Source organism: Peromyscus eremicus, chromosome 2 (genome assembly GCF_949786415.1).
Source record: "Peromyscus eremicus chromosome 2, PerEre_H2_v1, whole genome shotgun sequence".
NCBI lineage: Eukaryota > Metazoa > Chordata > Mammalia > Rodentia > Cricetidae > Peromyscus > Peromyscus eremicus.
Window position 1 is genome coordinate 143,712,352 of NC_081417.1, and position 143,640 is coordinate 143,855,991.

The 143,640-nt window shown below is 45.1% G+C and overlaps 3 protein-coding genes, 3 non-coding genes and 1 pseudogene across 8 annotated transcripts; 3 read left to right on the forward strand and 4 right to left on the reverse strand.

Moving 5' to 3' along the window:
• Positions 1-5,265: 5,265 nt before the first annotated feature.
• Ppp1r8 (protein phosphatase 1 regulatory subunit 8) lies at positions 5,266-26,724 on the reverse strand. Its single transcript, XM_059255107.1, has 7 exons — positions 26,603-26,724; positions 24,426-24,486; positions 17,235-17,388; positions 15,460-15,680; positions 12,782-12,926; positions 7,793-7,857; positions 5,266-6,588 (listed from the first exon to the last, which is right to left on the reverse strand). Exons 1-7 carry the CDS (start codon positions 26,656-26,658, stop codon positions 6,235-6,237), a joined length of 1,056 nt encoding a protein of 351 aa, XP_059111090.1. The 5' UTR covers positions 26,659-26,724; the 3' UTR covers positions 5,266-6,234.
• LOC131905437 (small Cajal body-specific RNA 1) lies at positions 22,093-22,258 on the reverse strand. Its single transcript, XR_009377949.1, has one exon. It is a non-coding gene; the product is annotated as a small Cajal body-specific RNA 1 (non-coding RNA).
• A 7,564-nt stretch (positions 26,725-34,288) lies between the features above and the next one.
• Positions 34,289-68,676, reverse strand: Stx12 (syntaxin 12). The gene is made up of 9 exons (XM_059255108.1): positions 68,457-68,676; positions 53,631-53,700; positions 50,489-50,588; positions 45,614-45,751; positions 45,246-45,289; positions 42,290-42,395; positions 40,048-40,120; positions 38,162-38,244; positions 34,289-35,785 (listed from the first exon to the last, which is right to left on the reverse strand). Exons 1-9 carry the CDS (start codon positions 68,572-68,574, stop codon positions 35,693-35,695), a joined length of 825 nt encoding a protein of 274 aa, XP_059111091.1. The 5' UTR covers positions 68,575-68,676; the 3' UTR covers positions 34,289-35,692.
• On the forward strand, positions 48,488-48,568 carry Trnaa-agc (transfer RNA alanine (anticodon AGC)). The gene has a single exon. It is a non-coding gene; the product is annotated as a tRNA-Ala (tRNA).
• A 225-nt stretch (positions 68,677-68,901) lies between the features above and the next one.
• On the forward strand, positions 68,902-70,843 carry LOC131904901 (prostaglandin G/H synthase 2-like; annotated as a pseudogene).
• A 14,813-nt stretch (positions 70,844-85,656) lies between these two features.
• Fam76a (family with sequence similarity 76 member A) lies at positions 85,657-111,057 on the reverse strand. Of its 3 annotated transcripts, XM_059255110.1 has the most exons (10): positions 110,872-111,055; positions 109,411-109,475; positions 105,737-105,791; positions 104,613-104,765; positions 99,701-99,858; positions 97,504-97,590; positions 91,633-91,768; positions 88,972-89,073; positions 87,659-87,794; positions 85,657-87,421 (listed from the first exon to the last, which is right to left on the reverse strand). In XM_059255110.1, exons 1-9 carry the CDS (start codon positions 110,950-110,952, stop codon positions 87,708-87,710), a joined length of 924 nt encoding a protein of 307 aa, XP_059111093.1. In that variant the 5' UTR covers positions 110,953-111,055; the 3' UTR covers positions 85,657-87,421; positions 87,659-87,707. The 3 variants fall into 3 exon arrangements, with proteins under 3 accessions (XP_059111093.1, XP_059111092.1, XP_059111094.1); XM_059255109.1 differs by having other exon boundaries at positions 85,657-87,794; XM_059255111.1 differs by lacking the exon at positions 97,504-97,590 and having other exon boundaries at positions 85,657-87,794; positions 110,872-111,057.
• LOC131905367 (U6 spliceosomal RNA) lies at positions 95,135-95,238 on the forward strand. The gene has a single exon (XR_009377898.1). It is a non-coding gene; the product is annotated as a U6 spliceosomal RNA (small nuclear RNA).
• Positions 111,058-143,640: the final 32,583 nt, after the last annotated feature.

Here is a 143,640-nt window from a genome sequence, read left to right on the forward strand (position 1 = left end):
TCCATCTGAACCTGTCTTATTGTGAATCTATTGCTTTAAACTGCAACATTACTAGGACTGAAATGGCAGCTTTGGCTGCTGGCTCTGCCCATCTCAGCTTTTTTAACAAGGTGGAGATGATAATTCACCGACATGCTGTCTGGTGACTCTGGGAGGCAGTGGGTCTATGCTTCTATCAAAGCAGCATATAGCCCAAAACCTTTTTTTTGTTTGTTTTTTGTTTTGTCTGTATTGGTGAAGGCTAAATCCACCAGTCAGCATAATGTGTGTCTTGGAGACACCTCATTCCCACCATGCTGCCAGTCAAGCCCGCATGCTACGAACCCGCCATAGAGTAGCATGGCGTGTTGTGGCATCTCACTGCTCGAATGAGACATGAAGCAGGAACCTGTTTTTGGCTCCATTTAGAATTGCTTATTAAGTATTCTCAGGTTTCAGGTGGAAACTCAAGCCGTTGGGTGCCATTTGTAGCTGAAGTTTTCTTTTGTATGTCCCAGTTTCTGCGTCCCATTACATGTTGCTTTTGTACACTGGTTTAATAAAATGCTGATTGGCCAGTAGCCCGGCAGGAAGTATAGGCGGGATAGCAGACAAGGAGAATTCTGGGAAGAGGAAGGCTGAGTCAGTAGATGCCAGCCCACCGTTCAGGGAGCAGCATGTAACAGCACACAGGTAAAGCCATGGAACTCGTGGCAACATATAGATGAATAGAAATGGGCTGAGTTTAAATGTAAGAGCTAGTCAATGGTAGGCCTGAGCTAATGGCCAAACAGTTTTAATTAATATAATCTTCTGAGTGATTATTTTATAAGTGGCTGTGGGGTCTGTGGGGCTGAGCAGGATCAGAGAAAACTTCAGCTACAGTGGGACCACATCAGTCTGCGTGCATTAAGCCTCAAGTGTCCATCTGTAAAGTAGAGATGCGCCATCCTGGGCAAAGAATGTGCTCGGCAGGGTGCTCAACAGTGAGTCCTTCCCTTTGTTCCTATGTCCTTGCCCAGTACCCTTGGAGGAACCTCACTGCTTGTGGAATGGCGTTTTGGTGAATACAGGGTCCCTCCTGGTGGTGGAAGCAGGTACTGCACCCCATCCCAGTACAGATCCCTTCAGGACACAGGCCATGAGACCTTCCTGTAGTTGAAAGTTTTCTCTGGTCCTGCCTGGCCCCGTGGTCTTGCAGCTGCTTATAAAATAATCATCCAAGGCTTAATATTATTTACAAACTGTATGGTCCATGGCGGGCCTCTTGCTAGCTAGCTCTTATATCTTAAATTAACCCATTTCTATTCATCTATGTTTTGCCATGTGTTCCGTGGCTTTACTGGTCTGCTGGCATGTTGTTCCTTGGGCGGCAGGTTGGTGTCTCTCTAGATTCCGCCTTTCTCTTTCCTGTCTCTTTCCTTGGATTTCCCCCCTGCCTCTAAGCTGCCTTGCCAAAGGCCAAAGCAGCTTATTTATTAACCAATGGGAACAACATATATTCACAGTGTACAGAAAGACATCCCCAGCACTTCCCACCCCTCACATGCCAGAGCTCATGTCCACCACACCCTATCATTGATTCTTCAGTGAAGTGGCCCTTCCTCCACTTCTTGATGACAGAAAGTATCACCTTCCTTGGAAGATTTCACAACACTCTCTACTTTGTCCCCTTCCCCTCTGCCAGACAGAATTTAAAATAATCTCAGTATTTGGATTTATATCTAGATTTGCAAGACAGACAGACGTGGGGGGATCTAGAACATCTGCCTGTCCCTTACTTGGGAAACTCACAGAGGCCAGGGCCAGCCTTACCTGTTCCCAGGGTGTTACTCCTAAAATGAGTCAAGCTCCACCTCAAATCTCCTCAAGGAAGCTCTCCCCTAGTCTGGGTGAGATGACATGTGCTACATCTTTTTCTGGATTTTCCAAAACATTTGAGTTAAAGTTTTTTGAGACAGGATCTCATTAGCTTTGGGGGACCTAGAACATATTATGTAGACTAGGCTGGCCTTGAACTCCGGAGTTCTGCCTCCCAAGCCTGGCCTTAAATTTTTTGTGTTTATTTGTGTGTGTACGCACATGTGTGCACATGTGTAGATGTAACCGTCTTGTTAAATAAATGGAGCCAAATACAGAGTTAAAAGCCAAGAGGTCAGAGCAATAGCTAAGAGCTGAGATTAGAAACCTTACCCTTCACTGCCGCTGCTGTCCTACCTCTCCGCAAGAGACCTACTTCCTGTGTGTTTGTCCTTTTTATTGACATTCTATTCTGCCTTCTCATTGGTTGTAAACCCAACCACGTGACCTCTTCTTCACTGCCCATCTATATAGACCTCCAGGTCTTCTATGGTTGGTATTGAGATTAAAGGCGTGTGTCTCCATGCTGGTGGTATCCTTGAACACACAGAGATCTGCCTGTCATGTGACTGGGATTAAGGGTGTGTGCTACCACTGCCAGACTTCTGCTATGGCTTGCTATTAGCTCTGACCCCCAGGCAACTTTATTTATTAACATACAAATAAAATCACATTTCAGTACAAATAAAATATCACCATACACATGTGTACCAAATGCTTTTAGCTCAGCATGCACTTGGAGGTCAGAGGACAGCTGTGTGCAGTGGATTTCAGGGATTAACTCACACACCAGGCTTGGGCAGCAAGTGCCTTTACCCACTGAGCCATCTCTAGGTCCTTGTTTGTTTTTTGTTTGTTTGTTTGTTTGAGAGAGGGTTTCTCTGTGTAGTTCTGGCTATCCTGGAACTCACTCTGTAGACCAGGCTGGCCTTGAACTCAAACTCAGATTCCCTTGCCCCTGCCTCCCAAGTGCTGGGATCAAAGGTGTGCACCACCACTGCCCATTTTTTTTTTCTTTGTTTTGTTTTTAAGGCAGTCTTGCTATGTAGCCCAGGTCGGCCTGGAACTTGAGATCCTCCCAACTCAGACTCCCATGCCATACAGGTATGAACCACATATCCAGCTGAATTTTTTAAGTGTGTGTGTGTGTGTGAAACCCTTTTAGTGCTTTCGAATTCCCCAACAAAGCCTGTGTGGTGGCCTCTCTTCCCCTCCAGCCACTGGCCATCCCTGTGCCAAGTTCCTTTTTTGAGGGCTCTCTCATAGCAGTTCCTCCTCCTGGAAAACCTTGGTCCACCCCTTCTGGGTACATGTAGTCAGAAGTTTCCCTGTGTCCCACCTGGTCCTGCAGCCGCTGGGACCCAAGTAAATACACAGAGGCTTCTATTGTTTACAAACTGTAGAGTCTATGGCAGGCCTCTGGCTAGACAGCTCTTACATCTTAAATTACCCATTTCTATCAATCTATGTTTTGCCACGTGTTCTGTGGCTTATTGGTTTGCTGGCATTTTGTTCCTTGGGCGGCAGGCTGGCATCTCTCCCTCCTCTCCTCTCTTCTTCCTATCTGCTTGTATTTCCTGTCTGCCTCTAAGCTGCCTTGCCATAGGCCAAATGGCTTTATTTATCAACCAATCAGAGCAATACATACACAGCATACAGAAGGATATCCCATAGCAGGTAGTTTGTTTTTTTTTCCTTTTGTTTTTTATTTTGAGACAGGGTTCCTGGCTGTCCTGGAACTCACTTTGTAGACCAGGCTAGCCTTGAACTCATTGAGATCTGCCTGCCTTTGCCTGCCTAGTGCTGGGATTAAAGGTGTGTGCCACCACCACCTGGCTCTGGGTAGTTATTTAGTACTCAACTACAGTGCTACCCCCTGGAAGCCACGCTGACCTCCTAAGTCAGGGCTTGCTGACCTCATCTAGTCCTCCCATTTAGACAGTGCAGCAATGTGGCCATTTCTTTCTGGCTTGTCTCAGACAAGGTCTCACCTATCCCAGGCTAGGCCTTAAACTCATTATGAAGCTGAGGCTAGCCTGGAGCTCATGATCCTCCTGCCTCTACCTCTCAAGTGCCAGAATTACAGGTATGTACCATTACATCCAGCTGTCTTATTTTTTAATACATTTTAAGTACCTTTTGTGGGTATGTGCACCCCTGTGGATGTATGCTCATATTGTTGACTGTCTTCCTCCATTGCTCTCCAAGTCATTCCCTGAGGTGTCTCACTAAAACTTCCATTTTTGGACTTGATTAGACAGGCTAATGAGTTCTGGGGACCTGTCTGTCTCTGCCCGCCCCCCCTCCCCACAACCGTGCCCATGTTAGGGGTTACATACCTATGTCATGGAGTATAATTCTTGGGGTGCTAGGGACTTGAACTCTGACTTATATACCTGTATGCCAGGCACTTTACTGAGACATCCCCTATTTTGTGTGTGTTTTTGTTTTTGAGACAGGGCAGGTTTCTGTGTAGCCCTGGCTGTCCTGGAACTTAACTCTGTAGACTAAGCTGGCCTCGAACTCTGGGATCCCCCTGCTTCTGCCTCCTGAATTCTGGGATTAAAGGTGTGTGCCAACACTCTTGCCTCTATTGGACATTTTAAAACTTCAAAACAGGAGAACACTGAGACACAAGCAGGCATAATGGAGCGACAATAGACAACTTGGACCTCTTCACGTCCATTGTCCAAGCAGCCACGCAACTCGTGCTTGGAAGTTCCCGTACCCACAGTGCTCATGGACAAGTTATTTATCTGAGCCCGACTCTCCTTAGGGCAGACCACTCGAAGTGCTGTGAGTAGCTCCACAGCACGTAGGAAGGGCCTTGGGGATGAGTGTAGTCCTAAGACTTTGCTGTGAAGGTGTCTTCACGAGACAGGACTCACCCGTGCAGACTGGAGATGCCAACCTTCTGACTATGGCGTCCCATCTCCTCTCTAGAGGCTGCTTCTGCTGCAAGTTCAACCCTCTTAACCATGGGTTTTGTTGTTGACCTTTGAGTTGTCCAGGCAGGCCCTGAACTCATTATGCAGCCAAGGACGCCTCTGTGCCCCTGGTCCTGCTGTCCCTGCTTCTCACATCAACCCATGTGACTGGAATTTGGTCCCTTCCCAGAAAGTCCTATGTCTCTGCAGTGACTGAGACTCCAGGACCCAGAACACACCAGCCTTGACCTTGCCCACACCTCGTGCTTGGTCAGCATACAGCATCTGTTCTGAATTCTGACCATCTGCAACAGGCACCTCTTCAACCCTGAACCTCAGGGCCTCAGTCTGAGGATTACAATCTCTAATGAGAATTGTCACATTCCTTGGGGGCTACTTTTATTTGTGGTAATTAACAGGGGCAGAGCACCAGCTCCCAGGACAACAGCCACGCCCCGACAAGTGTCTCCTGGCAACAAGACTCCAGACGGCACCCAAATGACAAAAGTTACATTTAATTTACAATGTAATAAAGGTTACAGGTAAAAAGCTACACTAAAGCAGAAAAGGCCTATTACACAAATGTACAAGTCTGTACAAAGCTCAGACAAGGGCTCCTCCCTCATCTCCTGTTAGCCAGGTCTAGCCTGGAGCTCTGAATAACCAGAACTCTCCACTGGGGTGGGGGGTGGGGGAGCCTCCAAACCAACAGCTGAGCATGTCCTCCTGACACAAACCTGGTCCTCGCAAAGCAGTCTTTTCCTGTTCAACGTGAGCCACCCTAACTGGTCATATTCTTAAGACACTGCCTCACGGCACACACAAAAGGTGATGTCACGGCGAGGGCAGCACCGGACTAAATGAGCACTAGGCAAGTGGAGTGTTCAGTGTGGACAAGGAAAATAGGTCAAGTCCAACAATACTGTTAAAAACCCACAACCCGTGCCTGTGACACTGGCCACAGACAACGGGAACTCAAAATGGTCTCACTCCAGCAGAAATGACAAGAGGAGAAAGGCCTAACTACTGGACCTCAAAACCACGGACCAAAGACCTTGGTTTAAATGAAGAATGCCCTCCAACCTGGGATCCATGGCAACCATTTTGCTACCTGGGACTCACAAGGGAAATGGATTTAAATGAGGTTACCGCCTCCTCCATAGCTCTGGATTCCATCTATGTGTGCGACTTCGTATAAAAACCGTCCTAGGAGGTGGCGGAACAGGGAGAGCGCCAGGGCAGTCTGCTTAGGGCCTGGGAAGCCTTTCTCCACACTTCACGTGTTCTGACTCAGGTCTCTAACTGGTACTTTGGCCCCACCCCAGTCCCAATAGTACATGGTTAGGACCCCAGAGACTTTCTGAAAGACGATACCGCACACATGGAAGTTTTCTCCCTAGTTCATTAGCTCCCCTAGTCAGCCCTCCACCCATCCCCACCCATCCCACCCTCTCCACAGCCAAAACTATCAAATCAGTAAGGAAGGTGTGGGCTTCTTGCCCGGCCAAGCCTCCTTTGCGTATTTCTTCTTCTTGGGTTCATTTACAGCTTCAGGGTTATAGACGGCAGGGTTTGGCGTGGGGTTTATGGTCACCGCTGATGGTACAACAGGAGTCAAGTCCACGTCAGGGGCGAGGTTCGGGTATGGCATGGGTAAGCCACCGATGAGTGCTGTCCCATGGATGCCGTGTGGTTGGGAGCCTGTCTCACTGTGTGTGGGGGGCAGGCCCCCGTAGAGTCCTCCGCTGAAGGCAAAGTTCTGCATGCGCCTGTTCCCTGTCTCCTCCAGGCCCAGAGAGCCAGAGCCTTCCATCCGCTTCTTCTGTGGTTTGCCACAGGACAGGGGAGAAAACAGAAAGGAGACCTGAGATGAAGCCTTAGTTTCTCTCCACTCCTGCCTTAGAAAGCTAACATCTGGGGAAAGTGCCACCGTGCAGCCAGCCACTGTTTCTGAACTCTCAAGGTCTGATGTCATCTAAGCAATGGCTCTTGTTATTTCTTTTGAGACAGTCTCTCCTACACAGCCCTGGCTGTCCTGGAACTCACTCTAGACTAGGCTGACATCCAACTCAGATCCACCCGCCTCTGCCTCCCAAGTGCTGGGATTAAAGGTGTGCACCACCATGCCTGCCTGGCCTTGGGTGCCCAACTTTTAAACAGTCCAAGAGTAATCAAATTTGTGTCAAGAATGTGTGTGGTAAGGATGTGTGTGTAATAGTCCTGGTTGTCCTGGAACTCGCTTTGTAGACCAGTCTAGCCTCTAACTCACAGAGATCCGCCTGGCTCTGCTTCCCGAGTGCTGGGACTAAAGGCGTGCGCCACCACCGCCCGGTGGCAAAATAATTTTTAAAAGGACATGGCAAATGCCACATGTTAATGCTTTTCTTTCAACCCGAGACAGCAGAGAAGATAAAAGGAAGGTAGACCTGTCTGCACCCTTAGGGAAGATGACTACATTTCCAGAGCAAATTGTTAGTCCACTGTATTCTGGCTGGCCACCTCAAGTCCTTCTATGGGGACTCCAGGATTTCTGAGACACTGGGTGAGGGGAAGGGTATTCCCAGAGATGAAAAATGGGAGAGAAGCGCTGGAGAAATGGCTAAGCAACTGAGAGCACTGGCTGCTCTACCTGAGGACCCAGGTTCAGTTCCCAGCATTGACACAGTGGCTCACTCACAACTGTCTGTAACTCTAGCTCCAGAGAATCTAATGCTCCCTCAGGCTTTCTAGGGCACTAGGCATGCATGTGGTGTACATGCATACATGCAATCAAAACACTCATACATATAAAAGAAATATAAGTTATACAGAATTTTTTTAACAGGAGAGAAGCACAGGATGTGTTCTGAAATTACGCACAGATTAGCATTCATCTATACCGTTTTTAGTGGTTGCTGTAGTGCTGAGGATCAGGGCCTGGACTTAGCCAAGCACATGTACCACAACTGCATCATATCCCAAAGGTGGGATTCTGAGCACAGACTACTTGGCATTTCAAACACTCTTTTCTTGAAGGTGCTTCCTACCTTGACTGGAACCACTGCAGTCTGCACCATGTTCCGGAAGCGGCCGACAGAGGGGTCCACATCCTCTGCAAAAGGAGACCAGAGCAGGGTTGCGAGAGTAAGGGATTCAGCTGCACACCAAACCACCAGCTTGTTCAAATGGGAAAATACAGCTAACACTAAATATTATGTGCTAAGCCTTCCCAACAACCCCATAAGGCAGGGACTGCTGAACTGCACTGAGCAGATGAGAAACAGATCAAGGCTCAGAAGAGTCAAAGCACTAGGCCAGTCTAGCTGCTGGAGCGGGGAAGAGTCAAGACTTTAATCCAAGCAACCAGAAACAGGCCTGTGCGATACACTGCTTTCCCAGAGTTTTTTCTTTTCTATGTATTTCTCTTTTGAGGGCAGATAAAGCAACGGACTATTTTAGTGGTAAAAATAAAATGACATGGGGCTGGAGAGATGGCTCAGTGGTTAAAAGCACTGCCTGCTCTTCTAGAGGACCTGAGTTCAATTCCCAGTAACCACATGATAGCTCACAACTGTCTGTAACTCCAGTTCCAGGGGATCTGGCATCCTCACATAGACATGTATGTAAGCTAAGGATCAATGCATATAAAATAAATAAAACGAAATGAAATGGCAAGTGGCCATAACCACATATACTGCCATGTCTGTTCATCAGCAAAGATCAGAGTTAGGAATTAGAACCAGGGCTTCCCGTTCACAACTCTCACTAGAGGGTCTGAGTAACCCATCAAAGCAGCTCCTTTTCTTGGCTGAAGACACACCCCACACCCTAGAGCTTCTGGCTTCACTCTGCAGGGAGAGACCATCAAGGTAGGTAACAAGCCCACTTTCAGTCACTCTTTCAAGCCTCAAGCATTGGCTACCATGCACACAAGAACATGATACTCTCCTGCCTTTGAAGAATTCATAGTACCAAATCAGACAGGCTACAACACATCACAGGTGGATCTCTATGAGTTCAAGGCTAGCCTATATACAGCTCCAAGCCAGCGGAGCTACACAGTAATACCCTGTCTTAAAAAAGAAAACTCTAGATTTTAGTTGTGTGTATGTGTGGGTAAGCACAAGTGTGAGTGCATGTCTACAGAATACAGAAGACAATGGCAGGTCCCCTGGAGCTGGAGTTTCAGGTAGTTTGAGCTGCCAACACAGGTGCTGGGAATGGAACTTGGGTCCTCTGCTGAGCCATCTCTCCAGCCCCAAAGTGTCAAATACTCTCGAAGCAGAGAGGTGGCTGGGCTGCTCCACAATGAATATAAGAGTTACATCACCAAGGGCTGAGTGAGGAGAAAGCACATGAAACACTTTAAGCAACCATTAGCTTAATATCATCAAAGAAAACGAACTGCTTCCCTAATCGTGTTCTTTCTCATGTGCCACCCACTTTACATTTTAAAACAGGACATACAAGCCAGGCACTGTGGCACACACACTCAGAAAGTGGCAGGAGAAATTGGGAATTTAGCACTGGCTTTGCCTACATGAGATCCTGTCTTAAGAAAGAGGTGGGGGCATGATTGGAGAGATGGTTCATAGCCATCTGTAAGACCAGCTCCAGGAGATCTGATCCCCTTTCCTGGCTTCTGCAGGAAATGCACGTGATGCACACATACAGCCTGGCTAAACACTCTTACACATTAAATAAATACAAAGGAATTTATCCTAATCCAAATGAAAAGAAGCAAAGAAAACAAGAGAATTGGAGGGATGGCTCAGTGATTAAGAACATTTGCTGCTCCTCAAGAGGATGTGGGTTCATTTTCTAGTATCTACATCAGGTAACCTCACCACCACCTGGAACTCAGTTCCAGGAGATGCAATGCCCTCGTCTGGTCTCTGCAGGTACCTGCACACACAGTACACATAGAGCACATGCGTGTGTACATATACATGTATACAAGTGCATGCACATATATACACACTCAAAAACCAAAAACCCTGCCATGGTGGTACATGAGCTAGCTAGCCTAGCTTAATCAGCTCCTAGGCTAGTGAGAGGCCTTGTCTCCAAAACAAACTGCTTGGGGCTGGAGAGATGTCTCAGTAAGCAGTTAACTGTGCTCAACGCTCTTGAAGAGGTTCACTTCCTTTCTGGTCTCCAGGGACTCCAACCTGCATGTGGTGTATATATCTGCGTGCAGGCTCACATACGGACACACCAATACAAAACAAATAAAATTTAAAACCAAACATATACTCTTCTTGCTTCCTCAGTGCTGGGATCACACTATGCCCAATTCCAGTTCCTGCTCTTTTTTTTTAAAAGATGTGTGTGTGTGTGTGTGTGTGTGTGTGTGTGTGTGTGTGTATGTGTTCTATCTGCATGTATACATCAGTACCCACTATATATTGTGTGCCATTGTTGTGAGCCACCATGTGGTTGCTGGGAAAACTCAGGACCCTTAGAAGAGCAGCCAGTGCTCTTAACGGCCGAGCCATCTTTCCAGCCCCCTAATTCCTGTTTTTTTTTCCTTTTTTTTTTTTTTTTTTTTTGGTTTTTCGAGACAGGGTTTCTCTGTGTAGCTTTGCGCCTTTCCTGGAACTCACTCTGTAGTTGGCCTCGAACTCACAGAGATCCGCCTGGCTCTGCCTCCCAAGTGCTGGGATTAAAGGCGTGCGCCACCAACGCCCGGCTCCATTTCTTTTTGAAACAGGCTCTCACTGTGTAGCCCTGGCTGGCTTGGAACTCACCATGTAGATGACACTGGTCTCAAACTCACCAAGATCTGCACGCCTCTGCCTCCCAGGCAGGTGTGTACCACCACATCTGCCTAGTCCCTGCTCTCAAGCACTATGTTGCCTTACTTAAACACACTGCACAGTAAGGCGCAGGGTGCAGATTTCTGATTTCTTTTTTCTAGCTAGCCTAGAATATACAACATTGCAGTTTTCATCCCTAGTACTGAAAAGTAGGATGACCCATGAGCAGGCTTCTCAGATTGAACATCTAGTCTCTGCCTGAACATTTCCTTTAATACCCACTATTCTGAGAAAGAATCCAATCCAATCCATCCACTATCAACATGTACTTGTCACTGAACAGACGCCCCAGTATCTATCACAGGAATCCCTTTCACCTAAAGGTTTTTCATTTAAGTGTGTGTGTGTGTGTGTGTGTGTGTGTGTGTGTGTGTGTATCTCTGTGTGCGTACGTGTATGTGTGCGTGTACACATCCCATGATAAGTCTATGGAAACCAGGTCTTTTCTTCCAATACAGAAGTTCTGGGGACCAAACTCGGGTTCGGCAGCAAATGCCTTCACCTGGCAAGCTATTTTGCCGACCCAGGATTTCTCTGAATTGTCTCTATAAACATAAGCCTTGGATGTGCTGGTTCTCTCTTTGTTTATGCAGGCTAACTCCCTGGTACCCATGGGCTCTGGGGTTGGCCTACTGGAGCTGGGCTTCCCCTTCTCCCCCCACACACAGTTTCCTTATACCCCCTATACATGGCTAAGAACCAGGGCTCAGGAGCTAAGGACGGCACAAGAGCTCTATCAGCACACAGGCAAATGGGATGACTATCCCCAACCTTCTCTCAATGCAATTTTGAATTGCACTTGATTGGTTTCTCCATACCCCGAAGGCCCAGGCTGTTTTCAATGAAGTGAAATCCCCTAAGTCACTGGTCATCCCCCACCTCACACCCACCACGGGCTGTCAGTGGAGCAGAGCTCTCGTTTAAATAACTGCTATTTGAACCTGAATGTAGAAATGGAGTTATTCCCACAGCATGTGTACACACTAGGCAGGTGCTGCCACTGTATCAGAGCACTTGAGACGTAACATGAGCTCAAAAGACGAGCAGTCACCCAGCCAGTAAACTTAGGAGTCTGTGGTGGGGGCTGGAGAGCTGTCTCAGAGGTTAAGAGCACTGACTGCTCTTCCAGAGGTCCTGAGTTCAATTCCCAGCAACCACATGGTGGCTCCCAACCATCTGTAATGAGATCTGGCGCCCTCTTCTGGCCTGCAGACATGCATGCTGTATACATAATAAATAAAAAAAAAGTCCGTGGTGGCTTGAGTAAAAATGGGCCCTCCATAGGCCCATAGGGAGTGGCACCATTAGGAAGTGTGACCTTGTGTCACGGAGGGGGGGGGGGAGACCGACAAATGACACTTTGAGGTCTCAGAAGCTCAAGCCTGGCCAGTGTGTCACTGTCACTTCCTGCTGCCTGTGGATCCAGATGAGAACTCTGACCTCCCCCTCCAGCACCCACCACGTCTGCCTGCACGCTTCCCGCCATGACAATAATGGAGTAAACCTCTCAACTGGGAACCAGCCCCAATAAAATGTCTTCCTTTCTAAGAGTTGCTGCAGTCATGGTCTCTCCACAGCAGTAGAAACCCTAACTAAGAGAGCAGCACCCTTCCCTACAAACTGATGCTCTCACCTTCCTGTCATTTCCACATCTACTGCAGGTGACTTCCTTACAGAGAGGAGTTTTCGATGTAATTAATGGTGGCAGCAGATGGCACTGCTACCCAACCCATTGAGCTACCCAGAGACAAGGATGCTGCTTTGAGTGAAGGTAACAAAAGCCATCCTCACTTGAACCTTCACATAACACAGCCTACCGGGTCAGCAGAGGAGAACCAGCTTTGCTCTATATACTACATTGCCCAGAGCCCTCTGTCAGCCCCTCCTTTACATGTCCACAGCACTACGCTGATGAACTATAGAGAACATCTCTCCTCATTAGAGCACCCCAACGGCCCATACATTGTGTTTGCTACTGAGACCTTAACCTTTCCATCAAAGCAATTAGGGGGCTGAAGAGATAGCTCAGTGGTTAAGAGCATTGGCTGCCTCTCCAGACCTGAGTTCAATTCCCATCACCCACATGACAGCTCAAAACTGCCTATAACTCCAATTTCAGGGAACACGACACCTTCACACAGACATACATGCACGCAAAACATGAATGCACATGAGATAAAATAATATTAAAAACAAGAAACTAGGGAGAACTCTTACCTGGGTTGATGATCTCATCATCCTCACTGAAGGTCACCCGTGAGTTCTTCCTCTTCCTCTTTGGTCTCTGAATGTCCAGATTTCCCTCCTCAATAGTGAGGGTTGAAATGCGTTTGTTGTGGGCAGTGTTGAACTCTGTCAGGTTCTAAGCCAAGGTTCACACAACAAAGACTAGAATTAGTACCAGGGAGTTTGATGGAGAAAATACTAATAAAGGGCAAGAAGGCATCTGAGGCTTATTCTGACCTCCGAGGCCAGTGAGACTGCCTTCTTCATTCAGAGATTCCTACTGTCCTAATTAAGACTATTAATAGAGAACATAAACCATCCTCACCAACCATGAGAGTGTCATTTAAAAGGAGGTGAAAGGCTCTGAGAGAACAGGTCGCCCTTGAAATGAGGGGACGGTTGGTTACTTTGCTGGTCTTGAAGGAGTGCTACCATGACTTTATGCCAAGAATTAAAGGAAATTTATCTGGGAGGAATACTAACATTTATTTTAAAGTAACAAAACAGATGAAAAAGACAACAAAATCTTCTCAGTAGCTGGCCTTTTAACCCAGCCTCCTTCCTGTGTGTGGGGTAGAGGGCGGGGACAGACAGACAAGATCTATATAGACTAGGTTCTTCTCAAATTTGTAGCAATCCTCCTGCCTCAACTTCGTGTGCTTAAGTGCTGAAATCACAAGAATGAGCCACCACACCTGGCTTTTTCTCCTTTAAAAGTTTTAAGGACAATGGAAGCACTTAATTTTGGGCATTAATATCTTGTTACTCTCCTTCCTGCATCTGGCCCCAGTTCCACCTGTCTCGTGATTAATTTGGCCTTAGCACCACAGCCTGAGAGATCCCAAAACCCCAGGAGGACCTAACACCTCACCAGAAGACAGGGAAGCACAATAGCCTGGAAGGGAACAGACAAGAGAGACACCAAGGCCCCAGATAGGAGGAGGCTACTTCAGAAGAAAGTGACATCCACATTGTTAAGTGCTATTGTTTTTCTTCCAGAAGCCTGGGAAGCTGCTGGAGTGTATAGAAATAGTAAATGCCCAGGGCTGGTTAAGAACATATTTGCATTTGGTCTATGTGAACAGACAAACCACAGCACTGTAATAAGAGACATATAAAATCACAAATTACTGGGGTCAGTCTCCTGAAAACAGGCTGGAGATACAGGATGGTTGTAGAGTGAGTGCTTAGCATGCACATGGCCCTGAGTTTAATCCCCAACACCAAAATAAAGTGAAAGATTAAAAGAACAACACTTTCACCACTTTGAAATTAAATTTTGTAAAATGCATGGCCATAGAGGCATCCATATTTATAAGAACGAAAATAGGCTAGTCCTTATTTATTTTAATTTATTTTATTGTTTATTTTTATTTTATGTATGTGGATGTTTTGCCTGCATGCATGTCTGTGCACCATGTGCATAAACATAACTCCGCAACTGGAGTTACAGACGGTTGTTAGCCACCACATGGGTGATAAGATTCAACCAGGTTACTCTGGAACAACAGCCTGTGAACTTAACCACTGAGCCATCTCTCCAGCCCCAAAGCAGCCTAGTTCTTAGATTCCTGGGTTGTCTGGTCAGCACCAAAAAGGCCAAATGAATGACTGTTGGCTTTGCTAAGCTGGTGTTATTCAACACAACTTTCTGTGACAACAGAAATGAGTCTTCCATGGGCATCCAAGGGGTGTGTGTGTGTATGGTGTGTGTGTGTGTGTGTGTGTGTGTGTGTTTGCGCGTGCATGTACACATTCAAGGACTTCCCATGGATAGCAAAATATACAGATCCTCAGGTGTCTATGCAGGCTCCCACAAACTTTCTATCAGCTCTAGATCATACTTTAAAGATTTATTTATTTATTATGTATAGTGTTCTGTCTGCATGTATGCCTGCAAACCAGCAGAGGGCACCAGATCTCATTATAGATGGTTGTGAGCCACCACATGGTTGCTGGGTATTGAACTCAGGACCTCTGGAAGAACAGCCAGTGCTCTTAACCTCTGAGCCATCTCTCCAGCCCCCCTTGATCATACTTAATGAGAATATCTATAGCCTCAATAACGTCAATGTTGTATAAAGTTATGCTGTTTACAGAGACTCCCATGACATAGTTGATTGAATTCTCAACATGTTACCCATTACACATGTGAAGACGGAATACATGAAATGTGGTTAGTGACTACTGCACTGGACGATGCAGCTCTATGCAGTCATAAGAACAGAGAGAACAGGGGCTGCAGACATGGCTCAGCAATTAAGAGCACTGGCTGCTTTTCCAGAGGACCTGTGTTCGATTCCCAGCACTCACATGGTGGCTCACAACTATAATTCCAGTTCCTGGGGATCCAACTCCATATTCTGAACTCAGTGGTATGCACATACATTTATGCAGGCAAAACACCAAACATATAAAATAAATAACATCTAAAAAACCCACAAAAACTAAAACAGAAAAATGCAATTTCTTGGTCTCAGCCTCTAATAGCCAGTGAAGAAGCACATGGTCCCCCACATGTGCAGGGAAACCTGGTCACAGCTAGCCATATGCTCATTACCACACTTAAAAGAGCCTCCTGCTACTACGGTACTGTCATTTCGAACCAGGAAGAACGGCTACACACTGCAAAAACAAGGGTCCCAAAAGACAAAAATGACAGGAATTACATCAAGCTCCGTCTCCTCTTCTGGAAGTCCCAGCAAGCCCTTGAGTTCATCATCTTCTCCACCCATCTTCTCATCTCCTTTCACAGCCGATGGCAATGTCTGAGGCTTCTCTCGCAGAGTGTATGCCCTTGTGGACGCACCAAATGAAACCGTGGAATCGATGGGAATCTGCTGAGGCTTGTGAGGTTCCAACCGAATGTGACCCAAGAAAGTGCCATGAGCTGGGAATAACCAAATCAGAACTGTAAGGACAAAATCAAAAGCAGCCAGCGTTCTCAGAGGGGAGCATCATCTTTGCCTCTCTCAGGAAGTCAGTTCCCAGAGCACTTCAATTTTGTTTTTCTGATCGTTAGTTTCTAATGACAACAAATGTCACATTCAGGATTATATTCATAAAAGCAGCTTTTTTGTTTGATTCTTTCTCCAGTACTAAGGTCTTATCCATCCTAGGCAAGCACTCTACCTAGGATGTATTGAGCTACAACCCCAGCCCTTGGTTTTTGAGACAAGGTCTCACTATGTAGTTAGGGCTAGCTTTCAACTTACTATGTAGACAGTTTGGACTCAAACGAACTATGTTAACCATACTGACTTTGAATTCATGATTTTCCTGCCTCATCATCCTGAGTGCTGGGAATACGGACGTGTGCCACTATGTCTGCAGAAAAATACTTTCTAGGATGGAAATGTCACTAGTTCACTTCATCCTGTCCTGTGTTACAGCAAGGAAGCTTTGAATCTCTTTAGTGGATCTCTTACACACCTTTAAATCTGCTGATCTCCACAACGAACACCATTCATTGCCTGTTCTCTGCTGCCAGAAAGCCTTGGCTCCATTCTGGGTCCAGCAGGAATACCTCCAATCTAGCAGAGGCCATGCTCTGCTCTCCAAGGCACGAGGCAAGCATCGGTGTGGTCTGCCCTCTCTAGCTCCAAGTCTAACAACATGAAAACTGCTGGTCTGGTGGCATTATGCTTTAGCTTTTCCCCAGGACAGGAGAGGAGATTGGCCAGCACAGATGCCATGTCAATGCCAAGGCAAACCAAAATCCTACCAGAGTGAATTTTTCCATGTCAGCATTCTGCATGTTATGAAATGGAAAGAAAAGATAAGTACCCGTAAGACAAGGCTCATGGAGTCCTTATGTAAACAGACTGGGGAGGTGTGTGTCTGTGTGTGCTCAGGTAGGTGGGGAGGGCCAAACATGATGAGCAGAGGAAGTACAACTTTATACATTTTACTCTATTTATCATGACAAACAAGCAAACTTTAGCGGTCCACACCATCCAGTCTCAACTGCATTTCTGTAGACTATTTTAAGCAAAGTTTAAAATTTAATTAAATTAAATTGCAATGTACTTATGAAATTAAAATTGTTGTAATTCAGTTAAAGCAAAGTATATCTGGGATAAATAACTAAATAACCTATTATAAACAAAAAATGTTGCTCAAGTATTTTGTAAACATCCTGTATTGCTGCATACCAATGACACTATCATGATTTCAACTTAAACTGGATCCGAGTTTGCCATAGTCTTACAAGGACTTGAACATCAATACTCCTGAGTTCCTTCGTGCCATTTTTATTCTCTCTATATACAGATGTCTCCCAAACTATCTTTTCCCCTTAGTCAATTATTTCAAGAAAATCTCAGAAATAAAGAAGAGCTGGTAAAAAAAAAAAAAAAAAAAAAAAAAAAGGTCCCCCCCAGCCCAAGACCCCAAACAGCATTTCAGTCCCCCTGGGGAGCAGTGACGGGAGGCAGGCACTTACTGCTGTTGAGATCTATCAAGAAAACTCTCTTCAGGTGCTTGTGGTAAACCAGTGCTGCATGGACTCGAGAGCAAGACTGATGGTCGATGGTAAAGTCACACAAATCAGGGTTTCTCCCAAATAAGTAATACTTCTTCTCATCAATAATCAGTTTCTAAATAAACATGAAATTGCATATTACTTCACTCTTACTGCAACCAAGTTTAGCAAAAACTTCCAATCATGTAAGTGGAGGATCTCGAATAGGTAAAATTTCTGGCAGTCGAGAAAAGCATCTCCCATTGTCAAGTTCTAGGGTCTAATAAGATCAGCATGGGGGGGTTTTCCAACGCAAGCTTCTGACCATCGTAAGATCCAAACAGGGAACATCTCTCACATGTGATGCACACTAGATCCTAAACGGCCAGCATGCATTCCTCTCACTTCTAGCTAAGATAAAAACATACTGTTCCATTAGTTCATCCTGGCTCCTGAGGGACATTATTCACCCCTGTTCCATGCATGCCACTGAAATTCCAAATGACAGACCTCTTCTCCAGGGCAATGGACTCATCCAAGTTCAACAAAAATGTCTTCAGGGCAGAACTGTCAGCTGAAATACAGGGATCTGGACTACTGAGCAGGGAAAAATATGTCTTTGCCTATTTCTAAGTACTTATTTCAAGTCACTGGCACAAACTTACCTCAAGAATGCTCTATGAGCCAGGCGGTGGTGACACATGCCTTTAATTCCAGTACTTGGGAGGCAGAGGCAGGTGGATCTCTATTAGTTCAAGGCCAGCCTGGTCTATCAGAGTTCCAGGACAGGAAAGGCAACAGAGAAACCCTGCCTTGAAGCACACCTTCCCCCAAATGCTCTATGTACAGGCCCACCTCTATGTACTCAAATAGCAGTTTACTAAGCTAAAACTTTTTGATGGAGGATTACATTTCATCTCTCCAAATACAATCCTCCACTGTGTAGAGCTGGTATCAAAAACAAAACAAAACTGTTCTTAATTCCATTAGACTTAAGTGGCCTCTTCCTGTGAGATAATTCTTATATTCTTCTTTTTTAAAATGTAACTCTGGGGGCTGGAAAGACGGCTCAGTGGTTAAGAGCACTGACTACTCTTCCAGGGGACCTGGATTCAATTCCCAGCACCCACATGGCAGCTCACAGCTGTCTATAACTCCAGTTCCAGGTGACCCAACACCTTCACAAAGACACACAGGCAGGCAAAACACTAATGATCATAAAATAAAAATTTAAATATAATTCTGGCTGGCCTGGAACTCTAGGCTAGCCTCAAACTCAGGGAGATCCCCTGCCTCTATCTCCTAAGTGTTGGGATTAAAGGTGTAAGCCACCATACATTGCTGAAATAAGAATTTTACTAAGGGCTGAAATGGTAGCTGAATGCCTTTAATGCCAGCACTCAGGAGGCAGAGACAGGGGAGATCTCAAAGTTGGAGGCCAGCCTGGTCTATATAGTGAGTTCCAATAGAGCCAAGGCTATTATATAGTAAAACCCTGTTTCAAAGGAAAAAGAAATAAAACTGAAAAGATGGTACAGGGGTTAAGAACACTGGCTGCTTTTACTGAGGACCCAGGTTCAGATCCCCAGAACACACATGATGTATTATAATTGTCTTTAACTCCAGTTTTAGGGAATGTGTCTTCAAGTCTCCACAGCATCAGGCATGCACATAGTGCACATAAATGTAGGCAAAATACTCATATACATAAAGTAAAAATATCTTTTTTTCTTAAAGAAAAAAAGATTATTTGATTAGCAAATGAGTAGGAAGGGCAGAAAAAGAAAGTGCATTCTTTGAGCTGAATCATGCTCTATGAAAAGTTCAATTGTTGTCATAGACGGTTATAAACTACAGTCATAGAAGGAAGGACACTAGGGGAATTATTACTAACGAGTTCCTATTTCTAGCCTGATGCTAGTGGTCTAGTGGTCTAGTAATCTAGTATGAGCACCTGATGACCATCATTTAATATGCTGTCTTTTTCCTTTAAATATCAGGTCTCATTAAGCTCTGGTTCACATTCCACCCTACATTCCTAAAATCCTCATAAGGCCAGGAATAGCAACACCTATTATCTTACAACTTCAAGCCAGGCTGTTGGTGCAGCACACCTTTAATCCCAGCACCTGGGAGGCAGAGTCAGGGGATCCCCAAGTTGGGGCCAGCCCACTCTTCTACAGAATTAGTTCCAGGACAACACAGAGAAACCCCATCTCAGAAAACAAACAAACAAACAAAGAACTTCAGAGGTTAAGGCAAGGTGATTGCAAGTTCAAGGTTAGCCTAGGTTACACATAGTAAGGCCCTGTTCTCATATTCTTATTCATTCTCATTCTCATTCTCTCTCTCTCTCTCTCTCTCTCTCTCTCTCACGCACCCCAACAAAACAAACCCAAGAAAAGCTAGCACAAAGCTTAGAAGAGATGTATAATGAAGTAGAAGGCTAGAAACCAAGAACTATTCACCCGTGGCTAAATCATTAAACTCACAGTAGGTATAATGCACCATGGAGGGGGCTCACCATTCAGGACATATGCATTAGTGTCTCCACATCTCATGCAGGACTTCTGGCACTGTTAGCAGCAACAACTGCTATGCGCTTACCTGCCACACTCCTGCCATGAGTTTTACAGTGTATCACTGGTGAGGACAATCCCCTAGGGTTGACATTCTTTCCATTCTTAGGCATACCACCCTCCCTTATAAATTTTTTTTTTAAGTAAAATAAAGGAGCTGGGGAGACAGCTCAGTGGTTAAGAGCACTGGCTGCTCTTCCAGAGGACTGGAGTTCAATTCCCAGCACCTACGTGGCAGCTTACAACTGTCTGTAACTCCAGGGTCCAATAACCTCACACAGGCATACATGCAGGCAAAACACCAATGCACATAAAATAAAAATAAATTATTAGGCCGGGCGGTGGTGGTGCACGCCTTTAATTCCAGCACTCAGGAGGCAGAGCCAGGAGGATCTCTGTGAGTTCGAGGCCAGCCTGGGCTACCAAGTGAGTTCCAGGAAAGGCGCAAAGCTACACAGAGAAACCCTGTCTCGAAAAACCAAAAAAAAAAAATAAAAATAAATAAAAAAGAAAAATAAAATTTATTTGATTTTACAGTTTAATATATTTTATTTCTTTTTTTTTTAAAATAAGATTTCATATATTCCAGGTTGGCCTTCAAACTTGCTATGTAGCTCAGAGTGACCTTGAACTTCTGACCCTCCTGCCTTTCTCTACCGCCTAGACGCTAAGATTACATGCATGTACCACAAAGCCCACTTAAATGTAAGCATTTAAAAATGCTAGCCATGGTGGTAAATGCCTTTACTTCTAGGTAGAGGCAGGCAGAGCTCTGTGAGTTCAAGGCTACAGAGGTCTACAGAGTTCCAGGTCTACAGAGTTCTACTCTACAGAGTAGCCAGAGCTACATAGTGGGACCTAGTCTTAAAAAAAAAAAAATATATTTTCATTTTGTGTTTGTGTGCAGGGTAAGTCATGTGTACAGGTACCTGTGGAGGCCAGAAGAGGGCATCTGATCCCCCAGATCCTGAGTTACAGGTGGTTGCAAGTGGCCCAACCTGAATGTAAGGAATTGAACTCAGGTCCTCTGGAAGAGCACGGATTCTCAATTGCTGAGCCATCTCTCCATCCCCCAGTTTGAGCATTTAAAACCTCTGTTATGTAATTTCTTTAATCCACTAGTACTAAAGGGTAAACCAGCTGGGAATGAACATTTTAAAGAATAAATAAGTATGTATCATGGGTCATATGCCCCCAAAATAAAAAAATCTTCTTTCCCTTTAACCTTCAAACAGCTTAGATCTGTGGGTCACTTCTGGGGAATTCCATCCAGCAGTGCCCACATGCTGCCGCTATAGATCATATCAGGGCCATACTTCAGAGCACCCAGATTTGGTAAAGGCCTGACAGCCAATAAGTCACCCCAGTGTTACATTTTAAAACACAAATTAAGGTGGACTGTAATTATGTACACCTGTAACCCCAGCATTCAGGAAGCAGAGGCAGGAGGATCACAATAAACTAAAAGCCAGTGTGGTCTATACAGTGAGTTCCAGGGAAAGTCAGGGGGTAGCTTCTGGGACTTTGACTCAAAACCACAAAAACACCCTGCCCACAACCCCTGCCTCCCAAAAAAACAAAACAGAAAAAGACTCTTGTTACTAAAAAGACATTGGAAGCCTGGTGTAACACTTCCTGCCTAAAATCCCAGCACTTTGGAGGCTAGGCAGAAAGACCACTATAGATTCAAGGCCTGCCTGAGCTACACAGTAAGTTCCAGAACAGCCTAAAGACCCTCTATCAAAATGGTGACTGGGGAATGCAATGGTGATTCAAGAGGCAGAGGCAGAGCTCTTGTGAGTATGAGGCTAGCCTGATCTACATAGTGAGTTACAGGCTGTAATAGAGAGCTCTGAAACATTAACAGTCTTCTAAGGTAGCATTTACGCAGGTTGAATCTCACTGTATGTCTCACTTATATTTTTATTTATAAATATGGCATCCTCACTAATTTGTCTGTTAATAACCATAGTGTTCATAATGGGTCACAAGCAATGATTCTAGGGTGCAAAAGACGTATCAGAGATTGAGTTAAGACAAAAAAATAAAAATTAAAAAAAAAAAAAGAGCGAAAGGATTCTCATGTTACATGCACACATTCACTATCAACAGCATCCCAGCCACAGAAATGTTAAAAGGAATTTTAATGGAAATCAAACCTCTTAGAATTTAGAAGGTATGTTAAAAGGTGAATGAATCATGCATTGCTCTTTCTGGCTACTAAAGCTGTAATTTCTGGCTAGCTATGGCCGATCACTATCAGATGTGCCTCTGAGTTATAACTCAGAATGTGTCTTTACACACTGGGCCTAAAAGACTCATGGCTTTTACTTTAATATCGCACTTCTTCAACCCAACTATCACGACATATCACAAGCCTCTGAAACAAGACTAGGATATAGATAGCTCGGTTAGTATCCAGTGCTGATCAAATCTAAATCCTTAAAATAAATACACCTAAGCTAAGGGGTAGAATACTTGCCCAGAAGCATGAGACCCTTGTCTGATCACTAGCATGGCAAAATAAATACAAACACACACACACACACAGAGACAAGGACACACTTCTCAGGCCTATTCTATTAAGAGTCATATAGATATACCTATGGATAATAATTTGAAGTGGTGTGCAACTCAGCACATGCAGAAATGAAAGATAAGAGCAGCAGCAGCAGCAGATGAAGACCAATAATCACAGGGTGCTGAATAAGGTAAAATACTTTGAAATATACATCTCCCACCAAGGAATGTGATGTTATCACTGAGCCTTTTTGCCTGTTTATTCTTATTGGAAACTAAAGACTTACTAAATTCTAGTAAAAGAGATTTCGTCTTTTAGTTTATTATTATTCCTCTGCGTGCCTGTGTGTACTGGAGGAAACAGGCAGTGGAGGAGGTCAGGACAACTTTGTATAGTTGGCTCTTTTCTTCCACGCTTGTGTGAGTTCCAGGGGTACAACTCAAGTAGTTAGGCTTGCATAGCAAGGCTTTTCCCTGTTGAGACATCTTTCCAGCCCACAACGCAGATTTCTTTATGTCTTCAAATTTCACACTGTTCTATGGAGCAACAAATTTTTTTCCTATGGAACCACCTGGAGTAAAAGAGGTTCCTAGATATTTTTAATAAGCATTTGAGGTCCTCTCTGCCCTATAAAAGAACCCATGAAAGTTCTTTTCCATAAAAGAACTCAAAGGGGCTGTGTGAGACTGGTCAATTCTACCACTCCATCTGACCCCCAAAACCCCTCCTTTTCCAAGCTAGTATCTATATGTCATCTTTTTTATTATATACATCAAGGAAAAATAATTACACTTAATAATAGAGCTTTGAACCCAATTTCTAACTATGAAACCGGTGGATTTAGCCTCCATTTCTTGGTAAATAACTATACACATCTTAACATAAATAAGGCAGATATGGTGACTCAGATAATCCCAGCACTTGGGAGACCAGGGTAGGATGACCAATGAAACCAGGCAGGGTGAGCTCCAGGCCAGTGTGGGTTACAGAGTGGAACTCTATCTCAAATATGAAAGAACAACATCCCAGCCCTTGGGAGGCAGAGGCAGGTGGATCTCTGTAAGTTCCAGGTCAACCAGGACTACATAATGAGATCTTGTCTCAACACCAATCAAACAACAAAATCCCACTATAATCTAATAGCTAATCATTGTACTCTAAGTTTGATGTGACACAGATTCTAGAAACCTATGCAAAAGCTGTAATTCCACTAAACTTTTCCTTTGTAACATTTAACTATAATTATACTTGTGTGTGTGTATGTGTGATTCTGTCTCTCTCATTCGTTTTTTTTCAGACAGGGACCCAATATACAGCCCTTCTGGCCTCCAACTCACAAAGGTCTGCCTGCTTCTGCCTCCTGAGTGCTGGGATTAAAGGTGTGCGTCACCATACCTTGCCTCTCCCCTTAGTTTTAAATGAATGGATCTTAGCTCCAGTTCATTTTCTTTTTTGACAGTGTCCTACCTAACAATACTACTCTGATGGAACTAATCTTTAATTTCACAGAAGCAGCTTAAATGTTAAACTCAATTTATATCATAAACTTCCTCAGTTATTGTAAACTATATATTCCAGTTTGTCTGAGCCCTGCAGGGCTATGAACTGCTAAAAGTTATCTTCATTTGGAAAGTGAGAGAAATAATAAAAAAAACCGAGTGTCTGTGGAAGAGAAGAGTATTGAGCGCTAGAGACCAAATCCAAAAGGGTTGTTTGAATGCTAGACCAACACTCCATTGCACAGCTACATCCCCAGTCCCTAGAGCTTTTTAACAGGGAGACAAAAAAAAAAAAAAAAAAAAAAAAAAAAAATCAAGAACAAGCCAGTGTGGTGGCACATACCTTTAATCACAGCACTTGGGAGGCAGAAGCAGGTGGATCTCTGTGAGTTCAAGGCCAGCCTGGTCTACACAGGGAGCTCCAGGACAGCCAGAACTACAGAGAGACCCCGTCTTAAAATAGACAAACAAACAAACCAAAAAAACAAAAACAAAGAAGAAAAATAACATTGCTGAAAACAAAGCAGAGGAGAGTCACTAAGAAAACCCTTTAGAATGGGGTGCATTTCGATACCTCGATTAATTTGTCTCCTTTCACTACATCCAGATGTAAGCCAGGTGGGGGTTTACCTGCCCTGGAAAAGAGCAGAAAAAAAAAAGTGTTTTTCAGGATGAGTCCATAAATGTCTTTTACAACCCCTATCCCATTCAACATCAGGGCTCTCCTGCCAGCCTATAATTAGTTCAAAGAGAAATGTCACGTCCTTCACTGTTAGAGCTTTTCTACCTTTGACACTTTCTTCCCAAGTGAGTCAATTGTTCTAGGGGAAATTTTGGCAGATCTGTATTTAGAGCAATCAAATTAAATAAATAAAAACCCCTGCATTTTAACACTTCAGAGAGAAAAGAGTTCAGTGTATAAGCATGTCTCATCACCTGGAGAGGTTTCTTCTTTTTGCTTGTTTTTTTGAGACACGGTCTCATGCATCCCAGGCTAGCCTTAATCCTTAGTGGGTTTGTATCTGAGGATGACCTTGAACATCTGAGCCTCCTACCTCTACCTTCTCTGTGCTGAGATTACAGGTGTAAGCTACCATGCCTGGTTTAACCTGGGGTTTTAATCTAAGATTTACTACTCCTGATATAAGGACAGAATAAACCAGTTTTGCTGGGTACAGAATCACACATCTGAATTTCCATCAGAGGGATCACTCCAACTTCAAGGCCATCCTAGTTTATACAGCAAGTTTCAGACCAGGCAGGATTACATATACAGATCTTGCCCCAAAACAAATAAACAAATGTTAGTTGTTTGGGGACTGATCGATATGTGTCTCATCACAAAATAATCAGAAACTATTACCCAGATGAACTCTTCTGACCAAATCAGAGATGTGTAATTAGGGAACTAGGGCAAATCAAAATCATGCCCATGAAATCAAGTACCCTGAACAGGTCTTTGGGGGGGGGGGGGTACCACAAAAAACAAAAAACAATTCATTGAACTTTTCTCTGTACTTTGCTTTATCATTCAAGGGGGATGTGTGCATGTCAAGTCATCTGACATTTAATGACAGGTGATCTCAAAGAGTCTCTTTATATTTGGCTGGCCCAAATTTTAAATCGGTACAGCCAGGGACCAGTGAGGATAAAGAATTTGTAGGCTGAAGCAAATGGATTTTTTTTTTTTTTAGAAGTATAAAGAAATGCAGAAAACAGCCAAACATTCATTTGCTTCCTGGGCTTGCTCATTTGGACCTTCCAGGGCCCTTACATTTGCAGTCTATCTAATTGAAGATTCAACACAGTCATCTCACGGTTCTGCTCCAACATTTTATGGCACTAGCTAAAAGGACAGTGCATTGGACAAAAGCCCATTTTGTTCGAGAAACAGGTTAAAAATGAACATTAAAACCAAAATATATTTTCTGAACATCCTATCATGTGCTTGACTCGGGCCTAGGAGCTGGAAATGATGCATGGGTTTTTGCCCTTGAAGGTCTCAATGTAACAGAAGACCGAGAAGTAACATGTTAACAACCGTGAGGAGCCGCAAAAGCAGAAAGGGCTAACTCGGATGCATCCTCGTGCAAAGCAATGCGTATTTATTCATCCTGTACCCTACTCAAGGCTTAAATCATCTTACTACTCCTACGAACTTCCCAAGGGATGAAAATGATGTATTCTAACAACTTCTGGTGTCTTTTGTACCGGGCTACGTGCTGGTCTGGGCACAGAGAACAAGGGGGATAGTTCCGCGCCATCCCTGCCCTCAAGGAGCTCCCAGTCCGCGGGAGAAGGGTAAGCACCGCTTGGAGGATGCAGCAGCCACGGGGGGATGCAGCACCAGGTTGGGCTGGGGTGGGGAAGCCAGCTCGTGCGCGCCCGGGACGTTCAACACCGGGGGCAGGTGTGATGCTCCCTGAGAGCACCAGACACTCAATGAGGAGTTGGAGCAAGTTAGGGGCCAAGGCCTCCAGCACCTCTGCGAGCGGCTGACCAGCCAGGGGCTGTCTAAAGCGAACGCCTTCGAGCCCCCAAACCTCGGGTTTCCTCGGAGCCTGGGCCCCTGTTCCTCCACACGCCGCCCGGCCCCTCACAGCGGACAGTTTTCCCTCAATCATTCCAGGCTCTTTTTGAGCCGCTCGTTTCGTCTCGAAAAAGAAAGAAAGTAAGAAAAGACCCAGCCTCCCTTCTTGCCCCGGTTAGCCCACGCCAGGCCGTTCCAGCCCCAGCAGCCCCGCCACTCACCAGGTCGGGCAGTCGAACAGCGGGAGGCTGGAGCCGGAGTTCGCGGCTGCCGCCATCTTGCGTCTCCCCCTCCCATTTGGCGGGCCCGAGGCACGCCGGGAAACTGGGAGGTCGAGAGGGAAGAGGCGGCATCCCAGCAGTCTGTGCGCACGCACGCACAACGCAAGCACGCTGGCGGGGGGCGCCTCTGGTGGTGGTTGGTTTTATTTTGAAGTCTGCGGTGTTTGCTGGGAGACTAGGGGCTCTCCTTGGTCTCGGTGTCAGAAGTGGCTTGTACCGAGGTGTGGGTTTCCCGCTCGGTTCTCCTCCAAAAGCTCCCGGCACCCGAGCCTCTCGCGCTTCATCTAGAGATAAGTGATCGCTAGAGATAGAAGAGATTGCTCCTTCCGTTTTTCTTCCAGCCCTCCCCTGGAAAGCTGCATCCAAAACCGCATCCGCACTCATTTTCTTTCTAATCCAAGTCTGGAGTGTTACAGCGCAGCGGTCGTGAGGGCTCAACATGTACGAATGAGGCCACTGGTTCCTTCTCCAGCACCAGTAGTTCTGAGGCTTGAGGGCGTCTATAGATTACTAAGAGTCTGTGTCAGAGATCATATAGTCTGTTTATGAAAACTTTGGACAAACTGCAGCCAGGCGCAGGCCCAAACAGAAAAAGGTGTCCAAATACTCACTGGGCATAAGTCAAATGATTAATAAAAGCCCCTTGGGATTTTTCTGCTTGGGTCATAGTGACTATACTGTACAAGGAAGCACTAGGGTTGCCATCTTCCTCTAAGCCCCTAACTTGCTGGTTGTAATGGCTTTGTCTTTTGAGTGTTTACTGGGAAGTATGTATTTTATATGGGTCATCTCACATGGTATTACCAATATTCAAGAAGGACTGATTCCAGAAGAGACACTCAGAGTGAGTTGTCCAGCCTCACCCTAAAACAAGGAGTGGAATTTTAACCTGAGTATATATAAAGCCAAAGGCCAGGCTCCGTCACTAGTCTCATAGGTTTCTGACAGACACACTCTTACTGGTATGCAGCTGATGTCCCTTTCACACATTTGCAAAACACCTGGCATGGTGATCAAGCAGTTTTCTTTTTTAAGAAATATTATAGGTGTGGTAGCACATGCCTGAAGTCCCAGCACTAGGGAGGTAGGGGTAGGAGCATCAGGAATTCCAGAAGACAGCCTCAACTACACAGTCTAAGCTTCTTGAGATCCTATCCCCAAAATTCTGTAGAATTATTGTTCACTAAGAAAGGCACTGTTCAGGGCCAAGGAGATGGTTCAGCAGGTGAGCTGTGCAAGCATGGAGACCTGAATTCAGGTCCCCAGAACCCATGTTAAAGAGCCAGGTGCAGCTGTAATCTCAGTGGTGGAAAACCGGAGACAGGTGGATCTTAGGTGCTTGCTGGCCAACTCACAGATTAACTAAACTCATGTAAGTGATGTTGACATGTTGTCTTCACAGACATGCATGCACATCAACATCCACACCTGTGCACTCACACAACATAGAGTTCAGTAAGTGAAGGACTCTGTGATGGAAGTAATTATTTTCTTGAATCATTGCTACTGGCCCCCTATACTGTTTTATTTATTTATTTTGTGAGAACAAGGTTTCACTATGTAACCTTAACTGGCCTGTAATTTGCTATGTAGACCAGGCTGGTATTGAACTCACAAGAAACCCACCTGCCTCTGCTTCTTGAGATCTGGGATTCAAGACATGTATCACCATGCTCTGCTAGACAGTTAAATTTAAATAAGCCTATTTAAGAGACTTTTTCTCTGGATGAGTCTCCACGTTTCAAGATGCAACTGCAATGTAACATCAAGCTGGATTTAAAAAAAGATTTATTTATTTTATGTATATGAGTGCTCTATCTACATGTCCACTTTTATTCGAGAGGAGGACACCAGATCTCACTACAGATGGTTGTGAGCCACCATGTGGCTGCTGGGAGTGGAACTCAGGACCTCTGGAAGAGCAGCCAGTGCTCTTAACCGCTGAGCCATCTCTCCAGCCCGCAGCCAGAATAGTCAGCGCTATGTAGAGAGACCTTGTCTCAAAAAGTAAAATAAAATAAAATGCAAAAAGACTATTAACACCCCCTTCCAGCCGGGCGGCGGTGACCTTAGATCCCAGCACTCGGGAGGCAGAGCCAGGCGGATCTCTGAGTTGAGGCCAACCTGGTCTACAGACTGAGATCCAGGACAGGCACCAGAACTACACAGAGAAACTCTGTCTTGAAAAACAAAAAACAAAAACAAAACAAAAACCCTTTTCTGCTTTGTGATCCCAAAGACCAAACTGATAGGAAAATTAAAAAAAAAATCCCAATTCTAAACTTGACTTCAAGCAAGCAAATAATCCTATGACTCCCTATTTTGGAGGACAGGATATGATTTCTAAGAAGAAATCAAAGAATTGCAAAATTGTTTTGAATGAAGCATAAACAATATTTTTAAAAATAGTTTTAAAATGTTTTGAGCTAGGTGTTGTGGCCGCACACCTTTAATTCCAGCATCCAGGAGGCAGAGGCAAGTGGATCTCTGAGTTAGAGGCCAGCTTATATTTGTTTGTTTCTTTTTTTTTTTTTTTTTTTTTTTTGAGATAGGGTTTTTCTGTGTAGTTTTGGTGCCTGTCCTGGATCTCACTCTGTAGACCAGGCTGGCCTTAAACTCACAGAGATCTGCCTGGCTCTGCCTCCCAGTGCTGGGATTAAAGGTGTGTGCCACCACCGCCTGGCTTAGCTGTGCACCACATGCATGCCTGGAACCATTAGCGGCCAGAAGAGGATGTCAGATTTCCTGGAACTGGAACTACAAACAATTATGATCTGCTGTGTGGGTGCTAGGAACCAAACCTGGGTTGAATGTAAGATCAGCAAGTGCTCTTCACTGTGGAGTTCTCTCTCCAACCTCTCCAAAAGAAAACACTTCTGAGAGTGTGGTTGGTTCGGTGGTAGGGTGCTTACCTAGCTTGTGCAAGGCTTCCATAGCAACACACACGTGTACAAAGGCACTTTTATCTGGCAACTTGGGTGAGCTTTTGAGTTTGAACCCCTTTCAGGCCTGAGGTCGTGTTGAAGTCATTTCTAGCTATCAGTGACTGGACAAAATCCTAGCTAAAGTTCAACTTTCAATTTCTCAGTCTGTGTGTGTGGTCTACCTACTGTCATTCACAAGAAACCTAAGAGGTGTATTCTCACCCCTGTGATTCTCCACTCCACTGTAATGTCCCCACCCCAGCACAGCTTCTGGTGTGTCAGCACTTTATACTTAACAAGGACCTTTCAAAGCAAAATGCTCTTTGTTTGGGTGGCAATGGCATCAGTGTAGACCAGCAAACTGGAGGACAGCAATACAGTTAACCTTTTGAAATGAAGGCTAACGTTAGCTGTCATGGCATCTGGCCAAAGAGAAGTTAATTTCTTAAGTCTCTGACAGACTTCTCTAGACCAGACTCTAAAGACAATATTTTAAGTCTCTGACAGGTTTCACTAGAATAAAATCTAAAGACATTTAAAGCTGACAAAACAAAACAAAACAACAACAACAACAAAAAAAACACCAAACTTAAAATGGTCAGATGTGGTGACACGTTACTTGTAATCTGAGCACCTGGGAGGTAGAGGCAGAAGAATCAGATGTTCTGCTCTATAGTGAGCAGGAACTACATGAGACCCCATGATCAAAGGAAAAAAACGTATCAAGCAGCGCACAACCACCTGTGACTCAAGCTCCAGGGGAGCTAATACTCTCTGGCCTTCATTTGTACACACACACACACACACACACACACACACACACACACACACACGGCATACACAGACACAAACATATACACACAAATAGAAATAAATCTTAAAACATCTTTGGTATGTTCAAATGAAGGCAATGAGCTGTATGTAGACGTTGTAAGCAGGAAGCTCCATTAGCAGGTGACAGATGCAAAGCGCACAAGGTGTTATGAAGGAGACGATGCTAATTTCAGCAGAAATGACCAGTTCTCCAGATTTGTCAAGAGGAAGCACTCTGAAGAGGAGGTGAGCAGGAGAGCTTCTCTCAGTGATGTACAGACTATATATACTGTATAATGGTGGCTTAAAGTATGAGCACTCAAGAAGACCACCCTTAAAAGCTGTCTGATCATGGCCAGGTTACCTTTGTCTCAGCTTCTTGAGTCATTAAGAGTACACAAGGGCTGGCAAGATGGCTCAGCAGGTAAATGTGTTTGCCTCCAACCTTGACAACCTGAGTTCAGTTCCTAGAACCATATAATGGTAGGAGAGAACTGACTCCTGCAAGTTGTGCTCTGACTCCTACATTCATTCTGCGGCAGGCCATACCCTTCTCAAATAAATAAATGTAATAAATTTTTAAGGGGGTCTAGCAATGGCTCAGTCATAAAGAGCAATTGTTGCTCATGCAGAAGACTTGGTTTGACTACCAGCACCTACACTGCAGTTCACAATCATTTTGTAACTCCTATTTGAGGGAATCCAACTCCCTCTTCTAAGACTCCCCAGCACCAGGCATGTATGTGGTGCACAGACATATATGCAGGCAAGATGTCCCTTTTTGTTTTCAGACACGATCTCAGTATGTGGACCAGGCTGGCCTCAAACTCAGAGATCCACCCATCTCTGGCTCACAAGTGCTGGATTAATAAAGGTGTGTGCCACCACGCTCAGCCTAAATTTATTCTTCAAAAATCAAGTGCTCAGATGGCTCAGCAGCAGTGTGCAGAGGACCAGAATTTGAATTCCTAGTATCCACAAGATGGTTCACAACAGTCTATTACTCCAGTTTCAGGGGATCTGATGCCCTCTTCTGACCTCCTTGGGCACCAGGCACACACAGTTACAGACATACGTGTGAGCCAAACATTCATATACACACACACAAAAATCTTCTAAATTATATCCTAGGTAGATGGAGATTTAAAGTAGTTGTACTTTGTAGTGCTAGAAAGCAATATTGGAAAGAATCCTTTGAAGGTTAGGCCTATACTATTGATGTCTGGAAAATCGGGAAAGAAAGCAGGGGACTCCCAGCCCTAGGACACAGAATGGACTGGGACATGACTTGAGTTGTACAGGCTGCACTAAGTGACCAAAAGCAAAAGCTCCATTCCCATGACTAAGCAGTCTCTGAAGAGAAAACAGTGGAACATGAGGGGCTTAGTGGTTTATTTTGCACAAATTGAATGATAATTTATCTTCTTTTCCTTCCTTCCTTAAAAAAAAATTAAAAAAAATGAAAACAACAACAACAAACAGGGTCTTACTACATAGCCCTGGCTGGCTTGGAACTTGCTGTATAAGCCAGGACAGCCTTGAATTCATGGAGATCCATCTGCCTCCATGTCTTGAGTGCTAGGATTCATGGCATGTACCATGCCTGCCTGGTAATTTCACTTTGATGTCTCTGCCTAATGGTATAAAGCAGTATAAGTTTATTACAGACTGCACACTGAGTGGGTAGGCACCCCCTTAGTAAAAATAAAAAGTGGTATGTGCACGTGGGTATGCACACACACCCCGCTCTGAGAGCACCAATCTAATATTGATCAAATTCTTATCGTGAAACATTACCAATGAAGTGGCCAGAATACTTTTATTTTCTCTACATAGCACTAATTAACGTTAAGAGACTGCTAGAGGGGCTGCAAAGATGGCTCGGCAGTTAAGAGTGTTTTTCACTCATGCAGAGAATCAAGGTTTCGTTCCCAGCACCCATATGGTGGCTCACAATCGTCTGTAACGTCAGTTCCAGGGATCTGACCCTTGCTTTTTTTTTTTTTTTTTTTTTTTTTTTGGTTTTTCAAGACAGCGTTTCTCTGTGTAACAGCCATGGTTGTCCTGGATCTCACTCTGTAGACCAGGCTGGCCTCGAACTCACAGAGATCACTTGCCTCTGCCTCCCGAGTGCTGGGATTAAAGGCGTGCGCCACCACCGCCCGGCCTGACCCTTGCTTTTAACTCAGAGGGTACCAGGCATGCACATGGTGCACAGCCATACATGCAGACAAATCATTCATATACATAAAATAACATTTAAAAATCTATTATTTTTCTTTTTAAAGAGAGTGCTAGAGTGTACCCAGTACTCCTAGAACATTTCAATTTCAATACAGGAAGCTGAACAGGAGGTGCAAAGTGGAAAGGAACACAGAAACATATGTACAATTTGTATGTTCAGACTATACAGCTGTTGTCTTAGGGGTTTTATAGTTTAAAAAAAAAGATTTAACTGACCAACTCAGCTACCACGCAGGCACAAATCCAGTGCTTTGAATTAGCCCACCATCTATGAGCTGCTGGAACTCGTGAAGGGATTGGTCGGGTGGAACCATAGCCACAGAATCTCCATGACTCTGGGCAACAGCAGGGATTCTGAGAGGAGTTTAGGTGAGGGTCCAATATTGATGGTGTAGCAGAAGCCAGAGGCCTGGACCTGACCAACAACTCATTACAATGAACATTTACAAGTAAAGCTGTTTGGAAAAAAGGGTGTACTGCATGACACACCACAGCTCCCAGTGCCACTAAGATGAACAAAGAAATGGTGGAGAAGCAGGAAAGATAGAGGAGCGAAGTGTTTTGTTGTTGTTGTTGTTTGTTTTAAATTAATACTTTTATTTTTTTTAATTTTCTTTGGGTGGGGATCACTGCAAGGGTGAAGGGCAAATATGGATGGACTAGCAAATGAGTGGGATTGCAGAGCATGTTGTGAAATTCCCAAAGAATCAATAAAAGAATTATGTTTTGTTTTTTTAAAGAGCAGTTGAGAAAACATGGGGCTTATGGGCTAAGCGACTTGTCTAAACACCCTCATCTAGTTCCTGGTGGGCTAGGATTCTTGAGGTCTTTCATACTCCAGTCTAGTTTTTGACTTGCAAACAATGGTTCCTCAGCCCTGGCTATACATAGTACGTATGTGGGGCTTTAACAGATTGCTATGTCTAAGAAATGTACCAAAGTAATGAAAGTTGAATCTCTGGGGAGGCGGACTACAGCTTCACCTCTTTTAAACATTTCTAATATGAAGGTAAGAGTCGCTGTCCTAAATCATGGTGCCAAAAGATAACCAGGCACAAAGCAGGATTCTGGGAATAGGTTTATTAGAGTTTCTTGACAACTGCTACAAACTCTATACCAAGTTCCTATCTCTTCCCACAGCCATCATGATAACACCACTCAGTCAATGACACGGTGTTACAGGATTACAGCCACTCTGTTGTTCTCAATAGCTTGCCACAACACATCCTTTTTTCACTCCTTGGACTATCACAAATGACCTATCCAAGGCCAGCTACAACTTGAGAACAGGGACTTCTCTGAAGTGGCCCATGACATGTGGGCCACTGTGTCATGCAGACAGCTGTCTTTTCTTCCTCTCCTTCTCTTCTTAAACACAATGCCTGCTCTCAAACCTTGTAGGTACCCAGCCTGGCCTTGCACTCGCAACCTTCCCGTCTTGTCTCCTCAGGTACTAGGATTAGAGGTATGTGCAAACCACAGTTTGCCCTCTGTCCTGTTTTTCGAAGAAAGGCAGCAATGCCTATTCCACTCGCAAGCCAAGCCTTACCTGTTCTCCAGTCTTCTTGCTGGTCTGTTTTCTCATGGCAGCACATTACCTAACACCTACATCATTAGGATGTTAACACATAAAAGTAACTACAAAAGCTTTTAAATGTTTATTTGTATTAAGTAGGCGGGATGGTGCAAAAGTGCAAAGAAACTTATGCATTTGGGCCCTTATTTCCCTACCAATCACATTAGTGTAGAAGAAGACTAAGTAACATTAAGAGGAATAGAGGAAATAAACATAAATACACCAACAGCAGCCAAATCCTCCAATTCAGTGAAGGACAAGCTGACATTTTCGGACTCGATTCACATTTATCTGAATGCCTAAACCAATTACACTCTCTCTACCTGTTTCTAGGCCTGTGAAAAAGGGCAGTGGACAACATTTATATTACAAGACAGCAACCCTTTATTAAAACTGTTTTTGTCTAAAACTACGCCGAGTTTGATCTCTTGTTCATAAATTAGGCTAAGTCTAACATCACTAAACCAGTATTATTTACAAAAATGAACCTTTTCTTTGCTTTATCAATAGGGTCACAGACCTAAGTTTTAAACCCCACTTCAGTCTAAATTTTAAAATCTTGCTATCAAAGCCAAGCAACCCTTATAAGGCTCGGGAACAGCCTTTGACAGCAACATTTATCATTCACCAGGAATGTAAGCCACAAGTGAACAAGATAGAATCATTCTAAACAATCCCTATTTGCTTTCCAAAACCATGCTGTGCCTAATGCTCCCTTTCTATGCAGACAGGTGGAAGAGGGACCCATCTGATTATAACAATGTTATGAAACGAACCTCTTTAAAACAGGAATGGGATGACTTAGTGTGCAGGGATGGAGTCTGTAAATGACACCAGGAGACAATAACGTCAATTTAACTTAAACCCAGCTTTTCATACACTCCCTGGCAATGGGCCACTCTGACAGACAGGTTCTGCTCATTTCTCCTGAAGTCACAGGTGCAGTTAGTCCCCAGTTACATATAGTGCCAAAATCTTGCAAAACAGAGCAGACCCCTTGGAAACTCATATCAAAATGTTAAATAAAAATTGCTGGCATATTGTACAGTTTCTCAGACTTGAATAGGCTGGCTCCTGAAGGAAATTTATCTCAGATGCTCATAAAAAGGTAAAGTTTGTGTCTATACAAAAAACAATATTACGAGACTGTAGTGTCACCTGTCAAAAAGAATATCCACAATGGAACTGGCAATAAACACTTGTGATAAAGGGCAATCAAAATACAAGAGAAAGGAAAACACACATAAGTTAATTCCTTATCTGAGAAATCAATAGAATGTATGCATAAATGATAAATACTGTCTCCATGAGTCACTAATTCCAAGGACTAGTTAGTAGTTAGTTTCTAGCTAAATTATCACAGGACACTCTGGTACACGCTCTCTTCTGTGGTCAGTTTGTTCTGGCAAGACTCCATGGAGCACTTGCCCTTGAAAACAACTCAGCAGGAGAAGGCTCTGAGGCAACCACAGCTCATTTAGAAGCAAGCCAGATAACCACTCCCAAGACCGTAAGAATCACTGACAGGACAAGCACCAGGATACACATCTTCTTGCGAGATTTTTTCTGAGGAAAGAAATATTTAAAGACACTCATGAAGCAAGTAAAATTCTTATACCTAAGATTCCAAGAGTGATCATAATCTGCCTCCTTGAATTCATAATAACACTTTTATATTTCCCTACTGGGACTGAACCCAGGTCCTAGTACACATTAGGTACTCACTCCCCCTACTGAGTCACACCCCCAGCCTCTAATTAACTCTTACCATGCATAAATGTGCAAACATCTTCTTAGAAATCCCAAGTCACCAGTTCTAAGTAGTAGTGCAAGTTAAATTGTTCACAAATACAGTTTTGCAAAGGAGCTGCACATTTGTTCTAGTTGTCATTTGCTGGCCTGACTTGTCTCACACTACCTAGCTTGTTCCTGGATCCCCCTCTACCATCCATGGCTAGAGTTACAAGAGTCTGAGGATTTGAAGGCCAGGCCTCTTGTTTGCTTTCACCACTGAGCCTTCTCCCTGGGCCCTGTGTACTTTAATAACTACTTTATACCTAGCACAGAAAGTATATTCACTGTAAAGCATACAGGCAGTAGAAAGAAAACAATCACCCATAGATAAGACTATTAACATCTGATTCTATTTCTTCTCTCTTGGTTTTGTTTTTTGTCTGTTTGTTTTTGAGACAGGGTCTTACTGTGTAGGCTTGGCTGGCCTGGAGCTTTCTCTATAGACCAGGTTAGCTTCATCTACAGAGATCTACCGCCTCTGTCTCCTGATACTTGGTTAAAGGCCTGTGTTCCCGCTGCTCAGTCATCTATGCACACTCCTGGATTGTTATATGTTCTGACTGGATCATACTGTATGCTTGACGTTTTTCTCATTTAACATTTAGCACAAACTCTCCTTTTCTGCTCTTTAACATCTCTTAGTTCCCACATAACACAATATGGAATAGATGTAATTACTCCTTTACTGCTATAAACTAAAATCATCAGTTTTTCAAGAAAATATTATGAAACACAACTTCCTCAAGCATCACAGGTAAAATATAGCTACCCCAGGAATACAGAGCATGACTAAAATGAAGCTGCTTCTAAAGAGGCATGCAACAGCAAATGAGGGAAAATTAGATTTCACTTTCAATATCTAAGACCTGGGTTACAGACCCAGAGAAAAAGCTGGGTGCTGTGGCACATGCCGTTAATCCTAGCACTCAGAAGGCTGAGGCAGGAGGATCTCTGTGAGTTTCCAGGCCAGTCAGGACTACACAGTGAGACCCTATCTCTTCCCCTCACCAAATCCCCCCCCTCACCCCCCCCCCCCCCCGAGCTGAGGACCAAACCCAGAGCCTTGTGCTTGCTAAGCAAGCGCTCTACCACTGAGCTAAATCCCCAACCCCAAGACCCTATCTCATAAAACAAAACCAAACAAAAAGACTCCTAAAAGTCATAAAGCCAGCAGAATCCCCATCATGGGCACAGTTCCATAATGATTAGTCCTGTTTACACAGAGCTGTCACAGCTGATTCTAAGACATCGATGCTGAGTTAACAGTCGGCATACGTGTCTCTGAAGCTCTACATTCCCTGTAGCTCTTACTCTCTCAATAGCCCTGTGGTGATATATTGTGTACCTTAATAAAATTTGCCTGTAGATCAGAGAGACAAAGGAACAAGCCACAGGCAACTCTCACCTCGCTAACTCCTCAGCTAGTCCTGTCTCCACGAATCCTCAAACTGAATGTCTCTCTCTGTCCTCAGCCGAAAGGCTTCAGCCAGAAAGGGTTCTAGTCCTGTCCCCTCAGGCCTTATACACCTTTCTCTGCCCAGCCATATCACTTCCTTCTTAGTGCTGGGATTAAAGACGTGTGTGCTTCCCAAGCAAAGGCATGAGATCTCAAATACTGGGATCAAAGGTGTGTGCCACCATTGCCTGACTCTGTTTCTCTCCTAGACTGAATCAATCTCATATAATCCAGGATGGCTTTGAACTCACAGAGATCCAGATGGATCTCTGCTTCCCAAGTGCTAGGATTAAAGGTGTATGCCACCACTGCCTGGCCTCTATGTTTAATCTAGTGACTTGTTCTGGTCTCTGATCTTCAGGCAAATTTTATTAGGGTACACAATATATCACCACGTAGCCCAGCCGTTGAGGGTGTAAGATTAGCATCATGCTAGATTTAGGCATCAAGCTAGCTCATGAGATTAGTTTTGCATCCACAGAGCTTCTGTATAAGTTATTCAAGATTTGATGGTGTTGGTGATCTGGCTGTAAAGATAAATACTAAAAATGGGACTGGGGCTGCAAATTATAACTGCCTGCCTCCAGCTTAACCCCAGGCAAAAGGCTGCAACTGCCTGCAGCTTATCAACACAGCCTAGGTGTTCACTGAGTCTACAGCACAGAGAGACTTTCTTAGGTCCTGACTTTTACCTGATAATAAGCAGCTCTTTGCAGCTGATCAGTGGCTCTTTCCACATGGACCTCTGAGCTTTCCACATTGGCTTCTATGCTATCTGTAAAAAATACAATGCACATTTCAGCACATTGAGAAATTTCAATACCGCAAACAAAACAATTTCTTGCTGTGGATTATGCTCATTGTTAATAAGAAACTGATTGGTCAATAGTAGGGCAAGAAGAGATTGAGTGAGACAGCCTGATGCAGAAAGAAGGATGGGAGGAAGAAAGGCAGAGTCAGGAGAGTCAGAAGAGATGCCAGCCAGCAGCTGAGCAAGCAGAACATGTAGAAAATGAGATAACAAGCCATGAGCCATGTGGCAAAGCATAAATAAAAATATGGGTTAATTTAAATGTGAGAGGTAGCTAGTAACAAGCCTGAGCTATCAGTTGAGCATTTATAATTAATATAAGCCTCTGAGTGATTATTTGGGACTGGGCAGTCGGGACAGGAAATGTCCATTTACAATTTCTTTCTTTTTTTAAATGTATATGGGTGTTTTATCTGCATATATGTCTGTGTACCATGTGCATGCCTGGAGCCAGAAGAGGGCGTTGGATCCCTTAGAACTGGACTTACAGATGATTGTGAGCGTCTGTGTAGGTGCTGGGAATCAAACCTGGGTCCCTGGGAGAGCAGCCACTGTTCTTAGCTGCTACACCATCTCTCCAGCCCCCTAACAACCTGATGCCAAGCCCTTAGTTTCACTATTACCATCCAGCCAGGAAATCAAAATTTACTTCTTTTCATTTAATTTTTTGAAACAGGGTCTCATGTAGCCTAAGACAGCCTCAACATCCTCAACAACATGCCACATAGCTGACGCTGGCCTTCAACTCCTGACCCTCATGCCTCCACCTGAGTGCCCAGGTTACAGGTGCCACTGTCACTACCAGCTACAAGTTTCTAACTTGATAAGAGAGCAGCTCTATTCTTCAGAAATACTGATATATTTCATAGCAATAGGTTACTAAGAATGCAATTCACTTATACAGGGTTCAAGAGAAAAAAAAAAACTTGTGTGTGGGGGCATGCATACACATACATTTACGTATGGGAGTACATCAAAAAGTAAGTGGAGCCGGGCAGTGGTGGCGCATGCCTTTAATCCCAGCACTCGGGAGGCAGAGCCAGGCGGATCTCTGTGAGTTCGAGGCCAGCCTGGGCTACCAAGTGAGTTCCAGGAGAGGCGCAAAGCTACACAGAGAAACCCTGTCTCCAAAAACCAAAAAAAAAAAAAAAAAAAAAAAAAAAAAAGTAAGTGGAGCAAGCTGGGCAGTGGTGGCACATGCCTTTAATCCCAGCACTCAGGAAGCAGAGGCAGGTGGATCTCTATGAGTTCGAGGCCAGCCTGGGCTACCGAGTGAGTTCCAGGAAAGGCGCAAAGCTACACAGAGAAACCCTGTCTCGAAAAATAATAAATAAATAAATAAATAAATAAATAAATAAATAAATAAATAAATAAATAAATAAAAGTAAGTGGAGCAAAATATTATTAACCAAGAAAATTCTGGGTAGGGATATAAAAGATTCTTTGTACTGTTTTTATTTTGCAGCTTTTTATAAACGAGATTATTTCCACATTAAAAAGCGTTTGAAAGTTACTAACCCCACAATCCTGCTAGAGTCTGGAGCTGAAAGCTGGTGTGCTAACAGCTCTTTCTCTAACAGACTCATGGGCTATACCAAGTGAACAGGACTGGCCACAGAGTGCCCCTTTGACCTCTATAGTTGACGCTATAAGAAAATGAATTCAGTAACTAAAAAAAAAGATATTACTAAATTTTAAGTCTATAGGTAACCCATCTTATTGATCTTTGTACTCACCCCAAGGTTAGAGATATTAATTAGTACGTACCTATCAGGTCACCTTGGTCATGGATCATCATGGCTAAATCTTTAAATATCTGATTGACATCCAAAATGTCAGCCTAAGGAAGACAAAAACCAATTAACTCACATTAAGCAACATGTTAAAAGATTTCTTTCCTTTCCTTTCCCTGAAGATTAACATATCACGCGTGCTTTATAGCTTTTTCCATGAACAGAAAACTATCTATTGCTGCTTTCCTAATACTGTAGTACAGATGGCATGAAATCCACCCATCAAGCAATATTAATTGCACATGTCACCTGAGAATGAGTAAGATCATTCAAGCCTAAACTGGAGTGCTAGAGTGGACATAATCTCTGTGTGACAGCTCTACATGGAGCACACCAACGTGAATGACCACTAGGACTTTGGACTAGAGAATTCAAATGGCTTTTATAGGACTGTGCTGCCTGGGGAACATATGGAAGACAAAGAACCAGGAGCTGGTCTATGTGAGGAACTACTGGACTCTATTGTCACTCGGATGATGCCTATAAACAGCTTTCAACTGACTGACAAAGAGCTTAGATAGTGGAGAAGAGGTGGTAGGTGAAAGGACAACATCATTTGGAAGTCAGCTTGGTGGTCTAAACTGTGCACTTTTCCTGGAAGTGATGGAAATAAGATTCTCCATGTTCAGGTTTTTGCTTACTCATAGGTAATAAGCCATATCTTGCCACATGTCAGTTAGAAAAGCAACGTGTTAGCTTGTTAAAGGTATGCCTTTGAATGACTACTGTCCCAGTTGGTGGACTATTTAGGAAGGATTAGGAGGTGTGGCCTTGTTAGAGGAGATGCTTCACTGGCGGTTGGCTTTGAAGTTCCAAAAGCCCATGCCAGGTCCAGTGTCGCTCACTCTCTTTGCCTCCAACCTGTACATCAGATGTAAGCTTTCAGCTACTGCTGCAACGCCATGCCTCCCCACCCATTGCCATGCTCCCCATCATCAGGGGACCCACCATCTGACATTGTAAGCAAGCTCCCAATTAAATGCTTTCTTATAGGGCCTGGAAAGATGGATCAGCAGTTAAGAGCACTTATTACTCTTACAGAGGACCCAGGTTCAGTTCCCAGCACACACATGGCAGCTCACAACCACCCAGAACTCTAATCCCAGGGGATCTGACCCCTTCTTCTAATCCCTAAGAGGACTCATAAACATAAAAATAAAAAATAAATTTAGAAGTTTAAATCACACCTCCTAATCCTTCCTAAACATTCCACTAACAGGGACAATACACATTCAAACCACACCATATGAGCATACCTTTAACAGCATTTTTTAAAAATGTCTTTACGTCAGGTGGCAGTGGTACACACCTTCAATCCCAGCACTTGGGAGGCAGAGCCAGGCGGATCTCTGTGAGTTTGAAGCCAGCCTGGTCTACAGAGCAAGATCTAGGACAAACACCAAAACTACACAAAGAAACCCTGTCTCGAAAACAAACAAACAAAAAAAAAAAAAAACAAAAAAAAAATGTTGTTATATGTTGCCTTGATCATAATGGAACTCAAAAAGTCGAAAACAGTCTACAGAACTCTCCCTCAACCCACATCAAAAAACGGTTCCGATTCTGACTCCCTGAAGTGACAAGAGTTATGCATGGAACTGGACTTTATCCTCTTCACTGGTTTACTGACTTGTTCATGTGCACTGGTGTTCTGCCTGCATGCATGTCTGTGTGACAGTGCTGGGTACCCTGGAACTGGAGTTACAGACAGTTGTGAGCTGCCATGTGGGTGCTGGGAACTGGACCCAGGTCCTCTTGGAAGACCAACCAATGTTCTTAACCACTGAACCATCTCTCCAGCCCCGGGAATTGGACTTTATAATGTACACAAACAGAGCAAGAGCTTTGGCTTGCTTTCCTGTTGGGCTATTCAGACTATGGAAAGGACCTTTCCACAGAACCCTGCTTAACCCGAAGACTGCTACGGAGTTGGGGAAGTTCTAGGAAACAACACAGTATCATCTGCTTTGCTGGTTTCCATGTCTGTACCTCTCCCAGAAAGCATGTGCTAAGTGGAGTTTGAGGAAGAATCCAGGTGCTCCTGAGTGCCCAGGCCAGCAGCACATAGCAGTAGTTCAATGTCGCCATGACTAAACTGACAGATTATATCAAATACACAAAGACTCAATCCAGTCCTTTTCATATTAATCCAGCAAAAAGGTCTCCAAATACCTGTAGATACCCAAGCCAAACAAAAGCCACAGCCTGCCTCTTACCTCCAGCTGCCGAATCGCCGTTTCCCTCTCTTTAATAAGTTCCAGGTCTTGCTCAGTGATGGCTGCCTCCTCCTCCTGGCTCTGCATCTGGTTCCACTCCTCATGGCTACAGGGAGACAAGCAGTCCAGTTGATTCCTTCTCTCTAAGGTATGAGGAGACATAACTACATCTCTGTTGATAGCAGGACCTAGACAGACATTACCCAGGACCCAACTCTTGTGCTAGCAATACAAAATCCCTGAGGGCCATATCTCCTCTCCAGAGACAAGGACATAATATCAAGAAAATCACATTTCAGCCATAGGCAAAACTGAGATGAGGCAGAATTTCAGAGAACAGGCCTCCTTGTCTTTTCCACTTCAGAGGTTTTTTTTTTTTTTGCAGTCCTGCTAGGACTTGCTAGACAGGGAAGTATTCAGAGGTTTAAACTCAATGAAGTGTACTGACCCAGCTCTCCAGGGCACTCTCCAAGTACGAGCTGTGTACAGGGGCAGTAAATGAATGGAGGAAAGCAGACTTGGCCACCAAACAAGGTTTCACCAACTCATCTGCAAGAACCATATCTGGTTCCTAGGAACTTCCTTGAGACTTGGATAGACCTCACTTAGCAGAAAACCAAACTAAAAAATAATAAAATGTTTGCAACTTGACTTTTTTCAGGCACTTAGAAGAAAAGTGTGCTATTTATTAAATTAAAAAAAAAAAAAAAAAAAAATGGGGGGCTGGAGAGATGGCTCAGAGGTTAAGAGCACTGATTGCTCTTCCAGAGGTCCTGAGTTCAATTCCCAGCACCCACATGGTGGCTCACAACCATCTGTAATGAGATCTGGCACCCTCTTCTGTATACATAATAAATAAATAAATCTTTTAAAAAAAAAAAAATGGAAAATTCAATATTATGTAGTTTCTGACTCTTAAAAAAAAAAACATTATGGGGGGCTGTAGAGAGTAAGAGCACTGGCTGCTCTCCCAGAGGTCTTGAGTTCAATTCCCAGAAACCACATGGTGGCTCACAACCATCTATAATGGCATCTGGTTCCCTCTTCTGGCCTGCAGGCAGAACATTGTAAACATAATAAATAAATATTCTTTAAAAAAAATTGTGGGCTGGAGAGATAGCTCAGCTGCTAAGAGCACTGGCTGCTCTTCCAGAGGACCCAGGTTCAATTCCCAGCACCCACATGGCAGCTCACACCTGTCTGTAACCATAACAACAGTTCCAAGAGATCTAATACTCTCACGTAGACATACAAACAGACAAAACACCAACGCACATAAAATTAAAATAAATTTTAAAAAATCATTACATGTATATAGTCTGGGTTTGGTGGTATATGCCTTTAATCCCAGCACTTAGGTGGCAGAGGCAGGTGGATCTCTGTGAGGTGAAAGCCAGCCTGATCTGCAAAACAAACTTCAGGCCATCCAGGGCTACATAGTAACCTCTCTCCAAAAATAGAAGGGAAATTACATAGACTCACTATGTAGACCATAGTCTTGAACTCAGAGATCCACCTGTCTCTGCCTCTCTAAAGGCCTATGCCACCATGCCCAGTACATTTATTTTAATTGTGCATGTGCACACACAAGTGAGTGGAGGTCAGAGGACAACCTCTAGAAGCCATTCTTCCCTTCTACCAGGTGGTGTCCAGGACGTGAGCCTCAGCAGCATGTGCGTTTACCCACTGAGCCACCTTTCTAGCCCTTATGCATTTTCTCAACAATTCGTATAATCATATTTCACCTACGTAATATTTAAAGCATGTCCTTCAGGCTTTTGAGGTGTGCACCATGTAGTGGGAGAGATGAATACGTATCTATGATAAGCCACTTAAGTTCCAAATTAATGGATATGATCTACATAGTGAGTTCCTATGTAATTCTTTTCCCCATTTTTGGAGACAGGTCAGTATATATGAAGACAGCTTACTTCAGGTACCATGCGCAAGGAGGCCAGAAGAGGGTAAGAGTTCTCCTGGAGCTGAAGGTGCAGAGAGTTGTGAGCCACCATGTGGGTACTGGGAATTGAACTCCAGTGCTCTGGAAGAGCAGCCAGTGCTCTTAACTGCTGAGCCATCTCTCCAGCCCCGATATCCAGCTGTCTTTGATTTTACTTTCTATGTTCTTATTTTATTTCAAAGATTTTTTGTCTGCATGTATGTGTGTGTACCATGTGTGTACCTGGTAGCTAGAAGATAACATTGATCTCCTAGAACTGGACTACAGACAGTTGTGAGCCACCATGAGTATTGGGAACTAAACCCTGGTCCTCTGCAAAAGCAGCCAGTGTTCTTAACCACTGAGTCATCACTCCAATTCTATTTATTTATTCATTTACTTACTTGAGCTATGTAGTGTAGGCTATCCTCCAACTCTCTTGATTCTCCTGCCTCATCCCCAAAGTGCTAGGGTTATAGGTATGCATTACCATGCTTGGCTCAACTCCCTGATCTTATTTATTTATTTATTGTTTTTTGTTGTTGTGTTTGTTTGTTTGTTTGTTTAAAGACAGGGTCTCATTATGTAGCCTTGGCTGTCTTGGAACTCACTATGTAGATAAGGATGGCCTCAAACTCAGAGATCCACCTGCCTCTGCTTCGCAAGTGCTGGGATTAAAGAGTATGCCCCACTACACCCAGCCCCAATTCTTTTTTTAAAAGTAAAAATAGTCACAACGAGACTGGAGAGATGGTTCACCTGTCAAGAGCCCTGGTTGCTCTTGCTGAGGACAGGTTTGATTCCCAGCACCTACATAGTAGCTCACAACCATCTGAAACTCCAGTTCCAAGGGATTCAAAGCACTCTTCTGGCCTCTGTGGGCACCAGGCATTCATGTGGTGCACAGAATTCCATGCAAGCGAAATTCCCATGAACATAAAAGAGTGATAACAATAACAGACACAAAGATGTGGACTCGCAGTAGCTGTCCATCAGGTTGGATGAATGATGCTTTACCTGTCAAATGAGACGAGCTGCTCTTCTCTTTGCCTGTCTTCTGCCTAGAAAGCAGATGGCATTATCGCTGCTGTTATCCAAAACACATGCCAGAGACACACAAAACAAGAGTTGCTTTAGGACATCCATTCTAACAGCATCTGTAAGATGACACAGGACTCTGGCAATTTGTCTTGAGTAGGAAACAAGTATGAAATGGATGAAAGCAAATCTGCCTCAGTATAGACCCAAGAACATAAAGCATTCTGCACAGGATGAGGCTGGTGACTGTAACTTGGTGTAGAGTGAACAGGCCAGTGGTGGGAAGGGAAAATACCTGGGGCAGACTCTATGGACTTGTAAAGGCCTTCTCTTGGGAATGAACTTACAGAAAGACGAGATCCAGCTCTTGCTCTGGCAATACTTTCTTTTTCCTTCTCAGACACCTTTCTCTGCACAGCCTGGAAATTGTTCAAGGCCGACGAGAAGTCGTTCATGAGGCGCTCCTTCTGAAGCCTCTGCTGGCGCTGAAGAAATCAAGCAAGGACTTGAAATTTCAAACAAACTCAGAATCATTTGGTTTTAATACCTGTTAAAAGCACAATTATATACCTAAGAGATTTCAAAGTATAAAAATTATTACAACATAGGCTCTTCCTTAGTTAGGAAGTTTGTTCCTTCCTAAAGCAAACCAGTTAACACGATGGCCCAGGTCAAGGCACACTGAGGAACCTGAGGACAAGGTGTCATTCACCCTGAAACTCAAAAGGAATTGCAATTTGGAATACTTGTTCCCTGGAGATTCTAAATGCATAGTCAAGGCCTTGAGCTCAGACTGGATCTAAAGGGATTATTTTTTGTGAAAACAGTTTATATTTCAAGAACTTAAAAACCATTTTATTACCTACAGGCTACCTTCACTAAGCTGACTACTCATATCTCTCAAAAAGTACAAACTGAGAGAACCTGTGCTGGGCTAGACATCGATGGGAGGAGCATCCCAGTCTCAACAGTATTCTCCACTTGTCCATAGGATACAGAAAGCTGTGACAGAGATACAGCCCTAGGATTAAAGGTGTGCACCAGCATGCCTGACTTAAATATTGTATTTTTAAAATAGCTTATTTTCCCACATCATAAAGGTAGAAAATACAAACACTTAAAAAAAAAAAAAGGGAGTAGTTTGGCTGGATCCAAAGGTAACTAAATAAAAGAAGCTAAAACTGGAAAAGCAGGGAAGGGCTAACAGGCGGTTCTAAATGACAAACTAGTGCATTCAGGGGTCATTGCTAAGGAACAGTGCAATGAGCAGGGAACACAACCTGACAAGTACAACCTGCTAACTAGAGAACTTAGCCGGGACGGCACACGAGCTGGAATTGAGGAAGGAGAACAGTTACTGCAGCAATCTAGGTTTAATGGGTAGGAGGACATGATGGCAGTAATTGGATCACAAAAAGGAGTTTAAGAAACATTGTGACTTAGTAACTAGGGATGGAGGAAGAGGGTGAAATCAAGAATGACTCAGGGGGCTGGAGAGATGGCTCAGTGGTTAAGAACACTGGCTGCCATTCTAGAGGACCCAGGTTCAATTCCCAGCACCCACATGACAGCTCACAACTGTCTATATCTCCAGTTCCAGGAGATCTGACGCCTTCACACCAATGCACATAAAATAAAATTAAATAAATATTTAAAAAAAAAAAAAAAAGAATGACTCAGATTCAAACCTGAGAAAGTGATGGCAATCTTGGGAGCAAGTTTAGGTGAGGCATTTTTTTCTTCTTTCTGGGATTTTAATCTTTGCATTAACAACATTGTAACAGGCTGGCACAGTGGCACACACCTTTAATCCCAGCAGAGGCAGGTGAACCTCTGTGAGTGCAAGGCCAGCCTGGTCTACAAAGTCAGTTCTAGGCCAGCCAGAGTTACACAGTAAGACTTTGTCTTAAACAAACAAACAAGGGCCCCACCCCACCCCCCAAAATTTTGTGGGTTGTAATCCCAGCACTCAGGAGGCAAAGGCAGGAGGACTACTGTAAGAAAGGAAGGAATGTCACCTCCAACCTTGCCATCTAAAATTACTGACGCTGGCCATGAAGGTACATGCCTTTGATCCCAGCACTCAGGAGGAAGAGGCAAGAGGATCTCTGTGAGTTCAAGGCCAGTCTAGTCTACATAGTGGGTTCCAGGACAGCCAGGACTATACAGAAAGACCAATAAACAAACAAACAAACAAATAAATAAGTAATGCTAACTGGCTCAAACCCAGGGCCTTATACATACCAAGCAATCACCCTACCACTGAGTTACCCTCAGTCTCAAAATGCTGGGGGTTTTTTTGTTTTTGTTTTTTGTTTGTTTGTTTTTCCTTTTTGGTTTTTTGAGATAGGGTTTCTTTGTGTAGTTTTAGTGCCTGTCCTGGATCTCAATCTGTAGACCAGGCTGGCCTTGAATTCACAGAGATCTGCCTGACTCTGTCTCCCAAGTGCTGGGATTAAAGATGTGCACCACCACCACCACCGGACCCAAAACGCTATTTTTAAAATACATCATAAACACCTTCTGCTTTACTACACACCCGGCTTTTTTGTTTCTCTTGACCCTCTCGCTTGCCCTGTCTCTTCTGAAACTTGACTCCAAAGCAGATACATTTTTTTCCCATAGGGATTAAATCAAAAGGCACATTTTTTTTTCCCCTGTGCTGGAGATGGAACCAAAGACCTTGCACATGCCAGCTAAGTGCTCTACCATTGAGCTTCATGCACCCAGCCCTTATGTGTAAATTATTTCTATGATAATAGGTATAATCAATCAACTTATCTCATAGGTTTTAATGAGAAATTCAGAAGATCATTATTACTATACTTTATAGGAAGGTAGTATATTCAAGAGATGCCAAGGGCTGGAGATACAGTTCAGTCGTAGATCAGATATCTAGCATATGCAAGGCTCTGGATTCCATTCCCAGCACCACAGACCAGAACAGGTACTGTCAACAGCAGCTAGCAGCACAATCAAATACCTGAAGGCTTTGGAGCTAAATTTGGGGAAATATTGGGGCGCCATCGTTATAAAGGCAGCACTGAAGTCTTTAAGTGAGGCTCCTGAGGAAGAAAGGATGGAGTGAGGAAACCAGAGGATCAACAGCAGAACTTTGGGGTGTGCCAACTTCGAGGAAGAAACAGTGAAGAAAGCTGAAGCTCATCCTGGGCACTATCAGAGCTGGGGCACAGAACTAAAGAGCATCATAGAAGAGCAAGTTTCGGGTTGGGGATTTAGCTCAGTGGTAGAGCGCTTGCCTAGCAAGCACAAGGCCCTGGGTTCGATCCTCAGCTCAAAAAAAAAAAAAGAAAAGCAAGTTTCAGAAGAGACAGGGCAAGCGAGAGGGTCAAGAGAAACAAAAAGCCGGGTGCTGGAAGCCAGCAATGGGGGGCAGAGGTGGAAGGATTGCCACAAATTCTAGAGCCAACTGGGCTGCAGAGTGAAATACTATCTTGAAAGACGGGGGCTTAAAAAAAGACCACAGGAGCTGGCAACTGATATTCTCTGCTAATAGAAGGTAGGCATGGGAAACGGGAAGCAGGATGTATGGATTAACTAACGTATAGGGCACTGGTGAAAAGATGAGTGATGGGCTGAGCCAGATTAGATCCAAAATCGGCAACGGGAAGTCAGCACAGCAGGAGGGAGTGGAATTGTATTTCACTGAGGAGAGCACGTTCACAGCGCTATTTTGTGTTCTTAATGATCCAGGCTAATGGACGGGAGGGCAGCATTCATAATTCAAAAATATACTTGTCTCTGGCTTTGGAACACATTAGCTGAATTTTCTGGTAGCAGACCGAACTTTCTATTTATATTTTGCTTGGGCTACTATTTAATTCTTAAGCATTATAATACTCTGCCTGCACCAGGCCTTTAGACTCCTTTCTCATTACTACGAAACTATCAGCATCGGCAGATGTGTCCCCCTTCAGTGCACAGCTGGGAGAAGGAGAGGGACGATCTGGAGGCAAGCTGGGGAAGCTGGACGGAAGGGAGACAGGCCCGTCACTGAAGTGTCAGCCTCAGTCAACACCAAAGCAGTCACACAGGGATGACCTGAGACACTCACTAAGAGAGCTTTTTGTCAGTGATGCTGGGGATCAAACCCAAGGCTGTACACGGGCACTGTATGCAAGCACTCAACTACGGAACATCTCCAGCCAGAGAAGAGAGTTCTTCCCTGAGCATTCCTTTATCCTAAGACCTATGGGTGACCTTTGGTGAGATTCAGAAATGACTGCAAAATATGAAAGATGTTTAATCGAAATTTATAGGCACAAAACAAGCTAAGGACCCAGCCTGCAAACACAGCTGATACCAAACCCCAGGGAGACACCAACACTGAGATTCCTCTTTAGCTAAATACACTGTAATATGTCACTCACTCAGTACACGCTGAATGCCAGGCACTATGCTACACCTGGCATATACATTATTGCCACAACAGTCATGCTGCCTCTCTGTACAGGCAGCATGGTTACCCTTAGTGGTCATCGTTATACAACCTATAATTACTTGGGAAGAGTCACAATGAGGGATTGTTTACTCTGAGTTGGCCTGTCAGCATACCTATGGGAGACTGCCTTAATTAAATTGATTAGTACAGGAGGATCCAACCCACTGTTGGCAGCACCATTCCCTAGGCAGGAGACATGAGCTGTGTAGAGTGGAGGAACGGAGCTGAGCACAGCAGGAGGAGAACAAGCATGCATGCATTCATTTCTCGCTCCTTTGTGGATGAGATGTGACTAGTTGCTTCAAGTTCCTGCTACCTTGATTCTCCCATGAAATAAGACTGTAACCTGGAATTGTGAACTAAAAAAAAAAAAAACCCACAAAAAACTTCTCTTCTAGGTTGCTTTGTTGTGGCATTTTATCATAGCAATAGAAATGAAACTATGGCATGTGGTAAGGAAATTATGGTCCAGAGAGATCTATCGAGACCAGAGCCCTCCTAGCCTTTGTTCTACATACTATTACTCTAGCAGAACAAAGTCCTTTTCTTTTTTTTTTTTTTTTTTTTTTTTTTTGGTTTTTCGAGACAGGGTTTCTCTGTGTAGCTTTGCGCCTTTCCTGGAACTCACTTGGTAGCCCAGGCTGGCCTTGAACTCACGGAGATCCGCCTGGCTCTGCCTCCCGAGTGCTGGGATTAAAGGCATGCACCACCACCGCCCGGCTAAAGTCCTTTTCTTAATAAACAAACAGAAAACACCAACCTGCTCTGATGCAGACAAGGGTAGGGGCAAAGACCCTAATTCCTTCAGCAACTCATTTGTTTCCTTGGCCAGCTGATTTGTGGAGTGCTGTAACTGTTGCCTAAGAGAGAAGAGACAGGTGTCAGGATGCTGTGGCTTCTGGAGAGTTCTCACACTGTTGCTTTATGCTCAGGGACTCCCAGTGCAAGGAATGAAGGGCCATTCACACAGGTGTTTCAATGCCTGTGCTCACAAACCCACGTCAAGGCCTTGCTGCAGCAAGGTTCCCTGAGCAGACAGATACTCACTGATACCTGCTGAAGGAAGCACAGACCAGGAAGTTCAATGGTTTGGGAAGAAAAGCATTCTGACAGAAACATAAGAGTAATTACTACCTACACCCAAACCTAATGGCCTTAATATACTGCACTCACTTAAAATTCTCACTGATTTCCCTGCAGGTGCTCTGCATGGTCAGTACCTACCACAGTCCACTGACTAGGGTAGTTAGATGAAACCTATTAAAAGCATAGCTTCCTACATACCTAGGAAAAACTCCAAAGATCCATTCCTAAGTTCTTGCTTAAAAGCTGATTCTTTTGCGGATTTATCCTTTGCTTCCCTCGCCTGCTTGTTATGCCTGACTTTCTAGCTCTTCTCTCCAAAACAAAGCCCTATACCGTTTAGAGCACTTACCTTTTGTGCAAGATACTGGGTTCAATCTCTAGTACCATAAAGTAACAACCAAAAAAATAGATATAAAGGAGCCGGGTGCTGGGCACAGTGGACATCACCACTAGTCCTCGCTCCTCTGAGGCTGGTGTAGGAGGAGCACTTGAGTCCAGCAGTTTGAGGCCAGCCTCTATAGTGGGATGGATGGATGGAAGGAAGGAAGAAAAACGAAATTCAAGAGGGAAGAACGTGAAATATAAAAGTGATGCTATGGAAATAGACAGACAGATAGATAGATAAAAGGTTCTTCCCATCATGGTTTCCTCTACTCCCTGGCCATTTCTACAAAGGTTTTAAGGGGTGACAGAGAAGTCACATGCTATGGTCTGAATTCATGTTGAAATCCCAGCTCCCAAGTGATGTTAGTAGGAGGTGGGCCTTTCATGAGTGCATTAATGCCCTATGAGGCACCAGAGAACTAGCTCTTCTTGTGAGGACCCAGTAAGAAAGCATCAACTGCCTAGCTCGGGGGCTACTCATTTAATCCCAGCACTCAGATGGCAGAGGCAGGTGGATCTCCAGGAGTTCCAGGCTAGCCTGGTCCACACAGTAAGTTCCAGGGCAGCCACCGCTATACAGTGACACCATTTCAGAAGGAAAACAAAAGCCAAATGTTATCTATAAAAAGAGGGTCCGGGCAGTGGTGGCGCACGCCTTTAATCCCAGCACTCAGGAGGCAGAGCCAGGTGGATCTCTGTGAGTTCGAGGCCAGCCTGGTCTAAAGAGTGAGATCCAGGACAGGCACCCAAACCACACAGAGAAACCCTGACTCAAAAAACCAAAAAAAAAAAAAAAAAAAAAAAAAATTGATTTTGGGCTGGAGAGATGGCTCAATGGTTAAGAGCACTGACTGCTCTTCCAGAGGTCCTGAGTTCAATTCCCAGCAACCACATGGTGGCTCACAACCATCTGTAATGAGATCTGGTGCCCTCTTCTGGCCTGCAGGGACACATGCAGGCAGAATACTGTATACATAATAAATAAATAAATCTTAATAAAATAAAATAAAAATAATATTTAAAAAAAAAAAAAAAAAAAAAAAAAAAAGAGGGTCCTCATTAGACACTATATCTGCCAGAAACTTGATCTTCAACCCCTCAGCCGTGAGAACTATGAGAAATAAATTCTGATTGCTTATGAACTACCTAGCCTATTATCTATTGCTGCAGCAGCCTTAATGGCTACAACAGCACATTTTTTTTTCACTGTAAGCAGGCGTCTAGGATTAGAAAGTAAGAGAGACAGACAGCAAGAGGGAGCCAATCTGAAGCCAGACCGTCCCAGAAACATGAACATACGCAGACATGTCACCTTTCCCTAGAACAGCTCCTGTTACAGTGGTCACTCTCTCACTTCACAACGTAATGCTGCTCAGCAGGCATTAAAGATGTAGAACCTGGTGGCACAGCCTTTAATCCCAGCACTTAGGAGTCACAGGCAGGAGAATCTCCATGAGTTTGAGGCCAGTCTGAGACCTTATCTCAGGGAGACAGATAGATAAGATAGACAGACAGACAGATAGACAGATCAGAACTTTTAAAAATTACATTTTATTTGTTTATTGTGTGTGCGTGAGCGTGAGCGTGTGTGTATGTGGGCATGTGGGACATGCTGACATCAGAGAACAATTTTCCAGATTTAGATTTCTCCTTCTACTATGTAGGTTACAAAAATCAAACTCAGATCCCCAGCTTAATGGCAAGCACTTTTCTTTACTTGGTGAAGCATCCTGCTGGCCCCAAAGAATAAAATTTTTACTTTATTATTTTATGTATATGGGTGATTTGCCTGCATGTATGCCTATGCACTACATATGAGCAGTGTCCACAGAGGCCAGAAAACAGAGCTGGATCCCACGGAAATGAAGCTATAGACAGTTGTGAATCACCATGTGGGTGCTAGGAATTGAACCCATGTCTTCTGGAAGAGCAGTGAGTGCTCTTAACCACTGAACCATCTCTCCAGCCCCAAGAATAGAACTTTAAAAGCAAAAATAAAGTCAAGAAAGATGTGATTAAATACAAAAGAATCAGTTCTCCTACCAGACCATTTATTCTCTCACTTGTGGTCCCTTTCCATCACTGATGATAAGCTGGAAATCTAACCAGACTAAATCATCAGGAGTCCTGTGTCAACAGGAGGGTCATCAACACAGGGATATATTGATACAGCTCCTTGAGACAATTGAGGAGTGGAGGGAGTTCCTTCTCTACCTCCCTAACTTACTCTGCAAGCCTAACCAAGGGAAGAAAAGAAACTGTTCAAGGCGGCAGAAATCTGGATCCATTAATACACTTTGCTCCCCTCTTCCAGGTCCAGCTAGTACCCCTGACCCACAGCCTCCTGTTCTGACCTCACAGATCTGAAGTGGAAGGACACTATGTTCTCAAAGGGCCCTCACAAAATTCAACCTTGTTGGGAAGCTACTCACAAATTTTCCTGGAGCTTGCTTGAGTCCTGCTTAGTTCCAAGTTGGCTCATCAAATTCTTTATCTGAGCAGCTAGAAAGAAGGGGAAAAGACTTATTTTAAAAAATAAACACATTCATCATGAGCATCCTACTTCTCAAAGCACTGGTCACCCCATATCCCACATACATGCAACTAACAGGAACCACATGCTAAGACCAAAATCTTAACACATTCCTCCACAGTGCTTTCCAGGTTCACTTTTCTCCTACCCAGCATGTCACTGAACAGAAAGTGGTTTTGTTTGTCATCTCCAAAAAACTGAACAATTCTTCTAGATGTCCCTAGACATCTAAACTGACACTACACATTTCATCTCCTTTAAGACTGGGAAGGCGGTAGATTGGTAGTGCATACACTACTGGGGTTCCATCCCAGTAGCACAAAAAAGGGAAGGAAATATTCACCACCTTTCAAAGAGTCTCAAAGCTACAACAATTTGCAACATCATCTTCTGACTTGTTTTTTTGAGAGACAGTCTCAATTTGTAGCCTAGGCTGGCCTCAATCTCCTATCTATCTTCCTGCCTCAACAGCCTATAAGTTAGACTCCTGATGATTTAGTCTAGTTGGATTTCCAATCATAAATAAAGAAAAATTATTCCCAGTGACCCAAAGAGATCATAAGGGAGAGAATAATGGTCTGGTGGGAGAACTCCTGATTCTTTTTTTTTTAAATCACATTTTTCTTGATGTTACAAGTGTGAGTTACTACACCAGCTTGCAATAAACAATTTAAGTCCATGGGGCTGGGGGTTTAGTTTACTTGGTAGGGAGCTTGCCTAGCATGCATGAAGCCCTGGGTTCAATCCTCAGCACTGCATAAAAAAAACAGAGTGGTACGAGCCCTTAAGTTCAAAGGTATCCTCAGGTATAGGAAGTTCAAAGCCAGCCTAGAATACATCAGATCCTGTCTCAAAAACAACATCATTGAAAATTTATCTATTAATACAAGCTAGCTTTTTTTTAAACAGCAAAATGGTTTTTAGAACGGCAATGAACATTTATTTTTAATGACAGGTGAACACTTAGCATATACAATATCTGTGCCACATAGCAAGTGACAGAGTAAAATATTCAATCCCAGGCAAAGAGACTCGAATGGAGAGTGCTCCTTCCTATACAGCATCACAGCCAAAAACAGTTTTGTTCAGCCCTTTCCTTTACCTAGGTATCTGGCAGCCTGGGAACGCTCATGTTTGAATCCCCTAGGCCTATCAATAGGGACTATGTTAGTACTGGTCTTCCTGGAGCCTTCCTGTCCCTGTCCCTCACTAGTCTCTGCAACAGAGGCAGAGCCCTTGATTTCTTCTTGCTTTGCTTTCTATTTTCTTTCTCTGGTTGTCAGGGGAAGGTGAGGGAAGATTTACTAAGTTGGAGGATAGTTGTATGTTTTGTGTGGGGGGGGGGGGTCCATCTGTCTGTCTGTCTCCTTGGGAACCCAGGACCTTACATATGCTAACCCATGATATCTAAAGAACAGAACTTATTAATAGACTATTCTTAGTTGGTCTGAGTGAAGTAGTGTTTACAACTAATTTTGTTTGTTTGTTTGGTTTGGTTTTTTAAGACAGGGTTTCGCCAGGCGGTGGTGGCGCATGCCTTTAATCCCAGCATTCGGGAGGCAGAGGCAGGCAGATCTCTTTGAGTTCGAGGCCAGCCTGGTCTACAGAGCAAGATCCAGGAAAGGCGCAAAGCTACACAGAGAAACCCTGTCTCGAAAAAAACAAAAAACAAACAAAAAAAAAAAGACAGGGTTTCTTTGGTAGCTCTGGCTATCCTGGAATTCACTTTGTAGATCAGACTAGCCTTGAACTCACAGAGAACTACCTGCCTCTGCCTCCTGAGTGCTGGGATTAAAAGTGTGCACCACCATGCTGGCTGATGTTTACCACTGATTGGTTCCAGCCAGTTACAGATATTTTTCTGTTCCTTCTCCACTATCGCCGCATCACTTAACTAGTAGGAGAACATTTTCAAGTTGCAGCAGAATCTCAACAGATAATATAGCACAGACAAAAGACAGTTCCTCTGTGAGCGAGTGCATTTCCTATTCCCTCTGAGTTAGTGTCAAAGCTTCATTCATGCTCTCAGACTACAAAAGGACAGTGAAGCTTAGTGGAGCAAGTGAGGAAGCCAGTGCTGTATGTTAATATCATACAGGTGACGCACATACAGTGCTTCCAGAGCTAACCAAAAAGGATGGCCACTTACTCCAAGTTTGAGGTTTAAGAATCAATCCTTCTAGGTCTAGTTGGATGGCTTAGTGGGTAATGGCACCTGCTATAAAGTCTGACACCTGAGTTTGAACCCAGGAACCCACATGGGAGAAAGAAACAACTTCCATCCTCTAAATGCCAATGGGTAGCATATATGCACCCCCCATACACACATAAGTGAATAATTTAAAAACAAAACAAAATACCCACTTAGCCAGTCATACTGGCACATGCCTTTAATACCACCACTCGGGTGGTAGAGGAAGGTGGATTCTCTGTGAGTTCAAGGCCGGCCTAGTCTACATAGTGAGTTCCAGGATAGCCAGAGCCACATAATGAGGCTCTGTCTAATAAACAAACAAACAAATAAAATGTCTCAAATTCATATTTCAGTAATGGTGCCCTTTAAAATACCAAAATGTTAAACCCAGTGTGGTGACCCATGCTTATAATCCCAGCAGTCAAGAGGCTGAGGCAAAAAGATTACTGTGAACTCAATAGCCTGGTCTACATACTGAGGGTATGGATAGCCTGGACTATATAGCCAGATCTTTTCTTTTTTTTTTTGGTTTTTCGAGACAGGGTTTCTCTGTGTAGCTTTGCACCTTTCCTGGAACTCACTTGGTAGCCCAGGCTGGCCTCAAACTCACAGAGATCCGCCTGGCTCTGCCTCCCGAGTGCTGGGATTAAAGGCGTGTGCCACCACCGCCCGGCTCAGATCTTTTCTAAAAATATAAAATAAAATAAAATTGAGCTGGTTGCACGTGCCTGCACGCAGGAGGATCATGAGTTCAAGACCAGCTTTGGTTATTGTGGTGGTTTAAAGGAAAATGGCCCCCATAAGCTCACAGGGAGTGGCACTATTAGGAGGAGTGGCTTTGTTGGAGTAGGTGTGGTCTTGTTGGAGGAAGTGTGACACTGTAGAGGTGGGCTTTGAGGTCTCATATATGCTCAAGCTATCTTAGACCACTTCCTGTTGCCTGTAGGTCAAGATATACAATGCTTAGCTCCTTCTCCAGCACCATGTCTGCCTGCATGCTGCCATGTCCCACCATGATGATAATGGACTAAACCTCTGAACTGTAAGCCACCCAATTAAATGTTTTCCTTTATAAGAGTTCCATAGTCATGGTTTCTCTTCACAGCAACAGAAATCCTAAGATAGCTGTATATCAAGTTTGAGGCCATCCTGAGCTACCTGAACTCCTGTCCCCCAAAAAACAAGACTAAGCAATTTACCTTTTGACAAGACTCCTAAGATATTTCTATTCTATTCTCTTTAGTAGAGGTTACTTATACCTCAATAATTCCATAGGAAAACATCAGCACTGTAATTACTATATTCTACTAAAATACAAATAGTCATTTTTCTTCATCACTAACATGGTCCTTATCCAAATTAAGTGAGAATTAAGATATCACTAAAGCTATCAACTGGATGCTGTAACAATGATTTATGAAAGGCAGGCATTAGGGATGGAGATATACTCAGTTGGTAGTTCTTGCTGAGTGTGCATGAAGCCCTGAGTTCAATCACCAGCATCATATACAACCAGGCAAAGTGGAACACTCTTGTAATGCCAGTGCTTGAGAAACAAGCAGGAGTTTAGAGTCATCCTCTCTAAACCAGCCTCAGTCATATGAAACCCTATTTCAAAAAGAGGGGAGAGATAGACATGAACACTAGCTCTCACCATGCAGACACTGGGCTAGTTACTTGGTATTTTCTTATTTGACCCTAACCAATGCTAAAGCATTAGCATCCTCCCGCTGCATGTGGGCAAAAGATGCTCAAGAGTGACAGGACTGACTCGTTCATTCGGAGGACAGTACCTGCTCCACATTGTCCTAGACCCCAGATGGCATTTACTTTAGGAAGCTTACATTCTCAAGGGTGGATAATAAACACTCACCAGGAGGTGATAGTCCTACCAAAAGAAATAAATTCAAGTGAGGGTGAAGGAGTAGGCAGAGGGTAGTCACTCACACGTGGTGGCCAGATAAGGAGACAATGAGCACAGATAAAGAAAATGCACCTATGGAGGGGAGGTAATCCAGGCAAAGCGGAATTAACTAGGGCAAAGTCCTCAAAACAAGAGCCAGAGGTGTGGTATGGCCAGGGTGCTAGAGCTGAGTAGCAAGAGATAAAAGTGTTTGGCCAAAGAGGTAGTGGGAAGCCAGGTTATAGAGGACCTTGTGCAATTTTTAATTAAATGGCAAGCCCCTGATGGACTATGAATAGCATGCCATAACTAGAATTCAAATGCAGGGCTGGTTCCAAAGGCTATATGCTTTGAGTCAGAGAGTGTTGCTCTCAAAGGGCTGACTCTTCAAGGAAATAGAATGCAGTCACACAGGGCTGGTCTGGATTTTCCAGGGTTCCACTCTGCCCCACCCTGCTTATCTGACAGTGCCCTAACCTAACTCCAGATAGGCTGGTGTCCTTGCTCTAACCTGCTCCCTTCCCCAGTGCCCTCCCATTTCTGGGAATATGCCTCTGTACTCACTGGAGTCCAGCAGAGTACCAGGCACTCAGTGGGTACAAGGACACTGGCTGAGTCTGCCTCTTCCCTTCGACTTTATGGCATTCACATTACGGCAAAAGATGTGAATTAAGGTAAATCAGGAATAAGGAGACTTAACATATAAGCCAGACTAAACCATTAAGTAGATGTTCAGAACTGGGCATGCTGTTTTATTTTACTGGGCCTCTTTTTCACCACTTGAAGATTATAACCAGATTTAACTAATTTTATTAAATACTTACTATGTGTGTGGAGTTTCACTTTTTCTCATTAAATCTTGTAATTTGTTCTACTTAGCCAAGGCCGGCCTTCATACATAACTGAGAATGACCTTGAACTTCTGATCTTCCTGCCTCCATCTCTGGAGTGCTGAGGTCCTCACAGGCATAGGCTACCATGCCCAAGTTTTTGTGTTGCTAGAGATTAAACCTAAAGATTTGTACATGTTGGGCAAGTATTGTGTCAATTCAGTTACATCCCCAACCCTCCCATTAGACACTGCTACTATTGAGGACTAAGTGATTTCTAAGTACTCCCACACTGCCGAATCACAAAGTTAGTAACAATGAAACAGCTTTAGTCCCAGAAGGATGGTGGGTAAACAGGAAGCCTTTCTGCAACCCAAAAGTATGGCTCAGAGATGGTCTACATGTGCTTTGTTTGTTTATTTGTTTGTTTGAGACAGGGTTTCTCTGTGTAGCCTTGATTGTCCTGCAACTTGTTCTGTAGAACCAGGCTGGCCTCGAACTCAGAGATCTGCTTGCTTCTGCCTCGAGAGTGCTGGGATTAAAGGTGTGCACCATCACAGCCCAGCCTGTGACTTTCTTAATCATGTAAATGCAAGGTGCAAACTGGGCATGCTGGCACCTACTTTAATCCCAGCACTCAGGAAGCACAGGCAAGTGCATCTCTGTGTTCAAGGCTAGCCTGGTCTACAGAGTGAGTTCCAGGCCAGCCAGGGCTACACAGTCAAGACTCTGTCTCAGAAAACCCAGTAAGTAAATAAAACTAAACACAAAATGGGATAGCTGAGCATGGTGGCATACACTTGTACTGTCAGCCAGCACTCAGGAGGATGGGAGGATCGGAACCTCAAGCCAACTTGGACTAGAGAATGAGACTCTGTTTTGAAAGTTAGCTGATGCTGGGCAGAGATGCCACATACCCTTAATCCCAGCACTCAGGAAGTAGAGGCAGGCGGATCGCTGAGTTCAAGGCCAGCCTGGTCTACAGTGTGAGTTCCAGGACAGCCAGGGCTACCCACAGAAACCCTGTCTTGGAAAAAAAGAAAAAAAGTAAGCTGAGAATATCTAAAATACATATCAAAATATGTAGCTAGTTATTCATTACCTATCAAAACATTAAATACTCTAGAAAGCTGTGGAGATTTCATAGACTATGGAAAAAGTCAATAACCATTGTTTTCTGTGTACTTTCAGATGACATAGAACTTTTTTTTCCCATCTAGACTTTTCTGATTTCCTTTGTGGAAATCATCTGGACTTCCGAGTTACGAAGTTTGGGGAAGTAGGGCTGGGAACTTTGGAGTCATTTGCTTACTAAGCACCAGAATGAATGTATGCCTTCGTTGGCTCTGTTTATATTTCTGAACTAAGATATCTCCTACAAGCTTCCATCCAGACTCATGAGATGTCCTAAAATCCAAACCATCCAAGCCATAAGGATGACAGGGTCTTCCATTTACCAGATGCTAAGGCAGAGTTCTTTCAGACTGCCCTCTGTAAGCACAGCATGAGGAACTGTGATTAATGATTAGCGACCACTGGTCACACAGCTTACACAAGAGCTGCAGCCTTCCCAAAGCTTAAAGCAGAAAACAGGAACGTTTACACATACATTTATTTTCACTTTGAGTGTGCTTAAAAATATCACAATGATACATTTTGAAAATATTTTTTATCAAAATGAGTTAAATCTAAAAGGATCCTCTGTCCACTTGGTTAACATGAACACTTCTTTTCTTTAAAAAATAAACTTTTAAAAAATTTTATGTGAATGGGTATTTTTCCTGCATGTATGTCTATGCACTGATTGTGTGCTTGGTGCCTGAGGAGACCAGAAAAGGGCATCGATCTCCTGGAATTGGAGTCAAGGGTGGTTGCAAGTCACCATGTGAGTTCTGGGAATTGAACCCAGGATCTCTAGAAGAGCAGCAAATGCTCTTAACCCCTGAGCTAACTCTCTAGACCTGAACACTCCTTTTCTAAGAACTCTAGCAAATGAAAGTTTTATTTGGGGGGGGTTGAGAAGAATGGTGTGGGAGTGTGGGGGCCAGAAGATAACCTTGGGTGTCATTCCTCAGCTGCCACACAGCTTGGCTAGCCCTTGATCTCCAAGGATCCACCTATCTCAGTCTCCCTGGCACTTGATGTACTACATCTGGGTTCTGAAGATCAAACTCAAATCCTCAAATAAGCTAGCTCTTCAGCCCCTTTGATTGACATGTTATTGCTAGGAATATGGTTCGGTGGTAGAATGTTTACCTACCACTTGTATGCTTGGGCTCAATCCCCAAGCACATGAAGTAGACAGACATTTATAATGTTTTATAATACGACTTTGCATGTACAGATCAGCTGGGGAGTGAACCAAGGATCTTACTAGCTAGGCATGTGCTCTACCACTGAGCTACATCCCCAACCCTTGTTAAAATACTCTGGATATGGGCTGGAGAGATGGCTCAGTAAGATATAGCATTTGCTGCTCTTCAGAAGACCCAGGTTCAGTTCTTAGCACCTATACAGCAGCTCACAACTGTCTATAACTCCAGTTCTAGGGGACCCAATACCTGACCCTCTTTGGTTTCTTCAGGCACCAGGCATGCACATAGTACACATACATACAAATGCTCATACACATAAAATAAATTAAAAAAATATTTTGGATAAAGACAATTGAGTACTTCCCTTGAAATGCTACCTAATACTAGAAACTAGATGTTTATGCCAAATGTAAAAAACAAACCCTTCTGTTCTGTGTAAGCAATTTTGTAATGATGCCTAGGTCTAACATGGTAGCACAAGTCTGTCATCCCAGCACTTAGGACATAAAAGCAGAAGGATCAGTTCAAGGCCAATCTCAGATACCTATAGAACTTGGGGAAAAAAACAAAAATAAAAAACAAAAAATAAAAACACTAGACTTAACCTCTTCTATCTCTGACCTCTCATTTTTAAAAATGTCCTGGCTAAAACTCATTTATTTATTTATTTATTTATTTATTTATTTATTTATTTATTTTTTATGTGCATTGGTGTTTTGCAATGGGTGTCAGGTACCCTGGAACTGGAGTTACAGAAAGTTGTGAGCCACTATGTGGGTGCTGGGAATTGAACCCAGGTCCTCTGGAAGAGCAGTCAGTGCTCTTAACCTCTGAGCCATCCATCTCTCCAGCCCCATGGCTAAAACTCTTTAAAAAAAAGAATATGAAGTAAATCAATTTATTGTATATTATTGCTAACATCAACACCAAGAATTATTCTAATTTGAACACTCTTTATGCACTTTTTAGCAGATATCAGCAGAATCTAAATGTCCCCATGAACCATAGTCCAAATCTATTTAATCATATTGAAAGCAACTTTCCATCACACGAATGGAACAAAATTCGCCTTATTTGAGACAATCTAACGCTCTAATTCAATACAGTAAAAACATTCAGAAGATGCAGAGATGACTCAGCAGTTGAGAACATTTTGTTATTCTTGAAGAGAACTTGGATTAGGTTTCTAGCACACATATGTAAGCTTACAACCATTTGTAACTCCAGTTCCAGGGGAATCTGACTCCCCTCTTCTGACCTATGAGGGTACCAGGCATGCACATGGAACACATACATACACACAGGTAAACAAACTCATAAACAAACATATTCAATGACAAAAGTACTTATACTAAAACATAAAACAAGGCCAGGTGTGATGTCATATGTGTTTAATCCCAGCACTCAAGAGGCAAAGGAAGGCAGAACTCTATGAGTTCCAGGCCAACCAAAGCTACACAGTGAAATCCTGTTTCATTTTTAAAAATAAATAAATAGAAAATAAAACAAAAGAAATCTACAAACTCAAAAAACTACCTACACCAAGCACGAAAGGCTTTTGTACTGATTATGGCCAACTCAGTGTTCTGACACTCTGATGTTACATGGAAACAGTGAAAACTGCCTCCCACACAAACACACACACATCATATATACACACATTTATTGAGAGTTGAGCTACATCCCCAACCCTCATTACAGAGACAGGGTCTCTATACATGGAACAAGTTATTTATTCTCAGGCCAGCTGCAAACTCCTGATCTTCCTGCCTCAGTCTCTTGAAGGCTGGGATTTACCTTTTAAAAAACAGCTTCTCAAGAGTGGTGGTGGTGCATACCTACAATTCTAGCACTTGAGAGGCAGAGGCAAGAAGATCAGAAGTTAAAGGCTAGCCTGGGCTACATTAGCCCTTGTATCACCACTCCCCCATACCAACAAACAAAACAAAATTCCAGTCACTAAACTAAATAGTAAATCTGTAAACTAAACTGAAAATGAGCACTAACAATTAAAGGTAAAATATTCCATCTCATACAAGAGTGAAAACACATATGGTTGTTGAGCACAGACTCTGAACTAAGACTGTGCTCTTGGCTTTAAGACAGGCTCTTGATGTGTAGCCCTGCATAGCCTGGAACTTGCTATTTGCCCAGGCTGGCCTTGAACGCACTGTGTTGATCCTCCTGACTCTCAAGTGACGGAATTACAGGTGTGGACCACCATGTCCAGCGAGACTGCCTATGTTTGATTCCTGGCTCCACCGCTTTCTAGTTGAGTGGTCTAGAGGAAATGATGACAGCGTCTGCTTCCTCACCTAGAAGTGGGAGTACCAGGAGAAGCTTCATGTGGCTGATGTGAGGATGAAATGAGCTAACAGGAGGCTAACTTTAGAATGCTGTCTGGCACACAAAAGCACTCGACTAAGGACAGCTATTATCAAACCCAAGGCCAAGAAAAATGTACTTAGCAATGATAAAAATCCATTAAGTACATACTGAATGCCAACATACCCACTGCTGAGCCAGGCACTGTCGAAAGAGAAATGTATAATGCATGGTCCTTCATCCAACAAAAGCAGTATTGCTCTAGTGACAAGGTCAAAAAGCTCGGCTTAATTAAGGAGTACAGAATATAAGCAGATATTACACGGTGAGGAGAGATTGCCTGTTACATTTAAGGAAAAGGAACCTAATGACAGCTGGTATGTTTTATGTGTTCGGTAGGTAGGTAGCACGTACTGTTGGTCTGTTTGAGACAGGGTCTCACGTAGCCAAGGCTGGCCTTGAACTCCTGCCTCCACCTCCCAAGGGTGAGGATTACAGACATCCCCTTTGTAGCAAGCCCTGTTTTAGCACGCACATAAGTTATCTCAGTCCTCAAAACCCTATGAAATAAATAAGACCACAGATGAGGAAACTGAGCAGGAAGGGAAAAGCAAAACTCACCAAAACACTTACAAAACTGGTAAGAAGCTGAGGGAAAATGCAAACTTAGTTCTCGAACATTTAAATGCTCAGCGGTGTCCTAGTCTTTCAGTAAACAAGCGGAGCCTGGCGTGGTGGCACACCCCTTTAGTCTCACCACTCTGGAGGCTGAGGCAAGCAGATCTGTGAGTTCCAGACCAACTTGGTCTCTTAGCCAGACCAGCCAGAGCTACATACCCTGTCTCCAAAAAAATCGCCAGGCAGTGATGGTACCTGCCTTTAATCCCAGCACTCAGGAGGCAGAGGATCTCTGAGTTCAAGGCCTGCCTGCTCTACAGAGCAAGTAGCAGGACAGCCAAAGCTACAGAGAGAAACTGTCTTGAAAAACCAAAACAAAACAAAACAAAAAAGCATGTCAGAGTTGAGGCTAGTACCTCATACCTATAATCCCTGTACTCAGGAAGCCGAAGCTAGAAGACTTCTGGGAGTTCAAGGGTAGCATGAGCTACAGAGTGATATGTTGTCTCAAATAATAATAATAATTTTTTATAATTTCCTTTCAACTACATGAGTGTTCTGCCTACATGTATGTCTGTGTACCACCAGTGTGTTTGGTGCCTGTGGGTATTTGGAACTGGACCCAGGTCCTCTACAGGAACAACAAACGCTCTTAACCAAAAAGCCATCTTTCCAGCCCTAATTTTAATAATTTTCTTTAAAAAGTCCAGGCTGAGTATAATGGTACATAACTTTAATCCAGGCACTGGGGAGGCAGAGACAGGCAGTATCTGTGAGTACCAGGCCGGCCAAGGCTACACAGACACTACCTTAAAACAAACAAATAAATCAGCCACATAAGGAAAGAAATGCTGTTCTTTGACTGGCAGTTGACTGTGAAGTTCTTCAGGTACTTTCCTACATTTGCCTCAGAAGCATCTGTCTAGACCCTTCAGTACACAGTAGGGGGGTCAAGAGTTCTCCCCTGGCCCCCCACATGTACTGTGGAACTGTGCGTACCAGGCAGCCAACCCAAGCTACACCTTTAACCCACCAAGTGGGCTGCCCTGTTTCAGGCTGATGTGCTCTCCAAGCCCAAACTCAAATCTGTGGTTGAGCAGTTCACAAAAAAAGGAACAGCCACTCTCGGATCTTCATGGGTGAGTGGACATGTGCTTTTGAACATCCATTCTCAGAGAGGACTTGGGCGTTCTGGCCATGAATTCTTCACTTACAATTAGTAAGCTTCAAGATTCTGTGTGGCCTGACCGCTGCCTACCTCTCTGACTTCTTTTCCTACTTTGCTCCTTATCTTTAATCCAGCCCCACCTGCCTCCTTGCTATTTTCTGTCATGTCAAAGTCCTTGGACTTACCCTCAGCACACACTACCTTTCTCCACTGCTCACAAAGCTCCCTCCATTCCGGTATCTGCTCACTCGAACATCTCCTCAGAGAGGCCTTCCTCACCAGCCTATCATCCCTTCCTTTATCGCTTCCCTTTACACACTTACCTGCTTTCTTCCCCTCAAGCACCTGCTACTACTTGATATTATTTGTATGTACACATACACATGCATGCAAACATCCACACAGCACCATGCAGCAACCCCTTCTCTGCTCTATCGCCAGTGAACGGAATGCTTGTTGCACTCTGAATGAATGAACCCATCATATGCTGGGGACTGAGGCAAACAGCAGAAAAATAAAGATGAACAAGCCATGTTTCCTACCTCAAATGAGTTAACAATCTAGCAGGAAGATGAACATATTTCAAGAAAAGAAATCACAGCTTCCACAGCACACACATACAAACATACACACACTCAGCTAGGCAATTCTTTGACCTTTCTCAGTCTGTTTCCTAACCCATAGACTAGGGATAATTATTTCACAGGATTGTTAGGAATTAAGATATCACATATACCACCCTCCTCCCCATGGTAGTGTGAAAGCCTTTAGTCCCAGCACTCAGGAGGCAGAGGCAGGTGGATCTCTGAGTTCCAGGCCAGCCTGGTCTACAGAGTGAGTTTCAGGACAGCCAGGGCTACACAGAGAGACCCTGTCTTGAAAAAATAAGAAAAAAAGATACCACATGTACTTTTTTCAAACTGCCTGGCACACTATGTACTTAAACCGTAGCTAGCAACATATTAATTGTTGACTCTAATAACTCCCTTGAGTCCAATGCATAATCAACAGCTAAATCAGTATCTATCACCAAGGAAACTGCTTCTATTCCCCCCCACATACACACACCTTTTTTTGTTGTTTGGTTTTAAGACCCACTCTATTGCTCAGGCTGGCCTTGAACTCATGGAAACTTGCCTCAGCCTCCTGAGAGCTGGGATTACAGGCCTGACTCATCAAACCTAGGTTTTGGCTTTTTCCTGTTCCCCCTTCCCTCTCTCCCCTTTCCCTTTTAAACGGGTCTCATTATGTAGGACAGGCTTGCCTTGAACTCACTATGCAGTTTAGCTTTGTCTAAGTCATGGCAATCCTCCTGCCTCACCCTCTCAAATGCTATAAGTGTGCTCCACTATGCCCAGCTTCAAACCTAATTTGATTTAAGTAAACACAAATTTGCTGTTAAAAGAATCTATGCCAGTCCCTATGCTTACTACACGGCTTAATACTCAAATCCAGAATATTCCACAGAAAGTCATTCAAATTAGCTTTAGTCTTAATGAGAAAACTTCAGCCTTGAAACAAAATTTTCTTTCTTTCTTTCTTCCTTTCTTTCTTTCTTTCTTTCTTTCTTTCTTTCTTTCTTTCTTTCTTTCTTTCTTTCTTTCTTTCTTTCTTTTTTCAAGACACGGTTTCTCTGTGTATCCCTGGCTGTCCTGGAACTCACTCCACAGACCAGGCTGGCCTCGAACTCACAGAGATCTGCCTGCCTCTGTCTCCCGAGTACTGGGATTAAAGCATACGCCAACCCCACCCAGCACAAAATTTTCTTTTAAAATTTATTTATTTATTATTATTATTGTGTGTGTGATATGTAGAACACACATACAAACGAATGCAAGCACACACATTGCACATGCCAGGGAAGAGAGTGTGGAGGTCAGAGTACAGCTCTGCGGAGTTAATTTGCCCCTTCTACCTTTACATGGGCTCTGGGGTGCAATCCAGGTTATCAGGCTTCCACAGGAAGCACTTTACCCGGAGCCATCTTGCCTGCCCCTTGAACCAGGATTTTCTGATCTAACCTGTAGATCAGTTCCAGTTCCCTTGAGGGCACTGGAACACAAAGTACCATACTTTCTAACCATTGATCACAGTGTTGTGTTTTTAGTATCTGGGTTTAACAAGCCGAATATTCTTCCTACCTCCAAACACCCAGTGCTAACCCTTCCCACCAGAAATGTACCTCTCAGCTTCTACAATATACATTTAGATTTAAAAGCAAAGTGACAAGCTGGGTTTGGTGGTACACGTCTTTAATCCCAGCACTTGGGAGGCAGAGGCATGTAGATCTCTGAGTTCGAGGCCAGCCTGGTCTACAGAGAGAGTTCCAGGACAGCCAGGGTTACAGAGAAATTCTGTCTCAAAAATAAAATAAAAGCGAAGCAAAGTGATAGCTTATGCTTTAAAGTTTACAATGTAGTTGTAATTCAGAACTGACCCTACCTATTAACAGAGTATAGGTAAGCTCACAAAAACACAATAATAACACTGATGGTTGTCACCATTTTTAAAGTAAAGCTGCTTCTGTTGTTCTGTTTACAAGGCTCCAGGCTGATTTTGAATCCCTAGAAACAGCCTGTATTTGATTCTCACCTACAATCTTAGACTCTAATGGCGAGGAGTGAGTTTTGAGGCAAGCAGTTACAGGCTGACTTGTACCACTCGGTATGTACTTGTAGCCAAGCGGCTCCACGTATCAGATTTATACAAGAGACAGAAGATGAAATCTTGATGCTTAAAATTTCAAAAACTTCTTTGCTACAAAAGACAACGTAAATTAAAATGTTCCCGGTGCATTCTCTGTAATAAAACAGGAGTCCTCCCACCCCTTAAATACCAGTCATTGACTCTGATTTCCAAATTAATTACAGGAAGCACAGTGTATTAAGTCACCCAAACACACGCATTCGCCACTTCCCTTAATTGAAAGTTGCTGATGTCTGAGGACCCAACCGCTGGGCAGAATGTGAACCTAGAGCCTCAACCAGGAAGCCACCCCTGATCCAAACTGTGGAAAGCGAGGTGGGTGGGGAGACGGCGATGACAGGAAAAATTCGGCTGACCACTGCGCCCAGTCAAGACTGTTGTTCACAGTCCAGGAGATGACACACACTCCCTCCCACCCTCGGGCTGTCAAGTCGGCTCGGTCGACCCAACACCGTGAACTCACAACGCCTAAGATAGGGGTGTGGACCTGAAGGGCCCGAGCCTGACCGACCCGGAGAAAACAGCTCGCCGTGCCCGGAGTGGAGGCTCCCGGCGGCCTCCGGAGTGGCCCTGGCTGCGGCCGGAACCGGGCTCCGCGTCTTGGCACCCTCACCCGGGCCTGTCCCTCCGGTCGCCCCCCGCTCCCAGCTGGGTCCCCTCGCTCACTGGCTTGACTGATGCGCTGGATGTTGCCACTGCATGTCTGGATGATGCTGTTGAAGTCCCGGGGCTGGGGCCCCGAGGGCCCGGGATTCCGATACATGTCTAAGGGACCGTAGGACATGACAAGGAGCAGGGACCGGGGTCGCGCTTCACGGCGCTCCTACCGGAAGCTGCCACTAGCCGAGCCCCGCAGCTGAGAGGAAAACCGGGAAGAGAAAGGGGGGGGGGGGGGAGGGGAGGTGCCGCGACTGCGTGCGCACTGACCCCACCCACTGACAATGCGCATGCTCTACCCCCCCCCTTTCCCGTGGTGCGCGTGCGCCGCTGTCACTTGAGAGTTTTCAAACTGCTGGCAGAGAGCGTCGCCGCAGGACCGAACTCCTCCAGCTGCGCAGCTAGCAGCTTGCAGACGGCGCGCCCCGCGCTCGGCCACGTGCCAGCCGCCAACATGCCGGTCCGCATCCTGCCGCGCGGCGCGGCATTGGCGCTTAGCCACCCTGCAAATCTTTGCTTTTCCAACCCTTGTCAAAACCGAGGTGAATGCATGAGCGTGGGATTGGAGCAGTACAAATGCGATTGTACCCGGACAGGATTCTATGGTGAAAACTGTTCAACACCTAAATTTCTGACAAGAATGAAATTACTGCTAAAACCTACCGCCAGCACCGTGTACTCTGTGCTTACCCACTTCAAGGGATTCTGGAACATTGTCAGTAACATTTCCTTCCTGCGGAATTCAGTCATGAGATATGTGTTGCCCGCCAGATCGCATTTGATTGACAGCCCACCCACTTACAAGGTGCACACCACCCCTAGAAAAACTGAGAAGCCTTCTCCAACCTCTCCCACTACATCAGAGCCTCTCTTCCTGTAGCAGATGACTGCCCAACTCCCATGGTGTGTAAGGAGGCAAAGGGCTTCTTGATTCATGATGGATGAGGATCTGTGTTCACCAGAGGACTGGGCCACGGAGTAGTCTTAAGCCATCTTTAAGGCAAAACTCTAAATAGACGGTATTAACTGCGCCTTTTCAAGGATGGAAAATTAAATATCAGATAATTGATGGAGAGATCTATCCTCCCATCAGAGAGGCCAGAGATCCTCAGGTGGGGATGGATGATCTACCCACTTCACACCCCTGAACATCTGCAGTTGTCTGTGAGGCGGGAGATCTTTGGCTGGCGGCCTAGTCTGCTAGTGTACACTGCAATATGGCTGTGGGAACATAACGGAATGTTTGATGATGTGGGCAAAGAAGGAGCACCCGGAGTGGGTTGATGAGGGGCTCTCCAGACAAGCAGGTTCATGCTGATGGGAGAGACTGTCAAGACTGTGATCAAAGACCAGGTACAGCCCTTGAGTGGCTATTACTTCAGAGTAAAGTCTGACCCAGCTTTTCACTCAACGGTTCCGGTATCAGAACCGCATCGCTGCTGAGTTCTAACACACTCTGTCACTGGCACCCTCTGGAGCCTGACACTTTTCAAGTTAAGGACCAGAAGTATACCTTTGATCAGTTTCTCTACAACTCTGTTATTCGTAGAGCATGGACTGAACCAGTTCACTGAATCATTCACCATGCTATCTGCTCGATGGGTTACCAGCAGTAGGAATGTTCCACTCAGTACAACAAGCCACCACAGCCTCAGCTGACCACAGCAGACAGGTGAAATACCAAGCTCTGAACAGGCACCTCAAAGGCTTCCTACCGAGGCCCTACAAATCATTTCAAGAACTCACAGGAGAGAAAGAGGCTGCTGAGTTGGAAGCTCTTTATGGTGACATTGATGCCATGGAACTGTTGCCCTGCTGATAGAAAAACCTCATCCAGATGCTGTTTGGGGGGAGACCATAGTGGAAATGGGGGCACCATTCTCCTTAGAAGGACTTATGTCTAGCCTTTCTGTTTTCCTTACTACTGGAAGCCAAGCACTTTCAGAGAAGTAGGTTTTAAGGTCGTCAACGCTGCCTCAATCCAGTGTCTCATCTGCAATGACGTCAAGGGCTGTCCTTTCACATCATTCAGTGTCCCAGGTCCAGTGCCTCCCCAAACAGCCACCATTAGTGCAAGTTCTTTGACTCCAGACAGAGAGTGACTTAGATATCAGATCCCTCCAGATTTGGGGGATGCTAGACAGGGCAAATGACATCAAATGATCAGATAGTTGGGGATCCCATTGAATAAGTTTTCTCAGTCATGCTGTGTCTCTCCACAGTCCACTAACACCATGCAAGAATTTTTGATTTGCATAAAAGTGTACGAGATTACCTCAACCCTTACTTCCTATTCTGTTCTATTCTGAGAACCCAGGCTCAAATACGGAGAATGAAGCAACCTTGAGATTCAGAACTGGCCAGTCGGTGACTCTTAGGGGTTTCAAACTACTTTTCTTGACTACTTCACTACTAATCTAAGCAGTAAAGTAATAATACTTGTTGGGGACATACTGTGTGTGAATCCTCATTGTAGGTCATGGCACACAAGGGAGCATCCCCATTTTTATCTTTAAAGTAGATTTTTTTAAATTAATTTTTTTCATTTTATGTGCATTAGTGTTTTGCCTGCATGTGTGTCTGGGTGAGGGTGTCAGGTCCCCTGGAACTGGAGTTATAGATAGCGCTGAGCTGCCATGTGGGTGCTGGGAATTAAACCGGGTCCTCTGGAAGAGCAGTCAATGCTCCTCTAACGACTGAGCCATCTCTCCAGCCCCTGAAGTAGATTTGTTTTTGTTTTGTTTTGTTTTGTTTTGTTTTGTTTTGATACAAGGTTTCTCTGTGTAGCTTTGGAGCCTGTCCTGGAACTTGCTCTGTAGACCAGGCTGGCCTCGAACTCACAGAGATTCTCCTGCCTTTGCCTCCCATGTGCTGGGATTAAAGGTGTGCTCCACCACCGCCTGGTGGATTTTGTTTTGTTTTGTTTTTTTCGAGACAAGGTTTCTCAGTGTAGTTTTGGTGCCTGTCCTGGATCTTGCTCTATAAAACAGGCTGGCCTGGAACTCACAGAGATCCACCTGCCTCTGCCTCCCAAGTGTTGGGATTAAAGGTGTGCGCCACCACTGCCTGGCAGATTTTTTTTTTTTTAAGTAACATAAATTAACACAGAAAAGTAAGCATTATTTTCCCTTTTACAGGTGAGAAAATTAAGACCAAAAATATTGATTGCTTTGAGGTTTGATCAGAAACCCAAACACTAAGGTAACTTTATCACCTTCTCACTACTTCCCTAAACCCGTTCCCAGGGTTAGAGAGATGGCCCAGCAGGTAAAGGTACTGCTGACAAGCATGAAGACCTGAGTTCAAATCCCCAGGATCCACACTGTGGAAGGAGACAACTGGCAAATTGTCCTCTGATCTCCTATACCTGTTGTGGCAAGCAACACACACACAATAGAGATGTAATTAATTTTAAAATGTTCTTAAAATCCTCATTCCCATTTTCCCAAATTCATTATCTGCGGAAGTTCTTTTCAAATAGTCTGCTCATTCATATCAAACATGTAGCCTTGGCTGGCGTGGAACTCCTTATGTAGACCAGGCTGCCCTCAAACTCATAGATATCTACCTGCCACTGCCTCCTAGATCTCAAACAAGAATTTCTTAGATAACTCCTGAAGATTTGAGCAGTTTGGAATCTAGCTGCAAAATGCTTTCATTTCATTGCATTTTATGGGCACATGGTAAAAGGGAAGACATGGACAGGATTTTTTCCCTGGAGGGATACTGATGGCCAGACATGAAGGGAACTGTAGTTGCCTGTATTCTCCAGCCCACTTTAGTCTCTCAGAAATGAGAGGAGAGGAAGCAGCTTGTGAGTGGCAGCAGGGATTCCAAATATGTGAGTGAGTCTGTGTCCACCTCTAGAGATCTTTAAAAATAATTTATTAAACTTCATTTTATGTGCGTTGGTGTGAAGGTGTCAGATCCCCTGGAACTGGAGCTACAGACAGTTAGAGGTGCCATGTGGGTGCTGGGAATTGAACCTTGGTTCTCTGGAAGAGCACCCAGTACTCTTAACCACTGAGCCATTTCTGCAGCCCCCACCTCTAGAGATTTTTAAAGCAAAGCTATCTCTAGTTTTGGTTGGAATTCATTTATGACAGTTCTTCCCTTGTATAGAAAGGGACAGATTGGGTCTGTGAATTTTAACTTAGTGGTAAAGCACTCACTACTACAAGTGGTAGACCTTGTATTTTCCGGGCATGGAAGAACTCACCTATAATCCAAACCCTTGGGAGGCTGAGAGTTCTAGACCAGCCAGGACTGCACAGCAAAACATTGTCTTTAAAGAAAGGAGGAGGGGGCGGCTGGAGGAAAGAACGATAGAAAGAAAGAAAGAAAGAGAAAGGAAGGGAGAGAAGAAAAAAAGGAAGACAGACAGACAGACCCTGAATTCAATTCCTAGCATCTCAATAACAATCTGATATGGTGGTACATGCCAGTCATCCCACCACTTGGAGGCTGAAGGCAGGAAGATCAGGAGTTCAAAGCTATCCTCAATTACACAGCAAGTTAGAGGCCAGGATGGCCAATGAGACCCTGTCTCAAAAACAAACAACTTGTCATGTTAAACAAATACTCTTCCACTGAAATATATACCCAACCTCTCCCCGATTCTGTTGAGACATGTTCTCAATAAATTGCCCAGGATGGCTTTGAACTCACTCAGCTCAGGCAGGCCTTGAACTTTTCATCTTCATTGTGGAGGACCAGCCCCCACACTTATTTACCCCAGGGATTCTTGAGGAATGAGGGATAAGAGACTTAGTTAGAAATAGAGGGGAGAGAAACAGAGAGAAAACACGGGATAGACTCGGGTGGGCCTGGATCCTTATCCACCGGCCCAGAACTTTATTCCTATGTGTAGCTAGAGTTTTCCTGCCTGGCCCACAGTCAGGACAAATCTCTGTCACCTGCCAGTCCCACAGCCGCTCAGACCCGACCAAGTAAACACAGAGACTTATATTGCTTACAAACTGTATGGCCGTGGCAGGCTTCTTGCTAACTGTTCTTACAGCTTAAATTAATCCATTTCTATAAATCTATACCTTGCCACGTGGCTCGTGGCTTACCGGCATCTTCACATGCTGTTTGTCATCGTGGCGGCTGGCAGTGTCTCTCTGACTCAGCCTTCCACTTCCCAGCTTTATTCTCCTCCTTGTCCCGCCTACACTTCCTGCCTAGCCAATGGCCAATCAGTGATTTATTTATTGACTAATCAGCAACACATGTGACATACAGAACATCCCACAGCACCTATGGTCTATTTATAACAGTGCCAAGGGGTGGAGCAAAAGACCTCCCCCTTGCTAGTTATAGTCAAGTGTAGACCCTTACAAATACTTGGTACCTGGCCTGTGGTCCAACCTCTTATTCAGTCCTGCTGGGTACAGACACTAGGAAACCTAGTGGGCTCCAACACTTCATGCCTCAGTTTCTTGAGTGTTGGGGTTACATATGTGCTGTAGAACAATCCTTTTCTATACTATGACTATGTATTACTCTCATTGATTAATAAAAAGCTGACAGACTGGTAACTGGGCAGGAAGTTAGATGGCAAAGCCAAACTGAGAATGATAGGAAGGAGTGAGGGGAGTCGAGAGTGTGTGTGTGTGTGTGTGTGTGTATGAGAGAGAGAGAGAGAGAGAGAGAGAGAGAGAGAGAGAGAGACGCCAGCCAGCCACTGAGCAAGCAGGACATGTAGAGGTGATAAGCCACAAGCTATGTGGAAATACATAGATTAATAGAAATGGGTTGATTTAAATGTAAGAGTTAGCTAGTAACAAGCCTGAGCTACTGGCCGAGCATTTATAAGTAATATTAAGCCTCTGTGTTAGCTATTTGGAAGCCTACATGTATGTGCTCTACTATGCCTAGCCTAATGCTCTTGTTCTGGTTATGAAAATTCTAATAAAATCATTATGTGGTGACATGCACCTTTAATCCCAGGTGGTGGATTAAAGGCAGGTGGATCTCTGTGGGTTCAAGGCCAAGGCAAACTGGTCTACATAGCAAGTTCTGGGCCACCCAGGAATACACAGTGAGATCCTATCTCAAAAAATAAAAAAAATAAAAACATAATAAGGGCTGGGGAGATGGCTCAGTGGGTAAGAGCCCTTGCTCTGGAAGCATGAGGACCTGAGTTTGAATCCCAGTAACACCCAGGTAAAAAGCTGAACATAGTGGCTGGAGAAATGGCTTAGCAGTCAAGAGTGAAGTCCTTGTGGATGACCTGGATTCCGTTGGTTCCCAGCACCCATATGGTAGTTCACAACCATCCTTAACTTTAGTTTCAGGAGATCTGATTCCCTCTTTAGGCACCAGACACACACATAGTGCACATACATACATGCAGGCAAAACACTGATATACATATATATGTGTATATATATATATGTATATATATATATCTATATACATATATATATTTTTTGTTTTGTTTTGTTTTCTGAGACAGGGAGTTTTGGTGCCTATCCTATATCTCGCTCTGTAGCCCAGGCTGGCCTTGAACTCACAGAGATCCACCTGCCTCTGCCTCCCAGTGCTGGGATTAAAAGCGTGTGCCACCACTGCCAGACATAATTCTTATGATTCATAGTTTTATGTCAAATGCTATGTTTTATCACACAGTTTCAATGCATTAGCAATTCTTCCCATAAAGCACTGAAATGTATCAGTTTGAATGCATTAATAGTAAACTCAAAGTCACCAATACTGGTGTCACAACTGAAGGACAGAACTGAAACACTTCCCCTTTGTGTCATTTAACCTAGAGCAAGCGGAGGCTGGATTCTCTGCAGCTCTCCTGTGTCCTCCATTGTCCATCACAAAGGGCTTCTGCTCTGTATTTACTGAACAGCACAGAGAGCAGGGGGCGAGGAATGCGCGTCACTTTACAGGAATCTTTAACAGAGTTTTACAAGGGATTAAATCACTGACTCCAGCTGACCCCAACTGACCAGATAACAAACACTGTGAAGCAATGTCCAATGCCGCTTCCATCCTTTATGGTGGATATTCATTTCCTAAGGCCACTCTCAGCCTATTTTCTGTTCCCAGCTAATGATTATCATAACACACATGCATTACTCTGGGCCAGGGGCATGAGAGAGTACATAACTTAAGATGGCAGCTATGTATTAGCTCAGGTTATAAAGACGATTACATGGAAAATCCATGACAAATAAGGCTGTTTATTACTTTGTTCTCATAGGGATAGGCTAAACAAATAGGCTGAATACACAGTAGTCTAACAGTCTTAATGTTTTAAAAATTATGTTTGTTGTTTTTTGAGACAGGTTCTCACTATGTAGCCCTGGTTGTCCTGGAGCTCACTATGTAGACCAGGCTAGCCTGAAACTCGCAGAGATCCGCCTGCCTCTGCCTCCCAAGTCCTGGAGTGATGGCCAAAACCCCCTCCATTTTCTGCTAGGTATGCATCTAGGTAACCGTTAGCCATTTATCTCTGACTCCAGTCTCTGGGAAATAAGTTCCCAGTAACCCTGACTCAGTGACCCCATCCACCTACTCAGAAATGTACAGCCGTGACCATCTACTCACTCTGTTTTGACTAACTGCTTTTTGGCTTCTGTAACCTGCTTATTCAGACGTTCGGGTTGCCTTGACTACCTAATCTTGGCAGAGCAAAACCGCTCTTGGCTTGTTTGTGCAGACACTCAGGGTCTCCTTGTGATTTTTCCCCCTTAAAAATTCTTCCATCACCTTCTTCTCACAGCAATCTCAAGTCTGGCTCAGAGATTGTGGTCCTGCTAGTGGTAATCAATAAATCTTTAAATTATAATTGGATTGAGTCTGTGGTCTTTTCCCAGGGGTCAGGAACTCCAAAACACTGGGACTCAAGGCGTGCACCACTACGACCAGCAGCACTGTTAAGACTCTGCTGCTGCTGCTGCTGTTGTTATTTGAGACAGAGTTTCTTTTTCTTCTTTTCTTTGTGAAACAGTCTTGGCCATCCTAGAACTCACTCTGTAGACCAGGCTGGCCTTGAACTCAGAGATCCCCCTGCCTCTGGCTCCCAAGTGCTGGGATTTAAGGAGTACACAACCACTGCCCAGCTACTCTTAAGTAGCAAGTGTATTATTAACTTTGGCCATGTGGTCCAGCAAAAGTTCCAGTCTCTTAGCATGTAAGAAATCATTTCATCATAATGCGTTGCCTCAGCATATTTTAGTAACCTATCTTTTTCTTTTTTCATTTTCCTGTGTGGTGTGCATATGTGTGGATGCATGGCTGCATGTGTGTGGGTGCATGGATGCATGTGTGTGGGTGCATGGCTGCATGTGGGGGTGTGTATTCCTGCACGTGGAGACCCAAAGCTGAAGTCAGGAATCATCCTCAGTCACTCTTCCACTTTCTTCACTGAGGCAGAGTCTCCTCATGAAACCCAGAACTGCTGCTGGGCTCCTCTGTCTCCACCGTCACAGGCTGGAGTCATGGTGGAGGGGTCACTATGCTCACAAGTGCGTTTTTGAGGATCCAAACTCCACTTCTCACTCTTGCAAGGCAAGCTGCTTAACCACTGAGCCATCTCTCCAGGCCCCTAAACTGTACTTTTTTTTTAACCTTTGAAAGAGCCTTGAGCCAGGTCTGGAGAGACAGATGGCTCAGCAGTTAAGAGCACTGGCTGTTCTTACAGAGGACCCAGGTTCAATTCCCAGCACCTCCATAGCAGCTCCCAACTGTCTGTAGCGCCAGTTCCAGGGGATCTGACACCTTCACACCAATGCACATAAAATAAAGTTAAATAAATTATTTAAAAATATATATATATAAAAGAATTTAAAAATTTTTTAAAGCCTTGAGCCTTTTTTCATTTACATTTGATACTATTTAAACTGAAACTCAGTGAAAGTCTCCTTCTCCCAGAAATTGAAGATAGTTATTGCTTTCTTCATTCTGTGTAAGGTGGTTTCCACCTCTGCATCTCTCACAGAGCAAATACTAAAGATCCAATAAACATTGATCATATGACTGTATAAGAAGGGGAGGGCAGGGCTGGAGAGATGGCTCAGAGGTTAAGAGCACTGGCTGTTCTTCCAAAGGTCCTGAGTTCAATTCCCAGCAACCACATGGTGGCTGAAAACCATCTGTAATGAGATCTAGTTCCCTCTTTGGGCCTAAAGGGATACTTGCAGGCAGAACACTGTATACATAATAAATAAATAAATCTTAAAAAAAAAAAAAAAAAAAAAAAAAAGAAGAAGGGGAGGACATGGTTCCAAGCTTAGGTCCGGTCTCACAGTGGGATGGAACAGCTGACACAAGGTCTAGAAGATGTCCCCAAGTCTTCCTGTGATGTCTTCATCCTAGAGGACACCTGCTTGTTGAGAATCAGCTCTAACTCCTGGAGCTTCAGATCTTCCCAGAGAACATCCTGAACAAACTTCAAAATAATGAGAAAAAGGATAGAACCAGAGGTGTGCAGAACACACCAAGTTCCTGACCGGATCCTAGAACAAGAGGTGAAGAATCCAGATAAAATAGCCTTCCGGGGGCTGGAGAGACGGCTCTGTGGTTAACGGTACTGGTTGCTCTTCCTGAGGACCGGAGGTTTGATTCCCAGCATCCATAGTGGTTTACAACAATCTGTAACTCAAGTTCCAGGGAATCTGACGCCCTCTTCTGGCCTCCAAGGGAACCAGACATGCACATAGTGCACAGATATGCATGCAGGCAAAAAACACACACACATCAAAAAATTAAAAGGGGAGGTGGGGAAAGAAGTGAAGAAGAGGAGAGGAGGAGGAGGAGAAACAGAAGCAGCAGCGGCAGTAGCATCAGCAGAAGCAGAAAGAAGAGGAGGAGGAGGAGGAGGAAGAGGAGGAGGAGGAACAAGAGGAGGAGGAACAAGAGGAGGGAGAGGAACAGGTGGAGGAGGAGGAGGAGGAGGAGGAGGAGGAGGAGGAGGAGGAGGAGGAGGAGGAGGAAAACAATCTTTCCTAACTCAGCTGTGAAACACCAGCCTGCTGGAGAAGCTGCACCACAAAATAAGTAGCCAAAGACCACAACACTGCCCTCATGCTGCATAGCCTCAGTGACTTCCTGTAGCTCAGTCTAAGGGCTATTTAGGAAGTCTACCTAAGGTCATCATTGCATAGGCATACATGCTTCCTGTGGTCAGAGAATGTGTGCTTTCAGCTAGGTGCAAAGGGGCAAGGCTGTATTCCCAGCACTTAGGAGGGGAGGCAGGAAGGTCGCAAGTTGCAAATGTGCCTAGACTAAAGAGTGAGTTCCAGACCAGTTTTTGCAGAGGACCCAGGTTCAATTTCCAGCAATGGTGGCTCACAACCATTTCTAACTCCAATTCCAGCAGATCTAATGCTGACTTCTGAGAGCACCAAGCACATTGGTGGTGCACAGATGTGTAGGCAGGCAAGACACTCAAATAAATCATTTAAGTTAACTTTAAAGCACACAAACAGCAGGTTTGGTGGAGCATGCCTCTAATCCCAGCACTCCTGAAGTACAGGAGGCAGGAGAAGGATCATAAACTTTCAAGGTCATCCTTGGTTATGGGGCAAGTTCAAGGCTAGTCTGAGCTGTATGGAACTGTCTCAAAAAAAAAAGTGAAAAGAGAGCTGGGCACACAGCTCAGTGGTATAGCATTTGCCTAGCCAAAAAAAAAAAAAAAAAAAAAAAAAAAAGAGTAAATTAACATGTAACTGGGTTCTTTCCTTATATTGTTCTTTACAAAAGAACTAACAGTATGTGTTGTGGGATATTTGTACACCCAGTGGAGATATATTGTTGTGATTGGTTTAATAAACAGCTGAATGGTCAATACCTAGGCAGGAGAGGACAGACTCTTCCGGGGACAGAGAGGACTCTGGGAAGAAGAGAGGCAGAGAAACGCCAATCAGACGCTGAAGAAGTCAGACATAGGGTACAGATCAGAGGTAACCGAGCCATGAGGCAAAACAGATGAAAAAATATGGGTTAATTAAATTAGAAGAGCTCGTTGGGAAAAAGCCTAAGTTAAGGCCAAGTTGTCATTTTTTTTTTTTTTTTTTTTTTTTTTTTTTTTTTTTTTTTCGAGACAGGGTTTCTCTGTGTAGCTTTGCGCCTTTCCTGGAACTCACTTGGTAGCCCAGGCTGGCCTCGAACTCACAGAGATCCGCCTGGCTCTGCCTCCCGAGTGCTGGGATTAAAGGCGTGCGCCACCACCGCCCGGCTCCAAGTTGTCATTTAATAATAAGTCTCAGTGTCAGTATTTGTGAGCTGGACTTCCAAAGAAAAAATCCTTCTTCAAGTATGATTATTAGAACACTAATCATTGACTTATTGAGATTTTTAATGTGAAATTTTAATTAATTGATGTGTTTTAAAATTTTTATGTTTTAAAGACTTATTGATTGATTGGTTGGTTGGTTTTTCCGAGACAGGGTTTCCTCTGTGTAGCTTTGGAGCCTGTCCCGGTAACTCGGAACTCACTCGATAGACCAGGCTGGCCTCGAATTCAGAGATTCATCTGCCTCTGTCTCCTGAGTGCTGGGATTAAAGATGTGCACCACCTGGCTGAAATTTATTTTTATTCTAAATAATGTGTGTGTGTGTGTCTGTCTGTCTGTCTGTCTGTGGGTACATGCACCTGAGTTCAGCTGCCCTCAGAGTCCCGCAGGGCATCCTCTGGAGCTGGAGTTAGCAGCAGTGTGGGTTGTACAACATGGGTGAGGGGAATTGAACTCAGGTCCTCTGCAAGAATAGTATAGCTCTTAATCACTGAGTTATCTCTCCAGTTCCATGTATGTTTTATATTCATAATTATAGGATGTGCCACTTGAAATATTACATCTAATTCCTTTGAAATGATAAAAGTCTAAGGAGATTAAATATACTCTGTTTCAGAACCAGGTCATTTCTTTAAATGTATAAATTTACTTCAATAAACTGTTAACTTGTATATTGTGTTGTTTTTTTGTTGTTTTGTTTTTTTACTTATTTTTATTTCATGTGCATTGGTGTTTTGCCTGTGTGTATATCTGTGTGAGGGTGTTGGGTCTCCTGGAACAGGAGTTACAGTTTGTGAGCTGCCATGTAGGCGCTTGGAATTGAACACTGAGCTATCTCTTCAGCCCTTGTGTACTGGTGTGTGTGTGTGTGTGTGTGTGTGTGTGTGTGTGGCGGGGGGAGTGTTTGAGATTTGAAATAAAGTCTCACTCCACCACAATCCTCCTGCCTCAGCCTCCCCAGTGAAGAGATTACAGATGTCACCATACCTAGCTAATTTTACTACTTTGTGTGTGTGTGTGTGTGTGTGTGTGTGTGTGTGTGTGCATATGTGTGCACATGTATGTAGAGTCAGCCCTTCAATGTTATTCCTCCAGTGTTGACCATCTTGATTTCTCTAGTGTGTGTTTGTGTGTGTATACGTTTGTGCACTCATGTGAACATGTGTGCATATGTGTGTGAGTGTGGAGACCGGAGATCCACATCGGGTCTCTTCTGAAGTCACTCCCCACCTATTTTTTGAGACAGGAGCCACTGAACCTGGAGCCACCCATTCAAGCTAAACTAGCTGGCCAGTGAGCCCCCGGGATCCTGTCTCCCAGCGCTGAGATTACAGGTAAGTAGTCTACACCCTGCTTTTATGTGGATGCTGGGGATCCAAATTCAGGTCCTCACACTTGAGCAACAATTTACCAACACAGCAGAGAACTCCCTAGATTCCTCTGCCTCTTCGAAATTCGTTCTGAATCAGGATTTTTCATTAATGACCTGAACTTGCCAAGTAGGCCGGGCTATCTGTCTGGTCAGTCCCAGGGATCTGTCTGTCTTTGCCTTCTCAGCTTTAGTGTTGTAAGTATGTGCTAGTACACCTGGCTCTTTGGTTTGGGTTTGTTTTTTCGAGACAGGGTTTCTCTGTGTAGCTCCGTCACACCTGGCTTTTTAAATGGAGGCGCTAAGGCTCAAATTCCAGTCCTCACACTTGCAAGGCAAACACTTCACCAGCTGAAGCTTTCTCCCACCACAGCCCTAACTTGATCATTTCTTAAGAGCTTTTTAGATGCCAAGCATTGGAAACACATTTTTGTATGCACAATCAGAGATCCCTCAAGATAACGTGTCCTCAATGAAGACTGCCAGTGGTCTCACAAAGTACATTCAGACTTGAGGTTGCAAGCGAAACCTTACACTGGAGGAACCGTGGGCTCTGTCACCAGACACCAGATGAGGGAAAGTTATTTATGTTTGGAGGGGGGAATAGAAACTGTAGTGGGTTTCACCTCTTTGTTCTGCCTTGGTTTCTGTAGTACTGTGGATTAGCCCTTAGGGTGAGCCAGCCAGGTGAGCACTCTGCCGCTGAGCCATGTCTCCTGTCCAGAAGCAGTGTTTTGATTGCTTCAAAGCACACTGGGCTGTGTAAAGGGATTATCAGCAGGCCTGAGCTATCAGGAGGGCTCAGGATCCCGTTTCCTTGGAAACTACCATGTGAAGATAGATGTGGGATGCTGTCATTGGAAACCTTATCTAAAGCTCTGCACCTGTCTTAGACACCGGGGATGCTCCTCGGTGTCCAAATCACCCAAACCTTCCAGGTAAGAGTAAAACGTTCCATTTGCACAGATATTTCAAACAACATTTCTGACAGTCTAGGACTTTGAGAGTAAGATCTCTCAGCATTAGTCCTTTTGCTATTAACAAAAACAAACAAAAAGTCTCCCCAGGATTTCCATTAAGATATGATTTGCTTCTTTGTATAGATAAGAGAATTGGCATGCTCTGAGATTCTGGGTCCTTGCCCAGTGTCATACAGCTGTTAAGTGGCAGCCAGAACTCAGACATCCTCTGTAGCCTAGGATTACCAGCCCTGCCTAAAAGATGTGCATGCATGTGTTCTTAAACCAGCTGTAGCTCACAGCAGCAGCTTCCAAGACTAAACAGCATTCTCCAGACTTTCTTTTACTGAACCAGAATGCAGATAGTATTCTGTTCAATGTGTCGAGTTGTCCACTCCGCTAAGTACCAGACAAACCGAGACAGAATCCTTATCAGCCCAGAAACCTCCAGCTTATGCTCCTTCTAACCAACTGCCCTCCGCCACCAGATGTCACTTTCTGATTTTTATAGCTTCATGTTATCATTATTGTAATACATCTGGTGGCTCACTTCAAGCGGTTTTGTTTTTGTTTGTTTTGGTTTTTTGTTTTGTTTTGTTTTGTTTTCCCTATTCTGACAATTGGTTTCTGTTTTGTTTTTCTGAGACAGTGTCTCTCTATGTAGTCAAGGCTCAAGGATGGCCCCAAACTCACAGAGATCTGCAAGCTTCTACTCGCCAGGTGCTGAGAGTGCCACCACAGCCTGATCCGTTCTGACAATCTTTCATGGTTACTTGTTGAGGAAAAACACTTGTGATTTTATATTTGGCTTAGTGAGCATTAGTTAATATCAAAACAGTAACCAGGGCTGGGGTAGAGCTCTGTGGTGAAGCACGGGAGGGAGAGGAAGGGAGGAAAGGAGAGGGAGCAGGGAGGAGAGCAAACTTTCAGAGAAGATAAACAGTAAATCATGGAAAAAAGAAAAATGTTAAGTCTGGACATGGGCATAGTGGTGCATGACTTTAATCCCAGCACTCAGAAGGCAGATCTTTGTGAGTTCAAGGCTAGCCTGATTTACAAAGCTAGTTTCAGGACAGCTAGGGCTGTTACACAGAGAAACCCTGCCTCAAACACACCCCCCCCCCGAAAAAAAATTGAGAAAGAGAAAAAATAGACAATATTTTTTATACCCATCGAGGACTGAGACTTTCTAACATGGTTGGGGCTCTAATTGGTCCAAAGGGAGAACAACTACAATTAATTATTTGGAAAATTAATTGGCTATAAAGAATTAGCTAAAATGAAAAGATATTAACTGGAAAATAAAGTTCTGCTTTGTTAGATTTTTATTTTTTATTTTTCAAGACAGGGTTTTTCTATGTAGCCCTGACTGTTCTGGAATTCTCTCTGTATTCAGGCTGGCCTCAAACTTACAGAGAGCTGCCTGCTTCTGCCTCCAGAGAGCTGGGATTAAAGATGTGCAACTGAGTCTATATAGCCCAGGGTAGCCTTGAACTCATGATCCTCCTACCTTAACCTCTGGAGTGCTGGGATTACTAGCATGTGCCACCATACCCAGCATGACCTCACTTTTTTTTTTTTTTTTTTTTTTTTTTTTGGTTTTTCGAGACAGGGTTTCTCTGTGTAGCTTTGCGCCTTTCCTGGAACTCACTTGGTAGCCCAGGCTGGCCTCGAACTCACAGAGATCTGCCTGGCTCTGCCTCCCAAGTGCTGGGATTAAAGGTGTGTGCCACCACCGCCTGGCCATGACCTCACTTTTCAAGCAAGATTGAAAATATGCTGGGGCAGCCCTTTAACTGCTGAGAAACAGAGAAGTCATCAATTCCAGTGATAGTTAAAAAATATAAACTACTTTTCAAAGTGTCAATTTCAGAACTTAATCCCACACGCTGAGATCAGTGTGGAAGCCAAGATGGACAATAGCAGTACTCTTTTTAAATATTGTGTATGTGTACCCGAGTGTATGTATGTGTACCATGTGTGGGCAGGAGCCTGCAGAAGTCAAGAGTCTCAGATCCCCTGGAACTGTGTTCCAGACAGTTGTTCAATGGCGTGTTGGTGCTGGGAACTGAGCCCATGTCCTCTAAAAGAGCAGGGTTCACTTTTTAAAAAGATTTTTATTGGCTGGGCAGTGGTGGCACATGCCTTTAATCCCAGCACTCAACTCAGGAGGCAGAGGTGCCCTCAGAGGTCAGATCCCCTGGGACTGGCGGTATAGATGATTGTGAGCTACCATGTGGATGCTGGGAACTGAACCTGAGTCCTCTGGAAGAATATCCCATGCTCTTAACCATTGAGTCATCTCTCTCCACCTCAATGCTATGAGAGGACCCTTCTGTACGCTGTGCATGTATGTAGCTCTCATTGGTTGATAATAAAAGCTGATTTGGCAAGCCAACAGAAATACAGGAAGAGGAAGGGCAGACTTGTAGGTCACCAGTTAGACCCAGAGGAAACAAGATAAGAATGTTGTACTGAGAAAAGGTACCAAGCCACATGGCTAAACATAGATAAGACTTATAGGTTAATTTAAGTGTAAGAGCTAGCTAGTTAGTAATAAGCCTCTGTGTGATAATTTGGGAAGCGGCTGCTGGATATTTGGGAGTTGCTGGCAGGATAGTAACTCCCCTCCAATTACACCTAAATCCCAGTGATTCTTGCTCCTGGAATGAACACATGCGCCCTCCCTTCTCATGCTGGAATGTTGGTGATTTTGCCTCTGCAACCAACAGGATAGTGGAGAAATTATGGGAATGTCTTGTCTGAAGCCAGGACATGAAACACAGTGGAGCTTTTGCCTTGCTCTTGGATCTGTTTTAGTTCCAGAACCTACTCCATGTGGCAGTGGTAGTCAGAATAGTTCCCATCCCACAGGCACTTCTACTGTCGTTAAACCACCAGGAGGAAAGATCTGTGTCCTCTCCTCGAGTCTGCATGGGTTTCTGACTCCTTTAACATGAGTGTGTGTACAGGGGCCATGAGGACCTCTGGAGATGAGACAGAACACAGCTACTGCCTTATCATTGTAACAGTGTTGCCTGGAGTCTTCCGGTTCTGCCTACGTCTGATTACCTCAAGGCCACCATGCCAGGGAAGGCTATGTTCTACAGAAGGGACACAAGTGACCGATAGCACTGTTCCGCTTCCACCTCGCCCAGCCCAAGTGCAGGTAAATGAGCACTGAGTAGACTAACTCCAGGACATGATCTCTCAATCTTCCTAGCTGAAAACCTAGATATGGAACAGAAACCAATTCTTGTCCTTACTCTGTTGAAATTATCCAACAGGACCTGTAAGCATTTCAAAATTGTTTTGAGTCATTAAAATTTGGTCATTTATCTTATAGTAATAGTAACAAGAACCCCCTGTTACTGCTGACGGGTTTTAAATTCCCCATTAGTCTACAAACAGGATAAACTTAGGGTGCCAGGAAAGAGTACAATATGTCTACAGGTAAATCAGCAAGAAATAAACACAAGGGCCAGGTACAGCTCAGTGGTTCAATGTGTGCATAGCCTGAGCAAGGCCCTGGGTTCCACCCCCAGAACAGAGAAGAGCAGGGGAGGGGAGAGCAAAGGAAGGGAGAGGAGAAGGGAAGACAGAACCCAGGAACTAAATCCAAATAGTCATCTGAGTCAATATGAATTTTATTAACACACATTTGTCAAAGTCTGTACAAACCAAAACATTCCTATGTTTTAAAATGTCCATTATTACAAACATACAAAGGAACAGAAGGTGTTACCAAAAGTTACTCAATTTCATGGTAAAATGCTGTCATGGTTTTAAAAAAAAAAAAATCAACATTTCAAGACTGAGGTTTCCTCTTTACCGTTCAGGAGCTCATGGTAGTTTAGAAAATGTAGAGGTTTGCTGAATATTAAATGCTAAGACCTTAAAAAAAGATTTAGTATAAAACTAAATGAGCGTCTGTGTACTGTCCCATTTCCCATGCATGATTTCTGTTTTACCTTTTGTTTAAGAGACCAGGACTATCATTCTTTTCTACTATCTTTTTCCACAGCCAACACAAATGACCTGAAAAATATCGTATGGTAATTTATCTTTACCGAAAAGTTTCTCATTCAAAAAGTTACAAAACAATTCAGCAAGGCAGGTTCCCCTGCTTAGAAGGGAAAGCTGCATTCCCTACCACAGAACTATATAAACACGTCCTTCAAGCTTCCTGTCGGAAAGAGCCCTCATGTCCCTATCTCTGTCCATGTGTCTGAGAATGCCACCGCAAACCAGAGAGCACTGTGGACAAGTGACCGTGACTGCTCTGACACTGGTGGACTGTGGTACAAATGTCACCTGTCTCCATGATCTGCTCTAACGCCAGGAACACCTGCACTGATTCCAAGGTTTTTTCTGGGTCAGGGCACATACTACCCATTTCCAGTTTCTTTCACAAAAATCCAAGAGTGAGGCTCCACATCCGAACCTCTCCCTTCCCACCTGCCTACTGGGTCACGATGGGAGAAGGGCACACTCGGGGAGACCCTGCTGCTGCCAGGAGCCCTTGCTTTGTAAACATTCTCAGTCAGAACAGGGAGCTCACAGGATGGGGGTGCAGAGGGAGGAAGTGCAGTGAGACTCCTCCCCATCACACAGCCCACGCCTAAGCAGTCCATGCCAACCCCTGGAAACACACAAGAGTTCAAATCTCATCCCACTTGATCTGCTCATGTTAAAAAAAAAAACCAACGTGCTCTGTTGACAGCCTGGCGTGACAGCTGACACGAGCGGATGTCTTTAAAAAAGAAGTGGCAGTGTGGGAATTTAACATTATGTGAAAGGAGAGGGAGGGGGGAGGAGGGAAGTGTCCAGTACAACCTGGACAACCGTTCTTTCTGCCCTTACTTAAAGACAGACTGGTCAATTCTCTGCACCCAAAGCATCTCCTCAAATGCTCTTCCACAGAGTCCTCCAAAGGCACTTAGCTCCACACTTATACCTCCAGCATTTACCTTAGCCTCAAGACTCTAAGGTAACGAGAGAAAAAAAAGATTGGATTCTTTTACTAAAAGCTAGCAAACAGGTCTGTTTTTTTTTTTTTTTGTTTTTGAAGAGGCATTGCTTTTACAAGAACTAGCCAGGCTACCATCATACCTTTATCAAGAAAAGGTTTCCTTTTTAAAAAATAAATAAAACTCTGTCTATACATAGTACAAAGGTCATACATAATATACCTGGAAAAACCCAAGAGTATACCCTGAAGCAAAAAGTTTATTGGCGAGAGAAAGCCTCTCTCAGCGCACGAAGTCTCAAGGTGGCAGTTCTCAAGGTTCCGAGGGCGGCAGTGATGCACAGTGGATGACAGACTACTTGCTCGTGGGGATGGCAGGTGTGCCGGTGGACAGAAACTCTGCACAGAACTCTGAGCAGTGACCACTATGGAAAACATCGAGTACTAAAATAGAGGGAGGGAGCAGCACTGGGGAGCGGAGAAGGGAGAGGAGGGGGAGGAGGAGGAGTGGGTCTGAAACCCCAAATGCTCAGCATGCAGTCGTAACACGGCACAAACCAGGTGTGTCCATTCAGCCCACTACATTCGCACAAAGGGTAATGGTAAGAAAATAGAGATTTTGTAAGAAAGCACAATTCCCAGAGAACAGCCAGGTTGCCAACCCTGACCCAGGAGCACCGGCTGCTGTTGCTGGGAGCCTTCTTGTGGTCCTCATGGAGACGTTATGGTGCCTGACTTCTCAGACTTCTTGCTCTTGGACAAAGCAGCTGCCTGTTTGAGAAGCTCTCGGTTTTTGGCCTAAAAATTATAAAAATAAAAAGTCAGTGCAAGAACAGCTTTCAAAAGATGGTTCAAAACATGGTATGTACTCACTAGACAAAAAGCAAAGAACAATCAGACTGCAACCCACAGAACCAGGGAGGCTACATAGCAGGGGGACCATAGGATGACTGTGGCTTATAATAAGTTTTGGTTTTACTCATTCACTGGGCAAGCTTTAGTGAAACATTTCATTATTAGGATAAGAATTTATACTGTATCAAGCTGATAATAGAAAAATAAATAAATAAATTAAAAAAAAAAAGACCTGGGCTGGAGAGATGGCTCAGAGGTTAAGAGCACTGGCTGTTCTCCCAGAGGTCCTGAGTTCAATTCCCAGCAACCACATGGTGGCTCACTACCATCTGTAATGAGATCTGGTGCCCTCTTCTGGCCTGCAGGGATGTGTGCAGGCAGAACATTGTATACGTAATAAATAAATAAGTTAAAAAAAAAAAAAAAAAAAAAAAAAAAGACCTGAGCTACAGGTAGGCAGTTCCTCTTTGCTCCCTCTTGGGTTTGGATGCTGAGACATAAGAACAGCGTGGGGAATATAAGAACAACTTGGGACTGTAACTCGGCTTTCCAGGACCCTACGATAAATCTCCCATGATGTAATGAGTTTTTATACCCTAATAAACTCCTTTGCTCTTTAAAAAAAAAAAGATGGTTAGTAGATGGTCTCCGTGCAGAGTGAGTTTAGTGGGTAATAATAATAATAATAACAATGGGAGAGCAGCTGTCTGTAGACATAAAGCAGGGGGAGAGTCCGGCACTGGTCCCGAGAGGAGAAATAACAGGAAGTTCTGGGGTGTGACACCTGCTTGAGTAAAAAAGTGAAGCGCACTGGTGAGCTTGATCTCTTGGGACTACTGTTACAAAAAGATAATGTGTGCAACACAAACCAACCAGGAAGCCTTAATGAGCAGAGTAAGTAGATCTATAATTCAGACATCTGGACTCACATCTGGTGAATTAAAGAAATAAAAGAGCACATTTGTTAATTCCAGTTCTTGGGAGAAAAAGATGAAAACACACTCAAATAAAACAATGAAAGATGTCTGAAAGGATTTTGTGTACTCTGTAAACAGAGAAAAAAAATCTAAGGGATGGTTACCAAACACATCGTCAGCACATCGTGTCAGCACACACTCACCTGCAATTGCTCTGTGACTTCTTTGTGGGTTTTCTCCATTTGGTTCATTTTGGCCCGAGTTTGAGACTCCTGATACTGAAAATCAGCCTTCAGCTCCGTAATCTGGAGGAAAAAAAAATCAGTGACTTCAACTCCTTCATAATGGTAAATGTCTTGGTATTGGAGGTCTACACAGACAGTCTTCCAATTTCCTGGAACCCAGGGCTCTCCTGCACGTCCACTCGGCCATCAAAGCCACACAGCACCCTTTTTCCTTGAGGGTTTTCTGAAGATTCACCAACCTGGAGCTCACTACCCTTCTCCCTTTCTTCCCCTCTCCCCTCCATCTTCCAAGTTCCAAGGTCAAGAATTCTCCTGCCTCAGGCTCCCCAGTGGCTGCGGTTACAGCTGCTCACACCTCCCTCCAAATCCGAGGAAACAGTTCTGGTTGGCCACGATGGTGGTGCCTAAGTATAACCTAAGCACTCAAGAGGCCAAGACAGGAGGGCTACCTTGAGTTCAAGGCCAGCCTGGGCTATATAGCGAGACTGTCTCAAATACACACCCAAACAACAACAAAAAACTTGACTTAAACTACTCCTCCCTTGAAGATGTGACAGTCCCGAAAACCCTCTGAATGCTCGTTTACAAGCTAGAGAAGAAGTGCCAGTGGTCACTGCTCTCAATTTCAAAAACACTGGTTTATTATCCACTCAGTCTTCCCCTGTTACTTTATTTAACTTTTACTCTATTATTATTTGTGTATGACACTGTGGGCACAAGTGACACAGCACCCCGGAGGTCAGAGGACAGCCTGTGGAGCTGGTTCTCTCCTTTCCTCAACAGCGGGTTCCAGGAGAAACCAGGGTGTCAGGCTTTCGAAGGCAGCACTTTACCAACCCAGCCAGCTCACTGCACCTCGTGTTTGGTTTATTAAAAACATTTGTGAGTTACATTTACTTATCCACTTACACGTGAGTGTGTGTGCGCCACAGTGTGCATGCGGAAGTCAGAGGAGAACTCCAAGAGTCCACTCTCTCTTTCTACCATGGAGATCCTGGGGATCAAACTCAGGTCATTGGGTTTGGTGGCCACCTCACTGGCCCTACTGTTTTTAAGAATTAACTCATACTTTGTCCCATCTTTATAATAGCCTGAGGTCTAAAAGGTTAAGTATGCCACGAGGACCGGCAGTGTTAACGTGATGCTGATCCAACTCCAGACTCCCGTCTACTGACTGCTGGTTCAGAGGAGGGCAGCTAACAGTGACTGGTGAGCTGAGTTGAGACTGACTAGCAACAGGCAGGGAAGCGGAACAGTCCAGACACAGGCACAAAGATAGGCCACCAAGGGCTGTTACTTCAACGGCTGACGACTTCACAGTAGCAGCGGATGGGGCTACAGATAGGAAGCCATGACACAGCAGAAGACGGTGCCGTAACTGGGCAACGGGCAACGTGACAATGTGATCGTGGAAGCTACAGGACACAAGAGCTAGTTGGTTTGCTCTTCTCAAGACTTGAGTTCTGCAAGTAGGAAGCAAGTGCTCTTCTGGTCCCTACTGTGCAGAAGTCTGTCTGTGCCGTTCTCATCTGGTCCAAGACACGTGGGTGTCTGTCATCTGTCACTCACACAGAAGAACGGAAAAGATACAGGGACTGGGGACTGATGTGAATGGTTAAGTGCTTGCCTAACACGCACAAGGCCTTGGTTTCAATCTCTAGGACTCCCCCCAAAATGCATGAAAACACAAGAACTTCTACAAAATTTAAACCAGGCATGGTGATGCACGCCTGTAATCTCAGAACCAGGGACAGAAGATCAGAAGTTCAAAGTCATCCTGAGCTGCACATGAATTCAAGGCCAGCCTGGGCTATATGCAATCCTAGCATGCATCTATAAAACCAGCACTTGAGAAGCAAAAGCAGGACTGCCACAAGTTCAAGGACAGTCTGGTCTGCATGGCAAGTTCCAGGAAGTGAGGACTCTACAGCAAGCCTCTCTCTCAAAAAACGGGACAAGGGTCACGGAGGTGGTTCAGAGGGTATAAATCAGCAGTCTCAACCTGTGGGCCCAGACCCCTTTCGCAAACCTCTATCTCCAAAAATATTTACATTACAATTCATACTATTAGATGTTTTTGTTTGTTTGTTTTGGAGACAGGGTTTCTCTGTGTAGTCCTGTATAGTAGTATGTTAACTAGGAACATAGCTCAGTAGCACAGAATTTCCTAGCACACACAAGACCCTGGGTTTAGTTCCCAGTAACCTGCCCCCTCCTCACCACACACACACACACACAGTATATTGTTATATGCTCCCTGCGGTACATACTAGACAAGCACTCTGCAGCTGAGCTACACCCTCAGCCTTACCCGTGGCTTTTATACACTGTGTCTGTTGGTTTCATTAACTAATGTCCTGTCTGAGAAGTAGGAACTCCTTGGAAATGCTGAGAAAAATCAGCGTTCTGAACCCCTAGGCTGAGGTGGACTGACCAACAAAACGCCATCCCATGAGCCAACCTGGCAAACAGACACTCTCTTCTCAGGGAGTCCCAAGCTGACCACAGGCTCTCTTTTAAAGCACCGATGATAAGTAGTCAACAGAGGGGAAGCATCATACCCCGTCCCATGGTCTTCACTCTGTAAACCTGGCCCGAAAGGCGGTAATGAAACCCTACCTTCTTCTCTTTCTCTAAGATCATCTGGTCCTTCTGATGCAGCATCTTCTTCAGAGTGGCCACCTCTTCCTTCAGCTGGGCAATGATGACAAAGTGGTCAGTGCCAGGGGAATCCAGAGCCAGGTCTGGGGAAAAGCTGGGTAGAAAATGCAGAGAGAAATTTCCTAACTCTACTTAAGGCTGTACTCCAGGTCACCTGATGGTGACCGTGGGGGCTTCAGTGACTATCTGAATTCCTGCCATCAGGCTCTGCTCTGTCCACATCAGACTCACCAGTATCTGCTGGACTTGAACTAAGTACAGGAAAGGTGGTCATCAGAAAATGATGCCAACCCAAACCAACCCCACAACCTGTCATATGTGGGACCAAAATAAACATGAGATCCCAAAAGCCAAGCTTACTACTGGAGGCTCATTGAAGATCTCCAGCCACGTTTGTGATTAGAGAACTGTCCTAGAATCCTCGATAGACTATCTATTATGAGCACACGCTCAGCCCTAAAGTCCTGTGATGAGGTTCAGCTCCTAAGAAACTGAGACACCTGCTGGCTGGTGGTGGCTCACACCTTTAATCCCAGCACTTGGGAGGCAGAGGTGGGCAGATCTCTGTGAATTTGAGGCCAGCCTGGTCTACAAAGTGAGTTCTAGGACAGCCAGGACTGTTATAGGGAGAAACCCTGTCTCAAAAAAAAAGAAAAGAAACCGCAGCTCCCACCTTGAAGCACGCAGTCTCCTCTGAAAAGATGGGGTGTACAGGAAGACTAGCTTCTGTGCTGCAAAGCCAGCCTATAATCTTAATATTCAGCAGGCTGAGGCATGAGGACTTCTGAGTCTGGGGCCCACCTAGGCTACAGTGAATTTCAGGACAGTCTGAGCTCCAGTAGGAGACTTAAACAACAACAAAAAGAATTTGGGATGCTTAGTGGAGGAAGGGACAAAAGTGGCAAACTCCAGTCACATTACATGCTGTTTACGACTCTCCACTTTGTCAAAGTACTGGTGACGCTCATGTCCTTTTAGCAGACCCTCCTCATTTCTCCCATTTCAGGGAATCTATCTGTAAGGCCTTGAGATTGCATGCAAAATCTTTTCTGCATCTACAACAGGAGGTATTCTGGGTGAGGATCCAGTTTTCAGCGATGCCTCAGAACAAACCAGGAACCACTGCCAGAAGGTCACTTCCTGTCTGTTTTTAGGAATTCCCAAAAGAAGTCCTTTACTTTTCTCGACAATCTGTAAAGCAATACACAACTCTGGATACTGATCTCAATCCTCTGTCAACAGAGCAACAACTCACAGCCTCTTGCTCTTGCTCCTTCTGGAACCTTACATGGCAGCTAATAAACAGTGCTGGAAGACACTCAACCAGCCTTCCACTGCACACGCTCCCTCATGGTTACCAAGTCAGCTACTCCTATGGCTGGCTGGAGCCTATCCACATGCAGCATCTGGAACAGAGCACTGGAGGAAGATTGGACTGATGTTCTCCTAACTGATGAATGTCCCCAAGTGCAAGTACGGGGTGAGCAAGAGTCAACGCAAACCAAGAAAACAGGTGTTCAGGATAAGGGCCCATCAGTCTTCTCCAAGTTCAGATCTAGAAGTTCCCTTGTATCTGTTTCATACCCACCAAAACATGTCTTCCCTCAACCCAATGGAGTATTTAAACTCCTAACTATAGCAAGTAAGGACAGAGTAACGGCCGACCAGGGGTAACTCTCCAGGTCTCCAAAGCTCCAAATGCTCTGCTCTGCCTGCTTCTCAGGAGACTTTCTCTTGTTGCTGCTGTTGGCAGTGCTGAGGATTGAAGCTAGGGCCTCGTGCATGAGATGAGAACACTCTACCATTGAGCTTAAGCACCGGCCATAGAAATTAATCTTACACCAATCAACTCTTGGCAAAACCAGTCCAGTGTATCCTGCATGGGCCTGATCCCTCTGAAGCTAGAAGCTCAATCAACATGAGAAGTAAAAGCAACAACTAGTTACCAAGGCAGCAAGCTAGTCTCTCCAATACCTCCACACACAGGGAACTTAGTGCTGCTCCAAGACATTTCCTGCCTTTTTCAAAGCTTTTAACATAAGAACAGGTTCTCTGCTAAGAGGCTGAGGCAGGGAGATTGGAGATTCAAGGCCCACCCTCAAGACAAACAACTCTTTTCCTGAGTTGAATCAAAACAGGGCTGAAGTAACAAAGCACACGTCCAGAGGCCATCTTCAAAGAACACAAGGAAGCCCAAGGCTGCAGGCTCGAAGGCAGAGAATAAAATGAAATTTACAAAGTCCTTTGGAAATGACAAACTGTAGGTGCCTGGCTGTCACCCGTTGCTAAATTGGATTCTGGACTGCCTACGGAGCACTTAGCAGTACGACTGAAGAGTGACCGGCATATTTTCTCAAGGAAGGAACACTGTCTAACTCATATTCCTCAAATCAGAAAGTTTTGGTCACAATTTTAACTAGGGAATTAGAAAATATTGGGCGGGGGCTGTGACTTCTTAGGCTATTGAAAAACAAATAGACTAAGCCACCTTCTAGGTATAAAACACCAGAGAACGCTAAGATAATGTGTTCTGTCTACAGCATGAAAAGCTGGGGACAGTGAATAGGAGGGGAGGCTGGGCATGGTGGTGCACTCCATTAATCCTATCACTCGGGAGGCAGAGGTAGATGCAGGCAGATCCCTGGGTTCCAAGCCAGCCTGGGTCTGCACAGAAAGTTCCAGGACTGCTTCTTAGTCTGTTGGCAAAGGCCAAGTATAGTAATACTCTTATCAATTTAATAGAAAGTTCCAGGCCAGCCAGGTCTACGTAGGGAGACCCTGTCTCAAATGAGAGAGAGAGAGAATGTGAAATAAACATGCCTCAATATTAAATAAGATTATGGCAGTAAAAGATCAACATAGAACTGTCATGAGGCAACATACAGAAGACATAAGGAATAAAATTTAAAGAGTAAAAGCATAAATTTTAAAAAGTTAGTGTTGCCAGGCAACGGTGGTGCACGCCTTTAATCCCAGCACTCAGGAGGCAGAGCCAGGTGGATCTCTGTGAGTTCGAGACCAGCCCGGTCTACAAGGTGAGTTCCAGGACAGGCACTAAAACTACACAGAGAAACCCTGTTTCAAAAAACAAAACAAAACAAAAAAATAGTGTTGGAGATAGAAACTAAGGGCCTTGTGCTAAGGAAGCACTCACCAGTGACTCCCCGGCCGCTCCAGCCCTGAGCATGTAAGTGCATGTCACACTTCAGGGCTGGAGATTCACCTTAGTCCACAGTACTTGCCCTGCATGTACAAGGCCCTGGGCCGGATCCCTAGTAATACAGAAACCTGGTAAGAGTGGTCCCTGCTTGTAATTCCAGGCCTCAGGAGGGAGAGATGGGGTAATCAGAAGCTCAAGGTCATCCTCCACTACACAGAGAATGAGGCCAGCCTGGGATAGACGAAACCCTCTCTACACTTCCCCATTTACACACACACACACACACACACTCTATATGAAGTGCTTGCTTGGGCAGCACATATACTAGAACTGGAACAATACAAAGATCAGCATGGCCCCTGTGTGAAGATGACATGCAAATTCCTGAAGCATTTCATATGTATAAATAAAATAGTTTGAATATTAAAAAAGAGTATAAAAATTATAGAAATGTCTCTTTTGTTACTGTTTTTTGAAGCAGTGTCTCATGCATTCCAGGCTGATTTGAGTCCCTATGTAGTTGATGATAACCTTGAACTCTTGATTCTTCTGCCTCACTTCCTAAGTGCTGGGATGACAGGTGGGTGACACCAGCCTAGCTTCAGAATGCTTTATTCAAAGCAAAGAAAAAGAGCAGGAAAAAACCACAAAAAGTAAAAAGGATAACAAAATGCAACTTAGGTTGTGTTATGAATATTTAAAAGAAATGCAAATAAGTTGACTAAATTATTAAGAACACTAATAATGCAGGGACATTCAAAAGAAATGTGTTTATGGATGAACATTTCCGTGACAGCAGAAAAAATTACCTACATTTTCAAACTATAAGATAAACATAGTGGCACATCCTGTAATCAGTGGGCTGGGGTAAAAGGATGCCTCAAGTTTGAGGTCAGCCTGGACTACTACCAAGTTCCAGGAGAACCAAAATTACACAGTGAGACTGTCTCTAAGCCTCCCCTCCTCACACAGATAAAACAAAAACAACAACTTTTTAAAACTAGTATGAGGCTAGAGATACAGCCTAGTGACACTCTCCTAATAGGAAGCCCTAGGTTCAATCCCCAATATCACATACACACAAAAACAGTATGGGAAAAATGATCTTTTAATGTCTTCTCTGGAGGACATAATAAAAGACCATGTACCTAAGGCAAGGACTAGCATCCCACTGAACAAAACCATCCTTACTTGTGGCCGGATGTGAGTCAACAATCTGCAGGGCCGACCTAGGTTTTAGCTTGGCACATCTCAGGCAACAGACAGTAGACTAGCGGCGAAACCTCAAGACAAGCAAGCTGGCCAAGGTAAAGCTACTAGAGACCGGGCTGGCAAAGCTGCAGCTCTGAACGAGCTTCCGGGGACCACCAGCACGGCCTGGGGAGAAGGAAGCAGATGGGAATGGTGGATCTGAAAGTACGGGGCTGGGCTCTAGTGGCCTGCTTTCTAGGACTTCAAAAAACGTCTTCCTTGAAGCAGTGTTTACAGAATCACACAAAGGTGATGGACACATCTGTTTTCTTCACAACAGCCCAACTAGCTCCGAGGAATGGGCGGAGAGACCAGAAAGTTGGTCTGCATGGTTCTTTCCCACATACAACCTGAAAAACTTAAGCATTTCCAGAAGGTTCAAGAAGATAAAAACCAATTAAACTAGCGTCGACAGACACTGCCTTGGTAGGATCTGAAATCAAGTAAATAAAAATGCAGCAGGAAGAGGAGACTCCACAGACGATTTGCATTCTGGGAGGTAAAGCACCAGGCAGCCCTGGTAAGGCCCTGGCTGGTGGCTCCCACAGCCATGCTGGCTGGGAGGGAGGGCTGCGAATGTTCTCAGAATGGAGAAGAGTCCAAGGACTTTGGGGAAGGGTCAGGTGATCTCACTTCAGGATGCCTGGAGGGACAGGAAAATGGATGGTTCCAAGACTCTGTTGAGAAGCAGCCCACTGCACCAACGCAGATGGGCTCTGGGTATTAGGACAAAGCAGCTCAGGAGAGGATCACTGAGAGGAGAGAGGAGCAATGAAAATATGCATTTAGGCAGGCCCAACTGAAACAAAACCACTGAACTCTATCTCCTTCTCGTCTGTCCCAGCATCTGTGCTGGAAGACTCGGAAGAAGTGTGAATATCTGGGCAGACATGTAGCCCTACCTTCACCCTACCTCTCTGCTCTCTCTCTAAACCAACTCCGCCTGGAGGCTACAGGCCCAGACCACACAGAAAAACATTCATCTCCTCACTTCTAAGACTTCCTTAGTGGACTGAAGAATAACTACAGTTAATCCAGTTACTAGTTCTAAATATGTATTTTTTTATTTTTGAACTGGGTTTCACTACGTAGCCCTGGCTGGCCTTGAACTCACAGAGATCTATATGCCTCTGCCTCTGCCTCCCAAGTGCTAGGATTAAAAGAGTGTGCCATCACACCCATCTGACTCACCTTCCCAAGTTTTGAGACTACAGGCAAGGCCAGCATGCCCACTAAGTTCTTATATTCAACTGATAACAGCTATTAGTAGCGCTTATCCGTAACTATCAAGTGACTAGCATAGCACCCCTAACGGGTCCACTCAGGACCCCGGCTAGCTCTGAGATATACCCTCAAGTGTAGTCAAGAACTATGTGTGCATTTCAAGTGCGTGAGCACTCATACTCCAACTGGCTCACCTGTCTCCGTTAGCTGTGATTGACTCAAACTTGGATTTTTTCTTTGGGATTTCATTTTGAATTGAAGATGTAGAAAGTGTTTTCTGGCTTTTGATGGCAAAAAGAGAGAGAGACACATTAGAAATCAAAGATTAATAAAACACTCCAAGGAAAGTCTGTCAAGTGGGCCAACAATGTTCTGGGCAACAGCTTATTATTTTTGATTAGTAAAATCTTCCAAGGTGGTTTATAGGTTTGGATGCTTGGATGCATGGGTAGCCAGTTTCTACAGGGTCAAAAACCATTTTGATCTTAATTACTTACTTCCTGACTAATTAATAGTTATGAAAACAGAACTGATCAAACTGTAAGAAATGTGTTTTCTGGTTTAGAAAGTCTTTTCCATTTCCTATCCCCCACGCATCTTCCATCTCATAGCTCTAGGAAGTACAGACAAGCTACCCTCCGACAAGTCAGTACCTGACCTACCCAAGGAGAGGCAGCAGGAAAGCTGTAACAAAAGCCAAGCAGGCACGAATGAACTCCTAGCCTTTCTCATGACATCTCTGTGAATGCACTCTGGGCCTCAGTCCCACAGAAGAACTAGCTTTAGATGTAGTACCGTCACTCACAACTGGCTCTAACACCAAAGCCGGGAACCTGCCCCTGGCATGAAATCCCTTCATTCGGACAGATGTCCCAATGCCACACCCAAGGGGCTCAATGAAGTGCCTCAGGGCGGTTCTCTGCATGTGTGTAGTGGGGGTGAGGGTGGGAGAAGTTGGGGTATGTGAGGATGAGACAGGGTTTCATGTAGCTCAGGTTGGCCTAGAACTCTCTATGTAGCTGTGGCTGGCCTAGAACTCCCTATGTAGCCATGGCTGGCCTTGACCTCCTGACCCTTCTGCTTCCACCTCCAGAGTGCAAGGGTTACAGGTGTGCACCACCACCTCCAGGCCGAGATGAAGTTTCTGTAACATTTCTTAGCTTACCTATACTTGCACGAAAAGATCAGCCCCAATGGGAAGCGCTATAAACCAAGCAAGGCCTTGTAAACATTAGGTGAACACTACACTGAGCGACATTCCTGGTCCTCAGTTCCCCTTTCTTTCAGTGCCTTCTCTACTAGCCAGGGTATTGCTGCCCACACAGGCTGGGTTCTTCCCTTGCATAGGCCCCTCGATAGTGCCCATAAGCCCCTGACATGCGTGCAGGCCCTCTCCCCCTCCTCCTCCTCCTCCTGCTTCTCCTCCTCCTCCTCCTCCAGTTTCCAACAACACAAACAGTCTGACGGTCTCCCAGGTTCTGTGTGCTCCCATGCCCTCTAGTCCTCTGCAAACACTAGTCCCTCCCTCTCCTAGGATGCCCCTGCCTTGTCCTCATCTGACAACTCCAGTCCATAGAGGGACAAGCAAGCTCTTCTCCAAGTCAGCTTTCCTGCCTTTCTACCTGGATCTTGACAAATTTGCAAAGTGGTGCCCATTGCATTAGACTGCGACGACTTGATTACAAATCTGTCTTCTCTACCAGAAGGCATACTATTGAGAGCAGCACGGCTTTTATTCATCTCTGTATTCCCAGCAGAGTCCCTGGCCCATGAGAGTACTTAATAATGCCTAGTGAACAAACAAACCCATAATGACAGTAATAACAAAAAACAGCTAAAACCCATTGAATACTGTCATTAGAAAACAAACTGCTATTCATGGACTATATAATTTGCCTTCACAACAACCCCATGAGGTAATGCTATTCTCTTTCTCATTGTCGAGAAAATTTGCTACAGACAGGATTAAACCTAAGCCCCAATTCCCAACATCATTGTATATACTCTTAAAAGAAGCTTCAGCTATCAACAAAAGGACATCTTTCAACTGGCTCCCAGCCTGAAAAAGTCTAGAATACCAATCAACTATTTGTCCAAATATATATATATTTAAAATGCTGTCTATAGCCAGAAAACAAAACGTCCAATCCCCAAGGGATTATGCACAATTAAAGTTGAGAATTCCACTTACTAGTTCTACACACCTTAAAGACACAATACAGAAACCTCCTTGGCCCTTGCAGACATAGGAACTATAAATATGGCCAGCCAGAGACTTCCTAAAGGCTTGTAACAACAGGACCACTTCTGAGATGCCTCCCTCCTCGACTGCCTGAGGAGTGAGGCTCCTGGCCTGCCAGCCCCTACAGTCCTCTCACGGACCTGTGTTACCTGTTATAATGGCTGCCACCACTCAGGCGGCTGTACTGCTCCTTCTCCTGATGGCTGGCTCGGGAAGAACTGCTCAGGTGTCTCCTCTGCTCTTTGGTCTTCTGAAGGACACGCTTGTAGGACAGCGTGCACAGCCAGCACAGGAGCTTCCCATCTACCTGAAAGATGAGACACAGTTCAGAAGAGGTGAGGTCTGTGCTAACCATGACCACTAAGACCCTGAGCTAGACCCACTCAGGTTAGCTCCAGCCCTGCCACCTGCAAGCTGTGTGAGCCTGGGGCAAGTCACAGGCTTTAGTGACAACGGACATGGACCACTCAATATGGTGCCATACACATAAAAATTGATGTCTCTATAGTGTACATCTTTAATCCTAACACTCGGGAGGCAGAGGCAGGTGGATCTAAAAGTGTGAGGCCAGCCTGGTCTACAGAGCGAGTTCCAGGGCAGCAAGGGCTATACAGAGAAACTCTGTCTCAAAAAAACCAATAAATAAATTAATTAATTAATAATTTCATCATGCAACTAAGGAATGCTGAGGCAGGAGAAATAGTGTTCCCCAGGGATGAGCCCCCCAACTGGTTATCCAATACCAAGTGGTCAGTTCTAAACTCATGTACACACAAACAGCACTGATGGGCTGAGCAGGTTGTACTTACATATTTGTGTGTTTATAAGTATGTAGGTACCAACAAGAAAAAGAGCGCCTGAAATCTGAAGGGAGGAAGAGAGCAGGGAATATGGGAGAGGCTGAACGGAAGAGAGGGAAGGGATGTAATTATATTTTAGTTTAATTTTTTTTTTTTTTTAAGATTTATTTATTGTGTATACAGTGTTCTTTCTGCATGTATGCCTGCCAGCCAGAAGAGGGCACCAGATCTCATTACAGATGGTTGTGAGCCACCATGTGGTTGCTGGGAATTGAACTCAGGACCTCTGGAAGAGCAGTCAGTGCTCTTAACCTCTGAGCCATCTCTCCAGCCCCATAGTTTAAATTTTTGTTTTGTTTTTTCTGGGACAGAGTTTCTCTAGGTAGCCCAGGCTGGCCTCAAACTCAGAGATCTGTCTGCCTTTGCCTCCAGAGTACTGGAATTAAAGGTGTGTGCCACCACTGTCTAGCATGATTTAAAATATTTTTAAATAAAAAATAAAATTTTAATTAATAAATGTTTAGCTCAGTGTGGTAACACATCTTTACAATCCCAGCAGCACTCAGGAGGTGTGGCCAGAGGACCAGGAGTGCAGGCCAATCTCACTACCCAGTGAGTGCGTCCAAAGCTAGCTGGGTTACAGGAAACCTTATCTCAAAAGATGAACAAAAGCCAAATGTGGTGGTACAAACCTTTAACATTAGCACTCAAGAGGCAGAAGCAGGCAGACAGCTGTGGGTTCAAGGCTAGCCTGATCTACAGAGTTCCAGGCCATCCAGGGCTACACAATGAGAGCCTGTCTCACTGAAATAAACAAAACAAAAAAGTTATTTTCTGTAACTACCTCATTCAGTCTCCCTCTGTTTCTCTGCCATAGCTGTTATTCTTGTCAGAAAAGATAAAGAAATGGACACATAATGAGAACAACTTGTCCAAGATCATTGAGCTAGCCCCAGGAACAAGACAGGACTCAGGTCTAGGGTACTGCAAAGCCCAAACTGTCCCCTATCCCTGGAGATGGACAGAACACTATTTTCTCCCTTTATCTTTATTTATGTGTGGGTGTTCTGCCTGCCTGTGTGTCTGTGTACGAGTTATGTGCAGTGCATTCAGAGGCCAAAGAAGGCCTTGGATTCTCTGGGACTGGAGTTTAAGAGGCTGTTGTGAGCTGCCACGTGGGAACTGGGAATCAAATCTGGTTCAAGAGCAGCCAGTGCTCTTAACCACTGAGCCATCTCTGCAGCCCAGGGAAAACTACTACTAAAGGGACCTCCTGATTACTAACACAGCTTTTCCAACATCTCGTTTAGGGAAAGGTGTCTCAGCTGCCAGGCAGGAATATTCTCATCGGTGAAAGTTATGTCCCTCCACTATAAATTAATAAATCTGGTTAACAGGAGTCAGCCTTGAACGCACAAGGACTCTGGGCATCGACAGAGTTTCAGGGCTGTAATATATTCTCTGTTATTTCCTGACCACCACATACGATGTCCAGGCCACTGCCACAGAGCAAAAAGATGAAGAGCGAGCTCCCAGCCTAATGGGGTGAGAAACACGGAATACAGAAGGTAATGTTTCATAATGCTACATTTCCAAGACAATAAAGGAGTGATAGGAATCGTAACCAAGGGAAGTAAAGACTGTCTCCAGCATGTGCTGTGGTGTACCTCTGTAATCCAGCACTTGGGGAGGCAGAGGCAGGAGGATCAGGAATTCAAATTCTTCCTCAGCTACACAGGGAGTTCAAAGCCAGCCTGGGCTACATGAGACCCTGTCTCACCTCCTCTTCCCCCGAAAAAGGTCTCTGTAAAGAGGGGCCATCCAAATTAAGACCAAAGAAACCAGTCAGAACTCCCTGGAAAAGGCTGCCTGAAGCAAAGAAGAACCAGCACAGAGGAGAGAGAAGAAAACTGGGAGGCCTGAAGACTGAAAGGTGGTTACAGGTGAGGAGAGCGCAGGACAAAACTGGGCACTGGGTAAGACCTGGCAAGCACGGAAGAGTTTGGGTTTTATCCAAGTAGAAATGGAAGCCACAGCCGGGCGGTGGTGGCGCACCCCTTTAATCCCAGCATTCTGGAGGCAGAGGCAGGCGGATCTCTGTGAATTTGAGGCCAGCCTGGTCTACAGAGTGAGTTCCAGGACAGCCAGGGCTACACAGAGAAACTGTCTTGTAAAACCAAAAGAAAAAGTAAAAAAAAAAAAAACAAAAAACCGGAAGCCACTAGAAGGTTTCAAGAATAGAGAGATTAGTATGACCAAACTCTAAACCATGTTGATCCATCAAGATACTGAAACTCGGGGCTGGAGAGATGGCTCAAAGGCTAAGAGCACCGACTGCTCTTCCAGAGGTCCCGAGTTCAATTCCCAGCACCCACATGGTGGCTTACAACCATCTGCAATGAGATCTGGCGCCCTCTTCTGTATACATAATAAATAAATAAATCTTTAAAAAAAAAAAAAGATACTGAAACTCAACACGCACATTCTATGTGATGTAATCTTGTGATCTTTAACTTCAACACAGAAACATCTGGAGCTGTACAGTAGTACTGGTACCATTACCTCACCTATGCGATCATCATCTCTACATCTTAGACTTACACAGACTTTTGCCAATTACCACTTATATGAGGTACCTCTCACTATAATTTGAATTATTTTAAAAGGTTATTACATTATTATTTATTCATGTGGAGGAGGTTTATTTATGCATGTGGAGCTCAGAGGACAATTTACAGAAGTCAATGCTCTCCTTCCTCCATGCGCGAACTCAGGTCATCAGCCTTGGTAGCAAGAACCTTTATCCACTTAACAATCTCACAGGCCCCAATTACATTCTTAAGAAGGGTTACAGGAAGATGGTCATGGTGGCGCATGCCTTTAGTCCCAGCACCCGTGAGGCAGAGGCAGGCAGATCTCTGAGTTTGAGGCCAGCCTGGTCTACAAAGCAAGTTCCAGGACAGCCAGGCCTACACAGAGAAACCCTGTCTTGAAAAACCAAAAAAAAAAAGTAAATAAATAAAGAATGTTAGGGGCTAAAAAGACTGCTCAGTAGGTAAAGACACTTGCTGCCAAACTTGATGACGTCAGCTCAATACCTGGAACCCATATGGGAGGAGAAAACCAACTCCTCCAAGTTGTCCTCTGCACTCCACAGGGGTACCTGTGGTACATGAACACAGAAGTAAACATATAAAGTGTAACTGTAATAAGATATGGACAGGGAACATGGGAGCACACACTTTTTGTGTGTGTTTTAGTTTTTTGAGACAGGGTTCCTCTGTGTAGCTTTGTGCCTTTCCTGGATCTCACTCTGTAGACCAGGCTGGCCTCGAACTCACAGAGATCCGGGATTAAGAGAGCTGATGGTGGCGCACGCCTTTAATCCCAACACTCGGAAGGCAGAGCCAGGCGGATCTCTGTGAGTTCAAGGCCAGCCTGGACTAGAGTGAGTTCCAGGAAAGGCACAAAGCTACACAAAGAAACCCTGTCTCGAAAAACAAAAACAAAAAAAAAACAGAGAGCTGGGGTTAAGGCGTAAACCACCACCACCCAGCGGGAGCACACACCTTTAATCTCAACCGTCAAGGCCAACCTGGTCTATATACAGTGAGTTCCAGACTAACCAGATACAAAGAGACCTTGTCTTAAAAAGAAAAAAGGAAAATGGGCTGGAGAGATGGCTCAGCGGTTAAGAGCCCTTGTTGTTCTTGTAGAGAATCCAGCTTGCACCTGGTGACTTGCACCCACACTGCTCCAGGTCCAGGGATATGATGCCCACTCCTGACCCTGTCCAGCACCAAGCACACACACGGTACACATATACGGAGCAGGCCAAATACAAATAAAGATGGATAATGCTAAGAAAAACCATTTTCTGTTGAAAGAAAAAGAGATGGGCCTGGTAAAATGGCTCAGTGGGTAAGGGACTTGCTACCAACCTGTCCAACTGAGTGTGCTCCCTGGGACCTGCATGGTGGAAGGAGGGCCTATCCACTGCTCCCACACACAAACATGCGTATACTGTGGCAAGCATAAGTATCCCTCTCATAGACACAAAATAAATAAATGTAACAAAAAAAATTTAAAGAAATGTTAGACTAATGGTCTAGATTTGGTAAATGAAGAACACAATCTAACTCTCTAAGTTAGTCAGTAACAGGAGCAGGACAGGAACTCAATCATGCCCATCTGATTTGGCCCAATTAAATTCCCCCCACCCCCAAAAAAAGAAGCTAAAGAAGACAAACCAGCCACTTACCTTCTTTCGATCGTCTTTCCTGTCAAATGCACACTGCTGCTTGCACTGTTCACAAGAATATGGGGGTCCATACTTCTTCTCTGAATTTGTGCAGCGCTGGCATTTATTGCCAATAAATGCTGCAATTATGTTGCAATACTGACAAGGCTTAGGCTTAAAGGAGAGAAAAAAAAAGATCAAGTAAGTCTATCATAAAATACTGGCCCATTTTTACAGTCGTACTTCCTACTCTGTAACCCACGAAACAGGGCAAACACGTATTCCCAACATCCTGCATTTGCCCCTACCATGTTCAAATGAAGCCCAATCCTTAGCATCATAAAAAAGTAATCCCCATATGATTATAAACTTTTTAAATAAATAAAATAACAAATAACCAAAGCTCATTAGTGTCTATGATGAAACTTCAAAAAAAAAAAAAAAATCCAATAGAACATAGTTGAGTTTGAGGCCAGCTTGGGATACATGAGACATTGTCTCAGAAAAACAAAAACAGGCCAAGCACGGTGGTGCACGCCTTTAATTCAGCACTCAGGAGGTAGAGTCAGGTGGATCTCTGTGAGTTCGAGGCCAGCCTGGTCTACAGAACGAGTTCCGGGACGGCCAGAGCCAGACAGCGAGACCCTTGATGCAAAACAACAAAAACCAGCCTAAGAGACGGCTCAATGGTCAAAGGTGCTTGCCAACCCCAGAACAAAGGCAGGAGAGCTAACTCCACAGAGCTCCTCAGACATTCACACGCATGCTGCGCCAATAAGCAAATATTCAGGAAGGCAGGCAGGAAAGCAGGGAGAAGGGAAGGTAAAGTTGTGTGTGTGTGTGTGTGTGTGTGTGTGTGTGTGTGTGTGTGTGACTTTAAAACTTTTAAATGTGTATGGGTGTTTGCACATATGTATGTGCATTACATGGGTACACTGCATGCAGATGACAGAAAGGGGTGTCAGATCCCCCGGAAATGGAGTTACATGTGGTTGTCAGCCACCATATGAGTAGCTGGGAACTGAACCCCGCTGAACCAAGTACTCTACACCATTGAGCCATCACTCCAGCCCTGGAAGGCTGAGTTCTAAGAGATCTGAGTACTCATTCCTGTTAGGATTTTGGTCCAGAGAAATCCTACTCACCGTTCCATACAGCTGCACATTCTGAGCACACTTCTTGCATATTGTATTGGTTTTACTGTTAAAGAAAACAATGAAACAAGACTTCTCTTAGAACATCTGAAAACTTATTCCTCTGACGTCCAAGGAATTTGTCATTGCTAAGGTGCTAGGGGCTAGGGGATGTATAGACTGGACATTTGATAAATAATGAAACCCTAGTTTAAAGAGAGAATAAGTTACTTCAGATTACGCCCCACCCCCACCCCAGGTTGGTATTTACTCATATAGCCCATGCTGGCTTCAAACTCACTATGTAGTTGAGAACAGCTTTAACTTCCGGTGTGGTAGGACTACAGACGTGAGACCACCATGCCCAGCTTTAATTATGACATTTTTAAGTATCCCTAATAAAACTAAAAGGCCCTCAAAATACGGTGTTACACTGAAGTGAAATACAGAAAAGAAGTGAATTCTCTCTACTTCAGATGAGTATCTGAAACATTTTAAGGCAAGGAATAAGATGGGTGTGTGTCTGGGGTATGAACTCGAGACTACACTCTCCATTATAAGGAAGAGTATGAAAAGCAGACACAGGGAAATAGATGTTATGGACAAACACTTAGTATCTATGATTTCTCTAAGTTAGCCACTGACCAGATAAACACTTCATTTGCCTTGTGAAGATCTAAAGGTCATGCATGATATGACCAAAGTGCTTGAACTAAGCAATCTGCCTACAGAAACTCCATCTTCAGATAAAGCCAAATTAGCCAATCACAGTGGCACATGCCTTTAATCCCAATACTCAGGGTCAGAGGCTAGCCTGGTCTACATAGCAAGTTCCAGGCCATCCAGGGCTACAGAGTAAAAATATGTCTCACACACTCACACACACACACACACACACACACACAGCCTAACCCTTTATACAAAAGAATGTTTGATATATAAAGACATATTAAATGGTCTGAGACCAAAATAAAAACTGAGTCCATTTTGTGATTATTTTGTCATACCATTTCTAGGGAGGGGACCATAAAGTTAAAACAGAAAACAAAGAGGTGGGCACAGTGGTGTACACCTTTAATCCCAGCACTTGGGAGGCAGAGGCAGATGAGCTCTGAGTTTGGAGCCAGCCTGATTTACAGATGAGTTCCAGGACAGTCAGAGCTACACAGAGAAACCCTGTCTTAGAGAGAGAGAGAGAGAGAGAGAGAGACAGACAGACAGGCAGGCAGGCAGGCAGACAGACAGACAGACAGACAGACAGACAAAGGAAAGAAAAGAACAAAACCTCAGAATTGAGAACATTTAAATTAAATTGAAACTCAGGACATGGTGGTGTGGGTCTATAATCCCAGTGAGGCTGTATGGACATAGCTGATAGATCACTTGCCTACCATATGTAAGGCCCTGAGTTTGATCCCAAGCATTCAAAAAGAAAAAAAGAAAAAAAAAAAAAAAAAAAGAAAGAAACAAAGATATGCAAACCAAAATTTGCCAGGGCAATTTTTAATTATCTGCATGTATATGTGTCTTCCATGTTGGTAAGTACATGTGAGAGCAGGTGCCCTCAGGGGCTCTCATTTCCTGGAGTTACAGTTTGTTTTTTTTACACAGGTCTTACTATATAGCTTTAGTGGTTGGCCTGTAGCTCACTATGCAGACCAATGCTGCAATTAAAGGACTGCTAGTATTTTATCGTGTGTAGGAGGGTGGTGGTTGTTGTTTTTGTGAGACATGGTCTCTCTCTGAGTGCTGGGATTAAAGGTATGTGCTCAATCAGCCTGCTTAAATGTTTAAAATCACATGTCATTCACTTTTCAGATCCTTGATCTTTTTTTTGTTGTTGTTGTTTTTGTTTTTCGAGACAGAGTTTCTCTGTGTAGCTTTACGCCTTTCCTGGAACTCACTTTGGAGACCAGGCTGGCCTCGAACTCACAGACATCCGCCTGCCTCTGCCTCCCGAGTGCTGGGATTAAAGGTGTGCGCCACCACCACCCGGCCCTTGATCATTTTATATGTGGTGTTTATTTGAGGCAGGGTCTCACCAGTCCCCGGGATTGCAGACAGGTACCACCATGTGCTCTGCTCCCCACTTCTCTTTCAAAGTGGCAGGAAATTGCAGTAATAAAATAAAAATCTGCCAGGCGGTGGTGGCACATGCCTTTAATGCCAGCACTTGGGGAGGCAGAGGCAGGCGGATCTCTGTGAGTTCAAGGCCAGCCTGGTCTCCAAAGCCAGTTCCAGGAAAGGCACAAAGCTACATAGAGAAACCCTGTCTCGGGGGGGGGGGGGGGGGGGGGGGGGGGGGATATAAAATTAAAATAAAAAAATAAAAATCTAAGCAGACAATGGGTAATACATAAGATATAACACGCACACTATATACCCATTAATATACAGGAAACTATATAATCTGTATATAATGTAATTGACATTAAATCTGTATGCTCTAGGTGGGTGTCGTGGTGAATGCCTTTGATCTCAGCACTATGAAGGCAGAGGGAAGTGGATCTCTGAGCATTTTATTACTGCAGTCCATCCTGGGACTGGTTCTGGTGACCATCCTGGGACTGGAGAGATGGTTCTGGTTAAGAGCACTTGCTCTATTTCCAGAGGACCTGAGTTCAGTTTCCAGTACCCATGTAGGGTAGCTCACTACCACCTTTATCGCCAACTCCAGGGGCATCTGATACCTCTAGCTTCTACTGGAGCCTGCACTCACAAATGCACTTAACAATAAAAATAAAACTTAAAAAAAAGACTATTCTAGTCTACACAGTAAGAGCTCATCCAAAAAAACTACAATTAATTATAATTATAGCCCTATGTGTACATGAAATACAAGCAGAAACTTTAAGAAATAAGTCTATTTACTTTTTTTTTAATTTTATTTGTTTCAGTTTCTTGAGACAGGGTTTTTCTGTGTAGCCCTAGCTGTCCTAAAACTCACTCTGTAGACCAGACTGGCCTTGAACTCAGAGATTCCCGTCTCTGCCTCCTGAGCACTGGGATTAAAGACCTGTGCCTCTACGCTTGGCTTTTTTTTTTTTTTTTTGGTTTTTCGTGACCAGGCTGGCTTTGAACTCACAAAGATCCACCTGCCTCTGCCTCCTGAGTGCTGGGACTAAAGGCATGCGCCACCACCACCCAGCCTTGGCCTATTTTTTTTAATGTTACTTTTTTTATTTTTTATTTTTTTCGGTTTTTGGAGACAGGGTTTCTCTGTGTAGCTTTGCGCCTTTCCTGGGACTCACTTGGTAGACCAGGCTGGCCTCGAACTCACAGAGATTCGCCTGTCTCTGCCTCCCCAGTGCTGGGATTAAAGGCATGCGCCACCACCGCCGCCGGGCTTTTTTTTTTTTTTTTTTTTTTTTGGTTTTTTTCAAGACAGAGTTTCTCTGTGTAGCTTTGCGCCTTTCCTGGATCTCCCTCTATAGACCAGGCCTGCCTCTGCCTCCCGAGTGCTGGGATTAAAGGCGTGCGCCACCACTACCCGGCCAATGTTACTATTTTTTAAAATGTGTGTTCTAGCTTGGCCATGGCGGCACATGCCTTTAATCCCAGCCCTAGAGAGGCTGAAGATAAAGACTGTTTCAAACTGAAAGCTAGCCTGGGCTACTGTCTCAATACACTGAAAACAAAACAGCAAGAAAAACCAAAACCTCTTTCCCAGCCAACCAGAACCCTACCTCTCCTGCTGGTACTCAGTCCTGCAGTAGGTGCACTTCACAACAGGGTGAGCAATCCGGCATTCCTGAAATGAAAGGAGGTGATCATTTGGAAAGGCACTGGGGAGTGGAAACAGCCAACAACAGGAAGCAGCAGAGCTGGGTATTAACTATCCCTTAGCACAGCCACTACACTTGAAGTGAGTCATTTAACTTCTGGACCTGATTTTCCTCCTCTGTAATAGCTGCATCACTTCCCTGCCGTTGGTGTGGGAGTAAGAATTTGTATGAACTACTCATAAATTGTAAAACAAATATATGCCTGAATAAGCTCCAGATCGGTAACCAGTCTCCAGATTCCAGGGCTGGTTATCTGCCACTGTGGGATACCAAGAAGGATAACTCGGGGGGGGGGGGGGGGGGTTGAAGGCAACAGATTAAAGCCGTTTTGTTTATAGAACTTCCTTTTTAAAAAGAAAAAAAAAAAAAAAGCCGGGTTTGGTGATGCACGCCTTTGATCCCATCGCTTGGGAGGCAGAGGCAGTCGGATCTCTGAGAGTTCCAGGGCAGCCCGAGCTTCGAGTGAGACCCTGTCTCGAAAACAAACAAAGAAAATTTTACATCATAGTTTTTATGTCCAAGGGACAATGTAACATTGTCTTTCAGACTAGGTAAACACGAGTAGCTGAAGGAAAGAGGGAAAGATGTGAACATCTTTTTTCTCTTTTTTGGTGAGCGACACACATCAGACACATTCTGAAATATCTGAGAATTCGGCAACCACCACTTCACACGAGCTTGGTGACTTAAATGGTGCTCTAGTCACTTGAACAGACGAAGTGGGATGAAGAAACAAATAAAAACATTGGCATTTCAGGGGTTAAAAAATGGTTAGGGCAAGACAGAAGGCTACCAATTAGGTGCTAAAAGGTCATCTGATTCGTGTGTTCCAAGGCTACGCTGGTGAATTCTTTTCATTTTCCCTAGTAAAGCCTTGCCACCTCCAACTTTGAGACTGGCTGAAAAGTACCCATGAAGTGTCCGAGTTCGAGACACTCCTCACAGGCAGCACCCGACTCCGGGGTTCAATCTCAGGAGGGACAAGGGAGGTCCCTGGGCCTTCATTCTGCACCCAGGGCGATCACGGCAGGAGAGAAGGCAGTTCAAGCAGATCTTGCCGGGGGCCAGTCGGTGGGGGGAACAAACAAGAGACTCGCCATCCCCTCCCGAGACCTCACCGGGTCCGAGAAGAGAACCCCGCCGTTGCTAAGCACCGGGACACGCCGGCTGCCAGGGCCTGGACTCGGCTCCGGGCTCCCCCACGTGCCCCGCAGTCCCCGGCCAGCGGGGCGCCGTGCCTCGGCGAAGCGGGCCGGCCACACCCTGCCCGAGGGGACCCCGGCGGGCGTCCTCGCAGGAGCGAGAATTCCGAGCCGCGCCCGGAGCGTCCCCAGCTCCCGGCCGCCGCCCCAGCCCGCGAACCTTGCACAGCTGCTGCCCCTGAGACAGCGCCTCGAAGGGGAAGCGCTGGTGGCACTTGGTGCAGGCGTAGAGCGCCGCCATGTCCGGCCCGGGCCGTGCTCACCGCCGCCCCGCCCGCCGGCCCGCCGCTTTATCTGACAGTCTCAGGCACAACCTGGCGGCGGCGGCCGGCGGCGGGCTGCGGAGGGCGGGCGGGCGGGCGGGCGGGCGAGGGCGGGCCGCCGGCGCGGGGGCGGTCTCTCCGGGGCTGAGCGGCCGTTCGCTGGTCCGCCTAGACGTCGATCAGGCGGCAGGGGGCGGAACGTGGAGTTCCCGACCGCTCTGATTCGGTCTAGACTGGACTACGCCACTGTGACGCTCGAAGCCGCGATTATGTAAAGCGCAGTCACGCGGGGGCGCCGCCTGAAGACAGCGTCTTCCGACCCCGGGAATCGCGGAAGCTCTCTGGCTCCGCCCACTCTCCCGCGGCGGCCCCGCCCTCGCTCCGCCTCCCCCGGGCCGCGGGCGCATTCCTGCTTCTCGCGATACTCGGTGGAGTTGTGATGGTTTGGGTTGCCATGGAGCTTCCTGCTAGGCGAAAGAGGGCGGGATCGGGGTGACCGTGCTGCGGCGTCGGATTCGAACTCTGAGGCCACCCTGGGTTTGAACCAGGTGGGCAGCCAAGAAGGAAATTCTATTCTCGGAGCAGGCTGGTTTGCTCAGCCCTCTAAGAGGGAAAACAGGATATTAGGATGAGTCTCCTCTGTGGGCTGGAGAGATGGCGCCGAGGGACTGCTGCTCTTGCAGAGGAGTTTGGTTCCCAGCACCCCCATCTGGTGGCTCAAACCGCCTGTAACTCCAGCGGCAGGGGTTCCCGATGCCTCTGAACTCTGCAGGCACCTGCACTCACGTGCATTTACAGATATTCACACACCAAATAAAATATAATAGAAAAAAGATTTTTGAGTCATGTAAACAGGGCCTCCATTTTTACACGGCATACGCTTGTCCAGAGTGTTCCTGGTGCCTTTATTTCTAGCTCCAGATCGCCACTGTTTTACCATTTTATTTTTGCCCACCGTTTCCATCAGACTGTGCCTTTCATAGTAACCCCTGGCAATGTCCTTTTGAGTCATCTCTGTCTCTCCCTCACTTAATACAGAGCTAACTGATCTATTCTTCACTACTGCCTAGCACGTATGAGACTGGTTTTGGCTTGATTAAAAGGGGGGGGGGGTAAAGCATAGGGGGAGAGAGAGAGGAAGGAAAATAAAGTATTGGTAATCATTCACACAAAAAACCTTTTTAAAGATAGATGGATGGTGCCAGGCGGTGGTGGCACACGCCTTTAATCCCAGCACTCGGGAGGCAGAGGCAGGCAGATCTCTGTGAGTTCAAGGCCAGCCTGGTCTCCAAAGCGAGTTCCAGGAAAGGCGCAAAGCTACACAGAGAAACCCTGTCTTGAAAAACAAAAAAAAAAAAAAAAAAAAAAAAAAAAAGATAGATGGATGGATGTGTTTTATGTATTTGGTTTTTCAAGACAGGTTTCACTGTGTGTCCTTAGCTGTCCTGGAAGTCACTCTATAGACCATGGTGGCCTCAAAATCAGAGATTCACCTGCCGCTGCCTCCCGAGTGCTGAGATTAAAGATGTGTTATTTTTAATTTGAATTTTATGTGTGAGTATGTGCACATGAGTGCAGTGTTATGGAGGCCAGATGGATTCCCCCGGAGCTGGAGTTACAGGCAGTTGTAAGCTGTCTGACATGGGTGCTGGGGACCAGAACTAGGGTCTTTCGCAGGGACAGTATGCGTTCTTAACCACTGAGTCATTTCTCTGGTCACTCATTGAGTGTTTATTGAGTACTTACTATGTGACGATTCTGGCTTAGGCACACAGTCAATGAAACAGACATGATCACTGGGCAGTAGTGGCACCCGTCTTTAAGCCTGGGCTACACAGAGAAACCCTTGTCTGGGGGCAGGGGGGATAACAACAACAACAACAACAAAACCCAAAACAACAGCAAAAACCAGACATGATCTCTTCCTTTGTTTAGCAAATCAGCCAAAAGGGGCTATGAAAAGTTAAGACAGAATGCAGATTGAGCATAGTAATAGTTATGCCTGTAATCCCGGTACATGGGAGTTAGAGACGGGAAGATCAGAAGTTCAAAGTTATCCTTGGATACATACCAAGTTTGAGGCTAGCTTAAGATACATGTGATCCAGCCTTTTTTTGCGGGGGGGATCGAGACAGGGTTTTCTCTGTGTAGCTTTTGGAGCCTTTCCTGTAACTTACTCTATAAATCAGGCTGGCCTCAACTCACAGAGATCTGCCTATCTCTGCCTCCCGAGTGCTGGGATTAAAGGCGTGCGCCATCACTGCCTGGTTGTGACCCTGACTTAAAAAAAAAAACAGCCAGGCATAGTGGGGCATGCCTTTAATCCCAGCACTCAGGAGGTGGAGACAGGAGGATTACAAATTCAAGATGATCCTCCTTTACACCGTGAATTTGAGATTAATTTGGTTTCCATAAGACCTTGCCTGGCAACAAGGAAGAGAACAGATTGCCCCAGGCTAGAGTTAATGCCTACCTATCATTTTAGGAGTCTCTCGCAGCTGTCTAGGCTAGAGGTGATGGTTTAAAGGTTACAGTGGAGAAAAGTGATGGATTCAAGACATATGTGGTATTAGAATCAGCAGGATGTACAATGGATTCCATTTGGGAGGTGGTGAGGGAAGGGAAGGTATCATGGCCAACATGCCCATCTGCTGTGGATATTGCTCTGTATAAATAAAATGCTGATTGGCCAGTAGCCAGGCAGGAAATATAGGTGGGACAAGCAGAGAAGAGAATTCTGGGCAGAGGAAGGCTGAGTCAGGAGACGCTGCCAGACGCTGCCATGACAAGCAACACTGTGGTGGTATTATGTTCCCCAAAATATTGTGCACCCTAATAAACTTATCTGGGGTCAGAGAACGGAACAACCACTAGATACAGAGGTTAGAAAATGGTGGCACTCACACCTTTAATCCTAGCATTCCAGAGGCAGAAATCCCTCTGGATCTCTGTGAGTTCAAAGCTACAGTGGAAATAGCCAAGCATGGTGACACATGCCTTTAATCCCAGAAAGCGAGCCTTTAATCCCAGGGAGTGATGACAGAAAGCAGAAAGGTATATAAGGCATGAAGTCCAGAAACTAGAAGCATTTGGCTGGTTAAGCTTTTAGGCTTTTGAGCAGCAGTTCAGCTGAGACCCATTCGGATAAGGACTCAGAGGCTTCCAGTCTGAGGAAACAGGATCAGCTGAGAAACTGGCGAGGTAAGGTAGCTGTGGCTTGTTCTGCTTCTCTGATCTTCTCTGACCCCAATACCTGGCTCAGGTTTGATTTTATTAATAAGACCTTTTAAGATTCCTGCTACACAACATGTAAGATACTGGTAAGCCACAAGCCATGTGGCAAGGTATAGATTTATAGAAATGGGTTAATTTAAGATATAGAACAGCTAGCTAGAAGCCTGAGCCATTAGGCCAAACAGTTTAAATAACATAAGAGTCTGTGTGTTTATTTTATAAGTGGGCTGTGGGACTACCAGGGCTTGGCGAGAGCTGGAGAGAAATGCTCCAGCTACACCCATCTACACGTGCTGTGGTACTTGTGGCAAAGGGAAGATTAGAGAGGTAACTTTCAGTGACAAACCAAAAAGGATTTTGACATGCTAAGCCCTAGATCACATGGGACATCCATGGAGAGACTATCTACTTAGATTCTTTCATTTTTTTAAAAAAGATGTTATTTATTTTATATGTATATGAGTGTTTTTCTTATATGTATATAGGTGCTTCATGAGTATGCCTGGTCTCCAAGGAGGCCAGAAGAGGATGTTGGATCCCCTGGACCTAGAGTTACAATAATCTGTGAGCCACTTCATTGGGTGTTGAGAATTGAACCTGGGTCCTCTGCTAGAACAACAAGTACTCTCAACTGCTGTGCCATCCCTCCAGCTCCAGTTCAGGAGCTTTTTAAATCTCTTATAAGTGAAATGGAGATGGAAGGGGTTGTTTTTTTATTTCTTCAGTGCTAGGGACCAAGCCCAAGGTCTCGTACACAGGAGGCTCCCAACCCCTTTAGTAATCCCCAGCCAGGAAGACAGTTGTTTTTTTATTGTTTTTTGTTTTTTTGTTGTTGTTTTTTTTTTGTGTGTGTGTGTGTGTGTGTGTGTGTGTGTGTGTGTGTGTGTGTGTGTTGAGGCAGGGTCTCATGTATTCCAGGCTCACCTCAAACTCTATGTAGTCAAAGGTGACCTCTGAGTCAGGAAGTAGTGGCACACACCGTGAGTTTGAGGCCAGCCTGGTCTACAGAGCAAGTTCTAGGACAGCTAGAGCTTTTACTCAGAGAAACCCCTGTCTCAAAACAACAACAAAAACCAGTAACAACAAAATAAAAAACAAAACAAAAAACTACAGTGACTTCTGATTTCCTTGCCTCTAAGTACTGAGACCCCAGGCCTTAGTCACCATGCTCAGGCTATATGGTGCTGGGGGTCAAATCTAGGGCTCCATGACTGTTAGGCAAGCATTCTTCCACTGAGCTACATTCCCCAAGTCTTTGTTTTTAATGTGTATAAGTGTTTTGCCTGCATGTATGCATGCCTCTATACCATATGTTTGCCTGGTGCCCTTGGAGATCAGAAGAGGGTGTTGGCTCCCCTGAAGTTGCAGACAGTTGTGACCCACCATATGCATGCTGGGACTCAAACCTGGGTCCTTTGTAAGGGCAGCAAGTGCTCTAAACTGCTGAGCTATCTCTCTAGCCCCTGAAAGATAGAGTTTTGAGAGGCTTATCAATCTGCATGTGGAATTTAATGTCCTGAAACTGAATATGACCTTGGAATCATAGAAGGAATCATAGAATCATAAAATAACAGAGGCAAAAGCAACCCTATCCAACTGTTAGAGGTCCAGCTGGAGAGGAGACAACCACAGAGGAGCTGTGAGTAAGAAGATGCAGAAAGGGCTGGAGAGATGGCTCAGTGGTTAAGAGCACTAGCTGCTCTTCCAGAGGACCCAGGTTCAATTCCCAGCACCCACATGGCAGCTCACAACTGTCTGTAACTCTAGTTCCAGGAGAACTGATACCTTCACACCAATGCACATAAAATAAGTTAAGAAGAAGAAGGAGAAGAAGGTGATGCAGAAAGAGATGTTAGTTGGTTTTACAGAGTCCAGAAGACATTAGACTCTGCCTCAGAACAACAAAACAAAAGGTAGGTCAGAGTCCAGGAGAACAGCAAGAGACATCAGTTAACCTTGTTAGCAGCTACTTAGAGGCTGAACTGAGATAACACCTGATGTTTTCCGCCCTGGCCTGTGTTTGCTAAATGTCTAGCCTGTCAAAGCTTGACCTTACCCATCATGTCTTATTTTGTCCTGTGACTGGGTCTCACTATGTTCTGGCCTCTGACTCACAGAGATCTGCCTGCCTCCTCCTCCTTTTCCTGTATGGTGGGACTAAAGACGTACACCACCACACCCAGCCTCTCTGTGTCTTTAGCAACAATGGCTGGGTGTACCATTGAGGAAATTGGCGGAAAAAAATTTTATTGGTTTTGTTCAAAGAGGCAAGATAAAAGGATAAAGAAAGCAATACCAAGCCAGATGTGGTCATTCTTGTCTGTAATCCCAGTGCTCAGGAGGCTGAAGCGGGATCATGGTGAGTTTGGTGCCAGCCTGGGCTATTTTGCAAAACCCTGTCCTAAAAAAATAAAAATATAGCTGAGGTGGTGGTGGCACACTCATTTAATCCCAGCACTCAAGAGGCAGAGGCAAGTAGATGTCTGTGAGTGTGAGGCCAGCCTGGACTACAAAGTGAGTTCCAGGACAGCCGGGCCTACCCAGAGAAAACCTGTCTGAAAAAAACAAAAATAAAACAAAACAGAAACAAAAAGATTGGATTGAGTGTATGACTCAATTGATACAGTGCCTGCCTAGCCTGAAACCCTGCATTTGATCCCCAGTACCTAATAAACTGGGAGTAGTGATGAATGTTCTAGTCACAGTACTCAGGAAGTAGAGGCAGGAGGATCAGAAGTCCAAGATCATCCTCGGGTGAGAGTTCAAAGGCAACCTGAGCGAGATACCATGTCTCTAAATAAACACCTATCCAGTGACAGCTAAGTGAGTGAATACATTGTTTGGGGTCCAGGTATCATGAAAATTCAAAGGGGAGAGCTTCAGCTTCCAGTAGGTCAGCAATTCAAAGCTTCAAGCTTTACATCCTTAGTCACAATTTCGAGAAAGTCATCATATAAAAGAGGATGGGTCTCAGGTGGAAGACAATGACTAGATGGAAATCACATAGTAAAAAGGCGTAGTAGCATGAGGGACTATAACTTCAGTACTGGGGAAGCTGAGGATGGTGAGTTCAAGATCAGCCTGGGGCTGTATAGCAAGATCCCTATATCAGAAAAAAAATATGTATATATACATATGTCGTATACATACATATATACATACACATGTATATTAGGGCCTGGTGGTGCAAAGTTCATAAACACCATCCACTACAGAGGCTTAAGTAGGAGGACTGACCCTGGAGTTTGGTGGCACACACTTTCAATGCCAGCACACTGGAGGCTGATGCAGGAGAGTTGCAGGCCAGTCAGGACTATAGACTGAGTTCAAGAAACTCTAGACAGCTTAATGAGACCCTGTCTCAAAATGAAAAATGAAACCAACACCCTAGTGTGGTAGTGCATGCCCGGAATCCCATCCATCAGGAGTCAGAGGCACTTGGATCCCTGTAAGTTGGAGGCCAGCCTTGGCTACACAGCAAGTTCCTGGTGTCAAAGTCAAAATAGACGCTCCAATTATAGAGGTGATCAGCCACCCCTTATATCCTGTCTAGCACCTTCCTTAATCTGCTAAACTCAGAAATCCCTCCCCTCTAAAGCGCATAAAAGTATGGGATTCTAGGCACTTTTAGATTTCCATACCCACCCCCCAGGTTCTCCAGCCCAGGGTCCTAGACATTACTAAATGATATTTTGCCTGAACTCCATCTCAGCATATCTCTCTACTGAACCTGAAAAAAATCTGAATTACTTAAAGGATCAAGCCATCCAGGACTACATTGCAAGTTCCAGGCCAGCCAGAACTATAAACCCAGATGAGGAGGTGCCGTGGTGTCCAGATAGACTCTGCTACCAATACCTGTGCTTCTCATAATCCAGCACCACAAGACCACTCTTTGTGGAAACTGAGGAGTTTATCGCCACGTTGGAGCTGAAGTGTGTCCTCCAGGGCATCCTCAAGTGGCCACGGGAGAAGCCTGTATGAGGACAACCAGCTCCCCGATGACAGAAAAACTGGGGGAACATGGATGGCTTCAGTCGGACAGCACAGATCTATGCTCCAGGAAAATGCCTTCAGGAATTCAGAGGCCTGAACATTAAGCCCTTCTGGCCAGAGCTTCAGGGAGATTGCTTAACGAATAAACAAATGACATGAGTCTGAGCCCCCGGACCCCAGGATGAAAGGAGAGACTCCTGCAGGTTGCCCTGACCTGCACACACTCTGTGGCAACCCCCGCCCCTACCCTGAACACCCATCCTGTCTTAAATACATGTCTAAAAAATTTTGTTTTGGTGTCTGTCCTTCTCTGTGTGATCCAAACCTTTCCAGGCCGTGTCCTCCCTGGAAAGGTCTCGCTCTCATGTCCTTTTAGGCTCTGGCTTACCAGGCTGCCCTGCTGTACTGTCCAGCTTGGCCCAACCGCCACTCAAAGGTGCCTGAGGGATGGATGTGGGCTACCCCGAGGGCCAATGACTTCTCACTAGACAGTCACAGGAAAAAGGGAGGATTCAGAAGGTGGGCCAGCCGGTCAGGCAAGGTTCAAAAGATACCATCCCCCACGGGGTCATACTCAGGTGACATTTGCCCTGCTCCATATTTTCCTAGGGGAGGGCCAAAGGCCAGGCACAGAAAAGGTTTTGTGAAGCCTCCATGAGTCCCACCTAAATCCCATGTGGCCTCTTGAACTTGTGATCAGGGGTCAAAGATCGCTCCTCTGCGGAAGTCTCCGGACTTATGTGAGCCACTGATGGACAAAGGGACAAAGAGCTGAAGATCACTCAGTGCCTTGCCTAGCATGTGCAAGGCCCCAGGTTTAATCCTCAGGACTGCCTGCCCTCCAGATTTAATAACACTGGTGACATGAGTGACATATGTGAAGCCCTGGGCTATCCTCAGCACAACACACACACAAGCACACACGCACACAAAGGTAACTGGCTTCTATAGCTTGAATTCTCAGTACACAACTCAGGAAAAAAAAAAAAAAAAAAAAAAAAAACTTTTTCTTCTTTTTTTTTTTTTTTTTTTTCCCAAGGCAGGGTTTCTCTGTGTAGCCCTGGCTTGCCTATAACTTGCTCTGTAGACCAAGCTGGCCTGGAGCTCACAGATCCAACTGCCTCTACCTCCTGAGTGCTGGGATTAAAGCCAATAAAACATTTTTTAAAAGCTTTTTCAGTTAAAAAAATTTTTTTGAGCTGGACATGGTGGCATACACCTTTAATCCCAGCACTCAGGAGGCAGAGACAAGATCTTCCTAGGTAGCCCTGTCTAGTCTGGAACTCTGAGATTAAAGGCATGTGCCGTCATGCCTGGTTTATCAATAAAACTTATTTTAAATTAATTTAAGCTGAATATGGTGGCACATCCCTTAACCTCAGCACTTGAGAGGCTGAAGTGAGTTATATAGTTATAACTATATAGCTATCTACAGTGAGTTCCAGAACAGCCAGAGCTATGCAGTGAGACCCTGTCTCAGAAACAATGGTTTTAAAAGAAGACATGAAAATAGAAGAGACATGAAAATAATTGGAAGGAAGAAAAGGTCCAGTGAGTGTGGGAGGGGGGTAAGAGAGGAGTGCTCTCTTTGTTCGTGTCAATAAAATATATTATATGCGTGTATGAAATTGTTACAGAATAAATTGAAAACATATTAAAGACAAAAATTCATGGTCATAATTATCAGACACAGTGTTAGGCCCTGGAGGTACAGCAAAGAATACGACGAAGACACTAACCTATTCCTGCTCTAAGAGTCAAGGAGATGGATGATATCAAAGGAAACAGGTGTATAATACAACCTCAGATAATCCAAAGTGCTGAGACAAAAAAATAAGGGAAAAAATGATGAGAGGTGTTCTATCGGAATTATGAGAAAAACCTTCCCTGAGGGGGTGGCCAGTAAATGAAGTGGAGGATATGGGGGAAAGTGTTCCAGATGAGGGTAAGTGAGGGTAAGTGCCGAGGGCCTGGGGCTGAAAGAACTAGGCATTTAGGAGACATAATTATGAGGCATTGTAGGTAGCCTGAGGAAAGAAGGAAGTAGGCTGTGGGTCAGGAGGCAGGCAGAAAGCAAAGGTTCTGGGACTCTAGAAGCCACAGTAAACATAGAGTTTAGATTTCTGGGTTATAGGAGGTCATTGAAGGGTATTGAGCTAAAGACGGTTTGAATTCAAGACAGGGTTTCTCTGTGTAACAGCCCTGACTGTCCTGGAACTCACCTTGTAGACCAGGCTGGCCTCGAACTCACAGAGAACCATCTGCCCCTGCCTCCCTGGTGCTGAGACCAAAGGTATGCGCCACCACCGCCTGGCTAATTCTTATTTATTTTATATGTATGGATTTTTGGCCTGTGTGTTTGTCTTAGCATCACTGCGTGCCTAGAGCCTACAGAGGCCAGAAGAGGGTTTTGGGTCCCTTGGAAATGAAGCTACAGGTCATTCGAAGTCTCCATGTGCATGCTGGGAACTGTATTCAGGAACTCTGGAAGAGCAGTCAGCTCTCTTAACCACTGAGCCATCTCTCCAGCATCCCTAATCCACATTTTTTTTCTTTTCTTTTTCTCTTCTTTATTTTTTTTTATTTATTTTATTTATTTTTTTTTTTTTTTGGTTTTTCGAGACAGGGTTTCTCTGTGTAGCTTTGCGCCTTTCCTGGAACTCACTTGGTAGCCCAGGCTGGCCTCGAACTCACAGAGATCCGCCTGGCTCTGCCTCCCGAGTGCTGGGATTAAAGGCGTGCGCCACCACCGCCCGGCCCTAATCCACATTTTAAAAGGTCACTCTGGCATAGAGCTGGAGAGATGGCTCAGAGGTTCAGAGCACCGGCTGTTCTTCCAGAAAACCTGGGCTTGGTTTCTAGCATCCACATGGCAGGCACTCACATACATGACACAATGTCACTCTGGGGCTGAATCGTTGGCTCAGAGGGTAAAAGTGATCGCTGCATACATATCATTATCTGAATTCAGTCTCCAGGACCCAGGTAAGAAAGATGGAGGCAATGGTGCACATCTGTAATCCCAGCACTCCTACAGGGATGTGGCAGCTGGAGGCAGAAGAATGGATTGGAAGCTCTCAGGCCAGCTAGCCTGGAATATGCTGAAAAAAGAACCCCCTGCCTCAACAAGGTGAAAGGCCGGAACCTGCCCTCTGTCTGCAGACACATACATGAACCCATGGAACTGGAGTCACAGTGAGTTACAGTGTTGCCTGATATGATTCTGGGAACTGAACCCAGGTCCTCTACAAGATGAGTAAATGCTCTTTACTGTTGAACCATCACTCCAGCCGCTTAAAACATTTTAATAGGCCAGGCAGTGGTGGTGCACATCTTTAATCCCAGCACTCGGGAGGCAGAGGCAGGCACGTCTCCATGTCTCCATGAGTTTGAGGCCAGCATGGTTTCCAGGACAGCCAGGGCTACACAAAGAAACCCTGTCTCAAAAAAAAACAAAAAAAAAAACAAAAAAAAAACGGACAAAAACAAAAAATAAATGACATTTTAATACGTACATTCACTTATGTGTGTGTGCACATGTGTGTGTTTTCAAGCACACATGCATGCTATAGCATGTATGTGAAGATCAGAGCTCAACCTGTAGGGGCCCATTCTCTCCTTTCACTGTGTGGATCGGGCTGATTGAACTCAAGCTGGTTGAGAGCCCTAACCCACCAAGTCATCTCACCCACCCAAACTTAACCTAATTTCTAAGATCCACCCATATCAGCACAATGTATCAAACCTCCAGTTCTTTTTCATTATTAGGAAATCCTACTCCATTCTTGAATACACTGTATTTAGTTTGTATGTGGCGTTTGAGTTGTTTCCACCTACTTACTATTCCATTCATGAATACAATGTATTTAGTTTATATGTTGACATTTGAGTTGTTTCCACCTACCTACTATTCCATTCATAAATACAGTGTATTTAGTTTATACGTTGACATTTGTTTGGTTGCCGCCTACCTTAGTCCACTTTGTGCCTGCTACAACAAAACATCTAAGACTGGGAAGATTGTAAAAGAAAAAAAAATTACTAAATGAAACTCAAATTTAGGCCAAAAGAAACAAAAGAAATTGGATTTTTTTTTTTTTAATTTATTTTATTTATTATGTATACAGTGTTCTGCCTGCATGTATCACTACAGGCCAGAAGAGGGCACCAGATCTAATTGCAGGTGGTTGTGAGCCACCATGTGGTTGCTGGGAATTGAACTCAGGACCTCTGGAAGAGCAGTCAGTGCTCTTAACCACTGAGCCATCTCTCCAGCCCCTGGATTTTTTTAATAAAAATTTTCTTTGGAATTATAATGTGCTATCTTCTCCTTTTGGGGGAAAAGGAATTTCATTACAAGGAAAAACTCTAGCACAGATTGTATAAATCACACCCACTAATGATAATATCATTTACTTTGTACTTATCTCATAATAAAACTGGGGGAAAAAAAGATAGTTTTCCCAATAATTACCAATTAGTGGAAACATAATAAAAACTGTGTTTGAAACATATTTTACAATTATAATTTCTCAAAGGAAAAAAACAAACAAACAGAAATTTGGCTGGGCAGTGGTAGTGCACACCTTTGCAGATAGATCTCTGAGTTTGAGGCCAACCTGGTCTACAGAGTGAGTTCCAGGACAGCCAAGGCTACACAGAGAAACTCTGTCTCAAAAAAACAAAAACAAAATTGAATAAACAAACAGGAATTGGTTTCACCAAAGATGAAGAACTTGGCACCCTGGTTCTCTGATGAAGGCTGTAACCCTGGTTGCTGCATCCTCTAGACAGGAGGAATACTGTGGCATCACACGGCAGAAGAAGGTCAAAGGTCATCAGAAAGCTGAAGTCTCTTTCATAAGATCCTTAATTCAGCTGAAGAGAAGGGAGCCCTCAGGACCTGACGGCCTCTTAACCACGACCCATCTTAATACTAGCTCCTGGGTAATGGTTTCAACACCTGACCTTTGGAGGGAACACATTTGACGACAGCACCACCTTCTGGTGACTGTGAGTAATGCTGCTACGTTGTGTTGAAGTCCGAAATTCTTTCAGTTTTGTTTGTTTGAGACATGGTCAGAATGTAGAACTCTGGCGGGCCTGAAACATGCTCTGTAGACCAAGTTGGCCTCAAACTCACAGAGATCCACTTGCCTCTGCCTCCTGAGTGTGAACCACTACACCCAACCTTCAATTTTTTTAAAATACAAATGCTTCTTGAATTTGTGGGTCTTCTTGTGCGAGGGCCATTCGAGTTTTCTCGCATCCCTTCACTTTTAGTAAATGTGCCCCTAAAGCAAGCAGTTTTGTTTCTGGAAGTAGGATTTCCCTAAGTATCTAGGGAGGGCTTTGAACTCCCAGTCCTCCTGCCTCGGCCTCCCAGGTCCTGAGATTGCAGAGTTGGGCCTGGTTTGTGTGTCCGGTGTGTGTGTGTCCTGTGTGTGTGTGTGTGTGTGTGTGTGTGTGTGTGTGTGTACTTTACATTTAATTAATTGTTTATTTGTTTGTTTATTAAGACAGTCTCTCTATGTAGCCCTGACTGTCCTGGAACTCGCTTTGTAGACCAGGCTGGCTTCAAACTCACAGAGATCCTCCTGCCTCTGCCTCCAGAGTACTGGGATTAAAGTGCCACCATGCCCAGCTGGATTTATTTTCTTTCTGACTGCTGTGTGTCTGGGTGGTTCGTAGCATTTGTACAGAGGCCAGAGGACAACCTTCAGAAGTCTCTTCCACTGAGTTCTGGGGACCAAACTCCGGTTGTGAGGCCTTCAGGGCAAGCACTTTACCCACTGAGCCACCTTGCCGGCTCCCGTGTGTGCCTTTTGGAGGAACATCAGACTTTTACCTAGTTGTTGTGTCATTGTTTTTGTTTTTGTTTTTGGTTTGGTTTGGGTTTTTGTTGTTGTTTGTTTTTGTTTTTGTTTTGTTTTGGTTTTTGGTTTTTCGAGACAGGGTTTCTCTGTGTAGCTTTGCGCCTTTCCTGGATCTCGCTCTGTAAACCAGGTTGGACTTGAACTCACATAGATCTGCCTGCCTCTGCCTCCCGAATGCAGGGATTAAAGGTGTGTGCCACCGCCACCCGGCTGTTGTGTCTTTCTTACATCCCTGCTAACATGCCTCCTTATATTTATTCCTTCCTTCCTCTGCCTTGATAGTATCTACTTTATTGTGAAGTTGTATGGCATTGTGGTTTTATATACATTCACCTAATACTCACATAATATGGGCATCTTTTTGTGCGTTTCCTGCTTGGTCATTTGAATATCTTCTTTGGAGAAACAACAACTGAACTCCTTTGCCCATTTTTCCCCCACAAGACAAGGTTTCCTCTGTGAAGCCCTGGCTGTCCTGGAACTCACTCTGTAGACCAGGCTGGCCTCAAACTCACAGAGATCTGCTCTCCTCTGCCTCCCGAGTGCTGGGATTAAAGGGATGCACTACCACACCCCTGGGGTCCTTTGGTTTTCACTGTTGGGTTGGAGGGCTCCTTTATAGAATCTGGAGGAGGTATGCCATGCTACTGGGGGTGGGTTTTGTGGTTTCCAAAGCCCACGCCATTTCTAGTGTCTCTGCCGCCTGTCTGTGGATCAAGATGTGAGCTCCAGCACCATGCCTGCCTGCCTGCCAGCTTAACGGAATTTTACCAAGGGTCTGCCCTGAGAAAATCCCTCCCAGGGTGCTGGGGAAGTTGCTACATCTGGCAGGTTGTCTGAGGGAAAATAATCTATGTACACCATGCTCTTTCATCCGTTTATTTCTCTAAGACAAAATTCTATCTATACAGCTTCAGCTCCATCCTCACATGTCCTAACTAAGCCCCTATGCTTTCGACCTCATCTTCGTCCTCTGTTCCTTCATCCTCCATCTTTCCTTCCTTGCTCCTTACCCCTGGCTTTGAGAAACTCTGCCTCCTCTTCTCCCTGGCCATGCAGCTCTGTGTGGGCCAGGAGTTCTGCTCCGGTCTTTAATGTACTTGGTTATGCAAAAGCTCTATTGTCCTGAGTCAGTCGCTCTGCCATGCTACTAGGCCTGAAGGAAGGGAATGGTCTGAGCTTCATTTGCACAAGAAACAAAGCTATGTATCTACAGCCAGCCGAGGCCCTGCAGGGATGTTACCTAGTGGATCAGCAGCAGGTCTGAGAAACTGAACTGTTTGTCATCATATGGCCTAATAGTATATGGGTGCACGAGAATCTCATAGCAGAAGACAGCTGATATATATTAAAAGCTAAATAATACCAAATATTCCTTGACTTTTCTAGGTATAGCTTTAATACATGCTGAATCTCTATAATATATTCTTGCGGCCCACTGCACCTGCTGCCAGGCTCCCCACCATGATGGCCGAGGACTCACTCCCTGGAACTATAAGCCCCCAGTAAACTCTTTCTTCCATAAATTGCCTTTGTTAGTTTTTAGGAAGAGTCCTTCCTGAGCCTGGAGCTCCATGGACTGGCTGGCCAGTGAGCCCCGGGGTCTTCCTGTCTGTCCCCACACCCCCAGTGCAGGATTACAGGTCTGCTACAGTGCCCAGCTTTTCACATAGGCACTGGGGATTTGAACTCAGGTCCTAATGCTTGCACAGCAAGTGCTTTACTAACCGAGCCGCCTCCCTGGATCCCATTCTCCTACCAGATTGTAAGTAACTGCCCAAGTCCATCCCTAGACTAACGCAGACTTGGGTGTGTTTGTTTGTTTGTGACAGAATCCTGCTATGGATTCCAGGTTGGCCTGAATTTACCGTGGAGCCCAGGCTATCCTCCACCTCTCAGCAATCCTCCTGGCTCAGCCCTCCTAGTGTTGGGATTATAAACAAGCACCACGCATTTGGCTCCGACTCAGTAGAGACACCTCTCGGTCCAAGGCCTCAGCATCCAGCACGGCTGCCTTTGCGCCAAGCAGCACAGCACAGGCCATCTCAAGCCTTACTGGGGGTCAAGTGTTAGAGTTTGGTCAAGAACTTTTGTTAAGCCTGTGATAATGGGGACCGAAGCAGCTCCAACACTGGAGTTTGACCCAACTGAACCTGTGAGGTACTGGTTTCCCCAGCAACAGCCCAGTGAAATGAGCTAACAGTCCCAGAGCGCAGACTTTTGCTACCTGAGGGTTGCAGCTTCCAGAAAGCATTCGGCTACACCTTTGAGCTCAGGGTCTGCTTCCTAGTGACCTAGGCTGACATTTAGCATCAAAAGAGACCTTCAGGGTGTGATTTGAGGGTTGTGAAAAGCAATTTGGAAGCAAAGAATAGCCTTGACCTTCAGTGGGCATCTTTTTTTTTTTTTTTTTTTTTTTTTTTTTTTTTTTTTTCCCAAGACAGGGTTTCTCTGTGTAGCTCTGGCTGTCCTGTAACTCGCTCTGTAGACCAGGATGGCCTCAGACTCACAAAGATCCACCTGCCTCCTGAGTGCTGGGATTAAAAGCGTGCACCACCACCACCCGGCTAGGCCTCCTAATTACTGAATCTTTTACTGATAAAGGCCTCTGTAGTAGCTTCAGAGGACTCTGAATAGACTTTCTCTGCGGTCTTCCATTTCCAAGGCCACATTTTAGTAGGGAATGAACAATACCTTGAGGTCAGGAATAAGGACATTGACATGGGCAAACCTAAGTCTCTCGGGCTCCTGGTTTCCAGGTGGTAGAGGCAGCTCCTCCCCTCTTTCCAGGGAAAAGCAGTTTCCTCTTATCGGAGAGTACACATCAGTCTTGTGCAAAGCAGGGGCCATTTGTCTTTCTTCAGATCTATTTCTGCCACACTCAAATAACTGGGTTCCTAGCAACTTATGGGTGAAGCAGATTAAGACGTGGCCTGGGAAAGGGAAGCCACACATCAGGAGGCTTGGGAGGGGAGCAGTCAGGACACAGATAAGACTAAGATAAGATCTGAAGGAATGCATCTACTGGGACCACTCAGTAACTCAACTTCCTTGCAAACGTTCTTCTTTTATTTTTGTTTTGTTTTGTTTTTTGGTTTTTTCGAGACAGGGTTTCTCTGTGCAGTTTTGGTGCCTGTCCTGGATCTTGCTCTGTAGACCAGGCTGGCCTCAAATTCAGAGATCTTCCTGCCTCTGCTTCCCAAGTGCTGGGATTAAAGGTGTGTGCCACCATCACCTGGCTGCAAACATTCTTGCAAAGATGCAATTCTCTGTACTGTCAGCTCCCAAATAACAACACAGAGACTTATTACTAATTATGAAAGCTTGGCCTTAGCTTAGGCTTGTCCCACGAGCTCTTACAACTTAAATTACCCCATTTGTTGAAATCTACATTCTGTCACGTGGTTCATTACCTTGTTTCTCCATACTGCCTATGCTGCTTTCTCTGCATCTGGCTGTCGACCCCACCTTTCTTCCTCTCAAAGTCCTCTCTGTCCCCAGAAGTCCCACCTAACCTCTTCCTGCCTAGTTATTGGTCATTTGGTTCTTTATTAAACCAATCACAGTGACATATCTTCACATAGTGTAAAGGAATATTCTGCAACATTTCCCCTTTTTTGTCTCAATAAAAAGGAAAGGTTTTAACTCTAACATAATAAAACTATAAATAATAAGAACAATTATCATGTAAGAATTACATTCACTCCAGGTGGTGGTGGCACACGCCTTTAAACTCAGCACTTGGGAGGCAGAGCCAGGTGGATCTCTGGGAGTTCGAGGCCAGCCTAGTCCACAGAGCAAGTTCCAGCATAGGCTCCAAAGCTACATGAAGAAACCCTGTCTCAAAAAAAAAAAAAAAAAAAAAAAAAAAAACATTCAAAATGTTTTGTACCTAAATCACTTTCTGTCATAACTAAGGAAAACTATCTAATCTTCAACCCAAGAAGGATATAATATTACCTGAGTAAACAGGAAGTGCAAAGCAAGTAACTTCCAAAAGTAAGGAACAACAGAGACTTGTTCTGCCTGGACACTTGGGCTGCCTGGACAGTTGCCCAAGGTTCCTCTGCAACATGGGGACATCCATCTTCAACCTACAGGCCTAAAACATCTGACAGACTTTTCAGTGAAGCAGAAATTTTGAAGGACTGTCCTACCTCTTGGTTCAGCAGTCACCTTTTTTTGTGTCCTGCTTGTTTAATTTGGACAGCATACTGTCAGCAGTCAAAGCAAGCATAATTTCTTTGCCCTGTGGCTAACTTTGCCACAAATGAAGAAAGCAAACTCCAGATGGAGGCTCTTTGATGCCCGTCATCCTCTATTGAAGTAAATAGGTGCTGCCAGGGACAGATGTGTGTCACTGTCAAGAAAAGCCTATGCTCTTAAAACATTAAAATGTGCCCTGTGGTAGTGGTGCACGCCTTTAATCCCAGCACTCAGGAGGCAGAGGCAGGCAGATCTCTGTGAATTCCAGGCCAGCCTAGCCTACAGAGTGAGTTCCAGGATAGTCAGGGCTGTTACACAGAGAAACCCTGTCTCAAAAACAAAAAATTAAAAATTAAAATGCCATATTCTTTTTTTTTTTTTTTTGGTTTTTCGAGACAGGGTTTCTCTGTGTAGCTTTGCGCCTTTTCCTGGAACTCACTTGGCAGCCCAGGCTGGCCTCAAACTCACAGAGATCCGCCTGGCTCTGCCTCCCGAGTGCTGGGATTAAAGGCATGCCCGGCTACATTACATTTTAAATGAGCTGCATAGATACAATATCTTAAACAATATAGAAACACATAATACAGTATAACAAAAAACCCTTAAATTTGTATCAATATACAAAAATATCTTAAACAAGGGTGGAAACATAGATACAGTATAACAAAAATAACCTCAAATTTGTATCAATATACAAAAACCTATACCAATGTAAAATATTTGAGATTAGTAGTTGCTTTTTTAGTTTGAAAGTAGATACAATAATCTACCCTTTTATCCTATCATTTCTATATCCCCCTTTGTCTTTTCAGAATCAGATTCCTGAATCTAATCTCCTTTGTTTAGTTTCCTCCCTGACGGTGACCAATAACAACTTATAACCAACTCCTGTAAATGATGACAAACATCCATCCAGGAACCAAAAAATACCTATTCCACATCTTGGGGATGTGGGCATCGTGTTCTTAAAATTGCTTCCTGCTGCTGGGCGGTGGTGGTGCACGCCTTTAATCCCAGCACTCGGGAGGCAGAGCCAGGCGGATCTCTGTGAGTTCGAGGCCAGCCTGGTCTCCAAAGTGAGTTCCAGGAAAGGCGCAAAGCTACACAGAGAAACCCTGTCTCGAAAAACCAAAAAAAAAAAAAAAAAGGAAAAAAAAAGAAAAACCAAAAAAAAAAAAAAAAAATTGCTTCCTGCTGTTTGAGGGCAATGGAATCTTTAGGGGACCCTGAGAAAATTGAGACAATGGTCAAGTCCTGGGAGAGCTAGCTGTATCATTTGTTGTCCAGTTTCTGTGTAATGGGAAAGTGCAGGGCTTGTCTGAAGTCCTGGCGAGAGTAGTCAGTGAAGCTGGATCATCTCAGGCAGCAGACTTTGAAGTTGTTCTGGATGCAGAATTTTCAGGAAACTGTAACAGAGGCATTCTGAGAGGCTGGATCACCTGGGCTGAGAGGCTGGATCACCTGGGCTACTTGTCTTGATTGGTGTCTGGTCCTTTTTTTCTGAAAACACACACACTTTTTTTTTTAAAAGATTTATTTATTTATTATGTATACAGCATGTATGACTGCAGGCCAGAAGAGGGCACCAGATCTCATTACAGATGGCTGTGAGCCACCATGTGGTTGCTGGGAATTGAACTCAGGACCTCTGGAAGAGCAGTCAGTGCTCTTAACCTCTGAGCCATCTCTCCAGCCCCAGCACACACACTTTTAAAGGTAACATATATATTTGCATTAGCACAAGTATGGAATGTATGGTGTATATGTCAGCTAAAGATGATTTTTTTTTTTTTTTTTTTTTTTGGTTTTTTGAGACAGGGTTTCTCTGTGTAGCTTTGCGCCTTTCCTGGAACTCACTTGGTAGCCCAGGCTGGCCTCGAACTCACAGAGATCCGCCTGGCTCTGCCTCCCGAGTGCTGGGATTAAAGGTGTGCGCCACCACCGCCCGGCGATTTTTTTTAAGTGTTTGAGCAGGTAAAAGTCATCTGTTAACTTTATAAGTCCATTTGGACTGTATAACCAAACTGTAATATAAACCTCTATCCATGCCATATGAGATAAGTCACGAGGACTCTGTAGTCTATTGTGTCTCATCCAGTCTTAGAGCTGTTCCTATGTCAGGGGATCAGCTTATACATCACCTGTCTTGTAATCTTTCTTGGCTTTTTCCTTCATGTCGGTAGCCAAGATCCTCAGGAGGTCTCCCCTGATCAAATCTGATCTCAATTAACTTGGAAGGAATCCATAACTTTTCATTTCCTGTGGAAACAAAAGCACAACCTCTCCCCAATGCAACACATTGTCCAACTTCCATTTTGAAGCCAAGCTGTCCCTAAAATATCTAGGCTGGTTTACTTCAGCAGTCCCTTCCACAATCCAGTCTCTCTTAGCAGCTGTTGTCTGTTCTTCAATAAAGCACCATATAGGATCCAGATGCCCTGTGTATTTCCCATCGTTCAGTGGATTTTTAAAAATATTATTTTACTCTCTTTAAAGACTTTACTATTATTTTTAAACTATTGTTCTATGACTGTCTATATCCATTTTCTTTTCTTTCTTCAGCATCTAAGCACATTTTGAAACATACTGTACCTTTCTAGAGGTTTTCTGTGTCTGGACCTGGCTTTACTAAGCATCTGCAGTGTTCTCTGACTATGTGAGACAAATCTCAAACTGTCATGTCAGAGGCCGCATGGTTCAGCTTAGTGCCTGGCTCTCCAGGCTGGCTCCAGCCCACAGACAGCAGCTGGTAGCCACACCTCTGTATGCTACCTGTCTGAGAGAATGCAGGACTAGGAAGCTACATCTGGCTCTTTATCCAGAACTTTTCTTAGCTTTCCCGGGTCCTGTGTTTGGATATTCAAGCCCCCACACTGGACACCATATGTATCAAGGCTTTCTCTGTACTGCTAGCTCCCAAATAGCAACACAGAGACTTATTATTAATTATGAAAGTTTGACTTTAGCTTAGGCTTGTCCCACTAACTCTTATAACTTAAATTAACTCATTTATTTTAACCAGCGTTCTGCCACGTAGCTTGTTACTTCATCTCTCCGTACTGCTCGTGCTGCTTTCTCTGCATCTGGCTGGCAACCCCACTTTTCGTCCTCTCTGTCCCCAGAAGTCCCTCCTAACCTCTTCCTGCCTATCTAGTGGCCATTCAGCTCTTTATTAAACCAATCACAGTGACATGTCTGCACAGCGTAAAGGAGTATTCCACAACAGCCTAGACATGGCCTCTCACAGATACTTTGCAAAGATGGTCAAATCCTTCTCTTCTCTGCACACGCTACACCTCACACCAAGAGATGTCCTCTAGGGGCAGGATGTAGCTCAGTGTTACAGGACTTGGCTAGCATGTATGAAGTCCTAGGTTCAGTCCTCAGTATGCCACTCCACCTCTGAGAAAAGGGGCTATCTCAACATCAACCTTTAATGTCCATGTGTGCTTAGATAAGCACACCCATGCACATGTACACACACACACACAAGCACACAGAGATGAATACTAGTGATATAGAGCGACGGAGCCTTGGAGTCTATTTCTCCTTGTCCTTGTGTTTGGATTGATCTTATGACTTGCCCTCACCAACAAAAGGCAATAGAAACAATGGTGCTCCAGTTCCAGGCTAGCTTTTAGGAAGACTGGCACGAGGGAGGAAACCCACTTGAGCTTCGACACTACAGTGAGGGAGGTGGGAGCTAGCCATGTAGAGACATGCTCCCATCTTGCACCTGTCCCAGCAGAGGCACCATTTATTCAAGGAGCAGGAAATCTTGGACACTTCAGCTTCCCCAAACACCAACTGAACCAGACCGCAGACTTTGTGCGGCCAAAGAACTAAGCCCCAAGGATCTTTGTTGGTTTTTTGATTGATTGGTTTTTTTTGTTTGTTTGTTTTTGTCTTTTTGAGGCAGGGTTTCTCTGTGTAGACCTGGCTGTCCTGGAATTCACTCTGTAGACCAGGCTGGCCTCGAACTCAGAGAAATCCTCCTTCCTCTGCCTCACAATGCTGGAATTAAAGGTGTGTGTCACCACGCTCAGCTCCCGTTTTAAAAAAAAAATAGGATGACTAGCGTGGGCTGGCCTCAAACTCCCTATGAATCGGAAGATAATCTTGATTTCTAATCCTTCTGTCTACACCTCCTGGGAGCTGGGATGATAAGCATATGTACCACACCTGCTTAATTTCCTTCTAAGGATCAAATCCAGGGCTTCATACATGTACTTTGTACAAATACTCTATCAACTGAGCTACACCCCACCCCTCCCCGCCCTCCCTTTATTGATAGGTGCTCCCTGTGTCACTCAGGCCATCCTCCAATTTGAAATCTTCCTGCTTACGCCTCCCAAGTGCTGGGATTACAAGCCTGAGCCACCACGTGCAGCTTTCCCATGTTCACAGATAACAAACAGCACCCTGTTCCTATTGGGGTGATCTGCACCAGTGCTAGGGTCACTGTGATTGGAAAAAGAACAGTTGGAACTGTCCAGGTCTGTGAAAACACAGAAGCTGTGCTGTGAATGAGAATGGCCCCCACTGGCTCATAGATTTGAATGCTTGGTCCCCAGTTGGTGAACTATTCAGGAAAGGTTAGGAGGTGTGGCCTTGTTGGAGGAGGTGTGTCGCTGACTCTGGGGTTTCAAAAGCCCGCACAATACCCAGCTAGTTAGAATATCTCTGCCTTGTGCTTGTGGATTAAGACATAAGCTCTCATCTACTGCTCCAGGGCCATGCCGGCCTGGCTGCTGCCATGGCTCACACTATGATGGTCGGAGACTCTAACCCTCTGAAACTGTAAGCCCTAGCTGAACTCTTCTCAAAGCTGCCTTGGTCACGGTGTCTAGAAGCCGTGCTGACATGGTGGTGCACACCCATAATCCCATCACTGAGGATGCTTACAGAGGAGGGTTGCAAGTTCAAGGCTCACCTGGGTGACGTACTTAGACTCTGTCTCCAAGGGGGGTAAAAGACACTCATGCATATAAAATAAAATAAATGAATCTAGCCGGGTGGTGTGGCCCACGCTTTTAATCCCAGCACTCGGGAGGCAGAGGCAGGCAGATCTCTGTAAGTTTGAGGCCAGCCTGGTCTACAAAGTGAGTTCCAGGACAGCCAGGGCTACACAGAGAAACACTGTCTTGAAAAACCAAAAATAAATAAATAAATGAATCTGAAACCATTTTTTCAAAAAAGAAAGAGTGATTGGTGCATTCCTTTCCAAGTTGGAGGCAGAATTTTGGGGGTGTGGAAGTTGAGATAGGGTTTCTCTGTGTAGCCCTGGCTCTCCTGGAACTCACACTGTAGACCAGGCTGACCTCGAACTCAGAGATCCACCTACCTCTGCCTCCTGAGTGATGGGATTAAAGGCATGTGATATCATGCCTGGCTGGTGGAAGATTTTTAAAAAAAAAAAAGATTTATTTTAATTTGAATGATGTGTATGTGTGTGGAGGAAGTGTGTGTATGTGTGAGTGTAGGTACTCACAGAGGCCAGAAGAGGGCGTAAGATCCCCTGGAGCTAGAGTTATAGGCAGTTGTGAGCCATCTGATAGGGGTGGTGGGAACTGAACTCGAGTTTTGTGCAAGAGCAGTATGTGCTCTTTACCTCTGAGCCATCTCTCCAGCCCAGGAGACAGAACTTTTACATGTAGAAATTGTTCTCCATTTTATCAGGTGGCCTGGAAGGTGCCAATTATGAGTGGTACCTCTTAGGCTGCCTAAGAGGTTCAGATCATAAGACAGGCCAATGCACTTGGGATTTTAAGATCCTGTGAGTAAGAGTGTCTTGGGGTCTCTATTATAGAGGTAACAATTCTGTGGGAAGTCTCCGGAAGCTAAGTAGGAGATCTGCTGTGAGGACGGCTGGGACTCTGAAGCTCAGCTGTGCTCACTGTGGTCCATTTGGACAAAGTGTGGGGGGGGGGGGGAAATGTGTCACTGTGCTCCAGGTGTGACTAAGCGTCTGTGGTTACATGCCAGATAGGTACACATCCAAGCTAGACATCACCAGACAGGCCCTGCAGCATCCTAATGTTTGAGGGCAGTGGTACATTCACAGCTGGGCCAGTCGGGTCCAGAAGGTGTGGGTAAAATTAAATGCCAGGAGACTCAGGCTCCCTAGCATCTGTGTGGATTTGACAACTTACCTTTGATGTGCCTGGTGGCTTCAAGGCGGGTTCTTGGCAACCACTGACAAAGGAGGGAAGAGTTGAATCCAGTTTGAGGGTGAGTCAGATGGACACGGACCACTCTATTACAGACTGTGAGAGTCCTGCTGGGGGGGCAACAACGGGAAGCATATTTCTCTATCCTCTTTTCGTGGAAGGAGAGGACGGGAGCAAGCAGACACTAACCCTTAGCCAGTGACGTGTGTCTCGGCTTGTTGGTCAAGGGCATGGACAGAACAGGACGGGAAGACTGGGAAATGTAGCGTGGGTAGGCTACCCACAGACTGGGCACAAAGCATGTGGGCCCTTGTCCCACAAGAATACTGGCCAGAGGCTCGCAGCCAGTCTCTGCCTATGGATGCCAGTTAGCCTCTACATTTCACTCCTCTGGCTTTGCCATAGACTTTGTCAAGAATATCAATGGAGCCGGGCGGTGGTGGCGCACGCCTTTAATCCCAGCACTCGGGAGGCAGAGCCAGGTGGATCTCTGTGAGTTTGAGGCCAGCCTGGGCTACCAAGTGAGTTCCAGGAAAGGCGCAAAGCTACACAGAGAAACCCTGTCTCGAAAAACCAAAAAAAAAAAAAAAAAAAAAAAAAGAATATCAATGGAGGGGGCTGGAGAGATGGCTCAGAGGTTAAGAGCACTGCTTGCTCTTCCAAAGGTCCTGAGTTCAATTCCCAGCAACCACATGGTGGCTCACAACCATCTGTAATGAGATCTGGTGCCCTCTTCTGGCCTGCAGAGATATGTGCAGACAGAACACTGTATACATAATAAATAAATAAATCTTTAAAAAAAAAAAAAAAAAAAAAGAGCACTGACTGCTCTTCCAGAGGTCCTGAGTTCAATTCCCAGCAACCACATGGTGGCTCACAACCACCTGTAACGATATATATATATGAATATCAATGGAGCCAGGCGGCGGGGGCGGTGGTAGTGCACACACACCTTTAAAGCAGCACTCAGGAGGCAGAGCCAGGTGGATCTCTGTGAGTTCGAGGCCAGCCTGGTCTACAGAGCAAGATCCAGGACAGGCACCAAAACTACACAGAGAAACTCTGTCTTGGCAATATGGCCAAGTTGCCCAGAGACAACAGCCAGCCATCTGGTGGCATGGTGGTTACATCAGACCCTTTCTACTTTGGGGTCAGTAATAATTCTCTCTTTCAGGAATTGCTATGTTAAAAAAAAAAAATTATCCACAGTGCTTCTGTAAGCCTGATACCCGAGTTCCATCCCCCAAACCCCCATGATGGAAGAAACCAGGCAGAGTGTGCACACCTTTATTCTCAACACTAAGGAAGTGGAAGCAGGAGGAGCAGAGTTCAAGGCCATCCTGGTATGCATGAGACTCTGCCCTGCTGAATAAATAATTAAACAAATAAATAATGTTTCATCCATTCATTAAAGCCAGGAGCCCATTCCAGGGGGAATGTGACAGTGGCCATATGCACACGGACTTACCACTTTTTTAAATAATTTATTTTTATTTTATGTGAGTTGATTGGTATTTTGCCTGCGTGTATGTTTATGTAGAGTTACAGACAATTGTGAACTGCCATGTGGGTACTGGGAATTGAACCCAGGTCCTCTGGAGGAACAGCCAGTGCTCTTAACCAGTGAGCCATCTCTCCAGCCCCGGACTTACCATTTTTACCATACACCTATCACTCAGAAGCAGCCAGCCTGAGAGAACAGTGGAAGGGAGTGACTTCATTCCCAAACCTTGCAAGGTTTATAAACAGCTATGGTACTTCATAAGATCATTGCGGAACTGGAAAGGCCTCATATTCACAGAGCACGCCATGCAGGCCCTGTCATGCAGCAAGTGCTCAATAAATGCTTTTAGTGTTAATTGGGTCAGCTTTTGAAAGGTCTCTGTGCCCTAAGGGAAGCTGGTGGTCAGCTCCACTAAGCCCAATAGGGCGGTGGCTCCCACAGTGGCGTGACATGCTTTGAATACTCTTGGCTGTTCCCAAGGTTCCTGGCTTGAATTACAATCTTCTGCCAGCAGGCAGGGCACAGATGCTGGAGAAGAGACCAGAAAACTCTGCATAGTGCAGGAAGTGGAAACTCTGATGGGGATTGGCTGCCTGGGGCAGGGTGGAGGGGATCCAACATGATTATAAAAAGCCAGCCTTCAGCCAGCCAGAAAGTAGCTTCCTCCTGCAGCACCCATCTATCAGCAGGCTCCGGGCAGCAGCAGGCTTTTCTTCTCTCCTCCAAGGTAAAACCAGGAGGCAGGAAGTGTGGGTGCAAAGCTGCCCCACCCCCACGCTGCCTGCCTGTGAGCCTGAATGCGTATTAGGGAGGCAGACTCCTTGGGCTGCTTTCATGCCCTGGGCTGTGACTAATATGAAGGTAGGGCTTTTAGCAGACGGAATGGAAAGCTGTGAGAGCTGCAAACCTAGCTTAGAGATGTCATTTCAGCTCTCTGTACCCTTAACCCTGCCACTGCACCGAGTCACTTCCTCTATAGGATGGAAATGGGGCCGTCAAGATGTCTCAGCTATTAGGGTGGCCGTGGTCACGCCTGACAACCTGAGTTCACTCGACACCCAGAGTATACATGGTGGAAACAGAACCTGCTCCTGCAAATTGGCCTCTAACCTCCATATATGTGCCAGGGCACATGCTCCCCTTCACACCCCGAAACAACAAACAAACAAACAAATGGCTTTTTAATGGAGATTAAGCCACCCTTTCTAAGGTCTGTGACAGTGAGTTCACCTTTGAGGACAGATGAAGCCATCTGAAATGGTTGCCACAAGTGTGGCTGTGAGCACCAGTGAGTTGTGGGTTTAAACCCCGACTCTTCATCTTGTTGGCTGGGAAGCCTTGGAACTGTTACTTGGTATCTCCAAGTCCCAGTTTTCTTATCTGCAATGCATGGTTGGCGGAAATCTTACCCACATTATGGGTTTTTATTTATTTTATTACATTTTAGTCATTTATTCATTAGAGTTACTTCATTTTATGTGTACGAGTGTTTTGCCTGTATGCATGGGTGTGTATCATGTGCATGCCTGGTGCCTGAGGAGGTCAGAAGAGGATGTTGGATCCCCTGGAGCTGGAGTTACAGACGATTGTGAGCCACCGTATAGATGCTGGGAATTGAACCTTGATTCTCTACAAGAGCCCCAAGTGCTCTTTCTTAACCACTGAGTGATCTCTCCAGCCCCCATTATTTATTACTGCTGCTGCTGCTGCTGTTATCACCATCATCATCATCATCATCATCATCATCATCATCCTCATCATCTAAGGTCTCACTTTGTAGTCCAGGCTGGCCTGGAAGTCACTATGTAGCCTAAGCTGTCCTGGAACTCTAAGTAATCAGTCCTCCTGCCTCTTACGTGTAGAGATGACAGGCATAAGCCTGACTTTGCTAACAGACATCTGTAACCGTGTGCCAGCTACCTGTATGCATGGCCACCAGGTGGAGCAGAACTTAAGAAAGGACAAGGCCGGGATGGCGCAGCCTTTGATCCCAGCACTGAGAGAGAGCCAGGCGGATCTCTGTGAGTTCGAGGCCAGCCTGGTCTACAGAGCAAGATCCAGGACAGGCACCAAAGCTACACAGAAAAACCCTGTCTCGAAAAACCTAAAAAAAAAAAGAAAGAAAGAAAGAAAGAAAGAAAGAAAGAAAGAAAAAAAGAAAAGAAAGGACATGGACCTTGCTGGTGCTCCCGAGGGACAGGGTTCTAGTCTCAGTTTACCGTAACATCCTGCTTTCTTCCTCTTCCTCCTTCTCCTCCTCCTCTTCTTCTTCCTCCTCTTCTTCTTCCTCCTCCTCCTTTTCTTCTTCTTCTCTTTTTTTTTCTTTTCACCAACCCACCATCAAATCGGAAAGAGAAACAAAAGATCAAAAGGGGTCTGAAGGCCCCAGGTCCCCTCCTCCGATTTTGCAGTCCTGGGGCAAGGTCCCTGAGAGGCGCCACCGTGCGGCAAAAGGAGGTATCGTTCTTGTACTTCCTGCCTCTTCAAGTGGATAGTAAAGATCCGAGATAGGGGGATGGGGGGTCAAAAGCAGCGAATTCCAGGCCAGCTAGGGCCACATGATGAGACCCTGGTGGGGGTACAGATTCGGGATCCCAACCATAGAGACTCAGACAAGTTTCTGCAATGGGATGAGGGGTGCGATTATTACATACAAGAGGCAGCCCAGAGTTAGCCAGGGTCCCAGGAACAAATTCCTGCTCAGTCAGTTCCAATGTTTTTCACAATGACAATTCTGCTATTGAATCGTCACTTGCCAGTGAAATCTACGGCCACCAAGTGAGGCGGCCTCATCAAGCATAGTGCCTGGGGAAAGTCCCTTTTCTTTTGTAAGACGCTCCAAAATCAGAGGGTCCCAACCCCCTAGTTCTAGAAGCATTCGGGAGCACTAGACACATAATAGGACCCCTGTTTTCCTCCAATACCCCCGCTTTCAACTGTGTTAGTGCCCCTTCAGGCGCTCCCCGTCAGGGAGCTCAAAGGACAGTGCTTTGGGGTTCTGGAGCCCTGGGGTCCACAGTAGATGTGGGTCAAAGGGTGCAGACTTCCGGCACTTGGGGCCCTCACCACGTTCTTTCCCTGTGCTGCCCCGCCTCGGAGCTCATGGCTGGAACTCACGGGCATCAGCATTATAGCTTGGTTTTACCTAAGATCTTGAAACCACTTAGAACCGGCGACGGCATTCAAACCCAGTCAGTATCATTCAGAAGCCCTGCTTTTAGCCTCTTAGGCTAGTGCCTCATGGAGACATTGGCCAAGTCACACCAAGCCTTAATGTCCTCATCTGACAATGGGGATGGCCCTTCTCAGCTTAGCTGGGTGTAGCAGCCCGGCAATCCTAGCTAGCACTTGGAAGCAGAAGCAAGTGGGTTTCTGTGAGTTCGAGGCCAGCCTTGTCTACATAGTGAGACATTGTCTTAAAAAACAAAACAAAACACCAAACCAACCATACAAAAGTGGTGAAAGGGAAGATTGAGGCGCCATGGCTGGGGATTGGATTGGACAAGGCTGCAAATACCCTGGTGCTGTGAGATGGAGACCTCTCACACGTCACAGGGCTGTCACACATCACACGTCACGTCAAGAGATAAAATGATGCTGTGCTTTCGAACCCTCCAGCACTACACGGGGGGGTCTCCACAGAGGCAGCTGCCACTAGCATTCGTTACTAATAACATGTATTAGGAAGGCCGGGCATGGTGGCGCACGCCTTTAATCCCAGCACTCGGGAGGCAGAGGCAGGCGGAGTTTGGAAATGAGATTCACTTCCCAGAAGGCCCTCTCTGAGCCTTGACTTCTCCATCTGGATTTCAGAGGCTTGGATCTGACCACTGGTTTTTCAGATATTTGGATTCCCAGGCCCTGTTCTAGGGCCCCGGAGACCTGTCTTGGGTGTCTGCGCAGCAGCATCCTCTGGGGCTACACAGTCTCCAAGCACCTTGCAAACGAAGGGGGTGGTGACAAGAGAGAGGAATAGCCAGAGGCTCCCAAGAACCCTCTCCTCCATCCTTGCCCTCCCTCTTCCAGCCACAGCCCAGAACTTCTCTATCGCTCTCTCCAGTGACCTAGATGAGAAGACACTGTGTCCTGTGAATCACCCAGGCAGTGAGCAGCCCGGGAAGACCTGGTTGGGGCCTGCCTCAGCCACACGCCCCCACCCTCATTCTCTCCTCACGTCAACCACAGTTCTGGAACAAAACCAGCTGATTTTGTTTCTGGCCCAGAGCACAAGCTGTTCCCTGCCTGGAGTGTCCTTCCAAAGTTCACCTGCCTACAGAAAACGCTCCCTTGCTGTTCTGAGTGTCGTCTCCCCTGAAGTTCCTCCTCAGCGCTGACCTCCTATACGGTTAAGCTGGAGTGCTCCTGTCCAGGTTCCTGGAGGTGAGGAGATGAGCCCTGACCCAGACTTTGTACTGACTGGCTCCATACTCTCTGCTTAGGCAGAGGTGGAGAAGGCAGGTCTCCAATCTCTGAAGAAACATTTTGGTGGCCCCATTGGATGGGGAATACAAACTACTGTGTGTGTGTGTGTGTGTGTGTGTGTGTGTGTGTGTGTGTACATGCATGAGAAGTTACTTTGTGAAGGCTTGGCGAGGCCTCCCTGTCCTCCCAAAGCTCCAGGGCAGAGGAGAAGGTTTGCACAGGGAGCCCACGGACCTCTTGAGAGGTAATTGGAAGGGAAGCATTGTCTAAGCTGTGTTGACGGATTTCATGTTTGTCTGTGTTGGGGAGGAGTGTCCAGGGACATCCCAGTGCCCAGACCAAGGCAGAAGGTCAAGAAGACCCGATAAATCAAATGGCAACAACAAATCCAGGCATGGTGATGCACCCCTGTAATCTTAGTACTTGGAAGGCTGAGGCAGGAAGATCCAGAGTTCAAGGCCAGCCTGAACTATATATCAAGACTGTCTCAAAAAACTACCACAAAAATAACCAAGAGGACAGGGGTGGCATGGTTTCCAACCCTAAAGAGGAAGAACCATGTTATGGTTTTCATCTGGTCGGACACACCGTTGAGTGGGTTCAATGCTTGCCAAGTCTGCCGGGAAGACCTGGACCCCTGGAAGAGGGCTCTGTGAATGGTCGAAGCTGCTTTCCTGAGAACTATGATTTCAAGACGTCTGGAGCTAGGACAGCACTAGTGAGGAGGGACTTGAAGCCAGGTGCCCTTAGGCCTCCTCTACCCTTGCCTCTCAGGAGTCACATCATCTACCTGTCCTGCTTGTCCCTGCCTTTGTTCCAGGGCCAATCTCTGCAGATGGCAATTGTTTGCCACCACTGGCATGTCCCCAGAGAAGCATGCCTGGCAGATGTACAGAAGAGGCAGAGGCACAACATAGGAAGGCTGGAGCACGGTACCTGGCAGGCAGCAAGCGCTCGGTAAATGTCAGCTGCCGTCGCAATAAGTAAGGGAGTGTAAGAGATGGAGGAGATAGCCAAGGAACAGCTTGGGAACCGGAAAATCTAACTGTGGAGCCCAGCTTTGCTCTTAGGTGCTCAGAGTTCTTCCTTTCTCCCAGAGATGGACATCAGATTTGGTCCCCTCCCTCCTGGAGCGCCCCCTATCCACTTAGTGCAGCTCTGCTCCTAAGTGTCTAACTTTGAAAATTATATATATATTGGTTTTTCGAGACAGGGTTTCTCTGTATAGCTCTGGCACTCCTGGATCTCACTCTGTAGACCAGACTGGCCTCAAAATCAAGAGATCCTCCTGCCTCTGCCTCCCGAGTGCTGGGATTAAAGGTGTGCACCACCACCACTCGGCCAATGAATAATTTTTTATTTTTATTTATTTTTTTATTTTTTCAAGACAGGGTTTCTCTGTGTAGCTTTGCGCCTTTTCCTGGAACTCACTTGGTAGCCCAGGCTGGCCTCAAACTCACAGAGATCCACCTGGCTCTGCCTCCCGAGTGCTGGGATTAAAGGCGTGCGCCACCACCGCCCAGCTATGAATAATTTTTTAAAAGATTTTATTTTATTTTATTTTATTTTATTTTCTGAGACAGGGTTTCTCTGTGTAGCTTTGGATCCTGTCCTGGAACTCACTCTGTAGACCAGGCTGACCTCAAACTCACAGAGATCCACCTGCCTCTGCCTCCCGAGTGCTGAGATTAAAGGTGTGTGCCACCACCGCCTGGCTAGATTTATTTATTTTTATTTTATGTGTGTGGGTGTTTTTGTCTGCATGTATGTCTGTGTACCATGTGTGTGCCTAGTGGCTGAGGAGGCTAGAAGAGGGTGTCTGATCCTCTGGAACTGAAGTTACAGACAGCTGGATTCTGGGAACTGAACCCAGGTCCTCTGAAAGCACAGCCAGGGCTCTTGACCTCTGAGGCATCTCTCTAACCTCATAATTAATTAGTTTTTGAGACAGGGTCTGGCTATGCATTCCAGGCTGGTTACAAACTCGTGGCTGTCCTCTTCCCTCGGCCTCCTGAGTATTAGGGTTGCTGGTATATGTCCCTAGTATTCTGAATCCCGGGCCCCAGCAATCCCCAGGCTGAATTACACCGAAAATGGCTGGCCCATTCTTCTCCTCACAGTATTCTCCCAGAATGCAACTTAATTCTTCACCTCCATCCCACAGGCATTTACTGAGTAATCAGTCTCTGCCAGGCACTGTGCCAGGTGCTAAGGACCCCACAGCAAGAGAGACCCACTTCCTGCCTGCTTGCAGCTCACACTGGATCCACGAGGCTTCCCCTTCCTTCCTGCTCACCTCCTTTTCACCCCCATTTCTTTTCCAACCCGAATTCTCGTCAGCCTTCACAGACTTCAGCCATGGCATTCACACAGCACCAGACAGCACGAGGACACAGCAGGAGGGGCATGTGACATGTACGTGCTTTTAGACTTCTCCCTGGAAGTGGCCTTCCAACAGGCCCACAGCTGAGTCCCTGCCCAGCTGCAGGGCTGGGGCCTGACAAGTTACTTGCATTCTTGGAGTCCCAATTCCCTTTTCTTTAAATAAAGCCTGTGGGTTTCTTCCGCTAAAGTGGTTGGGGTTTTGTTGTTGTTGTTTTTTTTTTTTTTGGTTTTTCGAGACAGGGTTTCTCTGTGTAGCTTTGCGCCTTTCCTGGAACTCACTTGGTAGCCCAGGCTGGCCTCGAACTCACAGAGATCCGCCTGGCTCTGCCTCCCGAGTGCTGGGATTAAAGGCGTGCGCCACCACCGCCCGGCTGTTGTTGTTTTTTAATAAGATTTTTTTTAATTTAAATTTTTAAGTGTGCGTGCGTGCGTGTGCGTGTGTGTGCGCGCGTGCATGCGTGCGCGTGCGCATGAGTGTGCATGCACACGCGTTAGATCCCCTGGAACTAAAGTCACAGGCAGCTGTTAGCCCCTGACGTGGGTGCTAGGAACCTACCGGTCCTCTGGAAGTGTGCAAAGCTCTTGTGACCGAGTCATCTCTCCAGCCCCGTGGGCTTCCTGTTCTAAAGTGTCTGCTGAGCCCAAAGCACACACTCCGTAACCCCTGGCCTTCTCAGATCCTCGTGCCTCAGAGTGGAGTTTATTTTTGGGAAAAGCCACCTTGTAGTGCCAACTTTGGTGACTGAAGTGGTGGTGGTGCTGGGCAATGCCATGTTTGGTCACAAACGGGGGTGACTAGAAGCTGGCGAAGGGAGCTCTTTCCTCCGGAGCCACATCTTAAGATGAGCCCCAAATTAGACTCTACTGGCTCTG

Coding starts and splice junctions, on each gene's coding strand:
- Fam76a (XM_059255110.1), bottom strand. CDS start 110,952: ATGGCGGCGCTCTACGCCTGCACCAAGTGCCACCAGCGCTTCCCCTTC. Junction 99,859..104,612: donor GGAAAGACGATCGAAAGAAG/GTAAGTGGCTGG, acceptor CTCATCTTTCAG/GTAGATGGGAAGCTCCTGTG. Junction 89,074..91,632: donor TCTTAGAGAAAGAGAAGAAG/GTAGGGTTTCAT, acceptor TTTTTCCTCCAG/ATTACGGAGCTGAAGGCTGA.
- Ppp1r8 (XM_059255107.1), bottom strand. CDS start 26,658: ATGGCGGCAGCCGCGAACTCCGGCTCCAGCCTCCCGCTGTTCGACTGC. Junction 17,389..24,425: donor AAGGAGACAAATTAATCGAG/GTATCGAAATGC, acceptor ATGTTTATTTAG/AAACTGATTATTGATGAGAA. Junction 12,927..15,459: donor AAGAGGAGACGGAGCTTGAT/GTAATTCCTGTC, acceptor ACCTTGGCTTAG/AACCTGACAGAGTTCAACAC.
- Stx12 (XM_059255108.1), bottom strand. CDS start 68,574: ATGTCCTACGGTCCCTTAGACATGTATCGGAATCCCGGGCCCTCGGGG. Junction 45,290..45,613: donor GAGCTGGATCTCGTCTTTCT/GTAAGTTCATTC, acceptor TCTGCTTTCTAG/GCAGAAGACAGGCAAAGAGA. Junction 40,121..42,289: donor CGGCGATTCGGCAGCTGGAG/GTAAGAGGCAGG, acceptor TGTCTTCCTTAG/GCTGACATTTTGGATGTCAA.